Below are 139,469 nucleotides of genomic sequence, written 5' to 3'. Positions count from 1 at the left end.
GAGATGTATTTGAAAGGTATAGCGTTGTCTTGAATAGCTATTTAACAATTCTAAATATGACTCAGCATGACTATTTGGGCAGAAAAAAATTGCATATTCATACTAAGATGTTAAGTATATTCCTTTGTATATTCCTAAGTATATTAAGATATTCCTTTGCTTGTTTATGTATATACAAAGGCTTCCAGAGATAACCACTGCTGTAGCAAAGCAAGTTGTGGTCCTCTGAATGAGAGATCAAGCCTTTCTCCAGGGGAAGTCATATTGTCAAACAAAATGTCATCTTTTTAGGTCACTTCCAGCTTATTTGATCATATGGGTACGGTTTTTTACATACTCCGATTTTTAAAACCTCAGTGAAAGTTAACATCTTCCCTATGTAATGTAATAAGGAAAGTTTTATCTTGGACCATCCAAAATGATCCCGTTTGTAAAATGGCAAAAGTACAATGTTATATGTCTTCTTATAGCACTAACCTGCAAAACACCATGAAGCAGAATCCGTCAAAAATGTCTATATTTCTACAAATATACAGCCCCTCCCCTTTTTTTACCAGTTGGCAGAAAGTCCTTCAAATTACTTGAGCATGCTCTTTGCCCACCATATGTGCACCAATGCCTCTGCCACGTCCTCTGCCCTTTAAGTACATTTTGTGAGGGGTATTCACTGACTTCACACCAGCACCTTTACGATCTTATCCACTGGTCAGTGTCCATTGAGGACTGAGCTGAAGCTACGGGAAGAAAGCACTAACCTCAGACAGAGCGGGGAGGGTTTGGGACAGGGCACATGCCAGGTTTGGCAATCGGACTTGGGGTTCTCAAAGATCACACTGCCCCCATGCCCGTGTTGAAATGACCTCACTTTGTCTGGCCATCGGCTCACGAGTGTTTCATGACCAGCTTCACTCCCTGTCGGTAAGATCTGGATCATTTTTAAATGTTGCCCACGTGCCAAATGTTAGAAATTCGGGATACTCTTAATTAATAATTAATGACATCGTTGAGCTCCCTCTACTGGCTCTGCCTCAGCCAGCTGTGGCCAGGGATAGTTCTGTTCGTATTTCTTTCAAGAAGGGAACAATTTGTAATCCACCAACAGAGCTGACTGAGCACAGGATGTTTAAAAAGCAGCTACAGGTCGATGGACACTTACAGGCCAGCTCCCAGTTCAAGGCAGAAGCTGGTTGTGCTGCTCTGGAAGGGTACATAGCCCTTCCAGATCCCGACTGTTCTGAACAGATGAAACTGAAAGCAAAGGGACTGGAAACTTTTCCGTTTGTCATGCACCTGAAGGAGTGCAGAGAGAATAAAACAATGTCTGACCCCTTTGCTTTCTGTTTCAAGTTCCTAAATGGGAAGGACAAAGAGAAAAGCCTGATTCACGGGAGAACCACCCCACCGTGACAAGGCCTGGAGGCATCATCTTTTTCCAAGTTTCCTCTAGAGAAGGAGGAAGGGACCCTCCACCTAGGTACTCTTGGGAGGACCCTGCCTGGACGGCTCAGAGCCCTGGGGGGGGAGGGGGGGGGCTGCCAGAGGAGAACAAGGCGTCCCACCTCACAGCGCCTGCTTCTGCCAGCTCCCCTGGGAACCTGGGCAACACCACCCCGAGTGATAATACTCAACATCTTCACTCACAAATGTAAAGTTAATCCATATTTAATTTCAAAGGCCCGGAACTTGTGAGATTGGCTGGGGTTTGTTACACAAGTAAGTACAGTTCTTCTGTAAGGCAGATAGGGCAATACCGAACAGGGAACCAGGACCTGAGCGGTTGCCTCTGGGAGTGGCCTCGCTATTGTTCAAACTTTACTTTTGAGTTCACTTCCTGGAGTAAGAGGTCGTTCAGACTGTGCACATGAGCAGGAAGTGGGCAGGGCTTGCCGACCTGCCTGGTGGTTCATGAAAGAAGCAACCCAGAGAAGTCATAACCTTTGCGGTTTGGTTTATGTTGCAATATGAAAACCAGGAAGCTTATCTTTGAGAAGGTTCATGTGTAAAAGTCAGAACGCAATGGAGCCTTTACTGGTGGGACCTCAGGAGGGGAGGCAGCCTTTGTCCTTCACAGGAAGTACCCAGGTCCAGCAGCTGGTAAAACCTCAGAACTTTAGAAACATTTCCTAAAATATAATCATGTCATCAGAATGGGACAGTCAGAATGCAGTTTGATGGGCGGTTTTTTTGTGTGTGTTTTTTTTTTTAGTTTGATTTTTCTCAACAAACTAACAGCCCCTCCCTGTGGTTTGACTTGAGTGAGAAGCAACAGAAGTAAGTCAGTGACAGGAGATGGGGGTCACGCCGATGCCCTGCCCTGCCTCTCCCGGGTCTCAGGGCATTTCAGCCAGTAGAGCCAACCTGTCTTTCCAAGTCTGTGAATCTGCTTGGTCTTGAAAACTTGTTGGGCAGTCTCACGGATGGTTGGGAATTGCCGCCTGAATCAGTGCCAACAAAAATTCTAGAAAGCCTTACTTACAGGCTGGCCAAGAAAATGTTTTTAACCACAAAATTGCTTGAGATGAGAATACAGAGTTTGAGGAGGCATGTGCCAATTAAGGCAAGAAGCACTGGATTTGAGTGAAACGGGTCATCTGGAAGGAGCCACAAGAAGACATATCCTCTGAAAGTCACATCAAAGGCCTGCTGAAGGCAGAGGAAGGGCGAAACTCACTGGCTCTCAGGGTTTCGGGGACCATCAAGGGGGAGAGAGGATGAGCCAGAGTCAGTTCTCTGCCACCTACTATACCTGCTCAGCAGGTACATCAGACTGGAAAAGCAAGCCTGGAGGGGTTTGTGCCACATTTATTTATGGAAATGTCTCAGTCTTATCTGTCAGCTTGGTTCCTCCAAGTTTCCCATCGTTCTTAAAGATGAGGCGCCATGAACTAAACGTCCAAGCACACTCCCAAGGTGAATTATGATGTTGATGGTGCCCCTGAGGGCTGGCAAAGGTCGTGTTATAAAATATCTGCTCAGTCTGTGGCGCCTCCAAGGGGAACAGCAGAGTCACTTTGATCTTAATTAGACTTGGGATATTAAAATAAACACCCAGCTCCCAGAGCAAGGAGGTAGCCCAGGAAAATCCCAAGAAGTAGAGTTAGTTCTCAGAGTTTGGGGGCAGGCTGGCCTCCAGAGGCCACACGGAGCTATTCAGCTCGCCAGGGTCACAGCTCACCTCTGCCAGCCACCCCAGATGTTTCCCGGAAGACCCCTCCTGGCTTTGGCAGGCTTGGCTCTGTTTGGTTTCTGAGAACAAAGAGAAAAGCTGTGTGGGGGGCGGTGCCTGAGACACGTGGGAAAGCCATTGCTGAGTCTGGTTGGCAATATAACATAAAGACACACTGGCCCTAAAGCTCCAAGAAGACAATGACATTTTGCGCAGGGTGGAGGGAATATTTTCATATGGTGGGAGGGGACTATGTCTGCAGAGGCCCCCTAGTTCCCAACCTTTGGATTATGGCAGAGCGATCTTTTGGGGGAGCTTCTTGGGGAGAGCTGGAAAGTTGGTGAGCATATCCCAGGTCAGGCCCAAAGAGAAACAAGGGGTTCTACCTTAGGGGCCCTCGTTCTTCCCCTTAGGGACCCCTTTTCTGGCCCAGAGCGCCCCCTGTGCAATATTTTAAAATTTAAAAATCTGACTATAAAACAGTATGTACATAATCAGGTGTTTTGTGGGTTTTTTTAGGTTATTAAACATCTAAGAGGTAACATTAAGTGAACAGAATTTTTTTAACGACTCTTATTCTTTTTACTGAAAAATAATTTCTATTTGCTGCATTTCAAAGACATTTTAATGATCCAACTGTTGTTGCCAGAAAAAAAAGAATATTGTTGGCATCCGTGAGGGGTCACACGCTGAGCCCTCGCACAATACCTGCTGGGGGAGCCACGATGAAGGCCAAACCCATTCAGGATGGTAGAGAAGGGGGTTCGGGATCTTGTGGATGGAGAGTGGACATTCACTCATTCAGGACAACACCTATTGAGCACCTACAGTGTACAGGCACTGGGCTAGGGCCTGGCCTCGGCCTAGTGGGGGACAGAGGGTCACAGTGGGGCAGTATGGTCCTGCTCTGATGGAAGCCCAAGGAGGGGACATCCAAATCGGACCCACTGGTTCTTGTCATGCTTGAGGAAGGTCTCATCCAATGTAAAAGCAGCAGCCACAGCTCCAACAGCTAGCCAGCAGCCACGAGTCGTCCCCCAACCTGCCCTTAACTACTTCCAGCTGATTCCTTCACAACCACCTCCATACACCCAAAACATAATGCTCCCACCTTTCAGGAACCTTCGTGTGTCATCTCCGCTAAACAAATATTTGCTGAATAAATGAGTGATCCACCAACCTGTGAGCAGCCCCCCCACACACACACACACACACACACACCACCGTGCTTTCAGGTAGACATGAAGACTCAAGGCCCCTCACCTCTCATCACCCCACCTTCTCACTATTAGCCCAACGAGGACCCCACCTAAGGATTTTAGTACAAAAGCAAAACCTTCCAGACACACAGTACAAACCAGAACCTACTGGGTAGCAGTGACGGCGGTGTGTGACTCCCTGACCAGCAGTGCGGTCTTCCCTGCGCCGCTGGCAGACATGCACCACAGCAGCTGCCTCTGCACAGCTGTAGAAGTAACTTTACTTGTCTTTCGAGTTACTTCTTTTGCTCTCAGCTGTCCTTGAGGACAGCTCCCAGCTGTCCCACTGAGGGTGGGACAGCATATGGGGGCTCACTGCCCAACCCAGAGCTAATGGGGAGGGATGGGATTGCTTTTGGTGGATGTGGCGGACCTACCCTGCACCCCCCTTCACTGTTTGTTCCTTCCCCCCTCGCGATCTCAGGATGTGTGTTGGACTCCTGTGGGCAGGTGTGGAGCGGGGGAGCAGAGAGACCCCAGGGGTTGCATTCAAACACATTAAAACCCAATGGACCCAAGATATTAAAAAGTCCCCTAAAAATAAACTCCCTTAGGAGAGCCCTCCGTGTCTCGGTGGCCCCTGCCGCCTCTCTCTGGGAGCAGATGGCCTTCGGGGATTTCCAGCAAACATCCTGCTATTCTGATGAGACTGTGCAGTGATTCCCCGCTCTGACCTTTATGCCAATCCCGGCTGCAGCATCTTGGGCCTGCTGGGCTCCCACACCAGGCTAGAAGGGACCACAGGGTAAACTGTTCTGGCCCAAAGCCAGAGAGGGCAGGAATCTAGGCCCCACCCCACGCCTGCCCCCAGACTCCAGCACAGCTTTGCTTTGTGAAAACCAGGATAGAGAAAAGAAAAGGAAAGGAAAGGAAAGGAAAGGAAAGGAAAGGAAAGGAAAGGAAAGGAAAGGAAAGGAAAGGAAAGGAAAGGAAAGGAAAGGAAAGGAAAGGAAAGGAAAGGAAAGGAAAGGAAAGGAAAGGAAAGGAAAGGAAAGGAAAGGAAAGGAAAGGAAAGGAAAGGAAAGGAAAGGAAAGGAAAGAAAAGGAAAGGAAGGAGGAGAGGAGAGGAAAGGAAAGGAAAGAAAAGGAAAGAAAAGAAAGGAAAGGAAAGGAAAGGAAGAGAAGAGGAGAGGAAGGGAGGGGAGGGAGGAAAGGAAAGGAAAGGAAAGGAAAGGAAAGGAAAGGAAAGGAAAGGAAAAGAAGAGGAGAGGAAGGGAGGGGAGGGGAGGAGAGGAGAAGAGAGAAAAGAGAAAGAAAAGAAAAGAAAAAGAAAAAAGAAAAGAAAAAAGAAAAGAAAAGAAAGGACTGGCCTGGCCCCTAACTACCCTGGACCTGGCAGGTCAGTCCACCTTCCCTGTTCTCAACCCCTTTGTCAGGAGCTGGATGGGACAAGGCAGCTCTTCAGGAGCAGCGAGGAGGGATATAACTGCAGAGATGGAGGCGGGGGGAGCCACCCAAAGCGTGAGGGAGCTTCAGATGACTTGGGGTACCCACCTGCTGGCAGAGAGCAGAAGCTCAGGGGCCTGGGGCCGTGTTGAGGGAAGGACGGCCAGGACTGCAAAGCCTGGATTACGACCGTGGGACCACACTGCTCTTCTCTTGGAGTTCCCCTCAACATCTGTACAATGGGCGCATGTCCCCTGTCCTGCATGTCCCCCGCCTCTGCCCAAGTGTCCAGGATGAGGAATAGCATATACAGAGATACAGAGGGAACATAATGCCTGATGGGGGGTGGGGGTGGGGAAAGATGCAAGCGATATGGGATTGACAATGTGTGTGGGTGGGGGGCAGTGTGGGATGTGTGTGGTGAAGGTGAGTGGGTAGAAAGGAACCACCCCTGGGGAGGCTCCTATAGCATTCTGAGCCATCCACAGCTAATTCTGTACAGCAGGGTTGGCAAACTGTAGCCCACAGGCCAAATCTAGGCTGAGGCTTGTTTTTGTAAATAAAGTTTTATTGGAACACAGGCCCGTCTGTCATTTACACATTGTCTATGGCTGCTTTTACACTGCAATGATGGCGGGTCGACCTTAATGGCCCCCAAATAAGCGCGTCTGACCCTCTACAGAGGAAGTTTGCTGCCCCCTGCTGTAGATAGTATGAGCAGGGGCACCAGACCTCGCTGGCTGCTGTTGGTGTGAGTGAGGGAAAGGGAAGGGGCCACAGCTGTCTCCTGGTGAGAGCTGACAGCGACCTGAGCCAAGGTGGTCAGGACTGAGGGGGCTTAGCTTTACAGGAATGGCAAATAAAATCTTTTGATTAGTGCCGGCTGCCTGAAGCACTGGATTGAGAAAGATTCTGTGGATGCAACTCAGCTCAACATGAAAGAGTTCATTGCATCATTACCAGGGTGTGGAGGAAGCAGGGAGGGAATGGAGGCACGTGCACCACATATTTTCCCCCTAAATTAAAGGGTCTGTTTTTGTTTCACTGAAAATAAAGACTAAAGCTTGGCCACAGGAATGCCTTCTTTGCCGAAAGATACTTAAAAATAAAGATTTCATCTTGAGATTTGCCCTCATCTGAAAACTCTTAACGGCAGGACCTGGGGGGCTTGTCTGGGTGTTTCCCCAAAGGTCCCTGCCTGGAAGCATTCTGCCTCCTGAAGGAGGAAATGACCAGCGGTGGGGGGCAGGAGTGCGCCTGTACTGCAGACCCCAGGAGTCTGCACTGGGCTTTGTCCAGTAGAGACCAAGTAGAGGTGGCTCCCTGGGCCAAGGGAGCCATGCAGCCTTGGTTGGAGCCGGTAGGAGGCCTGGCCGTGGGCAACAGGGAGAGAAGGCGTGGGCCAGACATAAACCAGGCGTTTTACAAGCATCCCTGTTAACTCCGTAAGTGCAGAATGGGGAAGCAGCAGTGCTGGCCCAAGGGGCAATCTGGACCCGAGCGTGATCTGAGAGCTGACCGAGGAGTCTGGTGGAGAAAGTGATGCAGGTGAGGGGGGTGGTTCAGGGAGCATGTGGGCTTGGGTAATACAGGAAGTGGGCTCTGCAAAACCCACGTGACAATGCTCAGTCAGCCCAGGTTCAGGGAAGGGAACAGAAAGCCTCATCTTTTCTTGGGTGAGCAAAGGGTGCGTGGTGGCTCCTCCCATCTCAGTATCAGTGTGTGTGTGTGGGGGGGGGGGCAGGCTGTGGCCCAGGGCTGTGGTCTGGCCCAACCACCACTTGTGCGTCACTTCCCCTGAACAATGGTTCCCCCTTTGAGACACCGTTGGCTGCATGTGTGCAGATGGCTGTGTAATTAACTGTCTGCACACGTGGGATGAAATGAGAGCAATGTTCCCTCCTCCCACCCTGGAAGGACTGACAGACCTTTGTGTTCCTGAGCCAGGCTCTCGAAGGAGGGCGGGGTGGGGGTGAGGCCGTGAACTCATTCTTTCGTTTGGGGGGGGGCTGCCCAGGCCCCAGACCAACCCACTTAGGTCGAGCCTGGCAGGGAGGGAGCCCAAGCCTGGGGGCTTGTCCAGCAGGAAAGGCCAGACTGCCCAGGGGCTGTGGCGTGGGCCCTGGATGAGTCCAGAGCTCCTTATTCTCGAGGGCAGTTTGAGGGGATCCCTGTGTGTGCTGTGGCCACGCAGGAAGACCCCTGTGGGGGACACTCAGAGCCCCTAGAGGTGGGGGCAGTGCTTAGTTAACAGAAGGAGCCATGGCGACTGCCCAGGTCCCCTCTGTGTGCCTGTTCCCCCCAAAGCCTCAGGACTCCTGATGAGCCCATGGCGTGGGGAGGGGACCACAGAAACTGAAAGTGTACGATTCCCCCCTCCCCACCCAGGGAGGTACAGGCTTGAAGTCAGATCAGTTTTGTTTAGGAAGTGATGTGAGTTTGTTGCTTTTACATTCCAGCGTCATGGCGGGTTACATGAGTAAGAGAGACCCTAACTTTTACAATAATTCTGTGGAAAGAGGATGAGGAAGCAGAAAAAGCTAAAGATGGAGGCACAACACGGTGGCCAGGCCCTGGAACATAAGCAAGAATCCAGCAGTGCCCCCTTTGCTACTCTCTGCTGCACCCCCCCACGCCCTCCCCACACCTCCCTGCCCCACCGTGAAGGTAGCATGAGAGCTGGTCCCAGTTGGGCACTTACTATGTACCAGGAGCAGAACTGGGGATTCACATGTGGTTTAGTCCTCACGACAGCCCCACGAGGTAGCTGTTGTTATTATTACTCCCAGTCTGATGTGTGACTGAGGCACAGAGAGGCTGAATAACTGACGAAGCTCTCCACTGCTCAACTGTGCTGCCTCCAGAGAAACTGGAGTCCTGGTGAATTGGATGGATACCCTAAACCTGTCTCCTATGCTTGGCAAGTCCCCTCCCAATAACGTGACAAGTCACCGGGAGGACAGGCAGGAGGAAGGCAGATGGGGTGTTATGTGCCTGCGTGGGTTACAGTTTACGTGACGACTTTACACATTTCCTCATCTCAGCCTCCCCAGAACTCCGCAAGGAAACAGACCCAGCAGTAAGTGACAGGCCTGGAGCACGTCCAGGGGCTTGGGGGTATTTCTTGCTTATCTCAGCCTTGGCAAGCGTAGGGGGGCTGCTGGCCCCTTTTATGCAGTGAGGACAGACTGTGGGTGTTTTTAGCTGCCCCAGGCTGTTGTTGGTGCACAAATGCCGGGTAAGCAATGACTACCAGCAAGGCCTTTTCGATCAAATTCTGTATTTAGTTCCCCAGGTCCTGACACTATGGAAGACACTAGAAGGGGAGGGTAGAGCCTGGGAGCAAGGCCTCCTGCTTCTGGAACTCATACCCAGCTGCAGAGCCTGTGGGAAACCACCCTCTCTGTGGCTGAGGCCACTGAGCTCATTTCCTGTCTCAGTTTGCTCTTTCTCTCTCAGAGGAGGTAAGCAGGGCAGGGCTGAGGAAAGGGCTCCCCTGCCCTCCGGCCTCCCTGGTGCAGGGGAACCGTGTGGGGCAAGGTGGGGGGGGCCTCACTTCCACTCCTGGAGGAGGCACCCAGGTTGAAGGTGCTGACAGAGAGAGGCCTGGGGGACAAGGGGCTCTCAGAGGCCACTGGGGGCTGGAGAGAAAGGCTCCTCGGGAGCGTCAGAGGCCTGCGATTATCCCCTTCAGAGAGGAGAAGGACAAGTTGCTTTCTGGGCCATCGCTCCAAGGACGGCTCTAATTGTTCTTTCAAACCAGAAGAAACAAACCTGAACTCCAGCAAGGGACTCAAGTTAGACCCGCAAGCACTTCCCAAAGATTAGAGGACCGGCAGCTAGATGGGGTCTGCCTCAGCTTCTGAACCAAGGCCAAGGTCATCCTCTTCTCAGCCCTTCTGCCAGAGACTGAGCAAGGTGAGGGCGTGAGGGCCTGGCCATTCCCACCCCTCACGGGCTCCTGTGACGGGCAGCGTTGGCGCCGAGCATCCTCTGGGCTGGAGGGTAGCAGGTCCACGTGGGAACTTACACACTCCTCCTACCCACCCTGCTCGCGCCGCTGGCGTTGCTCCCCAATACATCTTTTGCCTTCTGACTCTGACTCAGCATGGGCCTTGTGGGGACCCTAACCTGCAGTGCCCTCTTCTTCATCCTTGTGCCTCAGTTTCCACTGCACAGGGCAGTATCTGTGCCCTGGGTTCCACACTGCACGAGAGGGAGGATGACCGTTTCCCCAGCCCCCCAGCCCCCCCCGCACCCAGCAGGCAGGCGCTGGGAGTGAGAAGGGGGCTCCCCACGTCTGGTGGCCTCCGTGTCTACCTGACCGAATGGCTTCCACTAAAAACAAAACCCCTGAAGAGATCCAAAGAAACTGGGCAGACCACAAACAAACAAACAAACAAAAGCAAAGTCTGTTCCCCCAGGCGCCCAGCCTCCTTTCTGCCTGGTCCATCCTTCTCTCCTGCTGTGTGGTCAGGGGGCTCCCTTCTGACTTGTAGGACGTGCTCTGTCAGTCACCACGTGTGATATTGGGAATACACCTCTACCCTCCACCACCTCCTTCCCCCCAGGTCTACAGCTTACTTACCCGTCAGATGCCGATATGACACGCTCTCCACAGAGAAGAGGCCCGACGGCCTCGGGCCCACTACACAGGGCTGGCCATGCCGCCTGCCTTGTTCCTAACTAACTGTGCCCTGCATCTCCCAAAGAGGGTCCCTTCACATCTGTCCAAATCCCTCCACACTGACCAGCAAAAGGCTGGACAGGCAGGCCTTCTCGAGGCCCTCATGAGGCTCTCCCTTCCTTTGGAGCACAGCCCTGGCTGATGGAATGTTCTGGAACACAGAAATCTGCCTGCCTGCAGTCTCCATCATGGAAGCCGGGCATTCCGGACCCTGTTCCCCACGCAGCCCTTCAGATGTGTGGTATACCTTCGTATTCTCTGAGTTTCTTCTTCAGGCTAAAACACCCCATCCTTTCCATTATTCCTCATATGACTGGATTTTGAGTCCTCCAACCATTCCGGTCACTCAATCTGGACATGTTTAGGTTTGCTGATGGCCTTCAAAAAGTGGGGCACCCAGGGCTAACTAAATGCAGCGCTCCCTGGAGAGGTCAGCTCAGCCAGGCCCAGGGGAAGGTTCTGCGGACACATTTTTGTTGACATAACTCCAGGTCATATCAGCTATCTTGGATGTAATGCAGACTCTTTTGTCAAATTGCCTGGATTCAGATACCTTCTCAGTCAGTTTCACCTTAGATAAACGACTTAACTTCTCTGGGCCTCAGTTTTCTTAACTGTAAAACAGGGATAACAACAGCGCCTCCTAATGCCAAGCCAGAATGCGGGGGGAAAGAACGGCGGTCTACCGCTAGAGGGCACTGCACACCAGCGTTAAACGGGATGCGCTGCCGATTGTGACCGCCAGGGATCGCCCGAGCGCTGCGGCCCGCCGCCGCCTAACTGCGGCCGAGCACAGCCCCACCTTCCCCCCCACCGGCCCTGGCCTGCACCAGCGACGCTGAGGGAAGCTGGCTGCACCGACCCTTGGCACTGGCCTCCATTTTCCTGCGCCCTCCTGGAAGGCTCTGATAGTTTCCAGCAAACCTCCCACAACTGGATGCAGATCCAAACCTCGTGCTGTGGCCGAGGAGCAGGTGTGACTGAGGGCGAGGGCCTGGTGGGAATCGTGCAGATGGAACAACCAGGAGTGATGCAAAGCCTTTGAAAGATGAAAACGGCACTGCACAGAGATGCAGAGCACAGGAGCCAGGCCACATCCAAGAATGTGATAGGGCTGAATCTGGCTTTGTTCTCCAACAGCCTCTTGCCATCACCTGCTCCTGCGGCCGCCATGGTCTCAGGTTGTCACACCCTCCTCCCGACTGCCCCCACCCCCTTGTACCTCTCTACACGGCTCACTGTTTCAGGTGTTCGCTTCCAGGAGGGCGTCAGCTGCCAGGACAGGGTTCCTTCATTGAACACTCTCAGGCTGACCCAGATAGATAAATTTGAAGGATCTGGGGAATGACAAATGGGGTACAGTAGTCCCCTCTTATCCAGGGAGCATAGGTTCCAAGACTCCCAGTGGATGCCTGAAACCACAGGTAGTACTGAACGCTATTTATACTGTTTTTTCCTATACATGTACCTATGATAAAATTTAATTTATAAATTAGGCACAGTAAGAGATGAACAATAACTACTAATAAAATACAATAATTATAATATACTGTAACAAAAGTTATGTGAATGTGGGCTCTCTCAAAATATCTTCTGTACTGTGCTCACCCTTTTGTGACGATGGGAGAAGATACAAGGCGGCTGTGATGAGATGAAGTGAGGCGGACACGTGAGACAAACGGATGATCCACTTCTGGGAAAAGATGGAGCAAGACGGACCGACACAGGACCAGGGAGAGTTCATCAGCCTACTGAGGAGGGCAGTCAACTTAAAAATTATGCGTTGTTCATTTCTGGAATTTTCTATGTAATATTTTCTGGACCACAGTTGACCACGGGTAACAAATCGCAGAAAGCAAAACCGTGGATAGGGGGAGACCACAGTGCGAAGGGCTGTGCACACAGCCGTTCACCCCACAGGCTGCTCACCGAGCCTGGACTGTGTCCTCGGACAGTTCCAGTGAAGACCGAGCTTTCCGAGGACACTTAGGTGCGGAGCATGGCACCCTCCTCGGTGACGGGTTGACATGCAAAAAGATGCCTGCAGAAAACTCAAACCCTTCGAATTAAGCATATTTTAAGGCCAGAATCATAGTCCAGTGTGAGGGACACAGAACCCGTTTTCATGTCATATGAAGAGCAACCGGTAAAATAAATACAAGTCTCCTTTGAATTAACTATTTCATCTTTTTATTTCAAAAGAAGATTGGGTACCAAGAAGCAAAAGAGTGAAGCAGTTAAAACCAGCAAACCTGCAAAGTAGGAAAGAAATAGAAAGGGAGCCACGGATCAGATTTCAACGCTATGGTTGCTTAATGCAAACACAGGGCTCCGACGCTGCAAATCTGTCACATTAAGTCCGATGACACCAGCAGGCTCGCTGATCCATCAGAGCGACAGGGCTAGGCCCCTTTCCTGCTGAACCTTAACTTGACACATTCCAGACACATGTCATGCACATATAGGTTACACTTTTATGGTTCCATGAAATTGCATGCAATTCACACAGACAATCAATTTGAAGGCACTGTATTGTGCAGCTGGAGCTGCTACTTTCTGGCAAGTCCTTCCTACGCTGTCTTGCATGTGGTCCTCCTTTTATTTACTCCTATTTGAAACTTTGGTGCAAAACCCAGGAGCCTAGAAGCCTACTCACCCTGCCCACGATTTTGGTTTCAGGTCTCACCCTCTCTTCCACTTGCCCTTCCTAGAAGATGTTTCCTGACAATAAGATCCCCTTTATTTGAATTTACAAATGATTTGAGTAGAGCAGCAATTCGCAATTTGTTGCCTTAAAACAAGTTATCAGTTTCCTTTCCCGCTGAAATGCAGCAAGGCTGTAACTCAGAAATTCCATGAGATAAGATACGAGGTTCTGTATGTACATTAAATAATTTCTAATTCTAATCAAAATACGGCCTTGTACACGTTTAGGTGAACCTTAATTTTTCAAGTGTCACTTTAGGCCTACTTCCAGAGTAGAAAGCACTAGACTCATGGGTTGCACGCATTTACATCTTTAGCAAAGAAAACAGCTCTGCATAATCTTTTAAGGACACAAACGCACATTTCTAATTTTAAAACCTATAGCAAAGCAAGATAACATGAGACTAACCCATTTGGACCATAAGAAATTCACCTTTAAATTTATCTATTGTGTTAGTCTACTGTGTGCTTTTGACCTATCAACTTGGTGGGTCTGAGAAGGAAAACGTATTTAACATTCTAAATCTCATCATGGAACGGTATATGTTGTTCTCTACCCAGAAAGGTTCATCGCTGACTCCCCCACCGCTCAAAAAGTACCAAAAAAATATTTCCTGTCATTCACTCTCACGCTCATCTGACTCCCCAAAGGGTCAGCAGAAAGTACAATGGAACTGGTTTCTCTTCAGGTCAAGTAAAAGGTTTCGAAAACTCCTCCCAGAAGCGAGGCAACAGAAAGCTTTAAATGAGAACTTGCAACGGTCCAGCTCTGCCTGCTCACAGCAGATATCGCTGGCCCTGACTCACCCACTCTCTCTCTACCCCCCGGCTATAGACTTGAGACTTGCAGTGTGTTTCTGTAATTACAGACTGCAGAAGGCTTCCTCAGTCTTATCAGGCAAACCAAAAAAAGAACTTCTATGAAAATATGTAAATACTATAATTGAATATTATAGAACATTTTACATCAACTACAGATGTCTTAAGATAGAATTTTCTTTCTAGCCCATTCATTTTTGTTAGGAACACTTTTTCCCCAAAACACACACACACACACACACACACAAATGAAAGAGGCATTCTTACTGCTAACAAAAATTCCAAAATACACGCCCACCGAGAGAACTGAAGTAAAAAGCTGTTTGCAAAACAGAACTCATCTTTTATAATCCCAAACCTTCCAATTCAACTTCTTTGTACCAATGATGTTCATTGTCGTAAAATCAAGCAAGGACTAAGCAAATCACTCAAATGGCACAGGAGGGTCACCTGTTCTGTCAGGAAATTGCTATGACAGCCTTTGGGTTAAAACAAGGAATGGGGCAAAGCAGGGAGGGTACTACTCTCCTTTTTTTTCCTCTCAAGGATGACAGTGATAGAATAAACAACAGGTTCAGGATATGAAAACCACACAAGTGCCTTCCTCCTCAGGAAAAATAAGGCTGCTTCACGCCACCCAGTTCTGGAGGGTCTGTTTACTTCAAAATGGCTCCTGAACCAGGAAGAGTCTGAAGGACTTTCTGTCCCTCACCTCAGAATTGGAGCCTGGGGCTCATGTCTCACGAGGTCCCATCCCATCGTTAAACTCGGTCTTTCAGAATGGCAGATGTGCTTCCAGGTGGAGGGCAGTAGGCCGGGGAGGATGCACTAACACTACCGGGCAGACCATCATCCCATCTGGAAAGCTCACGAAGGATGCAAAGTGGAGCCCCAGCCCAACATCCACTAACACTGTCTAAGTGACTACGGACCTCAAAATCATCATTCCGTTGATCTTTCCTTCAGGGTTCCCACCGAGGACATACTGTTTCAGTGAGTGGGGCCTAAGATTTTAAAATAATTTGAGATCAGAGAGCAAAACTCAGGCCTTTTCCCCTTCTTTTGGACTACGGAAGAATAAACCAACCGGTAGTCACAGAGGGCACGCTGAATGAAGGACCACAGAACCAAGTGTTCGAGGTAGAAGGAACCTTAGAGACACGGATCAGAGAGGACAATCCACTAGCTCTGCAGTCAGCCTGGCCCCATCCAGTGACCTGCCCACATTCCACACACGGAAGGGAGAGGTGAGAGGGCAAAGCAGGAAGAAGAGAATCATGAAGCCTAAGAAAGGGCGGAGAGTAGATTAAATAGGAATCTTTTAACATTTACTGTCAGACACAGGCTCTTTTATGTGAGGACCAAATACTATCCTCCCCACCCCCGACCCCCATTCAATTTTTAGCAATTGGCACTTAAAATGAAGTATCTACAGAAACTAAATTGTAAATTCCTGGCTCAGGCCTGAAACTCCCACCCCCTTGCTAATGAATGAGAAATCTAAGAAATAATGCCCGATTTTAATATGGATTTCTTCTGAGTATTTAACCCTTCCCATGACTTTTCTCAGGGCGTATTCTTCTCCCTGGAAATCTTAGTGACAAACAGTTCCCACCACCAACCCTTCCCTGCTATGCTGAGGTCTCTGTAAGTTCCTCCCATGTGATTTTCACTTGCTTGACCACTGGGGGTGGCCATGCAGCCTGTGGCTGCCAGACGACACTTGTAATTACCTGCTGAGTTCACCCCCCCACCAAGAACGGGCAAACCTCAGACTTGAGTCCAAGGGTCCAAGGAAACTCCGAAGAAACACTGAAGACACCTAATGCCACAGCAGGCAGAACAAACCAAGTTTATATCCAAGTTCAACCCGGAGGTGACAACACAAATCCTAAACTGGTTTTTCTCTCCTAACATTTAAATGAAGCCAAATCAAAAACGTTTTCAAAAATGTCTTTAATCTTTAAAAAAGGGACTTCAAGGTCCCACGGATGTGACTAAGGGCATGGAACATTAGCACTTTGAAGAACCACATTAAAAAAGCCTCTGTGGCACATCTTTTTCATATGGTTACAATGGTATACATTTTAAATGTAAGCCAAGAATCTGTTTTCTGTTTCTATAGCTTTGAATAGAAGCTTTTGAATCTGATAGGAGAAATAGGACTAACCCACACTTTTCTATATATTTTAAGCCTTCTTGGAAGAACCACCATTTACTAAAAACCAAACCAACACATAAGATTATTCACTGCCTGTATCAGAGATTTCTTCTTTATATATTTTAAATAGTTAGCTGCCACTCAAGAAGTCATTCTTAGAATTGAAGGGGGAAGAGTTAAATCAAATTTACAACATGAAAAACCACAGGGGTGTCATTTGTATATAGACTTTTTCATGAAATAATTGCAAATTTAGTCCCCTAATGAAATGCGTACACTTGTGTAATAATTATTACAATGAAAAGCTGTCTTCTCTCAGAACTTAATTTTGGTGAGAAAAAGTTTAGATTTGGTGATCAGTTCACTGGTGTATTTTTCTAACTAGGAGTTATATGCCTTTAAAAAGTGAGGTAAAGGAGAGTACTCAGCAGATGGTTTTTCTTACTCTCCGCCTCCTACCTACCCGATTGTCTCCCTCTCTGAGGAATCTTGAGGTTCCTATACCGGAAGTTTCCAGAAGTACCCTCTATGCTCAATTTCTCTGAGTATTTAATAGGCTTCACAGAAGTGGCATACAGCTCAGGGACAGTGATCTTTGGGCTCAAACACTTCACTGAAGTTTCAGCTTTAGTTCTTCTCTGTGTTACGTTAATGAGCAGGTATTGGAAGCCTAGTACACGCCTTAAATGACACCAACATTTCAGTTTAGAGTTTATGGAAAACAGGCATCTATAATAACGTTAGTCATTTTGCTTTCGAGATCTTCCCATGTATTGACTTCTTCAGATTTAACAGAAATAACCAATAAACGCGGCCGTAATTCTTTTAACATCCTAAGTTATTATGATCAAGTCATTTACTTACCCTCTCACAAGGACTGTTAACTATATAAAGAAAAACTATTTATAAAGACAGATAAGTAGCCTTCAACGCTATCTTCTTACCAAAACTGAAGTTTGCCTCTTACATGAATTCACCATTGGTGTTCAACAAAGGATTTATCCTAGAACCCACTTAGGTTGATACTGAATATCGCTAACCATCCTAAATTCGCTGTATTAATAGTTTGTTTTCTAATCAACTATTTTTAGCCTTCTTTTATTTGAAGGTTCCAATTTTCCAGTACCATTAACAGATATAAAAAGAATCTCTCAGTTCTGAAAAATTGAGTGACAACAAAGAGAACCAAATCCACAGCCTATTGGGGTGTTGGGAACAGAGAAAACCATTCTAGACCCTGGCCAGTATTTGATTCATATAAATGGCCTCTTGAGGGGTTACCAATTTGAACTTCTTAGTCAAATGTGCTTATAAACTCAAGAGAAAACCGTTCTTAAATGTTCTCTCCACTGTGTCTACGTAGCCAAAGGTACTTTGAACAAACAATTCTGTTCACTTAGCTCCACCAAGATTCCTTATACACACTTTAGGTTTTGATTTCAGAAGCATCTAAGTATAAATATTAAATGGCTTTTCAGTGAAAAGTCAGAGGTATGAAGTTTTCACATCCTTAGGGTTTTGAGGGGATGTACAGATACTAATTCACCTCTCTATTAAAAATAGAAATGGTACTACCAGGATCACCAGGTCTGGAGTTTTGGACTGAATGCTGGAGTAAATGTCGTTAGGGAAGTGGATTTTATAACAGCTGCATAAAGGAATTCAGAGCTCCAAGAGAGCTGTCACTCAGTATGCTTTATAGAATGTCATTTTTATGCTTTTAACTGATGGAGTTTAAAGGGTAACTGGGTTGTAAAGTTGTGATGGCTGCAAAAAGGCATTACACAGATCCTGTAGCCTATCTTTGTAAACCGTACTTCATAGGATAACACTAGTCAGAATTTTAAAGGCCAATTCTCCCCCATGGCACTGAAACTATATACAAGTTTAAGAGACATAAAGTTATAGCTAGGCAAATTTAAAAGGCTGCCATCTGCTACTTAATTCATTCTTGAATGGGAAGTGACTTTTAGTTTGTAGACAAACATTCTGACTTACGTATGAAAGGAAGCAAGAACCTGAGACAGGATAGAGAGAAAAACCACTTGATATTTTTAGAACTGTGGACTGTGTAATGGCTACAAATATCAACAAATGATAGGAACACACAGTCCATGAGAAGGGGAAAGGATGACAGAGGCGGAAACTGGAGTCTGGTAAAAGTAAAAAAAAGACAAGGATTGCTGTATTTCCAATGAAGACATTAGAATTTTAAAATGGAACTCAAAATTAACCCTTTGTAAGTGTCAGATAAAAAGTACTGCTGCTTACATGTAGGTTTTAAGAAATTGGCATGATGTGTAAATAAACACTACAGCTATAGATTTTACTATGTTTAAAATTCAGTACTTGATAAGGCCCTTTATCACACAAGGTCCTTTCCCCTGAAAACAATATAAAGGAAAATTTTAACTGTATGAATGAGTTTAAGTATCTGACTATGTTGTAGAACGAAAGGGAGCAAAATTAAACATTTATCAACCTCTTCACCATAAGAGCAAGAATAGTGTGTCAAACGGGGCCGGGAGAAAATAATGGGGAACAGCCAACAGTTATTTCAAACAAAAAGTAGATACATTACACATATTGTCTTTGTATACATTACTTAGTATTGACGACTTTTATGAAATCGTTAAAGAATAGTGACGTGATATGTAAACTTTAAGTAGTGAAGTCATGGACTTTAGAAAGTGTTTTTTCACATTCAATACAACTTATTTTAGAACCAACAGATTATTTTAGAAGATTATCTAAGTGTCACAAACAAGCAACATGTATGTACTGCAATTTTATTTCAATCGCACAAGCGAAGTTAGCGTGTAGGAAATTTAAATGAAACAGTACGGTAAAAATAGCATAAAACGGAAAACTCTAAAAAGGAAGTACACCTAAAGCATGAGAATTCGACATTCATTAGTTTCATCTTCAGTTTTGATTGACACTTGATGCTTGCAAATTTTGAGACAAACTTTAAATCAGGATGACTCTTCTGAAGAGATTTCAGCACCAGCACTAGAATTTGTACATTCAGTTGGTTTGCAATTGACTTGTTAACCATTTACATAGTGTATAGTACAGATTTGTCACAGGTCATATCACAGTGTTGAGGAAAGAAGTACCTTCCTGTAATTAGAAAGGGTCCCCTAAACTGCTTAAGACATCCAATGTTACATGAGCACGAAAACCATCAGAATAACGTGGTTCCAACATAGTTTTGATAAGGAAAATAACTTAAGCTTCTGTTTCCCATTTTAATTACTGAAATCTCTAACAATGACAAAACTGTCACGTATGATAGTAAATGTATACAGTAATTCAATCAAACTTCTTGGAAAGAACACATTTAGCAATCTGGGATAATAATGCAAAATGATGGAAAATACAACATGATTCAACACTGGTTCTTTTTGTCATCTTACACAGACATTATGTTAATATTAGACCAAGGCACAAAACGTTTAGTGCATAAACCAGTTTCTTTTTAAGATCTAGCATTTTATTGTAGTCTTTTGTCTTACTTTGGACCACTTGTACCCAGAGTACTCTATCCTACTATAGACTATTTAACTTAACCAACAAAATCAAAAGGTTATTTCTGACCAGATTTATAGGGGACATAAACATTTATATCATCAGAGTGTTTACATAACCAAAAGTACAATAAGATGAAAATGCCTCCTATTTTTTTTTTTCAGAAAACAGTACTTTATAAGCTTGTTCCAGCTTTAATGCCTTTACTACTTCGCATGACAATGAATAGTTGATAGAAAAAAGAACCATATACTTGAATTATGAGAGCTCATCCATCACAGATTAATCTAAAAATGAAGTTTCTACAGAAACAGGAACTATTTTAACAAGGAAAAAAAATTCCCTCATTCAAACCTCTTTGAAGTGATAATGGCTGCAAATGTGCAGCGTTTAGAAAACTATGCTATCAACAAGCTTTTTCTTTTATGAACCGAGATGTAAGAAATCTAGAAAGCAGATGAAAATGGATTATTTCTTCAAAATTTTTAGTAAAACTTCTCAAAAATTAAAGGTTTCAAAGCAAATATGGCACGTAACAACTCAAGCATAAATCAAGAGGGAGAGCCTGGAGAATTTCTGATTTCCTAAATTTAAAAAAAAAAAAAAAAAAAAAAAGTCTATCATTGCAACATATAGGATTTCTCCCCTATTTTAATCTTATAAATGTCAAAGGGAGTGGATTACATACACACGTGTGCGTGTGCACAAACACACATGCCCACACACAGTGGTAAGTAGGGTATCTAATTCCTTGTTCCCACCACCTACGTCTCTCTTTATTAAAAGAAAACTTGCAGAACTCCTCACTGGTGGCCCCTTACCTAATGATTTCTGTGACCATAACTGCGGCCATCATTGTTACTTCTTGTAGTTCAACAAAACAACATTCAAATGCAGCTTCGTCGCCAGGAGCATGTTACCTGGACCCCGCGGAACTGCAGGGCACCTAGGTAATCCTACCTGCTAAATTGAGGGAGCAAACTTTTGAGTTCCACAGGAAGATACAATTCATGGGAAGCTCAGAATCATGTTTCAGGCCATTGAAACTACTGAAGTTCAAATACAAATAGCTGAAGACATGATGTAAAAGATTAAGTATGTGGTTCTGTTAACATATTTATCAATTAAAGTCACAAAATAGTCCTCATTATTTTTTCATGCAGGTAATTGAGAAAAACGATAGTGCAGAAATTAACTTTAAATAAAAAATTATTCCTTCCCTTCCCCCCGCGCCCCTATACGTTACAAAATGTTTTCCCTGGGACGAGGCCTTGAAAAGGCCACTACGTATTATTGTGACATGCATTAATATCTGCAATTAAAAAAGCTAATCTTGTGGTGGTTGTAATTACATTATAAAAATGTCCACATGCATAAATCTAAAAAAGGTTGAAAACCTACAGTAAATCTACAATATATTGTTTTACATTTGACCACTGGTTTGTATTATGTAGGAGTCATAGATTTGGTAAAGCATTGTAACAATTTAGGAAGGCATCTAAATCTTTAAATTCTGGACGAATTGTATGTTTTAATCTACAAAATTGCATGAAGGCTAACTCGAAAGACTTCCTATCATTCTAACATTCCTCAAGCTGGACAAATCATCTTTAGGACACTTTCTCATAAATATCACCCTTTGAAAGCACATACAATTTCCATTTGTTCCACATTTGATGATCTTAACCTACATAGGGCTGATCTCAATATTCATGGAATAATATGATAGGAAGACAAACCTGAGAGAAACGTTTACAATACAATAGCATAACCTGCTGAAGTCTTCATCAGCACTCTCTGAAAAAAACTTTTTAAGCCTTTCTCCTCTTTATTTTAGCAATGGGTTGTGGGAAATATGCGATTTTATCTTGACATGAAAATATTTCAATGCTCGGTGATCCTGCCTGATGGGTTTAAGTATTTTCTGCATCACTGTTACAGGAACTCTTCTAGAACTCTCTTCCATCCTGTTGTAAAGGTCAGAAAAAAAGCAGCAAACTGGGAGGGAAATAGCTTATCGCCAGAGTAATAATGTCTGAAGGCTTTCAAAGGATGTTGGTTTTTCCCGCCTTCCAACTGTTTGTCTCCATCTTCTTCTTCTCACAGCTCACAAAATGTAGGGGCTTGTCGTTGTTAACAGTTGTTGTTTGTAGGGTTGTTGTTTTTTCTTTCTCCAGATTAAAGTCCTATCTCTCCTTAGTTTGTTTCTCTATGCGGTATTTGACTTGCTCAGTTCCTGCCTGATTGCTGGGTAGAAAAAGGAAAAGTGTTGAAAGTAAATATAATGAGAAGATAGAATACATGAGTGACTCAATCTTAAGAACTTTTAATGACAGTATTCAAATTCACAGTAATAAAAAGATGCAGTGATCTTGCATCTTTCAGCGCCCAGATCTTTGTTTTCTTATTACAAAGATGCTACTAATTTCCGTATGTGTACATATTTATTTATTCTCTCACTTTTGTACGCGAAACGAAAACACTGATTCTGTGGGGTCAGACACAAGAGGGCAGTGGAATGGGATGGATGAGTAGAGGTACCTAGAGAAAGACTTGTTCACCAAGTTGTCCATCAATCACTCCTCAACACCTGAAACTTAGGGACCTTGTTTATTCCTATTTTTACCAATAATTTCCATTCGATGAAAGAGCAGGAGCTCCCTCTGACATCCTAAACCAAGCGAAGGCATAACTGTTTTATGCCCTCAAGTAATAAACGGGATATTTCTTTATTTGCATTTCCTTTAAAATGGCTATTCTTAAACACTATAGGGGAAGCAAATTTGTTTAGACACTCACCATCAATGAGCTCTTCTTTTAGCTTTGTTAATTCTTTTCTCATTTCATCTAAAATGTCCTAAAATATTAGAGAAAAACATCAGGAATGCAGAAAAAAAATTACTGCTAAGAAGTTTCTTGCTTATATACATTTTAAGACTACATGAAACATGATGCGTGGTTTTTGTTTCCAGAGCCACAATTTATGTCTTAGAAAATTAATCTTGGTAAATTCTGTTTTAATAATTTTCCCTTCCCAATCTTTGCTTACTCTAGCCTAGCAAGATATGGAACAGAATGCTTTCTAAAACTAAAATAATTACTCTGTCATTCGGTGAAATGTATGATTCAGATACTTCCTAGAAAAGACAATAGCTCTGCTTTTAACCTAACCTTCTGGGAGCAGTCTGAGGGGTGATGCGTACGGAAGTTTCGAGGAAGAAGATACGTAAACTGGACAGTCAGCTGTGGGCAAATCTGTCACGTGGTTTGAAATACGGGGACTCCTCAGGTATCATCATAGCTGCCAAACTACGTTTCAAGGAATCTAGGAGGCCCCTAGAGCGCCAGCCAAGGTTGCCCTAATATGGGGATGAAGGAGGATGGGACCTCCCCTGTCCAGTATAGCAGGCACCAGCCACATGTAGCTACTGGGCGCCTGAAACGTGGCCAGTCTGAAATGAGATGCGTTGTAAGCATAAGACAGGAGCCAGATTTTAAAAATTGAGTATGAAGAAACTAATGTACAGTAACTCATTAGTAGTTTTAAAATATTGATTACAATTGAAATACTATTTTGACAGCTCACCCGTTTCTTGCTCTGGACCCTCTTACCTTCATGAAAACCACATCTTTATATATTTTGCAGAATCTCTCTTTATTAAGCTCCCTTTGAAATAATGGACCCCCCCACCCCCACCCCATAAAAAAACGATCCAGAACTGAAAGGGCTATGACAAGGTGGCACACATTTAATGGGTGGAAAATAACAGCTATCCTTAGCAAGGACTAGTTTCGCATTACGTGCCTTTGATACTGCACACATCTCAGGTAAAATTAAATTGCTCTGTGTTTAAGGCTCATTTCTTTAAAAAGCTTTTCCTGTTTAAAATAAAGTTGGAAACTATCAATTAGTTGCATTCCTCTATTTTACCAATGAGGAAACAGAGGCACAGAAGTTATTATATGGACTAACAGACATCCTTATTCTCATTCATCTTAAAAGCAGTCTGAAAAGCAAATCTATCCTCCTCTGCTCGACGACTCCAGAGAGCCAAGAATTTACCGTATGGTAAAGGGTGTGTGAGTGTTCTGTTTTAAAGCGTTTTTCAAGAAAGGAAAGCTATTATTTAATACACAGGAAAACAGGGCTTGATTAGCAATGACCGCAGGCTTCCCTTTCAAATTACATAACTCAATTTAACTTTTGAAATAGCACGCAAAAAAAAAAAATAATAATACTGCAGAAGTACGAAAACTAGGTTTCTATGAAATTATTGTTACTATTTCTCTTTCATTCCTATTTAACTTTTATTTTGAACTCATATTACTGCAACACTATTGGTCTCTTTTTCAGCCCCACCCAAACCTTTGCCAACATTTTAAAAAAATGACTGATAGAATGGGGAAAATGGGCTGTGAAGAAACATTTGGGTTCTAATCCTCACTCAACTATGTCCTTAGCTATGGGATTGAGTAAATTTAACTTGTCTGAACCTCAGGTGTGCAGGATTTGAATCTAAACACTACACGATGTGACCGCTATGAGGATAAGGAAACAGTTATGCTAACACCCTGGGGAATGCCTGGCAAGGGCACCAGACAGGCAGTGAATGCTATTACAGTGATTCATGTAACCATTATTTTCAGAGGTTATCCTGCAGTGCAGGGCGAGGAGACAAACTTTAAACTTTTCATTACAGGCCCATCTGTACTCAGGTCTGCAAAACTGACAGTCGCTTTACTAAGGTGCACTGTATTCACAGTTCATTATTAAAGATTTTCAATTATGGTTCCGTAATGGTTGCAGAGCCCTTCCCCATACGATAAGTTTATATACTTCTACGATACGTTCTTAGCATAAATTCTTAGAAGTGAAATTGCTGGGTTCAAAGGGAAGACATTTAAGGCTTTCGATTTGTTTTCCCAAACTGCTTCCTAGAAAGCAGAAGTATACAAGAGTGCCTATTTTCCTCACATTCTTTCTAAAACCAGATTTGCTGGGTCCATTTTTGCCAATGTAACTGAAAAGTGGGAGCCCTCCCCACCTTTTAACAACTGCACTTCCATTTACAGTAACCATGCACTTCTAGTAACCACGCACTTCCATTTATAGTTTGTACTATACCATTAAACATTGCCCCACCCATCACCACTCCTGGAACTTGCTCGAACTCACTGAACCAAAAAATGAGGATTTGAGAAAAATAATATGGTACTAATGCCATTGCTTAATTGATAGAAAAATATCTTAACTCTAGATTGTTTTTAAGCACATTCACGATCTGTCAAACACATGCACACACGCTATTTTGTTAAAAAGGGCAGGTACAAACAAAGGACGGCTGCCGGTGCGCTTACCTGCTTCAGTCTGTCGTAGTCCATTCCCTCTGTCTGGACTCCGTTGGCACTGGGCTGGGATGAAGGTGCAGATTTTGGTCTGTACAAATGAGATTTCCCAGACAGGTAAACAACACTTAGGGCATTTGATGAGTCCATAATACTTGTACATTTACCAACCCAACACCAGATTTAAGTACATGTCTTAAAACACAGTGTGTTAAAAAGTTATTTGTCCAAGTTGGAAGACTGATTAGAACATAAAACCAAGTTATTTTTCACTTTTCTCAGGATTTTCAGTTATTTGTAAAGAAATCAGAAAAAGGTGGTAAGATGACGAGCCTTTTTTCAGTAAAGAGTAGAAGACAACGTTCTTTGGGCAGGAGGCAGATAACCAGGTGACATGTGACATGTTGATCAAGACAGAGACGAAAAGCTGGCTGTAACATCCGAGGCCCAAGTGACACAATCTTGTTTTCTCCTCCTTTTGAAATGATACATTATTTACTAAATACCTGACAAACCAGTGGAAGGGAAAATATGAAGACAAATATTTTACTCTAATATGAATCAGCTGACAAATTCTATACCTTGGTTTGCAGTGGGGGAAAAAACGTTTTAGTAAGCATGATTGTTTTGGTTTATGTTTTATTCCATTTCAGGCATCAAAATAAATAAGAATGTTGGGAAAATGATTATTAAGTTAAAAGTATATCCACGTCCAGGCTATACAGCTATTTCCTGATGAGGTATTTATGGGGCTGTCATTCAAATGCTGTCTTTCTGGCTAACTACTTCCATAAACTTATTTCGTTTTTAAAAAAGGAAATGCCACACAGAAGTTGATTGTCAATTATTATTGCATTTTCAAATATTTAGCTGCTATTAAAAATTTTACTTGAAGAAATAAGTCTTAGGGATTAGGTATATTTTAAGCATAAGTTTCAATACTGAATAAATTTTTCATGGTTCCCTTTCCAATTCTGACAATAAAAGAAAATCCTCAGTGGAAAATCTAGTTTTAACTGGGTTCTCTATTTTCTGGTTTAGTATGGTAAGTGGCCACTCTTTAAGGGCCATAAATCAACGAAAATTAAAACCATTAGTCAAGCCACATAGTTTCAATTTTGTAGAGTACCAATGTTAAGAAATCTGAACCAAGAGGTTTAATAACTCCCAAAATTACAACTGCACAATTTTTAGAAGGCATGTTATACCTCAAACCCATAGGCATTGTTTGTGAAGGTGAAATATTGAGCTAATTTGGTTTAACATCAAACATATGACTACTTAAAAGGTTGCTGTGAAGGAACTCGGCCAATTATATTTCATTAGGTATCTGCTGCTGTGCTTATATGAACAAGGAAAATAATATAGTAACTTTCAGAAAACTTCATTCAATAAGCATGAGGTAGGCACCGTCGGGGATAAGAAGATTTATGACATATTTCCTTTCCTCCTGTGATGATGCTACACCTTTTTACTTTACCGAGGAGACTACTTAATTCCACAGGATGGCATCATGCACGGTGCTCTGTCTGGTCTAGTCAAGCATTCTTACCGGTCGCCCTGCTGTGCGTTTCATTTACCCACTGCTGTCTATTCCTGCTCTCCAGAATTAAATCATTAACAATTACTCTGCTTTTCTTCTGCTTTTCACATTTCAGTGGTACACCTCGCTAATTATTTTCTTCTATGTTATAACGAGTACCCCTGAAATTCATGTGATTTAACTTTATCCTGCTACTTAACCAGGCAGTAGGTTATGACTATATCCATAGTTACTAAACAATGCAGAAAAATATTGTTGTTATAGAATAAACAATTGTGGAAACATGCAATTTTTTAAAAAATTGAATTCATGCTAACATGCAATCCATCACCACCAGCACCACCACCGCCACCACCAGCACCACCACCATGATAATTAACTAAAGGGGGGAACTTTTCATACTGAAGGAAAGAAGTAATCACCACTTTTTAAAAAAAGGTTTGTCAACAACACTGTCCCAGGAGGCTCTATGTGTGAAAGCAGCAAGACAACTGAGAAGATTTACAACAGCAAATCTCATTGTTAAATGCTATTTTTCCCTCTATGTACTAATAAGTCTAATAAGTCTTTGGGTCATAAAAATTAAATCACCTCAAAAAAGGCAGGAAAAAACTATTTCACTATTATAATATAAACATTTTATGCAGATTTAACTGGCTGACAAACTTATCAAATATTTTAATCATCAATGGCATGAAAATAATTTCAGCCAATTAACAATTTGGCCAAATAGAGTCTGATTACAGAGCTCCTTACTGCCATAAACATCTCCTCCAATATTATTTAATTCATGTTCCCAGTGGATTTGATGTGTATCTTTAAAAACAGGTGCATATAGTAACATGGGTAAATCTCACTTATTTTCAACCTATGGGTTTTCACCATAATTGGTAACAAAATATGAGGGTTTCTCAGAGGTTCTTATTACTTCATAATGAGAGTATTGCATCTAGATATCTACCTATAAAATAACTACAATACTTAAGTTCCTATTCTGCCAAATTAACTCTAAATATCGCTTGAGGATTTGAGAAGATTGTCAATTTTTTAATTAAGAAAGAAACACATGACTCACATGTTGTTTCCTTAATTGAAAAATGGTATAACAGGACTCATGCTAGAAAACAAATCATCTGCACAGGATGTTAAATGCTAGGTTGTTAAAGATACTCAATTTACTATAAAGTACCTAGGAAACAGAGATTTTCCTCAATGAATAAATTATCCACAATTATTGTCTCGTGTTCCAGTGTCAAATAAAACAGGCTCTTCTATTCCATTTTTAGAAAGCCTTATCCCATACTCACAAAAAGAACAGCCTTTACAAGAAAATGCAAATGCTACAAACAGCCTAGATAGAAAATATACGGCCTTTGATTCCCATTCTAATATTTCTGATGTTTACCATTTATATTTCTCTTAATCCGACTATACAGTGATGGCAGGAAATGAATACTATTCATTTTTCTAATTAAAATCTCTTACAATTTTTTTTTTTTTTTAAAGTGTTCTAAATAAAGCTGAACATGATAGATTCAACCTTCCTAAATATTTCCCTTGTGGTGATTACCAATCCATGTAGAAAAAGCTCAGCCCTATCCTGAACGTGTTACTTAAAAGTCTCAAATCACAAAGTCACATCAGGATGATACCTGTGTAATGAATCATAGGACCTGTTGTCAAAAACAATCTGATTTTTCCTTGGAGAATCCCGTCTATGAAGGGGAAAAACCATTTAAAGGGGTATACAATAGAACTTTAAGAAATAATTCTCATTATGTTATCATTTATAGGTTTTTAGTCACAGCAAACAAAGTAAAAACTAAAGGAGTCCATTAACCTTCAAATAATCGTTTTTGTTTTCAAATGAAAAAAAGGTATTTGGAGATGAATTCTAGTTATGTGAGGACACTGTTTACTTAATTACAAAGAATTTTTAAAAATCATTACTTTTATAGACGGCAGACACAATCAAATCTACCCACACAAAGATTCAACAAGTATTAAAACACGAAGCCATTTCTATTAGAGTGAATATAAAGCTATCGCCTCAAATAAAAAGCACAATAAAAAATCATTGTAGTTTGAAGTATACAAAATTAACACTTCTCAGGAGGCATGTAAAGCCCACTTTTTTCCATCTTGAACACACGATCTGTAAACTCTTAAAAACCATAGTAAGAATTCACAAACTTTCCAATGTTACATTCCAGGCATAGTTGAAAGCAATTTTAACCACAAATTCTTGCTTTTATTCTGTCTGACATCTTCACTTAATAAATACAGCATAATGCAATATCACATGTATATTACAAGGTATTAACCCATCTTACCACCAACATAATTTTGATGTGGATATTCAGAAAAGAAATGGGTGCTTTCCCTACTGTGCAAAGAAGAGGCACATTTAGAGGAAAACTATCTATTAGAATCAGAACAAGACTACAATGCATTACTTAATAATAAGAACCAATATTTGATTAATCTATATAAAAACACTTTTTAAAAATGGTGACTTTAGAACGCTTATTAAACTTCCTTTAAAAGTCTGAAAACCTTTCCAAGAATATTTGCTCCATCACTAAATGAACTCAAATGCATCAAGGAACATTCCATTTGGACAGCCTCTTCCATGTCCCTTCCACGAAACGGCTTTTTGCCATGAATTAAGGTTTAGCTATAGGCAAGCTCACAACTATGGAATTCCTATCAATGAAGCAGGGATGAATGGTAGTGGCAAAGGAGAAAGACTTCTCCGTCACAATTTACATCTTCAAAGAACAAATGACACATCACAATTCTGTTTTCTGATATGTACTTGATAAATCAGGCTTCACAATGACCTGCTGAAGAAAATCTGTAACAACTACTAGAGATGCATTAGAAGGCCTCATCAATTAGGTATCTGAGAAACACAAATGTTCAATTTTTCCTACCTATTGAAAAAACATGTCCACCAAAAGCAATTCCTGCATTTTCCTCTAAAATCAAATGTACCCATCTTTTAGTCACTTAGAAACTAAAAGCGTCTGTATATTCCCAAAGGCCCAGTTTTTTTGTGGAGCTTAAATAATTTTGTCCTGACCAAATCTTGCCTCCCATCAGAAAGAACCACACAAAATCCAAATTTAGATTTAGGCTAATACAGAACAGACCTGTGATAATATGGGGTCTAGCTCTGTACTTTTCTTTATTAGGTTTTTGTAAGTAGAGACAAGTTTGTTTTGTATGAGGCAAAAATAAGGCAACTACCTGAGGAAGACAAGGCAAAAAACTCTTTAGTCTCTAGGAAAAATATGTTTTGTTTCTGGGGGGAAAAAAAACGAGTCCTTTAAACTGTCTCATAAACCAAGAAAAAGTTTCACCTAACTTCAAGGCCTGAGATACAAATTTAGTTATGATAATAAAGTATGCCAACCTAAGGAATACTGAATTTTCTTAACCATGCCCACTCAGCCACTTGTAGACACATGAATTAACTAGTCTTGTTTCTGGGCACTAACTTTTCTAACTTGAATATAATTAGAAATTTCACTGAGAGAGCAATAAATCTACTTTACAAATGCAAAATTTCAGGTTTTATTTTGCTCTCTCTTAAACACTACAGTCTTTTCTCTCCAGTTGTTTTTCAGTTTAAAACAGACGCTTCTTTTGGATTCAGTGATTGCCCAACAGTAGTAGATTCCAGGTGTTCTGTTTGCTCCATAGTACAATTTCAAATCTACCCTTCCATTTTTTCTACAATAAAAATGTAGGTGTCAATTTCTCTTTGGATATAAATGTAACATAAACCTCAGAAAAAAAAATTTGATACCTGGAGATAACAGGTGACTTGCTGCCATTCATTGTATTTGTTCTTTCCCAAGGTTTTCTTGTTGGTTCTTTAAAAATAAAGAACATAAATTATTAAATATCCTATACGCTCCCAGCTATTTTTAAAACAAATAAAATACTAAACACCATTATACAGATTTACACGGTATTATAAATAAAAAATTTTTAAATTTAATTCTGAACTTTAATTAAAATCTGTCAGGATTCTAATTTGTACAATTTCAGACCTTAAAATGAGAAGTGACAAGTTTCCCTAGAATGTACTTAGATTGTTAAATCTAAAAATACTACAAGTTTAAACTCTGGATGGAAAGAAGTTGCTCTAGTAAAATAGGATAATCAGAATAAGAGTAGGATATTTTTAATTAGTTAAAATAGTATAAATTATTTCAAATTAGGAGATAGTAAAAACTTATTAGAATGGGACAGTATTAACTATACTATTTTAAACTACTCTTGGTGCCAATGGTTAAAACAAATAAAAAGTAGAATCTTTAATGTGTTCATAAATTTCAATATTTAATCTAAAATCAAATAGTCTTCTTGGAAAAAAATTCAAACAGTTCAAAACAAATTTCAGAATCATGAAATTCTACTGAACTTCCTTAATTCTCAAACAAACCAATTCTTGGGACTTAGCAGACAATTCCAGTCAAATATAAATAAGTTTACTCTAAACCCTTAATACAGAAGAAACTACGGAGTGACTCACTGGTCAGCAGTCTATTGTGCTTTGATTTGTTTTTCTAATTTGGCCTGACTCATTGCCGACTGGGTGAAGACTTATCATGGAAGCATTTAGGCCACACGAGAATCAAGTCTAACTCTGAGCTGTGATCTCACTGCACAGTTGCCACTAGGAAACTGCTCCGAGTTCCAATGCAGCTCCTCAGCTGGTTCCTGCACATTCTTAGGTAGTAGCTTGTTAGATAGTAGCTTGTCCTCTCTTGAAACTGCACGTATGCAAAACTTAACTCAAACGCTCCCTTAAACAGTACTTTTGTTCTGGATTTCTGTTGCATTCAGTCTTCTAGGTGTGAAAGCGTAAAGTCATCATTAGTCCTGCTTTACTCCTCATTAATCAATCAATCATCAATTCCTCCCTTTTTAATTAGACTTTGTGATTCCTTCTTTTGTATTCTCACAGCTAACACATTCTCTCATCGACCACCCCAAGTTGACATCAAATTATCAGATGAAGAGGTCCAGGACAGACAGAATCAGAAACACATCCAAAACACATGTGCCAGACTAGACAAAAAGAGGGAAGTCCTGAATGAAACTGAAGGAGAACTGGACAGGCAGGGGAAGGGTCATCAGGACGCTGTCACGAAAATAGAGGCAGGTGGAGAGATGAGGAAATAATTCCAAGGGAATCAGGTGCAGCGAGTGCTAAGGTGTCTAACAGCTGGCTGAGGTCCTTTCTCAATCAGCTAGGCCATCTTTTCATCTTTTAAGGGCACCTCTCTTTTTGAGGACGAGCAGTTCAGTGCAGCCCTGCAGGCAGTGACACTGTCCTATCTCTAAGGGGTGCTCAGGATGAAGCACAGAGGCTGGGTTACCTAGCTCAGGTCTTTGGAAACACACTGGATCCTTCTGGCACCAGCTGCCTTACCAAGGTTGCTTTCTACGTCACACTGCTCACAACTGCCATTGTAATGTTCCTAAAAGTTTCAGTTGATTGTGAACTCTCTACTTGCAGGATCAAGTTTAAACTCCTGATCTTTTCATAAAAAGCTTTCACATGTTGGGTCTAACTTGCTTTTCGGAACCTTTTTCCCAATACTCCTCAAAAAGTATTCTCCATCCTAGGCAGGTGAGTCACCTTACTGCTTCCTAGTCTCTTCTTGCTCATCTCCAGCTCCCCATCTGTGCTCATGCTTTATACCCACTTTCTGAAATGTCACATACTGTCAGCCAAACTAAATACTCTTCAAGGGACAGTAAAATGTCATTTTTCTCTACAGAGATGACCCAGGTCACTCCAGACTATACAATGTCCTCCTACTTTGACACATTATTTAATATTTAACATGTGGTTGTAAAAGATTAACTTTTCACTTGTGTGTGTGTCTCATCTTCTCAGCTGGATATGAGTTTCTTGTGCTCAGGACTTTATCTTTCACTTCTTTTTGGCTTGTCAAGTATCTGACACAATGATAATTAAAAAAAAAAAAAAAAACCTAAATGAAACAAGCGATGAAAAAAGCCCTCAACCCTTCTAAATCCTTGGTTTTATACATATGGCACACGCGCAAACACACACACACACACACACACACACTCCATGCTATAGTTTTCCCTATTTTAAATAAGGGGATACCTATTACATAAGGAGTTGTTAATGTGGGGGTCCATGGATGACCTTCAGGAATTCATGAAAATGCCGAAATTATGAGCAAATTTGTATAAAAAAATGATTTTTCCCTCCTTGAGGAGATGGCTCCTAGCTCTTTTCAAATTTTAAAATGTTCTGTGGCCCTAAATTATAGTTGAGTTCTAAAATATCTATGGTCTTAATAACAACATATATAATTAATTTGGGCTTACAGAAGAAAGATAAAGTTAAAATAAGTGGGTCACAAACCAGATAATTTTTAATGAAGATTATGTAAACTGATTTGAGTCCTATTCAGAGGAAAAACAAAGAGCTGAGGGAAAATAGTTCACAAAGTCACAATGTTAATTATCACAATCAGACTACTGAATAGTCATATTAATAATGTGAATGATTTTTTTTTTTTTTGGCAAATGGGTTATAACCACAAAAACAGAAGTATGTTTTCTAAAAAGTGGAGTTCCGAAGCAGCTAGTAGTCTCCAAATCGAGTAAGCATTAATATAGGCATTTCTCCATAATGGTTTCTTGTGGACCATTCTAGATATTTATTCGTCAAATTTATTTATGTCACTTCATTCCACATTAGATATGGGGGTGAATATCTAGTTGAGCCTCTAGTCTTTTAGTCAAGTATAACGAAATGACATGTGAATATGTAACAATCTCATATTCCCATCATCGATATAGTACTCATTAAGTACTTCCAGTGAAGTACTTAATTTTTGTTAATATTCTAAGTAATATAATCTATGCCCAAGAGTTCTCAATGCCAGAAATTTCACTAAATTCAAGAACATTTCCCAAAAGCCCTAAGGAGACCTTTCCCTTACAAATTAGATGCTTTATTTCTTTGATTATCACGATTACCCAAATGAATGGCAAAATGACAACTTCTCAATTGAGAATGTTTTCAAATATTTCAGATTTAACGCTAGCTAACATGCTCTCTTAATCTTTACCTTTAAGAATCAATTATCAAAAATACTTCCATTTCACTTGATAATGTATTTTTCATTGTTTTAGTGACTAACCTGAAATCATTAATACACAAGAATTTGTAACAATTATGATTTCCAAAGAATAAATCATCAGATAAAAACTCTGGGTTTTAGTGGCTCTCCCAATATCAGAGATTAACAGGTGCTTCTGGGTTAACAAAAGGCAGAGGAAAACAAAAGTCAGTGCTTTCAAGTGTGAACAAAAACTTTACCATTTTACGAACCAAGCAGTCACTTGATGCAAATATGGGAAATTGGGGGATTTTCAACTGGGTAATATTACTATTTAGAGTAAGTTTATAAAGGTTAAAATGTATCTCTTGAACTTACCAGGTGTACTTGTTGAAGAGGCCTTAGAAGGTACAGGCTCTGAATCTTCCTAAAAACACAGAAATCCGTGTTAATAATATCACATCTACCAGAAACCTGCTATATATGTGTTTAGTGTTTTATCCTCCCATTTCCAATGTTCCCTCTGCCATTTCCCACTTTTTCCTTTGTCAGTCTTCTCTCCCGTCTATGTTAGACTTTTCTTCTCTTACCTTCCTAGCATTTCCCCTCCTGTATCCCCAGAGCTCCCTTCCACATTGTTCTCACTGAGAACTGCATTAGTCAATGTTATCAGGCCAGACATGAGGGACTGGGGGAACGGCATCAAAGATGGCCAACAGGAGCAGGAAAAACAATTCTATTGTTTGTGAAACATCAATATACAGAACAGATACAGTAGAGTTCGCCCAGATGAACTGGGAAGGGAAACACAGCCAATAACCACAGGGCTCCTTGGGGAAACATTTGAAAACTGCCGACTAAGTCTTATTCCTTCAGTTTCAGTGCAAGGAAACAGACCCTCAGAAGAAAAAACAGAAACGAGTGGAAGGTCATTCATTCGTTTAATGGTTGGCTTAGGCACAGAATTAAACTACGTAGGTTTGAACTTCAGTGCTTTCTCTACAACGCCCCGTAGTCAACGCATTTTACTAAGAATGCCAGTAAAAATTCACAAATAATGCTCGAAACGAGACATTTTTTATACCTTAAGAGTAAAAAAGAAGCAATTGTAAGTTCATCTTAATTAAGTTCAAATGAATCTTTGACACGATTTCCTGAATGAGCTATCTATGCTTGAATTTCACATTTTCAGGTGTAGTAGACGATATTTAACTTACATTTTTGTCCTCTTTTTGTTCTGTTTCTATTGTTGATCCCTTTTCAGCAATTCTTCTCCTAGAAAGAAGGTAAATTGGATTTTTTTTTTAAATCATCTAATTCTTACTATAAAATCTACTTCTCCAAAAGTGAAGAACTGAATCTAGCTAAATCATATTTGGAACAAAATTAACAAAATACTCTCAGTTCTGGACAGGTCCATGTAATTGCTCACTTACCTCCTGGCCAGCAGGGCACTCATTTCTTCCATCAAACCACTGCCCCCTAAAGGAAGGGGTCCATTTCCACGACCCGTGTCTGTTTTGGATGAGGCGGAATTCCCCCCGCTTGGGAAAGAGGCATCCTCCATCTTAATGAGAACATACATACATAATAAACTCCTATGTTAGTCAAGCCCATGTTTATTACTGTATTATATTCAAAACAGAAGGATATATAAGCATTAATTTCAAAAAACATCTATTTTTTATATTAAATCTTCTTAAGAACCAATAGGGTGAATAGCATTGACTTTATATGTCAATGGAAGCATTATCAAAACTAACATCACCAATAATGGAAAAAAAACTGTATCACATGGCCCCTTGTGTGATACATTGAAAAGGACTTATTACTTACTGGTAAAAAATGCATAACCTGCCAAACAAAAATTGCGTAACTCTTGTCGGAAACATCAGATAAACCAAACTGAAGGATGAGCTACGAACTACTTGTTTTATAGTCTTCAAAAATATCAGGATCATGAAAGAATGAGGAATTGTTACAGACTAAAAGCAAATTAAAGCGCCACTACAATTAAATGTAATGGGTGGTCTTGTACTAGAAAAAAGAATTCCATAAAAGACATTATTGGAGAATAGAAGAAATTGGAACAATTTGTAGATTATAGTATTCTATCAATTAAGTTTCCTGATTTTAATAATTACATTGTGGTCATATGACTGAATGTCCTTGTTCTTACAAAATACACAATGAAGTATACAGGGAAACAGGGGTATGGGGTCTCTGACTTACTCTCAATTCAGACAAAAGAGGAATGCGCGTGTACATGTGTGTTTCTGTAGAAGGGAACACTCACACAGAAAGAACAAGGGAAATTTGTAAAATGTCAACTGGTGAGTCCAAGTGATGGGTTTACAGAAACTGTATTATTCTTGCAACTTTTCCATAAGTTTAAATTATTTCAATTTTTTAAATCAACGAAGTTAATCAAATAGCGTTCATAAAATCAGAATACGATAAATTCAGTATTTTAGATACTGCGAAAGAACAAGGCACACAGAAAAAATACAGTAATTTGGAAATGCATTTACCCGTGACACTTTCCTAAGTTTTGCGCCAGCAATCGCAGCTGCCAGTCCAGTTAACGGGCGATTGTCTTCTGACATGGATCCCGCAAAAAATCCAGATGCAGGAAGAGGAGGAGCGGGAGGCGGCGGTGGAGGAGGGGGGACTTGGTTAGGAAGAGGGGGTGGAGGAGGGGGAGGGGGCGGCCCTGAGGACGGAAGTGGTGGGGGAGGAGGGGGTCCTGGGGGAGGAGGAAGGGCCACTGAAGCCTGGGCCGGCCCTGGTGGGAGTGGGGGCGGGGGTGGAGGTGCAGGTGGTCCCAAGACAATGCCTGAGAGAAAGAAAGGTGAAATAAGACCATCAGCACAGAGCGAACCAGTATCTTATGTGGAAAGGTACTCAGAATGCCATGCCAGATTAAACTGATGGCTCAAACATTTACTACATACTATTAATGAGTTCAATTTATCAGGATATTTGAAGTCTAGGCTCGTACGAAAAAGTAACTAAAATGGAAAGCCGACGTGTATACCTGCTTACTTTAATGCTACAGCTTTATTACTAGAACTGCGCAACAGATCATCTAATCAGAATTTCTTTTTTGTTCGTGGAGATTTAGTAAATAAATGTTGATAAAATTTGGAAGAGAGGCAGCATCCCTGAAAAAACAAAATAGTGTCTATGACGGAAGTTAGTACTATTTTAAATAACAGACCCCAAATAATCTGTGTAAACCCAAGCGTGGAGACAATAAATTCTACATTAGTGCAGACCTATTTACTTGTTTATAGATAACCCAAAGGGGCTGGACTGAGAACATGAAGGAGGCATGGACCCCAGGCTTCAAAATCTTAAATTATTCCACATCTAATTTTCCAATGTGTAGCAATAGCTGAGAATCATGAAGTAAAGGAGGAATCTACTAGGACAAAGTAAAACCTGAAAATAACTATCCGAAATCATTCAATGAAATAAAATGTGAAGTAGAGCTTTTCAGCCTAGAAGACGGGGTAAGAGAGAAACGCCCAACTCTTAGAGAGTGAACAAGAACTTACTTCATATCGGAACACTGAACCAGGAGGGACTCTCTTAACCCAGGCTTAAAAGGGGTGTTTGGGGACACATTAAGTGCCTTTGCACACTGGGTGGTACAGCTTTTGAAACTGCTAACTTTGCGCAGTCACGTAAGCTGAAAACACGCTGCTTGAAGAAAAGGATAGCGGAAGGGGCTGTCAGTTTTCCGGGGTTGTCAGAGCTCTGAGGATGCGGCACGTCGGCCGTGTGACCTACACAACAATTAGTCTTATCTTATTACTTTACCCTAAGAATTACGATTTTTAAAGAGGCGTGTTTAAATCCTGACTGTTTCTTTCTAAGTATATTATTTGTTGTCATATTCCTTCCTGTCAATTCTTGCCACAAAAGGGGGGCGGGGGGCGTTGCTAAGCATCTTCTTATTTACTTACAGAGCCAGGTCCTTCTCTACTTACAAATAATCTATACTTAGAAGATTACATCCTCCCTTGCGTTACTATGACAGCAAGGTTTAGGCACGGGGGTGGGGTGGGGGGAAGGGCATACCTAGAAGATGCTATTCTCTCTCTGCTATCCCTTTAAGCCTGCTACTTATAATCTGGGACCATGGGACCCTTTGGGCAGACATCAAGCCCGCCAACCTGTCCACCCCCTCCCGCAAAGGCAGGCTGCTCCACAGAGTTTAGGGTGGCGGCCATCTCTGGAAGTCCAATATGGGAAAGGCCAACAAGGGAAGCCCAACATAGGAAAGGCCAAAATGAAACAGGGTCCCAGATCACAACGGATACACAGGAGACTCTAGGATTATACATGTAATGACTACTGTTGGGTGCTAAATATATGTCTAAGTTTTCCAGAAATTAAAGGAAGACAACTTAGATCCCGTATTTACTGTACACATCAAATGTGTGAAGAATTGCTTTCCTAGTGAAGTTTAAAAGAAATGCATGATGGAGGGGGCCTTACCTACTGGAAAACACCTCCAATTACGATACTGCCAAAGATGCCAGAGTCTAGTGCAATATGGAAATCCTTTATATCGATCCTCCAAATGCAATTAATCCAAACAGAAAAGAAAACCACATTTCTTCTCTACTTTAATTTTTTAAATTACAACTGATATGGCACGATGGCAAAGAGATGTTCAAGAAGCAACACCGTCCTCCCCACTCTTCTAGGCACGTAACGTGGTTGACATGTAATATTTCCGAGTGACTAGCTGCTGGCAGCAGTAACGGAAGCCTTACCCGGTTGGGCTGGAGTCTCGGCCGGCTGAGAGGCTGCCTGCAAGCCTGGCTCAGAAGCAGAGGAGTCCCCCAGCACAGAGTTTAGAGGAGTCTCCACAGAGGCAGGGGCAGCTGCAGAGGGAGAAGGGAGAACACTAGGCTTGGATGAGGGAGTTGAGGCAACAGGGGTGCTTGGAGGAGAAGCTTGAGATCCACAGTGTGACAGTGGTGCGAGGGAAGGCAGTGCAGGCGGAGCTGGTGCTGCGGGCCCTGAGGTAGGCGGCGGGGACACTGCATGTGGGACCGAGTCAAGCAGCCCATTGGGTGCTGTCGGGGATGGAGGCATTTGGGGCACAGGAGAAGAAACACAAACAGGGAGAACAGGCCTTGGACCAGTAGCTTTGCCTGGGGGGCTGGTAATCATGATTGGAGGAGATGGAGGGAGGGGCGAAAAATTGGAAGTAGACCAGGCACAGGGCTTCGTAGCTGGAGGCTGAGAAGAGGGTGTGTTCACAGGAGAAGAAGGCTGAGAGTTTTTGTTCAGAGGACGAGGACCCGTAGCATAATGGGGAAGAACGGGGTGGAAGGCTGACCCTAAAGAGGTTGCAAAACGTGTCGCTGAGTGTCGAAGTGGTGGTGTAGGGGGTGTGGAAGTAGGTGGCAAAGCGGTCACTACAGCATAATCAGGAGTGGCATCTGACACTGGAGCTGAGATGACTTTAGCATATGATGGAGGAGGTGCTGAAGGAGGCTGGCAACTGGCATACTCCGGAAGTGGAGCATTATACAGGGAGCTGTCGGAAGGTGGAGCTGGACAGAAGGTACAAAGCAGCAGCACAAGACGGGATAAAAAAGGAGAGAGAAAAAGGGAGCTAGTAAAGCCACAAAACCAGCATTCAGACAAAATGTATAAATGTAGACTACAGTTAGTACAGAGAATTAGGCACGCGTACAAATAACCGATTTCACCCGAGAAATGTTTTAACTTCTAAACGCACTTTGAGATCCAGAAGAGGATGAAATAAGTTTTCTTTTTATCTAATAAGTAGATTAATAAATTAAGTTGATTAGCTTATCCTTTACAAGAAACCGATAGTAGCTGTAGTCTTAATTTCAATTATTTAGCCCACTAAAAGGACATTAAGATTGCAGTCATAGGAACACCAACAGAAGAATACGTTCTAGCAAAACTGGCCAACATTTATTGTAAAGGGCTAGGAACCCCCCCCATTCAATGCTTACTTGAGGAAAACGTTTTTTTGCTGGCTATAACCCCAGAAAACAATTAGACAGTTAAAAACAAACCAATCAACCAATATTTAATCAACCCACACTGAGACTTTTCATATAGGCCATATGGAATAAAAAATAATTCTTCGATCCTACAATAATTGTTCGTTTTAATGAATATCAAAGGAGTTCAAACTTTCAGTCATATCTTAACCCTTTAGGTCTTTCAATAAATTCCATTAGATTTAGTAATTATCACTATTTTTTCCGCAATACTAAAACATATATTGAAATAACTAGTCAGTTTTAGAGAGGATATTTTTCACCTACTGTTTTTAATTCCTTAGGAATTAAATTTAATTAACTTAGGAATACAATCCAGCAAATGTCTTGTTGAATGGTACTATAATACTACAGTATTCAAGACAATTTAAGCAATAATCTCAAAAGGGAAATATAATCCAAGCTCTTCCAATATAAAAAAATTTCCCATAAAAACATACTTATATTTTATAGCCAATTTATAGGGAGTTAGAAGAATCAGAATGCCAGAATAAAAATTTCCAAGAGCTTTCTTTAAGTCTCCAAGCAATAAACGCAATACAGAGCGAAATGAAAAGAAAATGTTAAAGTAGCAATTGCTGCGTCTTTTTCATCGTTTCCAATCATAGTGCTTAATCCCAAGCATCTCAAGTGTGAAATATCTGAATACATAACTCCACCAAACATCGCCCACCATCCAAACCCAGGTATCAAGAACACGGAATAATGTGTACACTCCTTACCGGTGTTTGGTATCCTCCGCTCTCGCTCCCATTCCAACTGCTCCCTTTCTAACTGTTCCTGTCGCTCTCTCTCCTGCCTTTCTCGCTCCAGTCTTTCCAGTCTCTCCCGCTCCAGGCGGTCCTGCCGGTCCCGTTCTTGTCTGTCTCTCTCCAGCTGCTCCTGTTCTAGGCGCTCTCTCTCCAGCCTTTCCCTTTCTAACCTCTCCCTCTCCAATCTTTCCCTTTCCATCCTTTCTCTCTCCAGCCTTTCCCGCTCCAGCTCCTTCTGTCGCTGCTGTTCCTGAAGTTGCCTGAAATTTAAAAAAAAAAAAAAAGAAATTAAAACTATGCATCTATGGCTACCCATCATTGAAAACCTATTCCTTTCACAATGAACCAATGCGAACCTCATTTTGGATTCAAATACAAAGCAATGGAGAGAGCACGCAACTGACACCTCTCCCTCACATGAAGAAAAGCTACTTTAGATAGAGATGACCTAGCAGTTTCATATAAACGAAAACAATTTCTTAGTAGGATCATGGTTGGCTGACTGCTTCAGCACATCTCACTACATCTCATTTTATTCTGTGCTGTCCATGAATCAAGTGTTGCAAATAAATGGATTTTCCAAATAACCGAACATACCACATTAATGACCAAGGCATTATTTGAATCACTTCATGAAAAAATTTCTAAACTGTAATTTCCTTCCTAAAACACGACACCAAATCTTCATAGTACAAGTAATACATTATCATTCTAAAAAATACAAAGGGGGAGAGGGGAGGGAGTCACAGGAACAGCTCAATAAAAGCTTCCCGAATGAAAAAATAAATAAAACCACAGTTGAGAAGAAATCAACTTTCTATTATTTGAAGTCTCGTATCCAAAGGTAACTACAATTAACATTCTGGCATTCAAACTTCCAGACTTTTCCTTACGTAAAAATACACATATAAACTTTAAAAACCAAATAAAATAGAATGATATTTCCCTACCACTCTGAAATCTGTTTTCTTCTCTCCCATTTAATACAGTGTAAAAGGTATTCTACGGCACTAAGCATAGATTTACGTCTTTATTTTACGTGAATTCGTAGTCTTTTATTGTTTTCTTGTCCATAGTTTAAGCCGATGGTAGGATATGTTAGCCTAATACTGTTACTAATATTGCAATAAACATTTGCCTTCATTTAATCTTTGAACCCTTTTCTAACTACATCTTTTATTTTTATTATTAGTTTCGGGTGTACAAAACAACATAATGATTAGACACTTACACCCCTCACAAAGTTATAACCCCAAGTCTACTACCCCTATGACATCGTATATAACTGTTACAATACCATTGACTATATTCCGTGCTGTGTTTTACATCCCGTGACTAATACACACACACACACACACACACACACACACACACACACACACCAGAGGTGCCCAAAAAATGTACACACATGACTTGTACTCATCTTTTGTTATCGGTATACATTGAGTATTACAATTTTAATACAGTTGTTTCCTTTCTTGAAATGTGTGTACATTTTCTGGGTACCCTCTAATTATAGTTGACATTCAGTATTATTTTAGATTAGTTGCAGGTGTACAGTGCAGTGGTTACACAGTTATATAATCTATGAAGTGACCCCCAGATAAGTCCAGTACCCATCTGACACCCTACATCGTCTTTACGTTATTAACTATATTCCCCATACTGCAGTTCACATCCCCGTGACTATTTTGTGACTACCAATTTGTACTTCACCTTTCTCACCCATCCTCCAACCCCCCTCCCTCTACATCTTAAGGATCATGACTGACACACAGATTTTCTAGTGAAAAGATATGTTTTGTTTGGTAATATGGCTTTTAATTTTTATGTAGAAAATCTAGTAATATGACTCTTTTGTGTGACCTGCCCTGGATACCTTTCTTAGGCAACCCTTTCCCATAACAAGATTATATAATTACCAACACTTTCTTTTGATGCTTTTAATTTTTACAATGTAATCCTTAGTTCATATGCAATTCATCCTGGGTTTGAGATGTGGGGTAGTGCTCTGTGGCACACACGTTACTGAATAGTTGATAGCCCCGATTTAAGATGTCACCTTCATATGTGTTGACTGTTTCTGAACTTCCAGAATGTTTTGGTTCATAGGTCTGTCTGTCTAGTATGACACCAGTACCTTGATACTTTGATATCTGATATATACTTAGCATCTAATAGGGTGCAGCCACCCTTCTTCTTCTTTTTGAGTTTTTCTAAACGATTCTCCTTTAGCTTCTTCTAGATAAATTTCAGAATCACTTTGTTAAATTTACCCTTTCTGCCAAGACCTATCTTCTCAATCCTATTAATATTTTATTAAATTTGAAGATCACCTAGAAAAACATTCATAGTTTTTAATCTACATATCTAAGAATTTATGGAATATCTCAGTATTTATTCAATTCAATTTAAAAAATCTTCGTCTCTATGAGTTTGTTTTTGTTTGTTCATGTTTCTTTTTTTGTTTTATAGTCCACACGAGTGAAATCATATGGTTTCTGTCCTTTTCTGACTTATTTCACTTAGCATAATATCCTCAAGGTCCACCTAAGACTGGTAGTTTACCAGAGGGAGGCAGGACAGGGCAAAATGGGTAATGGGGGTCAAATGTATGGTGATGGATGGAATCCAGACTTTTGGTGGTGAGCATGCTATAGTATATACAGATATCGAATTATAATATGGTACCCCTGAAACTTATGTATTGTTATTAACCAATGTTACATTAAAAATAATTAATTTTTAAAAATATTTAACTCTAGACGTCAAATACTGACTATGGAATATCTTTGTGACGATATTAAAGCCTACAGAGGCCCATTGGAGCTGGCTCTAAAACACAGTTTGCTTATTATCTTCCATACACATATGTACAAGAGCAAGAAAATGTTCCCACCCACCTGGACCTAAATGATAATCTTGCTATAAAAGTTAACTCCCCTCCTTCCAAAAACATTATCCTCATCTTACGCATATTTCAAAGTATTGTAGGAAAGACTAAATGAGGTAATGCTTTAAAGTCCCTTTAGAAAGTCCTGGTAACATAGGAACACTCAATAAATGTCAGCTATAATAATAGTTATTTAGACATCTTGAACTGGGGCTTTCCCGGGACCGGCTAATAAACCGGCTGGGTCCTTGATTACAGGTGGAACTGAATGACAGAACGTGCATGCGCGCCTCCTTTGGTCCTCCCAGCAGCATAAATGAACCAGTAAGACCTTTCCAGAAATCTTCCCCCTCATGTTTTCTAAACTGAGTATGAAACAAAAGGAAAAGCCCACTTGACGAGTAAATTAATCCCTCTTCTCTCGCTCATAAAAAAAAGAAAGCCACTCTCTGGACATATCACCATACTTAATATTAAGTTGGTGCAAAAGTAATTGCGGTTTAAAAGGTTTTAAAAAACAAAACTGCAAAAACCGCAATTACTTTTGCACCAACCTAATAACTGCAAGACAAAACCAGGAGAAATCTGTGGCAGTGCTTATTATGAGCAGCAGTTGTTTAGGACACTCACTGCTAAATAATAAAATCAGATTTTTAGGGTACAACACTGACTTCACTATGCTTTCTGATAAACCACTAGTTTCTGAGGAATGACAATATCCTCATATTATATATTTATTTTATATAATATTATATATAATTATATAAGACCGGGTATAATATAATATAATACCCAGTCTTAGTTTACTTTAATATAAGACCGTATCTTATATTAATTTTGCTCCAAAAGACGCATTAGAGCTGATTGTCTGGCTAGGTCTTATTTTCAGGGAAACACGGTATCTGCTTTGCATCGGCTCCACGCATCTTCTTTGAGTTCTCAGAGTCGCAGACACCTTACCCGCCCCGGACACCACCCGCTCGGACATCAACATGACAATTACTGTCAGCTCTTTTGAACTTTTCTTATTTTTTAACTTTAGAGATTATCTACTGACTTTCTAATAAGATGTCTCTTGCAGCTGCCTCCCCCCACACACACACTTCTCCCAATAATACCAGGTGTGTCATAAAAATGTATACGTGACTTGTATTCATCTTTTGTTATTGGTATATATTGAGTATTACAATTTCCTTTCTTAAAATTTGTATACATTTTTTGGCACCCTCTGTAGTCACAGGAGAATATGGAATTCTGCTGGTTAAATCAATATTCAGTATTTATGTTATTAATATGATAATGTAAATACTGCTCAGAGTTGAACAACAGAGTAGTATTCTAAGAGTACATTCCATCTTTTATTCAAGTTTTTAGGTTTTTTTACCCCCCAGTTAATGGCTGCTTTTCTAAGCAACACAATGCTTTTAACACAAAGAATAAACACCACAGGTGAAGTGAATAAAGTGCATCTGAAGAATTACTGAATGGCGGCATTTAAGATGGTTCCATATGCCCTAATATTCTAGGGTTTTCAGTCCATAAAAGATAAAGAGTATCTACTGATGTAGGAAAAAAGCACGAAGCCAGAGAGATGTCCCGAGTTCACTGATAGATGATTGACATAAGCAACTCATACAGCTGCAGGAGACTTTGCTAACTGAATCTTTTCTTAATTTGAAGGTAAGAAAGGAAAGTGTTAAAAGTCCTAGCTAATTTTTAGCCTGCTCACTGAAAAGAGGCACATCTAAGAGGCACAAAGTAGTGTGTCAAACAGAAAATTTTAGGTTTACAAATCCTTAGTGGCATGAATAATTCCCACCTAAACTGGATGGTATATTAATCTTCTGTCTTTCATGTCCTCTAAAGCAGGACTTTGTATAAATTTTTATGGGGACACTTTCCAAATTTATAAATTCTGCTTTTCTGAGCAATATCACCACCGACTCACATGAGGATGGAAATGTATGGGACCCCTCTTCCTAGAGTTTTATCTACAACTGACTGTTCTCTTCACACAATAACAGAATCATCCAGAGACTTTTTCAAAGTACAAGGGCTCTAATTCTAAACTGTAGAAAAATATGGGCAGACTCATTTTCCTTTGAAGTTAGGATATGCATTTTAAAATAATTTCTAAAATGTGTATTTTCTCAGAAACAATTATAGTGCAAGTGACTAATATTAAAGCCACCAAAACACCTAAAAAATAATATCAGAAATTCCCCCCCCACCAAAATATCTTTCTCCCCAAAACAACTGTCCCCAAGAGACATACAAAGCACTTTCCAATGAGATTAACAGTTTTGTTATATACTCAAACACATATTTAGTTTATGTTGACCCAAAGGCTTATTTTTTTTTAAAGCAAGCAAAATATAAATAGCACAAGTTAAAAATACATTTCATTCAGCCTTACCTGTAAGGAAGTGTTAGGGTAATAAGGAGGGATTTAAATTTTGACATATGAAGGAGAAGGGCAGACTAAGAAGAATGTTCTGGGTTGATAACATTCAGTACCACTCTGACATTACCGATTTTTGTCAGAAAAGAAAACTACATAAACATGTTTCGATCATGCGACGTGGGCATGACATGAACTTCTCTATTAGTAAACACATGAAAATGGATCAAACTGAAACAAGAGCATTGAGTTGTAACAGTAGCAAGCTCCTGAGACAAGGGACAATACTCACAAGAGGAGGCGGTCAACGTTTGGTCCATCGTGCCTATGAAGGCTACTTGGAGGTCTGTACACTTTCATCGCTCCAACTCCCCGCTTCTAAGGGGGGATGACTACTCCCCCTTTTATAACTTTCAGGTAGGGCTGGTGATGTGCAGGCTATTTATAGATAGTAACTAAAGTAAGTTCTATGTTGAGACTAACACAGGAATGACTCATGTTCCTCAGAATATGTTTTTCGTCAGTCAGCCAAGGGAGCCAAATCAAAAACCAATATGAACAAGTGATACACAGATGAAGAGAACAGGAACCTATACGATCCTCGTGCTACTATAATAAAAGTAGTGGATTAGTCTAAAGGAAACATTCATTTCAACTCAATTTCACCCTTGTTAAACATAAAAAACAATACATAAACGTATAAAATACATACAAAGCTTAAAAAGTTGAATTCTATTACAAAGCTTATAACAAAACAGTAATCCTCTTCCCAACCCCTCACCACTTCTGATTCTCGCCCCAGAAGCAACTACTTTCCACACTGTGGTATTCATCTCATGTTTCTAAACACAGTCATTTGTTCGGAACTAATACTTCTCAGTTTTTCAGATTTAGACATTATCTACTGACTTTCTACTACACAAATGACTTAATTCCTACACCCTCCAGCCCCTCGAACCTTTCCTTCCTCATCGCCCCCCTAAATCATAACACCACTTGGGATGCATCAGCAACATTCACTTAGATATTCATGGCAGACCATATTTACTTTTCAGAACAGTTTCCTTGTTATTCTGCTGTTACTCTGGTAATTTTAAATACTCTGGTGTTTTTTTTTTTTACACATCTGCTTCTTTTTCTATATCCCTATTGCTATTTCAACCTAAACCCTCCATCAGAACTGTAAACCCTTTCAATATAGTCAAACGTATCAGGGGACCTATTATTCTGTTTGCTTATTTTGTTTTTCCTTGCCCCAGAAATACCCCTCTCTGACGCCCTTAGGCCTTCTGCCCCATTCGGGATTCACTCATCTCTTTCCTAAGGCAGAGTCTTTGTTTCCTGGCTCCTCTCATGATTTCATCATTCTTGGTGAACTCTCTCATTTTAACAGAATACACCTTCCAGTAGCTTCCTAGAAGCTGTGCAGAGGAGGAAGTTTTAGGTTGGAAGTTTAAATTGGAAATAATCCCTCAGGATTTGAAGGCCCCCCACACACACCCCAAGCTCTTAAAATCTTCTCTTTATTCCGGTATTCTAAAATGGCACAGTGATATGCCTTGGTGGTGGGTTCCGTTCGTTTGTTTTTCCTACTTATTGGGCTGAACATTTGGTGAGCTTTTTCAATCTAGACCAGGGGGCTTGGAAAACTATAGTCCAAGGCCAAGTTTGGCCATGCCCATTCACGTACATATCATCTACAGCAAACTACAAAGGAAGAGTTAAACGTCGGGCCCACAGGTCTAAAATATTCACTACCTGGCCCTTTTCAGAAAAAGTTTGCAGACCTCTGACCTGCACAATCGAGTCACTGAGTTCCAGGAAATATTTTATGTTATTTATTTGCAAGTTGCGTTTCCTTATATTTTTGTTCTTTTTCCTCTTAAAAACTCCTATTGTTTGGATGTTGGACCTCCTGATCTGATTTTTTCTTTCTCATATACTATCTCTATGTTTTATAACTACTATCAGGGCAATTTCCTCAACCTTATTTCTCAAACCTCCTATTATTAATGCTGTTTGTTTTGTTTTTTTTAATTTCTAAGTACATTTTCTTATACTCTCAAGTAACTACAAATTTTTCCTTTATGAATGAAATATATCCTAACTACAAATTTTTCCTTTATGAATGACGTATATCCTCTTAGTTCTCTGAAGCTGTTATAGCATATTTTTAGGTTTTCTTCTAGTTCCTGTAATACATCTATTTATATGAACCATGGTTAATAAGAAGTTTAAAAGGATTCAGGAGAGGAAGAGTAGATCACCTGCAAACATGAAGACAAAGATTAATGACAGTTACAGAAAGACTGCAAATGTATAAACTTGAAAAATGATTTATCTGCCAAAGCCAGGGGGTAGAATGGAAGAAAAAAGAATAAAGAAGTGTGTAAAACTACTGAACTCCTCATACAGAGTGAGGAGTTAAGAGATATTGTCTAAAGTTAAGACAGAGGTTCAATTTGGAAAAGAAACCAACAGCGGTACTAAAAATAGTTAATTACTGATGATTGGCAAAGGAAGTGAAGAGTTCTTCATTTTTCATGGTGGAGCATCAACAGCTAGTTTCTATAACTTGACTCATCAAAAAATAGAAATATAAACATATTATTCAGTATTATGAGGATGTCATCAAAAGTACTAAAAGAGTGATTAATTTCAGAAATTAATATGATGGGAAGGGCACAATCATGTATTAATAGATTACTCTCCTCATTTTAGGCCCTTCTACATTGTTTGAGATTTTCTTTGCCGTGTGCAAAAATGTTTAAGAAAAATTAACCTGGCAGTAATAAAGTAGTAATAACTTCAAGGGACTTAGGTTAAAGACAGAAAAATCACATGGAAAACTACAGCAGCACATAAGAGAATAAATACTGGAGAAAGCTATTAGTAATGAGAATGTCAGAAGAGTAAATCTAACAGGCTGTTAAAGAAATAACAAAGTATACTTGAATAGAGATGGTGACTGAAGATAATTTCAGACTTTCTAAGCTGAAACTTTGGAGGAAACAGTAAAGAGAAGAAGGAATGTACATTAAGAACAAAATCATTCATAAATCAGGGTTTAAACTGAGGTGTCAGTCGGATACCCAAATGGATGAGCTCTCCAATAGAAATTCTCATTGGGGATCCGCTGTTGGAAGTCAGAGGGTCTGTGACCCTCTGAAATGGTATGCAGCGTTTTGTACGTAAATGCAAGTGTGTGGTTGCACAAACACCCACATGGGGGGGCCTGATGGAAGAGGAGACGTCCACTGCTTTCACCGAATTCCCACAGGATCCATGAGACCACTCCATTTAGTTAGAAATGTGGGTCTGGACCTCACGTGGATGATGAGTGAATGGGGGCTGTAGATGTGGAAGCCATCAGCATAAAAGAGTTAAGAGAAAACTACAATAGGCAACCAAATCATCAATTTTTCAAAGAGCATACTGTATACGGAAAGAAAAAAGATAGCTAAGTGCCAAGCCATATAAAGCAGGGGCGCCAAAAAAAAATGTATACACATGACTAGTATTCATCTTTTGTTATCAGTATGTATCAAGTATTACAGTTTTGATACAGTTTTTTCCTTTCTTAAAATGTGTATATATTTTTTTGGCACCCTCTTTATACATAAAGAGGTACATAAAAGGATAGAAAAGGAGAATTTGCAAAAAGAAGACACTAGAGCATCAAAAGGAAGAAAGAATGGTAGAAGTGGACTAAGAGAAGAAATTTAAACTAGAAGTCAGTCACTAATGGAAGCAGCACGTCCAGTAGATTTGTGGATATACAAAGCAAATTTCATGAGATTAAAAGGGAAATGGGTGAAGAGTAAAGAGAAGGAATAGAGATGAGATTAATATTGAGAGAGAAAGAAACTGGTGTGGAAGATTTATCTAAATGAAAACAATAATCCCTGCATGACTGTGGACAGAAAATAATTTAAAAATCCATATCAATTTTTTAGAATTTTAGATTTCACTGTTGAAAATGACTGAGTTAAAGTCTTCAACTAAACAAGTAATATAAACAACATCTCTAATTTTCAAACCCTTCAGTTTTCTACTTTGACACAAACAGAAAACCCTGAAGTCCAGATGAGCACAGCTAGGTTCAAGCATGGGAGGGTGGGCTGCGCCCCCTGCAACTGAAGACTGAAAACGGCGACTGGACTTGAAGCTGAGCTGCGCCCTCCACAACTAGACTGAAGGACAACAATTTGGTGCTGATGGGCCCTGGAGAAACACACTGTTCCCCAATAAAATTTTAAAAAACCTCTCAATATGGATCTGAAATTATTATATTCTCAAAGCTTTCCTTATTTCTACAGAAACTTAATTTTAGTTATAAAATCTGTGAATTACAGCATCCCTCAAGAGTTAGATTTTCACCAAATTTGGAGGCTATTTCAGGAGTGATCTAACTGAATACACAGGCTGTGGGAGGAAAAAAAAATTGGGGCAGATCCTGGAGGGCCTTCCTCAAGAGCTAAGTGCGTAGTTCTACACCACGGATCCACCACGAGAAATCCCTTTGACTGTCAGGGGAACATGACACATGTATTAAGACAACAGAGAGAATACAAAGAATGTTTCAAATGTAAGATCCAAATCAAAGGTCACAAGAAAATACTAGTAGCTTGTCATGCTGCTCAATTAGAAAAATCCATCTATACAACAGTTATCAAGTATCGAGAACAAAACAGGGGTGACCCACTGGCAATAGCTCTAAAACATCTCTAAAATGTTTTCATTTGTTTTAAAATGGGACACCTGGTATGACTAGCTCAATTTTAGTTACCAAATGTACCTGAAGTTTAAAAAACTATTTTGTTACAAAGTAGCTGGTAATTCAGAGACTCTGCTAATTCACAAAAACTACCCACCCCTACATGAGGCTGTATTATAATTTCAAATATGTTTCTAAACTGCACTGAAACAATGATGTTATTGATTGCATTCAACCAGCAGCTTGGTCATAAACAGAATGATTTTGTATTCCATTACTAAACCCAATAGTAGTATCTCAAGATCGGTGCCTTATACAAACGGCCAACACTGTTTCAATTTTCTAGTTAAGTCATGTGAAAGCCATAATGATCACAGATTAATTTATAACTATTATAAAAATAAGACTCTTGGAGGTATAAAGACATTTTGTACGCTGTTAAGTATAGTTACACTATTTTAAACTTACATGAGAATGATTTTTACCAAAAAAATAGCTAAGAAATTTTATAACATGTTTTGTCCAGCATAACAAGATTTTGCTCACTTATTAATGGTGATGCCAAAAGATAATAATATAACAACAGTCCTGACTTTCAAATGGTTGACGAGACAGAATCTGCTTTCAGTATTAGGATGTTCATAGTTTCTGCAGGAGAATGAAAGCGTACAAACAATAACCTGTAAATGTACCTTCGTTGAATTTCCAATTCTTCTTGTGATGGGCCATTTTGAACTTGGGCAGGTAGCTGTGAATTTTGTCTAGGCAATGTTGGCCCTAAAAGGGGAAGAAAACAGTATAGGTGAAGATTATCTTGATATTTAGCTGGGTAGAGAGAAAATCATGAGACTAACATAAAACCATCACATATTTACAAATTTATCTTCTTTTTGGTTAGCAAAATAAAATATAAGCTTTACGTAACACAGAGCAAATGAAAGACTGCAATGTAACCAGTCACCACCTCCAAAGGCTTACTTCAAACAAATGGAAAACATCAACAATAAAGGTAAAATAAATATTTATATATGAAAAGCTTGAGTAAAACAAGTGTTCGATGAGCACCTGGAGAGACACCTAAGCTTGACATTTTCTAAGACAATGAAACATTCTCTTTGGGGTATTTATTCATGAAGTGGAGAGGGCGAACTCAAATGAAAAATCAGAATTCAAAAACTCACCTAAATAGAACACTGGAAATGAAAAACAGGAGAGAGAGAGCATGAGAACCTTATTACTAGACCGATGTATGCTAATGCATTTATCAAATTTGCCCCTTAAATTTAAGCTGCCATTCTTATTTCATGGCCTGGCATTTCCAGCACTGGTGAAAACAAACATTTGCTAAACTTCCATATATAATTACCCTACTTAGCTGAATTTTTAATGTCACGGAGGTAATCTTAACTTTTCATTTGGGGTAAAAACAAAAACAAACACACACAAAAAAACTTGCATTCAAACCAACATAGTTCTGTCATGAGAAACTAATGATCGTCCATTCCCACACATCACATGCAAGGTAGAGCCATTTTTAGCATCTTATAAAGAATGCCACTAAATTATGGGACATTTAATGTCACTGGATATAAAAATTAAGTGTGTCACAAAATGAGATAAATAAATACTGGACCTAACATACAATGCCTAGCGTTACAATAGAACAGTCTTAAAATTTAAACTAGTAAATAAGAGAATAAAGAAATCTTTATTCCACTCTTAGAGAAATATATGAGTAATGATACGCTATACGTATTTGTGAATCTTCCACTCTTAGAGAAAAATATGAGTAATGATACGCTATACGTATTTGTGAATTCTGGTGTGCCAGCAAATGTCCCTAGCAGATATTTTAAAAGTGTTTTGTAGACTACTAGTATAAAAAAGTTAATAAATACTTGTAAAGCAAAGTCTTGTAATCTATGCATTAAAAGCACAAAGTATTTCATGCTAGTAGAGCAGGCTTCACAACTAGAAGGATATGGTTCATTAGAATGTAGTACAGTACTGGGTACACCCCAAGTGCAGAAAAACAAGTAATTTGAGCTGAACTTACCTACTAATTTCTTTCCTCATCTCTTTATACATATTTTTACATTAATCATTTAATTTGTCATCTAAAGACAAATTAGATGACAACTGCAGTGATAGATTTCATTAAATTTCCTAAGAGTCGGCTATTTTGAGAACCACATAAAGGAAACACAAAAATTTATTAATCCCACATAATCAGTAACAAAAAAATTTTTAAACTTTAAATACACACTTAAATGTCTGCATTAATGAAAATATATAACTTGTCTAGTGAACAGACTGGAATTCTTTCTCTTGAAAATTAACATAATGATGTAAAAATATTATCATTTTAAGCCATAGATGAGTATTTAATACTTCGCAGGGAAAAGATGTCTCGTCTCTGTTGGCAGAAGGGGTACATACAGGGTGGGAGGGTAAATTTGAGGAAATATAAATTATTGGGGCAAATATTTTATATATCCAAAAATATTAAATGTGAGCATTTAGCATAGGCAACTCACAAGACCATTTTGGTTTAACTATTTAATATTAATAGATTAAATTCACCAATTAAAATCCATTGATATAAGTTTTAACTCAAATATATAAATTCAAGAAAAAGATGTCAAAATTTTAACTCAATGCTACTGATTTTATTAGACAGTGTGTTTTTTTAACTAGCAAAAGTTGATATAACTCACAAAAAAATCTAAATGAGAAAAAAATTATATTTTAACAATTTACAGAAACTATTTTGGATTTTCTTAAGTTAAAAGCTTACTCAGCAAACTTGGTTTAAAACTGTGGGTAATATTTTCTGGGTGACATCACTAATTATAAAGATAATTTACTAGTTTATTCATGCACCTGAGAAGTAAAGAGACATTTCAAGGAAGATCCTTTTAAAATGGGGGAGATTTTGATGCAAGAGCAACTCTTAAAATTATTTTCTACATGGTTCTTTGTGATAATGTGCTATTTGTCTTTCCTTAGACATTTTTTAAACAGGGAACAGGAGAGGAGAAGCCTTCCCCTCGGCATTTTCTCACATCTATATTTAATCTGGTTGCTTTGCTTGTTTCTTCTTCATAACATCGTCAAGTCACAATAATGAGCACACTGAAATTCATGTGCATTTAAAATATAATATAAGTATACTGTAAGCACTCATTAAAAGAGTTCTAGATCAATTATGAATTTCAGGTACACGATTACATTTTTCCTTCTTGTCAAACATCCTGCTGGGTTATACACTTGGTAAATCATACCAAAGGCACTACACACACAATAGGAAGCAGCAACGAAGATCAGGCAAAGCTGCCAGCTGCCACCAAATTTTTCTGGACTCTTAACGCTTACTTCACATAGGTCATATTCCTAAATAAGTATCTGTGTTCTCAAAGAACGCAAAAAAAGGTCCTTCCCATACCAATGGGCAAATGATAATATTTTATGAGCATCATGTGGTGGTTAGCAGTTCTCTTTTGGAAAAAAAGAGAAGAAACAAGTGAACTTGCTTTGCTTCTACTATTTTATCATAAAGAACAATAGCTATTTGAGGGCTAGTTTGGTTAGTTTTCTCTGTTTTCTTTCCACAGGCAAAGACAATGGTTGATCTTAAATTTGTCCTGGCCAGAATTCATATAGCATAGTATGTGACATACAGTTTCTAATAAAGAAAATGTGTCCATGTCAATGACATGGTATCCTGTAAATGATGGAAATCAGAACAGAATATCTCTCTGAACCAGGAATGGATGGCAATTCAGTCTTGACTTTAATACTGAGCTTTGGCTAAAGCACATTTCACTTACTGTAACATTTCCATTTTCACAAATATAGCCACAGACTATTTAAAAGCACAGCACCAAAAGACAAATAGGTGTTATCATACACAATACAATCAAGTTTAAACTTAGCAATGTGGTTTATTGTTTGTACAATTCAAGGTAATAATGGGGGGAAATCTGCTTTTTAACACATAATTTTACAACTTAAAAATATTTACTTTTATTAAGGCCAAATCAACCCTTGCTCTGAAACTGGATAAACTGTATTGATTATTCTGCACGTGAAACTCAACATATTAAGTAGCAAGTACTGAACATCAAATAGGTTTTCAAAATGAACTAGAGTCCTAATGACATGAATAGGAACAACCAGTCATGCCTAAGTCAAAAGAGGGCCTAGAAGAACCCCCAGGAGGACGCAGAAAAATCAGAATTAAAAGTTACTGATGAAACATTTAATCTGCAATGATCTGGGAATCTGGGAAGGAGAGGGGGTTTATAAAAAGCCAAACAATAGGCTCATTGCCGTAAGTGCGTCACCTGGAGCAATCTTAAAACTGTCCCAAGAAATACACTAGAATTTTCATTTTTGCAAATTTACAACACATGCTCCTTTGCCTAACACAACAAGTACATAAATTTTAGAATTATTTTCTTTATAGGTAAAGAAACAGTATCGGTAATTCTGAAGAATCACATCAAAAACTCTGATTCACATGGATAAAGTACATACACATACTCTGTTTATATAAACAGAGCTGAATTGTTTATATAAAAATTTTAGCAGTGTATCATTTTATAATTTTATCTCTCACTGAAAATCTGGCCAGTCAAGGTATACAGGAGTCCACAAAGGTATATGTATGAGTCAAAACAGAAAGAAAGGAAGGAAGGAAGGAAGGAAGGAGGGAGGGAGGGAGGGAGGGAGGGAGGGAGGGAGGGAGGGAGGGAGGGAAAGAAAAGAAAAGAAAAGAAAAGAAAAGAAAAGAAAAGAAAAGAAAAGAAAAGAAAAGAAAAGAAAAGAAAAGAAAAGAAAAGAAAAGAAAAGAAAAGAGCTTTTAAAAGTCACTTTCTGAACTTGGGTTTTCAAAACAAAGTTTTAGAATCAAATGAGCATAAGAAGAAGACAAACAAGGATGTGCACACACACATATACCCTTGTGAGAGGATAAGGGATATGCATGTATATGATTAATTGCAATTGGGGGTGGCTAAGTGACATACCTGGTTTGTTCATGCAAACAATAAATATACGTGTGTATATGAGAATGACAGTGAAAGAAAACACTTTATAAGCCTAAATTCACTTCTAAGCCACAGCTATCTAAACTACTGAACAAAGGAGGCTTTTGATCAGAAGAGAAAGCTGTCAAAGCTAACATCTGCCTGGCAACGTGTACACCTAAAAATTAATTCAAGGTAAGCAAAAGCTCCCTTCCAATAAGACACAGATGGGTATGATTTTGTTCTTCTCTTAAATTCCAAATTAAAAGACTGCTCTCAAAACAGTTAAAAACAAAAATGAACAAACAAAACACCTCTTTTTGTCGTGTTGGAAGAAGTGAACAAGAATTTGTTTTTAGGATCCTAATTCTAATGAAATCCTCACTGGGAAGCCAACTCAAAAGCTGACTAAATCCCCTACATGCATCACAACAAATATCACAACATAAAACAGTCGCTTGCTATCTATCCCAAATACCACAAACCAGACTAAGGGCCTAAGGAAACAAAAGTTATGGAGATGTGCAAGTATTATGTACCACAGCTTGAAAAAGGAATGTAAACATAATATTGCTTACCACAGAAAATACATCGCAAATTAGTGTTGTCCTGCGTGGCAGTAAGCTTGCTCTGGGCTGCAACAGACACCTTGGTGTTAGAAGCTTCAAAGGACAATGGGGCCATCTGAAGAACTTCACATATACTAAAAGGTGCTTTGAAAGGGTCAAAATGGATTTATACAGACTTCCTATCTAGATTCTCATATTGGAAGCGCTGTAATTTAATAAAAACGCATCTTCTTTACCATTAGCGTTAAAAAAATCTTATGTATAATTTATTTGTGGAAAAACCCTATAATAAGCCACAGACCCAAGGATGCCCTTATAGCTAGCTTACTTATTTCCTGAGTTATACAATCAGAGAGTGCAATCAATTTACATTTTACAATTATATTTGTAAAAGTAAATGAAGTGAGGTACAGGAGGTCAAGATCTACAGCCATTTATTTCGAGTTCATTTCATATCTACCCTTTAGTACTGCTCATTTAGGAGAATTTGCAGCTGAAAAAAAAATTGAGGGGAAATGTTTGAGATTAATGTAACGCGGATAAACTCATCTCTACTAGTTGAAAAAGACCAAAGCCATTTTAAACAGCCTACAGCACTGAAAGTGTTTTGCATTTATTGGTGTAAAACACGAGTATCTTCATGTGCTTTGCACTTTGAAAAACATCAAAACTATTTTTTACCAAGCCACATTTTATTGTTTTTTTCCTCAACATGTATATACGTACACATATTTGACAAATTATCTATTAAAATGTGTGGCCACATCAAATAGCCATTCAATATTTAGGCTATCTACATTAAAATTTATTTAAGCATTAATGAAGTAAATTCTCTTTAAGACACAAAACTCAACGAAAAGGTAATCATTTATGAAAAGAGAAAGGGCTTATGTAAAACCAAGGTGACACTCAAAATTGGGGTGGAAAAAAATTATATATATATATATTTTTAGTACTACATTAGTGATATTCAAAACTTTACATGAATAATTTTCTATAAAATCCTAAAGAAGTTCTTTCAGCATGGGAAAGATTTTCTTTCTCCATTAGTATTAAACAGAAACAATGAACAGTTAAATATATATTTACTTAAGGAAGACTACACAAAGGCAAACAGGACAGTAATTTAGATTTCCCCTAAAACTGTCTTCTTTAAATAGTACAATTTATGCGAACTAAAAAAGTTTGCATAGAATCAGAACCAAACCAATTTGTAGTTAAAGAATGACACATCTGAAAATGGTAAGAAATCTGAAATAATCAAGACAATTTTTTATTACATTTAGAAATTAGATTTAATATAATCCAATAAAGTATAAATCTCATTTTGAAAATATTATATTCAGCATATATTTCCAAACACAAACACAGTAAGATTGATAAATGTCACCTTCGCTAAGTACTTCCAACCACCCATCCATTATTAAAGCCGCATGCACAATATCTACAGTGATAACATAAAAAAGACCACGGGCATACATATAAAATGTCTACCAAGCAAATTAGATCATTCCAAAGAAGATAAACAAGTTAGAAAATTTTCAACAATTATATTTTAAGATTAAACTTGAAAAACTCTGTCTTACCAATGTTTTTCAATGTCTTATTAAATAAACATGCCTACTCTTCAAGTTTTAACCTTCAGTTCCTTTAACTCATATTTAAAGGGGTGAGGGGGAGAAGGCAAATATAAAAACTTACAAGAAAAACCTGAGAAATTATCTCTTCTCTGACAGCAAAGAAACTGCCACGGTCCATGACCAATCATTTTGGCAAAAAGTCATCTGACAATTGTCAGAATGCAGGTAAACCATTGTTACTGCATAAGACAAAATATTTTCAACTCAAGACTCCCAATCTTGTCACAGTTTAAACTAGTATTCACCATTATTGCACTTGATCTTTAAGCATCTTCTTTCTACTGACTTACTTCTTACCATTGCACAAAATACTGATCTAAATTCTGATACGGTTGCTTGAATTCTACTGCAGTTTGCATTTCCCCAGGATACTAAATTATTCATTCCATCATAAGCTTATTGCTAACAGCACTTCCTGCTCAGTATTGATGCTATTAACCCCCCCCTTTTTTTTTTCACTCAGTCAGGGGAGGAGGGCGGAACGTGGAAAAGAACATTCCTTGTCCAGATTGAGTACACTCAGCATTATGGTGATTACAGCATAATTCACTTTAGGATCCTACTAGCATCGATATTCCACATATCTTATATTTTACTGATGAAAGGACCTTTCTCTTTAAGTTAGCCATATTAAAGTAGGTTTAGGGCTGAGAGAAATTAGGATGGGCCCTAAAGAAAAGCATGAATTGAAGAAGTTCGTGTATCAAAAAAGGTAAAATTTAACACCAGTATTAGACTTATGGAGAAGAAAAATGGCCACCTCTATCAGCTACTCTGACCTGAAAATAGCCTTGTCATGATGGTTCATTTATTTCTCATGTGGTTGTTAAAACTGCTCTTCTTTAGGCGTCCCCCTGCCTTTTAACATCCTTTTCCATTAGGTATTTTGTATGAGCAGAGAAATACAGAAACCTTGAGTTTAGTATATTAGTAGCAGAAAATGACAGGCTGTTTAGATTTGGTTGGCATTAATCTATTTTATTGCTATATAGTAGACCCTTAGCACTCATGTTTTTAACATTAGAGGTCTCCACTATTAGCAGTTAATCCCACGGCAATTTGTAATGGGGACGGTGCCCATCTCAGCATTTTTTCTGAGGATTAAATGAGATAATGTTTGCTCAAAGCTGGTTTTAATTTGATTTGCACCACATCAGCATGCAAATTAGCAATGTTCACACTTTTGACCATCAATAAGGTCCCCAGGTATCACCCTCACGATGGCAAAGTTCTACTATACACATTTTTGAAAGGAAATGCAAGCAAATGTGTCTTTGTTTGTTCTCGGATATCTAGAGCAGACAGGAGGAAGATACTGCAGTCGTATGGTTGCCCGCATTCAAAAAAACAGGTTCTAGGGAATGTAAATTGGTACAGCCACTGTGGAAAATAGTATGGAGGTTTCTCAAAAAATTAGAGATAGAACTGCCACGTGATCCAGCAATCCCACTTCTGGGATGTCCAAAGGAAATGAAAGCAGGGTATCGAAGAAGTGTCTGTACCCCCATGTTCACTGCAACATTCTTCATAATAATCAAGATACGGAAACAACCTAAGTGTCTGTCAACAGATGAATGGATAAAGAAGATGCAGTGTGTTCACACACACACACACACTCAAAATATGGAATATTATTCAGTCTTAAGAAAGAAGGAAATCCTGCCATTTGCAACAACATAGATGGTCCCTGAGAGCACGATACTAACTGAAATAAACCAACAGAAAAAGACAAAGACTGCATGGTATGGCTTGTATGTGGAATCTAAAAAAGTCAAACTCAGAAACAGAAAGTAGAAAGTGGTGGCCAGAGACTGAGGGCGGGGCAGGGAAATAGAGAAGTTAGTAAAAAAGGTACAAACTTTGGATTTCATGTAAAACATGGTGACTACAGTTGATTTAACACTGCATCGTATAATTGAAATTTGCTAAGCGGGTAGATCTTAAATGTCCTCACCAAAAAAGAAAAGAAAAATTAAATATGTGAGGGGATAAATTCATTTTATAAGCAAATATGAAAATTTTCACTTTATAAGCAAATACGAAAATTTTCATTTTATAAGCAAATATGAAAATGACTGCTAACGGGTGATAAATTGCTGGTAATTATTAGGCTTGACTGGCAACAATCTCCGTATGCTTCTCACTCTGGCATCTGTTTTGTAAGCCATTTATTTTCAGTTGTGGGATAAACTGACTCTGCTTCCTGCGAAAGAAACTCAGAGTGAAGCAGAAGTTGAGGGGCCTATAATTTACCAACCCTGCTCTAGCCTAACTCTGCTAAAGGCAAGAGGAGCTCGTGTCCCACATTCATTTCTCGGCTTCTTCCTGAGCACAGATCAAGACCTGTCTATCAAATCACACCCCGCCCCCCACCTTGTTACTAAGGGCGTCATGAAGTACATGCTCAGAGAAAACACCACATCCAGGTAGAATGCCACTTTAACAAACATGAGAAGCTTATTCCTGGAATGCTAACTCTCTAACCAGTGCTGCTAACTATTCATTGCACGAACCAGAAATCTAGGACCCTCTTCCCCACTTCCTTCTGTTTCATTACTACTGTTTAACCAATTTCCAAGTCCTATTAATGCAACCTCCTCGTTTCTCTCTCCAAACCCCATTGCCAGTGTTCATGACCTCTTGTTCAGACTAGTGGTTTTCAAAGTGGGATACGTATATCCCAGAACGCTCCACATCCATTGGCGTGGGAAACAGAATAGTAACACTTCTATTTCTGTTAAATATTTTTCTCATCCTTTTTACATTTCTATTCTTTGATGGTGTTTAATGTATATGCACATACATTATACATATATATATATTAGTGCATATATATAAAGTGTGTATATAGTATATACAACATAGGTGTATATTAGGTGAGGTGGTAAATGCATTTTATTAGGGGATAAGCTCAAAAAGTAAGAGACCACCATCCTAGACTATTACAATAGCATCACCTAATCAAGCTGTCCATTTTGACCTTGGCACCTCTCCCCTTCCCCACAGTAGCCAGTGATACTTTCATAACTTAACCAGATCAGAGCATTGCCCTTAGTAAATAAAGTCTTTTCAACGGCTTCCCACTGCTCTTAATAGCAAAATCCAGTTCTCGCTCCTCATGATGTGACGACTGCTCATCTCATCCAATCCATACTCTGCTGCTCTCTGGGCTCCAGGTGCACTGGTCTTTCCGTTTTTCAAATGTGCTCTATTCTCCTCCTTCTGCAAGGCCTTTCTAGACACGCACATGCTTTCTGATCACTCTTCGACTGCTCAGCTGGTATGCTTCCTTTTGCACTAATTAGAACTTTCTAGCAGTCAACACTCAATTGGAGTTACTATTAGCCCCCACAGAACTAAGATAATTATTTCTCCTTCCTTCACTAGGAATTCTTATTTCCTACTTCAAGCTTTTTGTTTGTTTCCTATTAGCCGCCTCAAGAAATTTGAAAAGATAATAAGCATAAATATAAAATTAAATAATATCAATTTTTCTAAAAAATATGAAGAATCAGTCTGAAGACTTCAGAAAACAGTTTTAGTACAATATTAAAATTAGGCAAAGGGGTCCAAACTCGTAAGAGAAATAGAATTAAGAGACAAAAAAATATGAAGTTTCTAAAGTAATGCTCTTGGGTGTGGGGAAGAAAAATGAAGGCTGGGAAATTCTGGGCAAAAAAGCAGCCTGGGAACTGAGAAAATAAACTTCAGAGAGTTCACAAGTTGGTCAAGCATTCATCTCTATTTTTATTTCATTTCACATAGAAAACAATTACACAATTCTGCTTTACACAATGTACGACACTTTAAAATGTTTAATGTTTTCAAACTAAAGAATCTGAGAAAGATTTGCTTTTAATCTTTGTTTAGAAAAAAAAGTTAAGATTTAGTCATTACTTTCACTGTACACCATACTCACACAACTTCAAAACAAGAAAACCAATTGTTAAACAAGAATGTCAACTGTTGAAACTTAGAAAGCATACTCAGATACATGAATGTATGCTTTATATTAATGATTTAGTTTTCGAACTGTCATGCGTGACACATGCTACCAACTGTATGAACCTTGAAAAAATTGGGCAAAGTAAAAGAAGCCAGTCACAAAAGATGGCATATTGCACGATTACATGTCCAAGAACTGTCCAGAATAGGCAAATTTATAGAGACTGAAAGTAGATGAGCGGTTGCCAGGAGCTGGAAGCTGCGGAGGAATTGGGAGTGGTGACCCAGGATGGGGGTGGTGATGATGGCTTAAGGGCACAGGGCTTCTTTTTGGTACGATGAAAATGTTCTAAAATTATTCTGGTGGTAACTGCACAACCCTGTGAATGTACTAAAAACACTGACTTGTACACTTTAAATGGGTAAAAAGCATTGTATGTGAAGAAAAACCCAATAAAGCTGTCAAGGGGGGAAAAAAGTGCTGTGCTGTGTTCTTCATTTCAGAATGTTTACAACACAAAGTTGAATAATATCTCAATGCCTATCACTTTTCCATTATGGAAAATATTAAAGGTGATTACCTCTGGAGTGGTGGGGTTTCAGGTATTTTTACTTCTTTCCGTAAGCTTTTCTGTACTGCTTACAATTTTATATTAAGAACATGACTTTTTAATCAGAAAATAAAACGTATTCTCACTTGAAAAACAAGATGCTATGCTGGAAATTAAGAGTTCTTGTCAAGTGGAGCTCTAAATGGCTCTAGTTTCTGATGAGAGAATTAGACGTGAAGAACGAAGGCAGTGCCTTCACAGTGTCTGGAAAGACTGCAGAGTGGGGACCCCAATAACCTTTCCAAGCACTAGAGCTGATCTGGGAAGGTATAGGGAAGTTCCTCCGCCATCAGGCTGTTTTCAGCAGGAATCAAAACCAAAGGCATTTCTTCGGTCACGAATCTGAACACACACCCACTCAGGATGGTTTGTCGAAAACCAGGGCTGTCCTCGTTAAGCCAGGACAGCTGTCTGCTTCTCCATGGGGACCCCAATGGCCTTCCCTTTCTCCTCTCTGCACAGTCATGATACTTTATCAGTGAGACCAAGAAGCAACTTCTGTGTAAAACAAACACCTACATGACAGAGATGTGCAAATTTACTTTTAGAAATTCAAAAATATATAAAATTTTATAATAAAATAGAAATAGTTTTTAAAAAGCACTTTTGTTGGCTACATTAAAAACCAAGTAAACTGGGCTTGTTTACCTCACATGGAGTTTATCAAATAGAATTACATATAAGTCAAGTTATTGGTATGAGCTGTCAGCAAGGACAGAAAAATAAGCTTGTTCTATAAACAAACAATCATTAACCTGAGTCTCTGAAATGTAATTACATCCTTAACAATAGGTGTATCTTTATTGTACTACTCTTTAAAGAATATATTGTCTCGTAATAAGTAGGCCACAAACTTGGTATGCCATTCAAACATGGTGGGATATTGTTTAGATGAAACATCAGTATATTCAGACAAAGAAAATCAAAAGGGCCGTCAGCTATGTTGCCCAACTTATAAAAATCAAGGAAACTTTAAATTGGGATTGTCATGTTCCCACTCTTAAGACTCCATAAATGTTACTCAACAAAGTAACTTTTTTTTTTCCAGGAAAACTGTGCACAAAATACTTACTGCCATATTGTAAATGATATTTTTAGTATCTCAGTTCAATCTGTAGGCTTATTTTATTCTAGTGTCTTCATGAGACATTTTCCACGTTCCATCTTAAGTCTTTTACTACTCACCCTCTAAAAATAAAAGATGTAAAAGCAGCAGCAATTCACCATTATTTAAAAAACAAAACAAAACGGGGAGAAGAAAAAAGAAAACTTCATTATCAGCAAGAGCCCAGAAGGAAACACAGTATATTAGGTTGGTGCAAGAGGAATTGCTGTTTTTTGCAATTATTAACCTTTTAAACCGCAATTACTTTTGTAGCAACCTAATAAAACCCCAATACCAACTGGTAGAGCCTAACGTCTTTCCAATTTGTTGTATGACTGCTGAATTATTACTTTATATCATCTATTTAGAGTCAGCTATCTGTCTCACTAGACTTCAAGGTGCTCAAAGCTAGTATCTGTGTCATAGTCACCTTCCTATTAATAGCCAGCAGGACAGTGTTTGGCATATAGTAGGTAACTGAGCATTTTTTTTTGCTATATTAGAGTTTTACAGAATTGATGTGACTTAGAACTCATTAAACGTATATTATGTGCTAGCTGTATTCAAAGTACCTTTACATATATCAATCTATCTAAATAATGCAAATGGAGAGAAAATAAATACGAGCATGAGTGAATCTGTATTATCATTTTGTAATAAAGGAGCATGAGAAATATACGAGACCAGAAATATTTAAACAAAAGTTAGGAAAATAAAATTGTCTTGCTCAAAAAGCAATCTTTATGTGGATGGGTAAGTAGGGGGTCCCTACATAGCCAAATTCAGTAGACTATAAAGAAATAACCCAGAAAATCTATACCCGAAGTTTTTAATGGACTGTAAAGCTGGGACCCCACAAGCTTCCAGGAAAAAAAATGAACTCTTTAAAAAGCAAAAAAAGAGGCCTGGTCCACAGCCAATTCCCAGAGCGAAGAAATTCAGGTGAAGGCAAGTTCTTTCCCCGGCTTACCACCAAGAACCATTAGGAGAAGGCACAGGGCACAGAGCCATGTTAATGGGGGGAGGATTTTCCAATGGGGGTGTGTCTTTAGAAAGGCAATCTGGCTGTATCTCCCTAGCAACCATCTTCTGCCACACTTGTTTGGAAGCCGCTGCAGGGATCATACTCTCACTATTCGCAAGAAAACAAAATGCACAAGAAAAACGGGTGAAAAGTTTTAAATAACACTACTTCAAATTCCCATTTTAATGAAAAAAGGGTAAGTTTTCGCAGAGAAGTAATTGCGGGGCTAACTGACAATGCGGAAATATCACGGAGTCCTTCAAACCTAGCTCTTGTCTGGGATGGATCCTTAAAACTAAACATGTACTATCCAAACAGGTGAAAGTGCCTATGTAAGAGGGGAAAGAGATAACTCAAGCTGATTTACCCAAAGAATAGTATCCCTTTGGGGCAGTAAAACAGTTACTGGCTTCCTAAGAAAAAAATTCTAGACACTCAAATATCTGTTCATTTAAAGAATACTATAAATTACTATTACTGCATTAAATACACTTGAGAGCTGCTTATATATCATAATGTGGTCCAGTTTGTAAGATTGTATGCGACATTAAAAATATGTATGTCTTCTGGCCTTCAGCAGAGAGACACTTTGAACAATTGGATCTTTATGTGCAAAGAAAATCTGTTAGTGTCGCTGTATTAGCATTGTCACTAACTTTGGTTCTGCCAAACTTATTCTACAGTCCAGAAATGTGTTTCAAGTGTTTTGGGGAAAAGTACGTCCCATAGTGGTGAAAGAGGGAAGAGACGGTGCAAGGACCTGGACGCAAGGGAGAGTGTGTTTACTTAATACAGAGTCAAGAAGGGGCCGCTCGTGAGGGAACAAAGGGTCACGTGACGTTAAGGAACCTGTACTTGATTCTAAGAACAACATAAAGCCATCGCAAGACTGTCTGGTACACACAACAGTAGGAATGCACTCCACTCTGCCTCCTACTCCCAGAAGGCCGGTCCCAAGTATTATCTGCAGAAGAGACTAGCGACCCATTTCCTGGGAATCCAATGTCACTCATCTAGTCATTGTCTTCAAACGGGGGATGTACGCTTCTAAGGCTTAAAGACAAATTTAAATCCACGGGGACCAGTGATTCCAGACCTGAATAAGCAATTTTGTCTGTAGTACAGTACGACCAGTAAAGCTCGGGACAGTATTTGCACAGGGAACTCCTTGATAAAAATGTGTTTCTTCCTACCTGACGGGCACTGTCACAGCCACACACCCCGGAGATTTTCCAGAAAACAGAAGTCATTTGTTTTCTAGCACGACTTTTCTCAGAAATGACAAAAGTCCACAGAAAGAGCAGGTCTATCTTCTAAAAATTTTACCTTTACCTGAGTAGTATGCTATTTTTGCTTATTTCACTTCCTAATTTCCACTCTGTGCCATTGATGGTGCTTATTCTGCCGATGTTTCTGACCACGTCTTATAGTCTCTACACAATTAACAGACCCTTAAGGTCAACAATTTTGATGGACTCATTTCTGCTTCTCTCACAGCATGTAACATAGTACCTTATTAGGAGTACAAAGACTTCAGTCCACTGTGGCTTTTCTTTTAGATTATGAGACCATCTACCTCTTGGGCATTTTTTTAAGGATTTATGAAACAATGTCACAATACTCTTTACATATAAAACAACTGATTTCAAACATACCACTATTAAACACCATCTTCAAAAGTTTGCTTAGCAATTTCCTCTCTGGCCTCAACCACATAAAACAGGGATGCCTGTTCATTCAGAGGCCCTGCCCCAGGGTACGCATGCTCCTTGCTAAATACAAACACGGACACCACAACGGTCCACCATCACACTTACAGATGGATAAAAGCACGTCCAGAACCAAGCTGTCAAAACTGTGGAGCAGGTTTGCCTGCCACTGTGTGTTGTGACTGGTCCCACCAGAGAGGAAGTGGTCCCTGTAGTTCATTTCTCATCATTGATGGACAACAAGATAGATTCTGCTGTATTAAAGCTTCTCCTCCCTGCCCCCTGCATCCGTCTTGCAAAATTTAGACTCACATCCAGCAAATGTTTCCCTCATTTACAGGCAACAAATATGATTAAAATTCGGGAATGCAAGCAAAGTAATTATATACAAATTACTACTCTCATGCAGGAAAACATGGAGGTAATCAGGGAGGACAGCCTCAGATCACTGCAGTACCGTTAATTACATTTCAAGCTTATTGTAAAACAAGCCGGAAGAGAACTGAAGTCGCCAGCGAGACCCGTGCCAGACAACACAGTGTAAGATGCCCCACTGCCAGCGATGCAGAGACAAGAGTGAGAGGCAGGCACAATAGTATCTGTCTGACAACAAACTTCAGGCTAAAATTACTTCCTATAAGATTGATCAGAAAAATCACATCTTTCTCTGTTAGTCATTTAATCATTTCCACTTTGGTGCAGGACAAGATATCGTAAGTCCCACACTAGAAAACTAAAGCCATGCTCATGAAAAACGCAATATTAAACTCGAGTTATGGTCAAGCTAAAGCAGCTTTCCCAAACACTAGTGATCAGGAACTTATAATCATGGAAGTAAGTATGTTTACATTTGTTTATTATAAATAATAACAAATACCCAAATGGGATATGCCTAGAATCAAATTAGTTATGTACGGCCCAGTATCCTCATCCTCTTCCTCTCCATCTCCATCTCTGGGGACCACCTCCACCAGTGGCCAGATGACACGGCTCATTCTCCCCTTCCTGGCCTGTCCATTGCATCTCACTGACATGGTGGTGAAGGATAACTACACAACTAGATCTGGTACGAACGCCAGTTATGCCACTGTCTAGCTGTGGACCCTTAAGCCAGGCCAGTGACCGCCTCTAAGCCCCAATCTTGTCGCTAAAACAAAGATACTACCAATATTGCAGGGTTGTCACAAAGATTATCAGTAATATATGTGCCCAGGTAGGACCTGGCACACAGCCAGTAGCCAATAAACAGATCACGATTCCTGCCTCAGAACTGCTTTAAGACTAAATGAGGACATGAGTAGAAGGCCTAGAACAATGCCGTGGCAAGTAGAGTGGCACTAAAAAAAAGTTTGTCGCATCCTCTTCTCTCCGTTCCTTTCCGCTCTATACTGTCATTTCAGGCCACATCTTTCTCACCAATGTCATCCCAACGCTGTAACACTCATCTCCATATTTATAACCACACGCTCACCAATCCATTACATTTATTCCAAAGCACAAACCTGATTACATCAAACATTTACTTAGCACCCTGCACTGACTCTGTACCAGGCGTCCTAACAGGCGTACTCCTCAGGAAGTATGCACGGCCCTTCCCAACCTTTCCAGTCTTATGTCAGGATTTTCTTCCCCCCACCCCGCTCCCATATATATTCTCATGTCCAAGCCACTCCATAGCCTATCCATTGTTTCCTAATTGCTCCATGCTCTCATGCCTCCAAGCCTTTCCAGAATGTTCTCTCACTCATGAGGCCGACTCATTCTTCAAAATAGAGCTCAGGCATCATCTTCTCTTCAGAAATGTGCTTGAGCCTGGAAGTTTCTTTGGTATTCCACAGGCCTTTCTGCACACTTCACTCACGAAAGTTCGCAAACTGTGTTCTAATTCTGCCGACCTTGCAGCTCCAGCCCAACTGTGAACTCCCAGAAGGCAAGGAACAGACCTTATCATGTTAATATTATTCCCAGCGCCTGGCATCATACCTATGCTCAAAACATGTGTGATTTTTTTTTTGCTATAACCTTAATATTGCGCTCATGAAAACTGGCAGACTAGAAAATAAAAGTGTCACTACAAACATAAAGAATTTCTAGAAACTTTTTGAGATTTCTTTAAATCCAATTAATTTCAAAGCATCTCAAAAAGATGAAAAAATGCTGAGATAAAATTCATACAAATGCTCATAGTAGACGGTATATCAGGCCAAATTATCAGTAAGAAAAAAATGAATGGAAATCTCAATATTTATATTTATGTGTAAAATCTAAAGAAAATTTCAAACCTGAGGATGTCTCTGACTATGTTCCCATTTTTAATAGATATTAAAAAAAAAAAAATCTAGCAAAAACAGTCTTAGTTAATAGCAAAGTATTTTAAGGTTTTCCTCTTACAGAGGTATGTTTAATATTGGTTGAGTAGAACAAAAACAGTAGAATAATCTTACTGGCTATGGATATGATTTTCCTTTTAAAAAAGTTATTTCCTATTTTCAAATGACTTAAACCTTTTTCAAACTGAAAGATATTGTGCAAATTTACCTCCACCAATCATTACAACGACTGACTTTATAGTTTATATAATCCGTAACTACCATCTGCAAAACTGCTATCCTGTTTCCCCAAAAATAAGACCTAGCCAGACCATCAGCTCTAATGCGTCTTTTGGAGCAAAAATTAATATAAGACCCAGTATGATATGATATGATAGGACATAACATGGCATGATATGACATGATATTATACCCGGTATTATATTATAGTAAAATAAGACCCGGTATTATATTATACTATACTATATTATATTATATTATATATTATATTATATTATATTATACCCGGTATTATATTACATTAAAATAAGACTGGGTCTTACATTAATTTTTGCTCCAAAAGACGCATTAGAGCTGGTGGTGTGGTTAGGTCTTATTTTCGGGGAAACATGGTATAAATGTACTTGGTAAGTAATACAGAATTCCAAAGTATCAGTCTGGGTAATGCATTTTGAATGTACTTATTTAAAATCGAATCCACTTCCATTAAACAACAGAAAAAGGAAATAAACTGTAGCATTTGGTAGAAAAGAACACTATTTCAACTCTTTTTCTAAAATGTTATAACATGTGATTTGTGTTTTATCCAAATATAACTCACTGTATTTAGCACCTCCTGTACTTTCGAGTATATTAGATAATTGCACACCAAGTTAAAAACAAAATAAAGGAAAACATTTCTGCCACCCACCTTTTTTCATAAGAAATGGAAATATTAAACACATACAGAGCACTTTGTATAAAGTTCAGCATGACAAGCCCCAAAGAAAGCTATTTTTTTCTTAATTTAAAAAATTTGTTTGAGGATTTAAAGAACTTGAAGGGCAAGGGAGGAAGGGAGAATTGTGTAATTATTGGTTTTAGTTAAAAAAAAGAAAAGATTAGTAATTTCCAAATCCTGCTCTGGAGAAGCAGCCTCAGTGGTGATGGGCTCCCACCTCCCACCCCCCTACTCCACTAAATAGAAAAGTTCCAATTTTTTTTTTGCCTGTTTGTGCACTGAATTTCTGAAAAAGATTTTGTTTGAACAAAGGTGTCCGTGACTTTAAAAAGTCTGAAAATCACTAAGAAGGATTAACCAATATCCAATGGATAATATTGACATTAACACCTAATAAAACAATAAACTGAAGTAGTCAATATGGAATAACAGTTTTAAGAACTGGTAAAATGTTAAGAAGTAGGAAAGCCTAGTTATCTGTGGTTGCTTTACTTTTATGAATAAAGGTTGCTTTACCTTTCTTTTGCTTCTGATCAAAGATTTATTGGGTATGTTTTTATTTAGGGAGGAGACACGTAGGTTAAGTTTTTACAACTTGGTTTTGGCAGAAGGACAATGGATGGTTTTAGCAAGGACCTGGCTCGGAACCCAAAGCAAACAGCTGTGGAAGGGGGAGACATGTCAAGATGAGAGCAGATATTACTGGGCATGTTTGTTTAGGTGGCTGGGAGGAGGCCCACAAAATAATCCTGGGGTGGGGGTACCTGTCCTCCTTTGGTGGAGACTGACTGAAAAAATTACATCCTTTCCCAACAACACTTCTGATTCTTAGCATCTACTTCCTCCTGTGTCTCCACTTCCAAGCCAGTTTAATGCCATCAAAAATCAGAAATTAACATTTGCAGTAATTTATGAAAATAGTAATTTTCCACCCAAATCAGACTGTTAGAAAACGTCAACCTTTTTATATACTTTGTTTTTTCTGATGAAAAAGCTACAGAACCAAAAGCCTTTTTGCCAATGACTTTGGGCCATGACACAAGGAGATGGAAGGCTAGGATGAATCTTCTCCACCTTCCTCGCTTCCCTTAGCCCATGGTATTAGGAGATTGTGACAGAGAAGAGAATAAAGTTTCAAAACCATGTAGGAACAATCTATTACATTTTTTTGCCTTTCTAAAATGCTTGTGAAGCTAGTGAGACGATGGGTGCTTTTTGCCATTTGCCAGACTTTCTATAATGTGGAAATCACTTTACAACAGAGAATATCATTGAGTCTCTCCAAATTAAGACTCATTAATTTCAAAAGATCAAGATCAGGAGAAAAAAATTAGCATCGGCATTTTGAAAGCCAACTGTATGACTACACAGTGATAAAAATAATCCTTACCACTTGGTTAAAAAAAAAAATGATGACAAGATGAACAACAATAATTTTAACTACTTTAAATTAGTAACATTTAGTTCCTAACATCTTTTAGACACTCTTTTGAAGTTTAAGAAATTAAAATGCTAGTTTGTTCCAAACATGGGGAAGCCAAATATTATTGTCATACACATACTGTCTAAACTTTTGTCCTTTAATTATTTTATTATGTAGTCAACCTACTTAATAAGATATTAAGAACCATAATTCTAGTTTCTTTCCTATGGTAAAACTATGGTAACAGAAAAGCAATTCTATACCTACAACAGAAGGCCAATAAAATACTGGTGCCTAACAGACAAGTACACTCAGACAATCTACATCCAAGACTATATATAATATATACATACAGACTTTCCTCGGCTCCTTTCTGGACATACTGACAAACCAGGAGACATTCCAGCGGTTTATTTTCTCAAAATAGGTAAGCTACGAGAGCTATGTACAAACTGTTTATAGATATATTAATTTCCTCAAAGGAGATCTAATATAAACCATCTATAAGCATAATACCATGGTTTCCAGCAAGATTCAAAAACGACTTCTTGCTCTGAAATTTGTATTTGGAAAAGACTAACACATGGGCTAGATGTTTCAATCCCTTTTAGAATAAGGCAAGAAATACATGAAATTTATTGTACCTACAACAGGTTTTGAAATTCTACATCTTCAACAAAATATCAAATTTTAATTTGACTATATGTTCTTCCTCTTAAAATATATAAATTGTTTATAGCACATTTATATCATTATGATCACTACTAAATATACAACAAAGGCAAGCATAATCACATTTGTATTGTTTTATACATGACATTTCTTTTCTGACTAAAATCTATCTCCCCAAAGAGAGAGCAATACATTGGTATATTTCTTTTCTATTTTTTAAACAAAAACAAAAACAGAACTCATCTTTGACACATACACAGACTTAAATCCTAGGTTTTTTTAAAGTGAATTATTTCTACATGCAGCATCAAACCACCATGCAGTCAGGGAGATGCAATTCCTAGCTTACACCACCTGAGGGCACTCCTAAAATCCTGAAACAACTTAGAATCCAATTTTTATATTTACTACGACGAAGGACACCTAGTCCTACTTGAAGTTCAAGGGCTCAGTAGTCGCTTTAAAAACATATTCTAGAAAACACATGTTTCTTCCTTAAAACTGAAATCATGGTAAAGGTGTATACTTTCTATCCGTTGCATATTCTCTGGGCCTGTATCCTTGCTGAGGTTCTAAAGCAGGATGAACGTAACTAAGTAACTTCAAATGAGAGCCCTCAAAAGTTACTAACTAACCAATCTCATGTGATTATCCTTCTAGACTACAGGTTTATCATCAACAAAAAAAGTTCATGTTTCTGTAGAGAACAGAAATTCACGAATGACTTCAAATACATATATGATTTAAAAGTGGGTCAGAAAAGGTTTGTTGTAGCCATCCATATGGCACTTCAGTTCAAGGAAACGAGTCAGCCATGGGCACCTTACCTGTCTCCTGGGAATTCAACACTTCCAAGGCATGCATCATGGCACTTGCAAAGACATTGGCATCCTCTTTGCTGCCAAAGTTGAGACCATACACCTGTCTAGCATCCCGCCATTGGTGGAAGGTCTGTGTAGCTTGATTGTACTTCAACCCTTTAGGAATGGCACAATTTATCACGACCTGAAAGACAGTAATTCTTTATCAAATCGAGGTACTAACTGGCAAAATCAACACAGTCAACAAACCCTGATTGGGCAGATATTCACTCATTCACACCTGCTCCGGACATGGTTGGCAAAAAAAACGGTTAAACCAATTATCTAGGGTACAGTCTGCAGAAATATTAAGTCTGATGGAAGTTAAGCTGTCTGATGGGTACAAAGGTCTGGCCTTAAAACAGTAAATCAGCTAAACAAAAGAAAATCTATATGCCTCATTAAATATATTTTACCATGTTTATTGAAGTATTATAAAGTCACAAAGCATATAATATATATGCATGTATCTCAGTGAACATTCCCATGTAGCCAAAACCCTGATCAAGAAATAGGATGTGCTTCTTAACCCCTCCTCGCTCCCAAAAGGTACCAGCCACACTTTTAACATCATAGATCAATTTTTCAGGTTTGGAGATTTTATGTACACGGAGTTCCATAATAAGTACATATTATAATGTATCTGCCCTTTCCCCTCAAAAGTGTTTATTCCATGCAGTTGTGGGTTCTTCTTTTTCGCTGCCCTATGGTATTCCATTGTATAAATCGTTTATTTATCCATTCTCCCATTAATGGACATTTGAATTATTTGCAGTTGGAGGATATTAAAAATTGCCAGGTTGTGAACATCCTATTAAATGTCTTTTTTTGGACATATGAGCACACATTTCTGTTGGGCATATATCCAGGAGTGCAATTGTCACAGGCCATATATAGAAAGTTTTCAACTTTAGTTGAAAACTCCAAGTAGCTTTCCAAATTAGTTCTATCAATTTTCACTTCCACAGCAGAATATAAACAGGTTGCATGTGCAACTACACATTCAATCCAACATTACAGTCTGTATTGTTGGTCTTTATTTTAACAATTCTGATGGGTATGAATACTGTATCAGTCTTGTTCTAGTTTGCATTTTCCTGATTACTAATAAAATTCAGTACTTTTTCATGTTTTAATGGCTATGTAGATATCTTCTTTTACTAATAACTGCTCAAATTAAATCTCTTGCCCATTTTTCTACCAAGTCGTCCATCTTTTTTTTTTTCTTATTGCTTTGTAAGAGTCCTTTATATATTCTGGATATAATCCTATTGTTGGTTATCTGTGTTGTAAATATCATCTCCATTTTTGCGGCTTGCCTTTTCACTCTCTTAATGGTGTCTTTCGATGAACAGAGTTCTTAACTTTTATTCATTCCAAATTCAATCCAAATTAGCAATCTTCGCCTTCACAGTTAATGTTTTTGTAACCTGTTTAAGAAATGTTTCTCAATCCCAAGGTCATGAAAATATTATCCCAGATTATTTTATAAAAGCTTTATTGATATAACTTTCATACTCACATCTCCAATCCAACTGGAATTGATTTATGCCTGTGGTGTGAAATGAGATTCAAGTTTCCTCTTTGTTCCAACATGGCTGTGCAATTGATCCAGTCCTATCTGTTAACTGTGCTGCAGTTTACCTTTTCCATAACTCAAGTGTCTGAATGGCTCTATTTTGTTTCACTGGTCAATATGCCTGTCTTTGAGCCAGTGTCACAGTGTCTTTATTATTGTGGCTTTACATTAAGTCTTTATAGCCCCCAGAGTAGTGTCCACCTACTTTGTTCTTTAGTAGTGCTTTGATTATTCTCAGCTCTTTGTGTGTGGCGACAACTTTATACTCAGATTATCAATTTTGTGTTATTGCTCCAACCTTCCAGTCTCTGCTTTTAACTGGAGTGTTCATTTACATTTAATGTAAATTATATATAAATGTGGGTCTAAATCTACCATACCTACTTTATTATTATCCCCTCTATTAGCTCACTAATTAAACTTTTTCACTGTTTTAGTGGTTGCCCCAGAGATGACATCAGGCATCTCAAACTTATCAAAGACAAATGAAAACTATTATTTTTACCTTTTCCTCAACAATACAAGGACTTTACAAATACTTTATCTCCAATAGCACCCCCCATTTCTCATGCCCATCTCAGGACTCTTTTGCTATTTTTATTGGTTATTTTAATTCTATGTATATTTTAAACCCCATAAAACGCTACCACTATACACAGTCAATGACCTTCGATGATCAGTGTTTATGCTTTCTTTTGCTTTTTATTCTTCTGTCTCTTCAAGCTTCTGCTGGGACCATCTTGAAATTTTTCTCTCAATGCAGATCTCCCGGTGATGAATTCTCTCCATTTTTTCTTAGTCTGAAAACAACTTTACTTCTTCATTTTTGAAGGATATTTTTCTTAGGTGTGAAATTTTAAGGAGTCATTTATTTTCTTACAGTACTTTGAAGTCCACTGCCTTCTAGCTCTTGTTATTTCTATTGAAAAGTCACCTGACAAACTGTTGTTGCTTCTTTAAAATCATTTTTTTTTCACTGACTGCTCTCAAGAGTTTCACCCTGTATTTTGTTTACAGTGATTTTTCATCACTTTTGAAAATTCTTGTTCATTATCTCTTTGATTATTTTTCTGCCCCATTCTCTGCTCTCCTCTGGGACTGATTACACATACGTTATACACTTTTTACTGTATTGTCCATGTCTTTAAGCTTTTTATATACCTACATTTTTCTCTTTCAGAATATCTTAGCTTCAGTCTGAATATTCTTTTCTGACCTATATTCCAGTTTACTCATTCTTTTTAGCTGTTTCTAGTTTGTAAAACTCATCACTGAGTTAACAGCAATTATTCTATTTTTTAATTCTAAAATTTCCATTAAGTTCTTTTTTCAGGAATCTAGTCCTCTGCTGAAATTCTCAATCTTTTATTTCCTTGAATATACTGAGCATGGTTATTTTAAAGTCAATTTCTGATAGTTCTATTAACTGGATTCCCAGTCGATCTGTTCTAATACTATTCCTGTCGTCTCCCTGTATGCCTGGGTATTTTGATTGAGTGCCAGACATTGTGCATGGACCATTATATGGAAATTTTGAGGCCTACAATGATGTTATATTTTTCCAGGGAAAATGTACATTTGCTTCTGGCAAACAGCTAAGAAAACTAACAATCTCGAATCACTTTAATACAAAAGTGACCAAAATTAGAGGCTGGGTTTCAGTTCCTATAAAGGCCAGACTAATTCTGAGTCAAACTTCTTCCAGGGAATTGCGGCTTCTGGGTCCCAAGTCATGACCTGGGGGATCACCAAGACAACACTCCTTCACTGGCAGGCTCTAACTTCCCATTTGTGTCCTACGTGTCCCATGAGTCTCCCCAATATCTGCTTAGCTTCTCAGTCTCTTTCAAAACTGACACCTGCCTCCAGTAAAGAGAGGTCCCAAAGCTGGTTTTACTTCTCTAGTTCTTTCTTCTTTCAGATCATAACTGAAACAACTCACTGTCCTTCTTTACTCACATGCTTAACAAACATTCAAATAAATGGTGGATGATTTTTTTAATGGCTCTTTACTACAAAAAGATTAAATGTTGTTTAATAAATTATAATAACATGTTTCCATTTAGAAAAGACTTAAAATCATTAAGAAATGTAGCAAGGTACTCTGGAATAAGAGGAAACCAATTTTTTTATTAGATATATCTGTAGGTACATTATTGTTTTTGTTAAAGTGGTATCTTTATAAAATTATGTTTTCTAATTGTTTATTGCTAGTTATACAAAAATGCCACTGGCTTTTATGTACTGATCTTGTATCCAGCAACCTTGCTGAACAATCTTATTAGTTCTATTATTTTATCTGCAGATACTCTTGGGATTTTTTATGTAGACAATTACATCACGAGTGAATAAAATCAGCTATATGTCTTTCTTTTCAATCCTTAGAATTTCTTCATCTTCCTATCACTAGGTTACCTCCTCTGCAATGCTAAATGAAAGTGATTAAAGCTGAAATCCTCAACTTATTCTTGAGTTTGATGGATATCCTCCCAACATCATAAGATGTCTGCTGTATGTTTATATTACTCATCCTTATCAACTTAAGAAAATTTTTATGCCAAACATGCTGAAAATTTTATGCACAGATTTTACTTTTATCAAATGCTTTTCCTGAATTTCTTGTTTCTTATAATTTTCTCCTGGTAAACTACATTACTAGGTTATCTAATGTTAAACTATCCTTACATTACTGAGATAAAAAGAGATAAACCCCATTTGGTCAGAGCTGATCTTCTTCTTTTTTTTCATGTACTCTGCTGCATTTCGCCTGCTAATAATATCTTACTGAGGACTTCTATATCTCTGTCAATGTCCACAGCTGAGACTGGCTTATAATTTTCCTCTCTCGAACTGTTCTGTTTTTAGATATCAAAATTATACTAGCCTCATAAAGTACTATTCTTTAAAACAGTTTGCATAAAAAAGGTAGCATTTTGAAGATTTTTAGATTTTGTTTATCAATGCTCTGAACTCCCCTCCATTTTTTAAAATTTGGTGATAGATTATTAACTATTGATATATTTTATGATTGTAGGTCTACTATGTTTTTCTACTTTCTGCCAGCTTGGGTAAATTATATTTGTCTACAAAATGGCTTATTTATCAGCATAAACCCGTTCATGTTACCTTAGTAATTTATTGCCTTACTATAACTAATAGCAATACTCTTCCAATGCTAATACTGTTTATTTGCAACTTTTTTTCTTTGATTCTGCGATTTTTCTATTCAGCAGGGCAAGCTTTTGTGTTAATAATTTCTACTTATTTTTATTTAATTAAGTTCTTTTATTTTTAGTATTTCCTTCTGCTCTCTTTGAGTTAAGCTCATTATATGCCCTTAAGATGTGTCCATCTAAGGACAGCTTAGATGTCCCACAGATTTCTATAAGTAACACTTGTCACTCAGGTCTAAGTACTTTCTTATTTTCTAATCTTCATAATGAGTTCCAACTTAGTGTCATGAATTATTTAGGACTGTTCGTTAGTACTACCAATGTTTTCCCCAGAGAGACCATTTCAACTATAGTTTAAAAGCACTCCTTTATTTTACTGAATGTACCAAGTCTTTTTGTAACACAAGACGACTTTAAGAATTTCACCGGGGGTGGCCAGTTAGCTCAGTTGGTTAGAGTATGGTGCTAGTAATAACACCAATAACAGCTGGCTGCTGGTTCGATTCCCGTATGGGTCACTGTGAGCTGCGTCCTCCTTAAAAAAAAAAAAAAAAAAAAAATCACAGACCCTTACCTGATGGTCTTGAATTTTCCTGCCCACCACTCTGAATGTGTTGTTGCCTGTGTGGTGATATATATGAACTCTGCTGAACCCAGTTGAGCCACCAGCTGGCACCCACTTCTTATTGGCATCATCATAAACCATCACAGCAGCTCTTGCCTGGCAGATACTCTGTTCACTGTTTAAAAAAAAAAAAGGCAAACTTAAGATATTTAAAATATGCTAAGTTTCCCACATCGCCACATAAATCAGAGTTAGCTCACCTAGCAGTCAATCAACAATTAGTGCTTTACTGGGTGCTAGAAACAACACCAAACAAAACACAGGCTTCCTGCCCTTACGGGTGGATAAAAATGGGGAAGGCGCACTTAAAACAAACTAATACAACTACAAGTAGAAATTAATTGTCATCTGTGTAATCATGTATATACATTTATAAAATCGAGGAGCAGTTTCTGATTCCCCTCTTTACTTACTTATATTTTTACCATCAGGCTTGGTTCAAGATCTGTAACCAATTCTGAGTAGCTCTATCTGCCCCTTGAGATATGGAGTTGTCACCAACCATCAATGGATGGCTATGTGACTAAGTCTTTGATTCTACTTGGGCAAGATAACACCCTATGTTTCAAATTTCTTCATTTAAAAATGAAAAAGTAAAATGAGATGTTTTCTAAAGATCATTCTAGATTTTAATGCTAACCTTCACAGATAAATATTAAAGCAAAGAGCAATTCCATGATAATATCTTTAAATCTTAGCTTCACCTCAATTATTTGTTACCAAGTGAGACTGAGATACATGAATAAATAAAATGAGGGGAAGTTATTTCATATGAACACTAGTTTCATCTTTCAAAAATTCAATATTCCTACTGGGGGGAAAAAGACTGATTTGAATTTTACTTTATTTCATACCACATTTTATTTTATTTTTTAAATCAAATACCAAAAATGAGCAACAGAAGGACACAGGTACATTAACTCTATGCTGACTATTGACCCAACTAAAATAACTCAATCTCTACACAGAAGACTTCTCTCACGTTTAAGCCACAGTTATGGAGACGCTGCTCAGTAGCTCACCCAACCCCACCTTTAATGAAAGCATTGCTCATCCCACCCATTTTCGCCTCAAAGATTTTAAACAGTGAATCATGTGGGTTTTTTCCCAATACCCTCAGAAACCAAAAGTGATTTCAAGCCCTTCCCTCTTACCCACACTTCTGCCCCATCTCTCAACAGTGTATGTTTATATGTATTTTACTCAACTTGTCACATGACTTGATGACAGCAGACTCATGGGGACCTAAAGAGGTCCCAGGACTGAGCAATAACATTGCTTCAGAACAGTGGGGTTAGAATTGTTTGTAATTTTCCATTAGAGAAATTTTACAAAAACTAACTTGGAACCATATTTGAGCACCACAAACACTGAAATAAAACCAGTGGTAGTCTAAGTTTTCATGCTCCCCTGAAATTTTTTTAGTAAAATAGTCCTGGAAATAAAAACAAGCCAATGACTAAAGCTTGAATTCTTTTTAAAAGCTTGATTAATGAGCATTTGTCAGCACGGCAGTTGAACAGAAACACAACTGAAACACCTAAGTGACAACGTTTGCATAACTCTATAGAAAGATTACATGAAACAACCTAAAGCAAATTGCCTCTTACAGCACACAATCCAAGACACAAATTTACTACTAACTGTAAATAACTCAATAAACAAATCTGTAAATTAATAAAGAACAGTATTTTCCAGTTTTCAAAAGTTAGTATTTTTGGACATACACTATGATTCCCATGGTTCAAGAAATAATGTCTCTTCAAGAGAGTCCCAGTGGGATGATACAAGCTAAAACAATAGTTAAACCCCTATTTTGTACATTTGGTCATTCCATGCCTCAAAAAGAAAAATTTTTTTTTAAAAACATACAGGAAATCTAAAACCAGGAGAGTTAGATAGAATATCCCAACTTCTCCCTCTACCTTTTTCTTCCCGGTTGCTAGAAGAGTGGGTTGTTGCTGGAAACGTTCCGAATTGAAGCACATAGTTAACTGAATATCTCTGACTAGTGCTTAATTTACAAACCACTTAGTCAACAATCAAATAAATGTCTGGTCACTTGAGTTTCCCTGGGAAAGCTGTAACCATAGAAACAAAGACATCTCCAAAACATAAAGTAGCCAAGAAAGACCCAAACTGCAAAAATTAGTTGATTCGTTTCTAAGGAAGATGAAAAGAAATCTTCAAGATGAGATGTTAAGGTTACAAATCCAACTCTAAACAAAGCCAAGAAGCAGCAGGAGGAGCCCAGGTTAAAGAGAAGAAAAACTAAGGTGTGGGGAAGAGCTGAGGTGCTGTTGGAGAAGTCTCAATAGCCACGTGAGGATGTGGCAAGCTGGGAAGGGCAGACAGGGAAAACCCGAATAAGTCTGTAGTCCTAGAAGACTTCAGGTTCTCAGAGAAGCCACATCAGGGCCCGGCCAGGAAGAGATGGCACTGGTTGCCGGGGATCTTAGTGACAAATTCAAGTCAAGTCTTTGCATTCCTTTCCATAACATGTGAGGACCTTTCCTTACTAGACACAGACATCCTGTGGTATAATACGAAACACCTGGTCATTGTCACAGTTCTGACTGAGCTCCTAAACAAACCCCTTGGCATCTCGTAAGCTGTAAGAGCGTCTTTGGTATGCTAATGAGATGACTCTAGGCTTCAAGACGGGGGCTGGGTGCCAGAAATACCAAGCCATGATTAGAAGGTTGAAATTTTCAGTCCTACCCTACCCCACCTCCTGGGAGGGAAGAAGGGCCGGACATTGGGTTCACTCACCAAGGGCCAATGAGTTCATCAAACATGTCTATGTAATGAAACCTCCATAAAACACCCAAACAAGCTCACATCGAGATGCTGGCTGGGTGGCACGCCCAAAGAGGGCATGGAAGCTCTGTGCCTGCCCCATACCTTGCCCTATGCTCTGCCATCTGGCTATGCCCAAGTTGTACCCTTTAAAATAAACCAGTAATAGTAAGCAAAGTACTTTCCTAAGTTCTGGGAGTCGTTCAGCAAATTATCAAAAGGGGGTCATGGGAACCCCTGAATTTGCAGTCAGCCAGGCATAAGTATGGGAAGCCTAAGTACCCCACTGGCAGCTGGCCCCTGAAGTGGGGGCAGTCTTGTGGGATTGAGTCCTCTTAACCTGTGAGGTCGGTGCTAACTCCAGAAAGCTTTCACAGTTTAACTGAATTGTTGGACAGCCATTTGGAGTGGAAAAAATAGGAGAACTGTTGTTGATGAGAAGAAAATCACTCAATATACCAACTCCAATTACAGGTGTGCACAGAATAAGCCAGTAGTACCCAGTTTGGGATTTCATGGACCTATAAAATTCAAACATAAACTGGATGAATCAATATAGAATTGGTTGACAATACTTTGGCCAACTTTCCAGGTAGGATATTCGGGGTAGGGGAGGGATCACCATAACTTATTAAAATAAGGATATTTTGGAACTTCAAAATCTCAAAAGAAAGAACATAATGTAATATACTGTAAATGTAATAACTAGCTCTCTATACAATTCCCTACATTGTCCATATGGTGTTTTTTCCATTTCTCCCTGGTCCAGTGAAATACTGATAAGGGTTTGCTTTACAGTATACTGGCCTTAATCACAACAGAACTACCTATACGTTGTGTGTACACAAGATAGGAACAGCTCAGAGGCTCTTCTGATAGGAATTTCCCGCTTCCTCTAGGAGGATTTTCCGCTGAGAAAGTCAATGAGTGAATTTCTGAAACGCTACTTAATATTTTTGACACTGTACACATATATGCGGTTTTTCAGGGGAAAGTAACAAGGAAGGAAGGCAAGATTTAAGATCCACAGCTACTGAAAAGTCAAAAAGGAAAAAAAAAATAAAAGAAAATGATCTAAACAAGCAAAGGAAAAAATACCAAAAAATTGTATGATCTTTATACTATCATTATATCTGCATTATAACAAGACTCCAAATGAACACCTAATCAAAGCCTTCAACATTCTAAAGGAACTACACACACAATTAAATTAGTAAATTCCTAAATTATAGTTTTGTGAAGATCAGTCACTAAACTAGTTATAAACAAAAGTTTCACTTTATGACCAAATGCAGTTGGCATATATAGACAATATATCTATATATATCTTCCTGGTTTTAACTTTGGTGTTTTAAATAAAATATGCTGTTAGAAGGCTAGAGAGAGAGAGAGAGAGCTGATTTTTTTAAAAAGTGTAAAAACCCATGATACGATCTTACAATTTTGTGACTTTGCCAAGTAATTCATTTCTGAATACAGTCAAATTTGTTGAGCAGGGGTATATAATGGTAGAGAATGGTTGCCAAGTTCTATTCTCAAAGATACCAGTGAATGAAATGCTTCCTGGTATTTAAGCAGACTAGGAACTGTTTGGCTATTCTGCTATTTGCTATTTATTGAGTTGTGATAAAGCCTTTCAAAGACACGACTCATTCACCATCACTTTACAAAGGAAGCATTAACTTAACAGTGCCTAGGCACATAGTAGGCATTCTTTAAATGCTTGTTTAGTACATAATTTCATCTAACGAAATCCTACTTATCAAGAACTGGATCAAATACCACTTCTCTATGAAGTCTTTCTGGGGTCCCCAAAGCCAGCATTAATCGCTGGCTCCTGAGTTCCCATTGTATTCATTCATTTTCAACAAGGACATCTCTCTGGGGAGGTAATATTCCAGCCACAGGAAAGAGTTGAGATTTCAAGTGCCCTGGGAAGCCACTAGAGGGCTTTAAGAGAAACATGACTTACATTTATAAAAGGTGACTCTAGCTACCACGTACAGAAGGGATTCAGGAAAGTGGCATGGAAATCAAGAACAGAAGCATGGGGCCGGCCCGGTGGCTCAGGCACTTAGAGCTCCATGCTCCTAACTCCGAAGGCTGCCAGTTCGATTCCCACATGGGCCAGTGGACTCTCAACCACAAGGTTGCCAGTTCAATTCCTCGAGTCCCGCAAGGGATGGTGGGCTCTGCCCCTGCAACTAAGATTGAACACGGCACCTTGAGCTGCCGCTGAGCTCCCGGATGGCTCAGTTGGTTGGAGCGTGTCCTCTCAACCACAAGGTTGCTGGTTCGACTCCCCCAAGGGATGGTGGGCTGTGCCCGCTGCAACTAGAAAACGGCAACTGGACCTGGAGCTGTGCTGCGCCCTCCACAACTAAGACTGAAAGGACAACAACTTGAAGCTGAACAGAACCCTCCACAACTAAGATTGAAAGGACAACAACTTGACTTGGAAAAAAGTCCTGGAAGTACACACTGTTCCCCAATAAAATCTTTAAAAAGAAAACAAACAAAAAAACGGAAGCATGAAGACCAGTGCGAGATGTACAAATGGTGAAACTTGAACCTGACTAGAAACATAGCAGCATGAGAATGTATGCTGGAAGTATAGCAGACAGGACTGGCTAGTACATACGTGAAAGGAAAAGGGAAAGAAGGGGTCAACCAAAGGCAGGAGAAAAATGATGGCTGTCACCTAGCATTTTACTGATACTTCTAAAGTAGCAGGTGACATGCTGTCAAGTATTTTCACTGTTGAAAGACATGGTCCCAATTAATTTATTTTTACACACATATAAACATGTCTTCACCATCTTTGAAAAAGGTCTGTCATTCATTTTTGACTCCTCAGTATGCACCGTGGAGCCTTGTCTGCAGTAAGTTATCAAGGTCTGTACATACATAACCTCTATTTTATCCTACCAACACTCAGAGAGTTTATCCTAAGAAAGAGGTTTAGCATCCTGTCTGTTAGGATACTGAGTCCTTTTATGAACTAAGATGTCAGTTATTCACGAGACAGAATACTAAGGAAGAAATTACACAAAAAAAGTTGAAAATTTTAAAGAGAGATTTCCATCTTATTATTCTCTGATGTCAATTTTTTTGTTGTTCAAGGCTGCAATCTTATCACATTTCAAGCATTAAGGAGGCTGAGAATAAACACAATGTTAGATTTCCATTCAATTCCACAAGTACTGTTCACACCTATATTCCACAGCTCCTACAGAAGCTGAGCTAGGCCATCTCAGTTACAGAAGATTGTGTACTTGACCGGGAATAATTTTCCTCTAACGGGAAAGTAAACAATAAACATCATGTCCTGTATTGTACTAAGCACTAGGAAAGTCACGAACGGAGTATTTTCTCTCACGTCACCACTCTGGACTCTAGTCATCCTATAAGCCTAGGGGTCACTCCAGAATCCTCCGTGCCCAGTACCCCACGAGGCATTCAGTCACCAGGACCTGTCAGTTCTACTTCCTGAAGACTTCTAATGCATTAGTTCCCTTGACTCGCAAGGCTCAAAAGCTTTCATTTGGGCCCTCCTTAGCTTCTCAACTGGATTTCAATACTCTCCTGACTGGTATTTCTATGTAATCTTACTCCCTCCTCCCAGTGCTTCCAAAGGGATATCTTTCTAAATCAGATCTACTCGTGTCACTCTTCTTAGTTAAGATGCTCCAAAGACTCATCTCAAGGCAAACTCCGGCTTCATAGCATAGCATACAAGTTCTACCACGACGTGGCTTGTCTTTCACATTCATTTCTTTCTTTCAAATACTTGGAGCAGGTAATGTGTGTCAGACACCATATTCCCCCATCCTACTACCGGGGGCTCATCCATGTTCAAAACAGTTCAAAACTCCAACACGACAGTGACAACAACTATGCCACTCTTGTCCACATGGCCACACCTGTGCACGTGCCTCTCCCTCTACCTGACCTAACTGCCCATTTCCTTCCCAAATACCTTCTGCCTCATACTGACTGTCCTTCAAAATATAGACACAAGTGTCACATCCTCTCAAAAGCTTATCCATCTCCCCACCAAAACTGGGACTCATTCTATGTTCTCACAATACACTATCTATGCATAGCATCTCTCCACCAAGATCAGATTTAGTTAAACCCCTGAAGGACTGGCATTGTATCTTTTCGTTTCTCCGAATTAAGAGATTTGTCCCCAATAAATTTAAAAAAAAAAAAGTTAATTTGAAAAAACCTGAAAAGATTTGTTAGTGACTTGAAAAGCAGCGAGAGAGATTAACTGTAAAAAGTAAACATCTGTAAGCTGTGAGTAACAGCCCCAATATATGCCAGTGAAAGCTCCCTGTTCTGACTTTCAATGCCCAAATGGACGGTGGATCAAATCCTCTCCTTCCTGTCTATAAAACATACCATCAGCACTTAAAACGCTCACAGCTAGTAAGCTACTATAATCACCCTCCACTCTTCTGCTCCCAGCAGTAAGCTGTGTACTTATCAAGTGTCAGCTGGGTTTGTGACCAAATGTATTCATTTCAATTGTACTTGTATTGTAATTATGCAACTTAAATACTATATAAACTAATACGATGTGAGTATACAGAAATTCTGTGAAATTCAGTTGAATGTTTTGGAAAGTTTCTATCAAGGTAACTCATTAAAAAATTGTGAGACACATATAAAAGATGAGGGGGGCATACAAGTCTAACAGAATGCTATATTCAGATGCTTTGCATTTGTCTAAGTTCTCTCTCCACTTTGATGTTCTTATACTCTGGAGATAAAAGATGGGCATGCTTTAAGAAAGAAAAATAATGTAGAATTCTCATCACCAGACTAACACTAAAAACTTTACAGAAAAGTTATAAAGTAGACTAAAATATTTAAAGGTGTATGTCACTTTTAAGAACACCAAACTTTAACTAGTTCAATTAACTAAGCATTATCACCAGTACAGATCACATTAGATACCGGGGTTTTTCCTATAGGGCACATTTATGAAATACTAAATAGCTTTTCTCCTTTCATATTCCATAATAAAAAAGAAAAAAAACTTGCTAAGAATTGGGGGGGAAAGGGGGAAGTAGCTTTCAAAATAACAATTAAGTGCTGTCATGGCTCACTGACTGAGGGATACAGAAAAAACATTGTAAATTCCACTGACAAACAGCAGATACAAATAATGGCAGCAAACACACTTATTTCCCGCAAAGCAAGAAAACCATCTGGGAAGCAAGCAGCTCCAAATATGCAGAAAGACAAAATTTCCCCTAAAGACCACACAGCTGCTTATCACTCATCTTTCTAAGAAATACTAAAAGGTTTTTAAAAAAAGATAAAAATATCAATGTCACTTTATCCCACAACATCTATATTTATGTGCGAAGTACAAATGCAATCTAGAGTAACTGATCCAGTCACCAGAGAAAATGATCAGTGTATCTAAAGCAAGACAGCAAGTTTCAGAAACCGTTTCAGCAAATCTGTTGGGTTACCCTGTAGGATGGGGTAAAAATAATCTCTTAAATCATTAGGTTAAGTCATAAGTAGAAAAAGTACCTTAAAAAGGTGCTTACTACATAACCGTGTGTGTGTAGGAATGATGAGAGTAATCTTTTTTTAAATCTTTATGGTCCTATTTGACTTTAATTATGAATACCTCTTAGCTGAGTAAGGAGAGCATGTGCAGATTCTATAAATGTGACGTGGCCAACAAAAAGAACTGCCTCTGCCAACAATATACCCAGAGAGAGAGAAGTAATCATGAAAACGCACAATTTCGGTATTCTTAAAACAAGAGAGAAAAACCTGGATGGAATTTATAAGAGTTTGGGGAGAGAAAAGAAACTGTGATCCTATTAGACAGGAAGTAAAAAGAGAGATGAAGAAACTAGCGCGACTGAAAAGATCTTGGCTCAGAAGCTGCCTTACCTGTGCGACTCTGGCTGGGCACACACTGGAGACCTGGCTCGCGGCAAAAGCACACAGAGAAACCCAAGCCCTCCTGCCTTTCCTGTAGTACAGGAGACTAGTTAACAAAAACAAAGCAAACGTTACGACTTCTTTAAAAAATTCAAATCAACTGTTTCAGGAGACTTCGCTCTAAAACTATCCATAGATAAAGATCTTCGGAGAATATATTTTCCAAGTATTGCTTATGTGCAAGCACAAAAGTCATAACAAAATCAATGAGGAAAAATGTATTAATGGATTACTACCTCTAGTATATTATACACACATCCCTAGTTATATTATAGTTACAAAGAATCAAAATCTCTTTACATTATGAAAGACTAAAACCCAGAGACGTGACATAGGTAATTAATTACTGAGCCAGTGCAGAGACGGCAACAATATTAATAAAAGCAAATACTAATATGACTATAATACCAAGTGCCATACACAATTCTATGTGCTGTGCCTTTATTAATTCATTTATTTATTCAACAGTTTTATTTGGTAGATACTTGTTATAATAATATCCCCATTTTACAGATAAGAAACTGAGGCACAGAGAAGTGAATTCATTTGACAAAGGACATCATGTAGAAAGTGGCAGAAATGGGATTCAAAGGAGCCAGTCTGCTTTAGAGTCTGGACGCATGACCAGTCTACTTGAATAAGATAGTTAAATTCTGCCTAACAATTTTATTAGTTCCACCAAATTACCTCCTCATAAGTTTTCCATTATTTCCATGTTATACTTCATGTTATATTTAATTTGAAACTAAGGGAAGGAATTGGTACATTTGCTGAAACTGATGTTTTTATAGAAATAAGCTAGGGTTCTTTTAAAGATTTCACTAGAGAAAACAATCATGTTATTCTATAACAAAGCCGTGTGTAGGCTATCACACAGTTTTTTAAAGATAGCAGTATAAAACATATGCATAAAATTAATACTTCAGAGAAAGTTTCCTTCAAATAGAATCTCAACCTTCTTCAAAGAATACATGAAGGCAAAATCTGTGGGAAGCATCTTAGGGACGCAGGTTCAATTCTGTGTAAACTGCCTACATCTCTTGATGACCCCTGAAGTACATACAGAGGGTACCAAAAAAAATGTATACACATTTTAAGAAAGGAAAAAAGCTGTATTAAAATTGTAATATTCAATACAGTCTGATAACAAAAGATGAACAGTCACGTGTATACATTTTTGGGGCACCCCCAGTATAAGCATGTGCAGGGCACTTTCTAAGCACCCTAACTAAAAGGCTAAAAGAACGGAACTAAAATTTGACCTACTGCGCAAGAGACAGAATTTGCAGTTGATGTCCAACCATGTTATCTGCCTGCTTTTAACAAAAATATCAACACGCTTCAGAGCGTGTAACAGAAGTCAGAGGCTCCACAACGTATCCTTGACAAGACGCAGAATACAAATGAAAATTACTCGAAATTCTCAAGAGAAAAGACAGTTAATGGAGCCCAACCACAAGATGAAGATGATGAATGTGGGCCTTGAAAGCAGCTACTGTAACTGTGGCCAATAACATAAAGTAAAATGTGCGCATCATGGAAACAGCAGAGCAATTTTTTAAACTCTAAATGAAAATCCTACTATTGACAAATACATATTTTGCTTTATTATTAAGATTTAAAATCCTCTCCTTAGCTCTAAACCCACAGACAACTGCCTAGCATGTATTTCTACCTAAACATCACAAACCTATCCCCCTCCCTCACCGTATCTACTTCTCCCTCCCCACATTCCATCCCAGGTAAAGGATACCAAAAACCCTAGTGTCTGGCCCCCCACTAGAAATCCGAGCGCCACTTTACAGAGTGCTTCTTTCGGGCATCCCCAGTCACTAAGCCCTGTCAGTCCCGCCACCCATGTCTCTACAATCACCCCCTCTATTCGGCACCCCTGCCACTGAGGTAATGCATCGTTTCCTTCCTGGATTCCTATAGGAGCCTCCACAGTAGCCTTCCCCCCTCCACTCTCATCAGCTGGAAGCCCCGGAATCAGCAGTTCCTGAACAAAGACAGCATCTTCATAATGCCTAGAAAACAGGACATCCTACTATTTCTACACAAGAAGACACCAGTTAAGAATATTTTCATTGGGACCGTTTACAACACAGGTGTATTTACATTTCTGCTGGCTTCCCTAATTGCATTTTCAGGTCAACTGGGAAGGACAAGTTTCTTCCCATTACCACATCACTTGTGTCATGACGACCAGATGAGAATGATCTTCGATTTCCTTACAGAACTGTTGTTCTACATATATTCATCAGCAGACTCATTACTATATGGACTGTCGTTTCGTTTTTTTCCCCTCACACAGCCTGTAATTCAACAGGGCTTCACATTTCTTCCCGAGAGCTGAACATCAGTACTAGATTCTACAGGGCAGAATGGGTATCTTTAGAGGCACTGGAGCCTGGGAGGTAAGAGTGGAGAATCGAGAGTTAGACTTGAGCGAATTTCAACCCCAGCTCTGCTGTTTCCATGCACACATCCATGCGACCTGAAACAAGTTGTTCTGTAGCCTCCTGAAGCCCTAGTTTCCTGACTTCTCAAGTGGAATAACAATAATAGCACCTACATCGTGGAACTGTTTTGAGAATAAAAGCAAGAACATAAAGCACTTCGAGTATGTGGCATGCTGGGCACTCAATAATATTAGCCATTATTAGCAACAGCCATTCAGTAAACGAGGGTCCAGAATCACGAGTGAGTGCAACACGACCAAACAACTACCGTGCGCCCTTAACATCTGGCGCTGACAACCAACCTGAAGATCCCTGGCCTACTTGGAGCCAGCCCTTGACCACTGGAAGAATCAGAACTGCCCACTCTGCCAGCCTGTTGTGTGAGAGTGAGCTTGACCGCTTTCCTAACACCTGCACGCCAATGGGGCTTTCTTCATTTCCTCTCATCCCTGGTACCCAATTTATCTGGTAGCTATTATAGGCTGCAGTGGTTATTTATGGACCTGGGAATTCATAATGGCCTTGAAACGTCACAAGTACACTGCTACAAATGGTTATTGCTTAGCATGTCTCTACGGGGCTGGAATACCTTTCTAACTTCTTGTTTCCATTTAACGGCCACTACATGTAACTTAATAAGGATCATGGACTCTTCGAATCCTAAGGAGTTGCTTTCCGTTAATTTTTAATATTTCCATTAAAAGTCAACTTAAAGTAAGATATATATGGTAGACATTTAGTCAAACTAAATCAATTACAAACTGATACTTCTCATACTTCAAAATAACCGCTTGAGGAAAGCCTGGTTTTCCTACTATCCTAAGGAAACCCTTAATTTTCCAAGAGTATTTCTTGGACATTCATGGTTCCAGACCAGATATTTATATAGTTTGGCAACTACAGTCAACGTTCACCAGCTGCCAAGTCCTGCTCAAAACTCCTTTATAAGTTGTGAAATTCTGTCCTGACAGTCTGTCCACTACAGCTGGGAAAGCATATTTCTCTCCTCTTTCTCCATATATAGTTCTTCCATGCAGACCAAGAATTCAGCCCCTAAATATGACATACCAGATCCCCCTTGGCACAAATCAGCTAAATCAAATAAGGGCAGCATACTTTAGTTCTGAGGACCAGACTACGACGAGTGCTATAAAACATAAATTCCAGGAAAAGTAGCTGAAGATTGCACGAGGTGGCACACGTACCCTAAAGAAGTCTAGGAGCCTGGAAGAGCCTACAGCAAACAAGCTTCTTGGAAGTTTCATGTTTCACATTAAAATGCAATGAGTATTTTGCAATTCACTCCATGATATGGCCTGTTTTAATCTGATGTTCTCCCCAAATCTATTTCAGTAAAATTGATAATCCAGGTTAGCTATGCCACTTTTGTCTTGTGGTCTACACCATACTCAGGCACACACACCACAGCACGTCTGAGGGGGACACAGGCACCCCAGCAGTATGAAAAGGGCAACAAAGTACCAAAGGCGGCTGGAAGTGCTACAAGAGGAGGCCTGCATTTCCAAATGAACGCCAGGACCTTATGCAGGCAGGCGCTGGGAGTTGGGAGAATACGTATGTATACATGGAAAGTCAGTAGTCATGCGATTGTCACTGATAAGAGAATAAGTGTGATGAAAGCTACAAGTGATTTAGGAATCACAGGCGTATGATGTTTTGTTCACACACTTCGGCAGTGTATTCAGAAAGTAATTATAGCACAGCGTACGGAAAGAGAATCACTGGCCGTAACGGCAGCCCACTTTTATCATTTGTCCTCAGCCAAACACAAACGGCATGGTATTCAACAAATTTTGGAATTTCTTGTTCTGTACTTCTACAAAATGTTCAAACAAGGTATAATGGTCATTATTGAATTTTTTTAAAAGCTGCTTGACTAGAAGGGCTTGTGCTATGATTTTCTAATAATATCAGCAAAGTGAAGTTATTAGCAATTAGTGGTCGCTTACAGAGAAGACTGTTGGCTGGGCCTTGAGAGTACACCCATTACACGGGATGAGCTGTAAAAATTCTTTTTTCAATCTACCTTAAAAAGAAGCTGAAATGAGTGTGGATACAACAGAAGATGAGGCGAAGCTGGAAATGCAGAATATTACATTGTCTCTCTGGCCCATTGTTAGATTCAAAGTTATGGGGCAATTATTCTTCAATGGCTGTGAAAAGTAATAAGCACATGCAATCAATCGTTTTTTATGTTTTAAATTTGAGTGAGGGCATCTTCCAGCAGTTCACTAAGTCTCCATTTCTGGGATTGCTTCAGCGAAACCACATCATGAACAATCTGCTGAATCTTATCATTCCCCGGGGCCAGCCGTCTCTCCTCTCTACTCCTTGAGACTCAGGCTATTCCGCACTGTCCACCCAGAAAGGGTTCTTTGCCCACTGTCATGACTGTTACTGCTCAATCTGTATCTCTCAGTTCACATCCATTAGTTGTCTCCAACTGGCCTTGTCCCACACGACCCCCTCAAGTATGTCTGCAAGCATCACAGACCTCCAGGCATGCTCCTATCCCAGCGTGGTTCTCACTGTATTATAACAATTTATTGATTAGATAGTACACGTGCTAGTGTAGAGATCTATAGCACCTCTACCTACAGTGTTAATACTTGAAGCCTATTCAAGTTTTGGCTGAATGTCAAATGGACAAATCGGTTACAATGCCCAGCATGAAACATGGTCCCACAGTATTTTCATCATTTTAAATGTGTGTGTTTTTTAATTAGAGATCACCTCCCCACAGAAATAGTATGTACTTTTATATTTGAAGTCGGTGGGACATTTTTTTCTTTATAGACAGCTTTGCTAAAAACACAGCGTTCTTTATAGACAGCTTTGCTAAAAGCATAATCAATGAAGGTTAGAAACTATATATGCACTAAATAAACATTCAGAATTGATAGAAGTAAAGAAAAATAGGTATACAGAAAACTCAACACATACAGTGTCAACCTACTTAATTGAAGCTTGGAAGCAACTCGATCTTAAAACTAATCAATCATGGCACAAAGATTCAAACTAAATATTTCTACTAGTCAATTAATTTTAACCAGATGAAGTCTGAAACATAGTGCTAGATTATTATTATTAAACCAAGTTGGTTTAATGAAATATATGTTGGCATGAGGAGGTAGTCACATTCACTCTAATTCTTAATATGGGGGGGGCGGGGGGGAGAACTCCCATCTTTCCAACAGAACACCGAAAGCTAATCTCTCCTAATCATGAAATGTGCTGTCATGACAGAGAGGCACCTGCAACAGGGTAGAAACTACTCAGAACATTCTGAAGTACAATGTTTATACCCATATTCTCTTGTGTTACTTAGCTTAATCTTTTATTTTTGTAGCAGCTGACTCTCAGCGGGCATAGGCTCTAAATCATGATCCCATTTCTCAAAGTAATTCACATACATCTCCCAGCAACAGCTGTGTAATTTTTATAGTGTATCTAAAAATATAAAGTTCAAAACATTAAATGAATTTCATCTAACAGTTAGGAATATGACAGAACAAAACACAGTCGACTCGATTTATGTTAAAGGAGCAATTTAGCAGAAGGCAACATTCAAAATGAGTAATCCAATTCATAAAAAATAAAAATGTTTATGGGCTGCATTTTAATTTTAGAAGTGTCCTGTTTTTGCCTCGAGATATGTAATGCCTGCAACTGTACTTAAAGTATTCTTTTTATTATTTCCCTACTGCTAAAGAGGATATTCTTTGGGCTAAAAATTGAGAATGATAGTTTTCTCCATATCTTGACATAGTTCTATGTCCTCTCACAACTTTACTTGAGGAAGACTTTTCTGAAGGGGGCTTGTTTTATCTTTCCTTGACTGACCTTGTAAGCTACTTAGCTACAAAAGGCTCATGGTATCTTTTAATACACTATCCCGGAAGTTCTGCTGCTAGTGAGACAGAGAGTTATGTGTAACACCACATACTCCCTATTGAAAAACCCAATTTTCCGATACTTGTCTCCCCACCCCCCCAGTGACAATCACAATAGGGGCTTCTATTTCAGTCAGGCTAAGCCCACCTGCTTACCTCTCCATCAGTCAGACTGGCACTTGATCAGCAGAGTCCTGAGGGCTTGAGTTCAACCTTCTTGGGTCTTCAATTTTCCTGATCTCTAATATAAAAGCGTTCCTGATCGTACCTAAGCCGTATTACAAACCTAGGGAGACCACATACAGCCCTGATGAACTCATAAAGCTGTAGATTAAGGCAGGGGGTTGGGAGGGAGCTAGCTGGCTTTAAAAAGTACTTTTTCGAAAACTTTATTGATATTTATCAAATAGCACTTAAATTATACAACAACAAAGGATATGAATAGTCTCAATTGTTAAGCCTGAAAGATGTGTTTTAGCTTATGTGTATTGCTCTACATCAGCTGTAACAGTTTCTAGACATTTTTACTTATCTGATCTAGGAAAACAGTTGAAAACTTGGTCTTATAGATTAACCATTTCATTTCAAACGCCATAAAATAAAAACATCATATAATCCGGTGATACAGATGTAACCTGGGCAGCAAGGGGTTAAAAAAATTACTATTTATTTTACAGTTAGATAGGCTATTCCTCCCACATAACTGCCACCTGAAGACTTCAATCTTTCTTTAGATGGTCAAATGAAAATGAAAGCATCTGACCAGTGAGATAAAAATGGTAAATAAGTTGAACAAGTGGCCACAGCTGTTAGCTGCATCGTTTCTGTTATTCTGATGACAGGTCTAGGAGAGAAAACCTAATTAAACCCCCTTCTCATCTCTCCCCTCCTTTCTCCCACACTCTTGAAAAAGACAGTAAAAGCTCTCCAGTCAAGTATTGGACACCCTTCCTCCACATGGGACATAAACCAAGGGCTCTTGACTGTTCCAAATGAGGACACCTCCTTGTAACAGTCATTTTTCCTGAGTAAAAATCACTAAAGAATTTAACCGACACTTAAAATTACATTTGGGACTTCTCGAAACTTGAACTTGATTACAGTTCAAGGTACATGTTTAAAAGCTAGTTTATTATTAAAAGAATAACCTCTGACATTGTTTAAAATACGGTCATCTGTAGCACCTATAAAATTATTTTAAATTATATATTAATACGCTAAAGAAAACTGATATAACCTTGCTTTTCTTTCTCCAAAGCTGCAGTTCTGTTAATCTTTCAATTGAACACTAGTAACAAGTTCAGTTTCAAAAAGGAAAGGAATTGCTATGTTTACTCTGCCACAGTCTCAAAAGGTACAGAGAGACATTCATTTCAGGCATGCTCCGGCTCCCTAAGTCCTATGAGTCATGTTTATTTTCAAAGACAACACTCAGGGAGTCTCAATCAGGAGGACTATGAAAAAGTACATTAAGAAAAACGTTAATCTTTAGTAAGCGTATGGTTTTAAAAATCAGGTTATCAGCCAATATAGAAAATGGTAAAACTGAAATCACGTTATGTAAAATTTCACAAATTAAGTAGCATACGGCTATGGAATTCAACGGTCCAAATAAAAATTGCTGATCACCTAGGGTTGTTAAAAAAAAATACTATGGTAAAATAAGAAATGTTATTTAAAAAGATGAAAATATTGTACCACCCAATAGCCTGTCACATATCAGGGTTTGAGGGGTCAATCTTACTCTAAATCATATTTATTCAACTATCATACAATGCAAAACATTTTGAGTACTGTTAATTTCTGCTAGAAACTTCTAATAAGTAAAAACTTGTGGGTATGCCAAAAAATCTTTAATATACATTTATGAGTAAAATAATTAACACTGTTATTCCACTAAATGAACTCAGAAACTTAAACAGGTCATTTTTAGTGGTGGACATAAAAACCGGAATTCCTTGTCTCTTTCCTTTTGAAAACACCAAACTCTTAGAAAGTATTACAGGCTCTTTTACCATTTTTGGCCAGTGAAGTTACTACTGTTTCTTTTTTCTATGGATAATGTCAAAAGAATTGTGAGAGAATGGACCAAAACAGCTAAAGGGAAAAATAAGAGCTTCATATAAAAGGGGGTACATAAGCAGGTGGGGAAAAGGCGCTAAATGGTTGTTAAACAAAGGATTACATACTGAATGATTTATATACTAGAAATAAATATCAATGTTTAAAAATTATGTGTGTTAACATGAAACACTGAGATACATCAGTTAACAGTATCTAAAAGACCAAACAGTAGAAATCCTCCTTTTTTATTCAGCTAAATATCACAAAAATGCAACACACATTTGTACATGGGGAAAAAAACAAGATCTGAAAATACGCATAACTCAGATTAAGTAAACCCTAAGAGAAACGATTACAAGATGGCTGCAAGCGTACTTTAGTCAACATGAATTAGGCATTACAGTAGCAGTTGTGAGGGTTAAACAGCTTATACCCAACAGGAATGATGTCAGCATACAGTATGGATTTCTCCCGGGACTTAAGGAAGAAAATATGCACAACAGAAAAACAATTCCAAAAACATGAACCTAGAGCTATAAAGTTGCTTGTTAATCTCTGAAATGCAAATAGGAAAATAACAAATTAAAATCTAAAAAACCACACACAGCTTGTAAACAGCATAATGTATTACTTTGAAAAGGACACTGTAAACTAAAGCTTTATTAAAACATGCAAAACAAAGTGCTACATCTGCCCTTTAGACAGTCCTATACCCACAACAATTACTACTCGTGATGGTGAAACAAGTAGTGGATGTATTATAATCTAATTTAGAAATAAACTGGATACAAAGATCGAGCTTTTAAATTTTATTGGGGGGGGGGGAATAAGTCACCAAATTTTCTCGATATTTAACCAGGCAAGATCGTAACAGTTAAAATTGGCCTTTAGGTCAAACAGTTCTTTTAATGTGCAAGCTTAACTCTCCCAACCATCTCGTACGTGGAGGGTGGTACACGTATGCTTGGGCCGGGATCGCCAGTTACAAAGCACAACTCCCAGCACCGTCATAAACATGGGTCAGTTACTGGCATCTGCTGAAAACCAATGGTGATTTACACCCTCTTAAATATAATGTATTATGTCCTATACTTTTTTAAACTATTATCACAGAATTAGAAAAGCAAAAGTAACTAAATAGATGTATTCAAGAAATCATTAAGACTAATTGCAATTAGCTGGAAACACACACTCTGTCGTGAAATGAAGAGTGAGAAGTACTATTTAAAATAACTACTTTCTATTAAATGCTGCGGAAGTTTCTAGTGAAAAGGTTAGGAATGCCAAAAAAACAAAGGACACTGAATCAAGGAGTCTACTCCCACAGCCATTAACTAATCTTGTCATCGCAGATAGCTAACCTTCTACGTACTTCCTATGTGATGTGCACTGGATAAGAGCTTTACAACCATTGTCTCATTTAAGTCTTGCAATAACCATATGAAAGAGGTACTGCTGTTATTCCTGTTTTGCAAATGGAGAAATTGAGGATTAGAGGTTAAAGAGCTTGCCTAAGGTTATGAAGGTACAAAGCCACAAAACCAGGATTCAGACTGGGGCAATCTGAGCCCAGAATCCTTCCTGTAACTACTAAGAAAAGTGCGCAGTTGGTCTTTTCAGTTTCAATTTCTTCATCCATGAAACAAAAGATTCTATCGAGTCTTTTTAGTTTAATTAACAAATGGGAAAACAGCAACAGAGATCTAGAAGTAATGGAAAAGAGATCTTTAAAATCAGAACGAAAAACGCGAACACCACAATATAAAAATGGACAATTCACAAAAACATTTATGGAAGGCTGAAGCTCACAATGGCAAAGAAATGCAAGTTAGAAACAAGATATCCTTTTAAACTTTCATAGTATCAGAGTAGGAAAAGGGCGCCATCATCTCTATTGCTAAAGGTGAATCGGTTTCAGCATTTTGAAGGGCTATTTGCCCTTAGGCATCAAGTCTTGGAAATGTAGATACCCACTGACTCAGCAGATGACATTTCTGTAGGTTTCACTTAAGGAAATCAATAAATACATTTTGTATGTATATGGATGTTAAACCAACACTACGTGTGATGATGGAAATTCCAACAGGGGTCTGACTGGGTAAATACATTTTTAGGATGAACTTCATCAAATTGTCCATATTCAATCTGCTGGGGTAGAAAAATCATACAGTAATTCTTACAATAATATATATATTTGAAATTGACTTTTTAAATATTAATTTGGGGGGCCATAAAATGGTATTTTAGGAAAAAACCAAGACTGATAAGAGACTATTTGACAGTCAACTCTGTCAGGCACTGTAACATACCACAGTCTTTAATTTCTTACAATCACGCTGTGATGTACTGTTACTCTCAGTTCACTGATTTGAAAGCAAGCCTCAGAGGTTAAATAATTTAGGGAATTATTAAGACGTAAGGCTAAGATTCAAACTGGGCCTCTCTATGTGACTACGAAACCCATACTCTTTCCACTAGGTCACACGAATACACTTCTTTTTTCAAGTATATTAGCAATAATACTGCTGTCAAAGCATAAGTGATAATGAAATTACTTGTTAAAGGCTGAATTGAACCCCCCTCCAATTCACCTGTTGAAGTCCTCATCCCCAGTACCCCAGAATGCGACTGTATGAGTATTTGAAGACAGGATCTCTAAAGAGATAATTAAGGTAAAATGAGGTCATGTAGGTGAGCCCTACTGCACTATGACTGGTGTCCTTAACAAGAGGAGATGAGGACCCAGAGTCTGTAAGCCCGTGTGAAGACACAGCAAGAAGTGGCCATCAGGAGAAAGGCCTCAGAGGAAACCAAAGCTGCCAGCACCTCCTTCATCTTCAACTTCTAGCCTCCAGAACTGTGAGAAAATCAACTTCTGTTGTTTAAGCCACCCAGTTTGTTACGCCAGCCCTAGCAAATTAATCAAATATTCTTACCCTAAAAATACTGAACATCTTCAAAACCTAAACCTCACATCCTCCATGGATTAAAGAAATGTTTCTTTTAGATAGATTATTGACAGAGCACCCGAAGAGAATTGTTTACAAACACTTTTTTTTAATGGAGTATTAGATCATTTAAAAAATATACCTAAATTTAACCTACTAGAATTGCCATATTGTAATAAATTAGTTGAATAGCATTGGCAGTCCATTCAAAATCAGTAAACTTTAATAACCTCACCCAATCACAAAACCAGCCTTCTTCCAATAAAATAACTAAGCCCCACACTGAGATCCTGCCGCCGACAGTGCCAAGCAAAGGTCTGAGGAGGCAACAACAACTCGCCCTTTCCTTGACAGAATGGAGTAGAGGTGTTCCTTACAAGTCCAATGCTAAATAATATTTTTTTTAAAGGCAAAGACCACAAACAAACTGACAAACACAAGAGGACTAGAGTAGATTATAGATATCAGCACAATTTGGGAAGCTGGAAAGCAGATGGATGGGTGCTAACTAACTTATTAGGCTGAAGAAAACAGAAATTGTCTCATGGATTTTTTGAGGGTAGGTACCAAAAAGAGAACCTAGAAAGTTTCAGGAATCAGTAGAGTGGACTGAAAAGAACTGGTTAAAACACGATATAGGGAGTCATTCATCAAACTCCCACATCCCATATTCCAAGCAACCCAACCTGTCTCTTAGCCCTTGCTCTGGAACATTCATAGTAGAGGGACTTACAAGCAAAGGCATTTCTGGGGGGAAGTAAAACGGGAATTAAGTGCAAGTCCAAATATTGAGTGGTAAATACCAACCACCTACTACTACTACTACCCTTCTCTTCCCCAACTCAGCCACAGACTCTTGGCAGTCAAGCTTATTTTCTTAGGCAGGAAAATCCCTGTATGGAAAAACAAAATGCCTAAAAGAAGATGGACCTACACACAGACACTGACAGCTGAAGGACTGTCAAAGAAAATGAAATCCACCAGTTCTCCCTTAAAGGAGAAGCACCACTCAGTAAGTGCTGCCCATTAAAATACAAATTCCAATTCACTTTAGAAAAAGAAAAAGAATTTGCTTCCCATGCTGTATTTCTTAGGCAGTTACAAGGGGTAAGCACTACAGAAAACAGGCAAAGAGAATTCCCATGATGATGGGTAGAAATTCTGCAAAAAGCCAGCCAAGAAAGCAGCCCGTCCAAATTACAACCCAAGGTTAAAGGTGTCCAAGAAAAATGTAAAAACACTGACGATAACCTACTGAAAGGAGAGGTAACCGTCTGTAGGAGAGTTTCCAGCTGAAAAAGTAATGAACGCATGGAAAACTACACAAATGAATGCAAAGATTGATTAAATCTAGATCAAACAAAAGAAAATGTCATCATAGTATATACATGGCTCAGATGTAAACAGTATTCATGTAACCATAACAATGCAAAACTTGTTTACAACCAAAATGTTATACAACCGTATCTACAAGATGAAAAGAAAACACAACAGAGGCGACCTTAAAAACTAAACCCCTATCTTCCATTGTGGGCAAGTCATGAGATAAATTCTAAAATTGGAGCAAGTTAAGAAACGTTGGCTTAAACATATCTGGAAATACAAAAAATAACTGCAGAAGAAACAAGTAAAAGGTGGCAGGGGTTCCTCTGGAAAGCTAGATCCTAGAGGGGAAAAGGAACAGGGCTAGGTAACTTTTTTTTTAATTCTAGGCTTCATAGAACTATTGGACTTCATAAATCACATACTACTTTGATTAACATTATATTTTAAAATCATGCTCTAATTTTTATAAAACACGCTTTATTTAGAATAATAGTTAATTACAGAGGAAAGTATTTACAGTAAGTTATCAATAGGGAACTCACATTATAGAACATCATGTTCAATTAAAAAAAAAAAACTGCATAAAAACACAAATAGGAAGTTACACACCAAAAGAGTTTTTTTTCCTGGAGCAGTAGCATTATTTCTCACATAAGCTTTTCCATATTTTTCAAATTTTCATAATATATATGTATTCTTTTGTAATTTTAAAAGAAAGTCATATAAGGAGAAGAAGGTTAATAGGGCACAAAGACCAAAAAGTTAAAGTAACACTGATTCCTGCCCCAATTAAGTCACTTAGGCCTTAATGTGGGGTTAAAGATAAATCTGTGATTTTTATAATTACTATAAAAATACTAGGGACACTCTTAAATTTTAATAAGAAAACAAAACAATGCCAGGTCCCCAAGTCAGAAAAATAGTCTCACTTTTTTCAAGTATGCTTACATTTCATTAGTCTTTAACTTCATACCAAGAGATTGTTGGGCTCAGAGACAGCTGATTTCCAACTTCAAAATTCTAGAAAGAGTGATCACTTTCTAAACTTAAAAGTAACCAAGGAGATGAAAAACGGAAACCACTCAAGACTTCTTTATGTCCAAAAAAGAACTAAAATTAAAAGGAAAAAAGCCAACCAACAAAGCAGAGGAAATATTTATACCAATGGCAACGCTGCAAAAATACTACTAAAACTGAAGCTAGTACAACCACTACAAAAGCTGAATTTGGCCCACACACATGCTCAGGAAAAAAACAAATACTGGATGTTCGTGACATAACATCCCAAAGCTACAAATAAGCCAAATGTTCATCAACAGTAAAATGGATAAACAAACTAGCATTTCACACAACGGAGTAAAATGAACGATAGAGATGGATGGCAGAAACCTAATGTTCAACCAAAGAAGCCAGACACAGAATACATACTGTGTGATTCTATTTATATTAAGTACAAAACCAGGCAAATAAACTATGCTGTTAGGAGTCAGACAGCGGTGACCCTCCAGGGAGACACTGGGATGGTAAGAGGGCATGAGGGGAGCTGAGCTCTGTTTCTTCATCTGGATGCTGGTTACATGGGTCTACTGAGTTCGTGACAATGAACACTTAATGATATGTGGATTTTTCTGTACCTGTTATACTTCAATAAATATTTCAAATTGAACACAAGTAACACTCAAATGGCCAACCAGCACATGAAAAGATACTCAACATTATTAGCGATTAAAATAATGCAAATCAAAAACCACAATGAGGCATCACTTCACACTCACTAGGACGGCCATGATAAAAACCAAAACACGAAAATAACAAGTGTTGACAGAGGATGTGGAGAAACTGGAACCTTCATGCATTGCTGATGGGAATGTAAAATGGTATAGCTGCTGTGGGAACCAGTCTGATAGGTCCTCAATAAATTAAACAGAATTACCATGTGACCTAGCAATTCCACTCCTAGCTATATGCCCAAAGAAAATGAAAACAGGCACTAAAACAAATACTTACACATAAATGGTCAGAGCAACTCTACTCACAATAGCCAAAAGGTGGAGGCAACCCAAATGTCCATTCTATAGATGAATGGATAATCAAAATGCAGTATGTCCAAACATATTCCAAACGATGGAATACAAAGGAAACGAAGCTATAAAAAGGAAAGAAATCCTAAACACTTGCTACAACATGGATGAAGCTTGAAACCTTAGCTACATGAAAAGAAGCCAGACACAAAAGGCCACATATTCTATGATTCCATTTATATGAAATGTTCTGAACAGGCAAATCCATAAAGTCAGAATGCAGATTAGCAGTTGCCAGGGGGTGGGGTGGGGTGGGGTGGGGGAATGGGAAGTGACTGCTTAATGGGTATGGGGCTTCCATTTGGGGTGATGAAAAAAGTTCTGGAACCAAACAGTAGTGATAACAGCCATACAACACTGTGCATATATACACCTCATGCCACTGAATCATACACTTTAAATTTTATGTTATATGTATTTTCCCACAATAAGAACGTGTTTTCAGAAAAGATACAGGAAGCACTCTCCATACATTGGTAACCGGAACAGACTAAAAACAACCCATTATGCAAAGTATTTTGGCAGTAAATAATCAACTCTTTTATCTTTGCCCCAGTTCATATTTCTCTTTCTGAAAACCAACCCTAAGAAATAAAAAACCTTTAGATCCAAAAGTGCTCACTGTAACATTTATAGAAAGAAGGAAGGAAGGAAGGAAGGAAGGAAGGAAGGAAGGAAGGAAGGAAGGAAGGAAGGAAGGAAGGAAGGGAGAAAGGGACCTAAATACCACATTGTCAGGGAATAAGTAAATCATGATATATTTACAAAATGAATTATGCCCAAACTCAAAATGTTTACCAAAGGCATTCATTATGAAATGGGGGAATGTTTCTATTATGAAGCAAATGTGATAAAATATAAATTCTCTAAACAGAAACCAAACTATACAACAAAAACGACTCTAAAGTATTTTACTATGGGTTTGCTATGGATGGACACTTGATTTTCTTTCTGCTTCCTGTCCCTTGAACAAAGCAAACTCATTCTGATCTCAAGCCTTTGGACCTGCTATGTCTTTGATTTGGAACACACACTCTCCTTCCTGACGTGCACATGACTGTCTCATCTTTCAGGTCAACTCCAACTTCACGCGCCTCAGAAGGGCCTTTGCTAACCACTCCGACCAGGTCAGGCCTGGGGGCACCCTCTCCCCCACCCTTTCCCAACACACATTTTATCTTCTTTGCACTTATTCCAACCTGAGAATAACTGAGTGACTGACTAACTGGCACCTCTTTCTCCTCCACGCACTACCAGTGGGCAGGCTCCCTGGGTACAGGGACTCTTGCCTTATTTAGCTACTTATCTCCCGGCCAGAGAACTACACCTGGCAGTAATAATAAACATTTGTGAAGCTAATCAATACATATCAGTCGACTGATTAAGCTGTTCTTTCTACTTTTCCATACTTTGTCAATTTTCTATAATGAGCATGTATTTTTATTTTTTTAATCTCAATGCTAAATATAAAACTATTTCAATGGGCAAATATCACGTACCAAGCCAAAGAAAACATAACTTTGCTGGATAATCCCTCAGGAGAAGCCAAGGGTCTGATTTTCAAAAATAGCTAATTATAAATGCTGCCTAATAAAGGAAAATGCTCTAATGTACTTAACAGCATACCTTATCTATTTCCAGAAGCTTAGACACCTGTCTCAAATTTCTGATTCCGTGAGGTTTTCCCCAACACCTGTCCTACCTTTATTCCACCTTAATGCCCTTCTCTATACACACACACACCCTTTGAGTAACAATTTAAAAGAATCACGTCTAAGGCATAAGAATTATTTCAGAACTCACTGGAAACAATATGACAGTATTAAATAATGTTGAGAAAAATTAGATAAATTTAATTTTACTCAAATAAGTGAAATTCAAATTAAAATACACTAGAAAAGCAGCCTAAATATATTTACTCTTCTACTGATCTGTATTGAAATGCAGTTTTATAAGTGCATAACTATATAGACTATAACTATATTTATATCGTATCCACATAAAAAAATTGAAGAGAAAAATATACTTTTCTGAAGAGCAGAGCTAGCTGAGTTCAAGAATCGAAAGTGATAATCACCCTTTGGAGGAGATAATTCCAGACTCCGATAAAATACAAGCATTCAAGATTTACTGCCATTGAGTTTCTACTCGTGATTGCAAAACTAAGCCCATCCACAAAATCAAAGTTTGAAGATGCCCAGCTTAAGTGCTACAAATCTGGTTAGCTCAGGCCAACAAATTTAACCTAGGACATGAGAAAGAAAAAGACATTTCCATCCATCATTCTACGGTTAGATGAAATTCACCAGTCCACTGACAACTGTGCCCTCAATTCTAAATGTGAATTTCAAGTCCTACTCATAATGATACAACTAAACTAAATATACAAATAAGCAAAGGTACCTCCAACTTTTGTACCTTATTCTTCCAGGCTCAGAGATACCACAAAAGACCTTTTAGATAAAAAAAACCTGTCTAGATAACATAAAAGACCTAGCTTACTGATGGACAGCTTGTAGGCCAAGCCTAAATAGAGACTGGGTTATTAAAATCCTGGCTCAGGCCTTAGCCACATTATCTGATACATAAAAGGCCAGCATAAACCCAAATTAAAAGCACCCACTGCAGGTTCTTATGTCTGGAGTATTAAATAAGCATTCACTCAGATAATCAAAAGAATCTTAGAAAACAGTGCTAAGCAGGCAATGGTCATAGGCTGGCAATTCATTTCGTCTCTACTGTAAACTCGTGACACAATTAGTACCATCAAACTGGTCCACTATATGACCCACGTACACAACTCCACCCAACTAACAAGCTTAGGATTCAACCAGCTAAGTAAATTCTACTACTAATGCTTCCAAAGGTTATTAGAATTTAAATTCCAACACAAAATATGGATAAATCTTGTTTGAGACTGCCATCCAATTGGAAGGCATCTTAAAATTCTACCAAAATGGTTAGATAATAATATACAGCTCATTTTTTAACTCGAACGTTCTGCTACCACCAACTTGTGATTCAATGCTGAGCAAACACTAAGGGAAGGCAAAAACAACATTTTTAATTCGCTTATAGTAGCTGTCTATAAATATTCTTTCCAGGAAGCTCCCTTAAAGAAAGGTGATCAGTTAGAAACATTACCTGCCAGAACTAAGTGAATCTAACTGGACTGAGTGGGAAAACATCTATCCTTGAGGCAAAGGAACATAATTTCAGGAACCAGGAAGCAGATTTCAACTACATAACTGACTTGCACCTAATCCCCAAACAGACTGTTCAGCAGCTGTGTGCCCATGCCAAAGTAGTCTCCATTCTCATCCAAATATCCCCCTGGAGGAAAATGACAACTCCCAGAAAGCAATCCAGCCTTCCTAACAATCAACTTGTCCAATAACTGCGGAGAAAGAAAAAGTGAACCACGGGCCAATATCCTTCGAACTAAAACAACCAGCAGCTCTTTTATGAATGGCCTACCCATCTCCCTCAAAAAAGAATAGCCATCCAGATACAAAACTAGCCATAGGGACTGCTTTAATCAACCAGCTGCCAATCTGGGATTCCTTTCTCCTTGTCTCTCTCCTTCCAAGAGAGTATAGCACAGAAACAAGGGGACAGTAATGGCCTCTGTTCCCACATCACGTCTGCTTCATCCTTCACTAATAAGCAGGGGACTGATGGTACCTAAGCACTCAGGACTTTCTCCATTCAGTCCCTCAGTCCACAAATATTATCTTGTTTTCCTCTGAATCGCAGGTAAACCCTCAGCAATTTCTGTACAAAAACTCAACTTCAGAAGTTTTATGTGCTACTTCCAACATGGAAATGAAAACGGAGAAAGGTACTTTTGTAGGTTTTTGGGTTTTAACTACATTTATATCAGCAAGTACTAGGAAGCCCCTTTTAAACAAAAAAGGCCCCCAAAAGATTCTGCCCTTGTGCTAGACTATATTTCATTACATAGAAGATAAAGGAAAAACACGAGCCAGAGACTAAAGGCGCGTGGTGGACCAGTGAACAGAGAGAAGGCCTGTGATTTCAGCCCTCAAGAGACAGGCAGAGAAGATTAAGGAAGTCCCAAGACCCCTACACGCCATACCCCGAATCTCCGAGATGCCCAACCCACATCAATTCATCTCCCAAAACAGCATTTGTCAAACTTTTTGATGCCGGTGATAACTACACACTACAACCCAGTACATACAACACATACACAGAGAACTGAGTTTCATGGAACACTATTTGCCATTACTGTGGTGCAGTGTGTCCCAATACGTTCTATTCTATTCTTTCAGTTTTGACACATGCTGTTAAAAACCCAATTTAAAGAACATCGCCCTAAAACATTCCCCCTTTGCGTCCTCCTCCCCCCTTCCCTTCTCACTCCCTGGTCTTGTTTTGGGGACAGAGGAAGGGAGGATGACTATCAGAGAGAAGACCCATCAGGACCTTGAGACTAAGGAGAATCCCTGTTCCCAAAGCAGATGAGGGAGCAACATCAAGGGGCACGGGGAGTCTTCATTCAGTCTTGGGTATCTCACTTAGAAGCTCTGAACAGACGGTCCCAGAGAAAAGTTGTAAAGACATGTCTGTCAAGTCAACTCTGTAGCCCCCGTGTTTGTCAAAGGAACAAATAAATTAGATACATCAAAAATGTCTGGTGATAATTAAATGTACTGAGTTGAACCATATCTGATGGTTTCTGACCTCCAAAAACAGCACGTTTCATACAATTTAACCTAATAGTGTAATACACACGTCAAGGACACTGAGCATGAAATGGCCTGAGGCTCGAGGACCCTCATAAGAACAGTTTCCATAGAAAGACACATGCTAAGCTCCTACCAAACAACTGATTTCAAAAGCTGGGACTCTCTGAAATTAAACTGTGATGTGATCTCGTATCTCTGAATACTTTCTCAATGTAACCATTGCTGGTTTCTCGTCTTAACCACCAGCAAAGCCCCCGGCCTCCTCCACCCAAAGCCCACTACAAGTTTTCTGGGGGTACCTGGGTCTTTCTTGTTTTCACACAATCACCAAATCGGGGGCCTCAGCCTCTGCCCACAACTTCGATCCATCCTATCTGGTTTTCTTTAAGCATGTTCAGTTCAAACCAACAGATCTTACGCTCCTTCATGGTGGAGACAGTCCTTTTTCATCTTTGAAAATCCACTTCTTTGCCGAGTCTTGTACTATCAAACAATAAAACGTGTCCTAAATGAAAACAAATCTTCTTCAGAAAATCCTTGCCCCATTTCAACCTGACTAAAATCTCCTTCTGAGGAGTGACAATGCTATCATTACCTATTACCTACCTATTACCGAATTCCAGAACACTGGCGTAACCTTTCACACCTCATGATTTAGACCATACTGGAGTTACCATTGTATCAGCGCGGCTTTGGCCACACACACACACACACACACACACACACACACACACCTTCCCAGCAGTCCTTCATATTCCTACCAACAATCTGAGCTTATCCCAGAAACCTTTCTCACTGTACTTATCACTCAGTACGGCCATGATAATTCTCTCTTGAAACCTAACTCTTGGTATTATGCTAAGTGAAATAAGTCAGACAGAGAAAGATAAACACTGTAGACTCTAAAAAAGCAGAACTCATAGAAACAGGGCAGAATAGTGGTTGCCAAAGGCTGGGGAATGGGGGAGATGGGGAGATGCCAGTTGAAGGATATAAATTCCCAGCTATAAGATGAGTAAGTTCTTTGAATCTAATGTACAGCATGGCGACTATAATTAACAATATTATACCCTTGAAAGTTGTTAAGAGAGTAGATCTTAAATATTCTCACCACAAAAACAAAAAGGTAATTATGTGAGGGGATAGAGGTGTGAACTAACCTTATGGGAGAAGGCAGAGTTGTTAACTAACCCTATTGTGGTCATTTCACAATATATACACATATCAAATCATCACATTGCACGCCTTAAACTTACATGTTATATGTTAACAATATCGCAACAAAGCTGGAAAAAAGAAATGTGCATATGTAAAAATCAATCAATAAACCTACCTCTTAATCAGTGGTTGAGATTATTTTACATACACACCAGGAGGATCCTCTCACGTCACCTACCAAATGCTACATTGGTTTTTCCTAAAATTCAAACTTTTCCTATAGGCTACATGGGCCTTTAACGACTGAACACATCCCACCTAGGCTCTCATTCACCACATACCTCAGCCCACAGCTCCAGTCTCACTTAAAGCGTACAGGCTCTCCGCACCATATACCTGCCCTCCCTCTCAAAGCTCACTCTCACAGCCCTCGGAGACTGGAGTATTTGCTTTGGAAGCAAGGGAACCATTCAGAACCACTTATGCTATCTTTTATTCTCTCCTTGCCTCCCTCTTCAAATCTCTTACTTCCAAAGCCGCTGAAAATCTGTTTCTAACCTCAGCATGAAACATGCTGTGTACTACCACCACGTTCAATGCGTAAAGAGGGTATTTTACCATGTCACTGGTCAACTCTTGAACAAGTCTTGCCTATTATTAAGACCATGTTACAACAGGGGAAAAGTGTTCATAATACCATGTTAAATGAAAAAGGACAAAGGTTATGCAAATCAAGTGTTAGGGTTTATGGGTGACTTCCCTTTTTTCCCTATATTCCAAATTTTTGTTGACATGCTTTTAATTTTAAATTGGGTATGATGGAACTTGATTGTGGTGATGGTTTCATGGGCACATACATGTCAAAACTTATCCACATGGACACTATGAATATGTAATTTATTGTGTATCAATTATACCTCAATGAAGCTGTTAAAATGTCTCAGTTGTATTAGATGTTTGATAAACTATGGCAGAATGACATAACTACAAACCTCAGACATGTAAGGATAGCTAACAGGAAAAGGGTAGCGAGCAGGGGACAGCAGAGAGTAATTTGTTCCTTAAAGTCACTCAAAGGGTGAATTTCAAAAGGAAGAAACTACAATCGGAAAAAAAGGAAAACATAAGCTTCTAAAGAGAAATCCCCCACATACACACCCAGTTTCCAGAAGCCTTCTCTACTTGAAGCAAACAAACTTGCAAGGTAAGGTTTTAGAAGTAGAAGAACTTTTATACTGCAAAACAGATTCTACATTACACTAAAACCTCAACAAAAAGCTGTCAAAAACTTTCAAGACACTAGAGTTCTTACCGTGGATTTAAGAGCTCTCCGAAAAAATAGTCTTAGAGAAAGGAACGAGATAAAATAAAGACTTTTTTGTTCTATTTTTTTAGATACATGCTTCTTGTGTTTAGCTTTTATATTCTGTTGCCCCTTTTTTTGTATTTTATCTATAATAAGCAAAGTAAGTTAGTCCCTTTCATTTGTTTTCTATTTTTCCCAGTTTTTCTTTGTTTTGCTTAATGTTAGTAAAATAATTCCCCAACAGCTCTCAGAATAGTGGTTAAGGCTTTTGTGTTCGTTAGCTAGTCTATAATAACGTGGTGACTGAGAAAAGAAGAAAGGAAATAACAAGTCTTTTTATCAGGAATTGAAAACTCGTAATTTCACCTGTAAATCCAAAGTACGAAGATACGTACTTCCATTAAGAAATCTCTGGGGAAATACAGAAACTTAAATGCTAAAAGTTTCATCATTTAGTGGAGGTTGGACAGTCTGTCCTAGACAACGGAAGGATGCTGTTGTTCTCAACCGTTCTCAACAGAGGATGGTGTGTCAACATCTTCATTACGAAGGATGAAGAAGCCAAGATTCAGGTCCCCCAAAAGGGGAAATACTCAGGATCCTGAGACCTGTGATATGTCACAGGGGCCATTCTTCCCAGGCCACAGCCTTATCAATCTGTACATCACTGCACCACCCAATCAGTGGGAAAGCTAAGGAACCAGTGTCCCCCCACCTGGTGGGATGCGAAACCCCTAGGCTGGTATCTGATGGTGTGCACACTCAGACGTGGAATGCTCTCGTATGTGCTCCATGCCTGGAAAGCATGTGAAAGCAGAACGTGTAAGAGCTGAGCAATAGTCTTCATTTACAAATGAGTTTTCATTCCAAGAGCCAAAAGACATAAAATCCCTAGTTAGAGGATGAGTAGTTAGTGTTAAAACTAAGGTACAATCAAGCAGTTAAAACAAGATAAATATAAAATACAGATAAAATTAATTTTCTAAATCTCACACCAAATTCTAGTTTTCTTGGCTTACCTAAAGCAGTATTTAGTAGACAGACGTGGTTTTTTTTTACCTTAATCGCTCCGAAACCTTACAAAACATGACATATTGTCTTACTAACTTTCTTTAAAATTTTTCTTAGGATCAAGTTGAACTCCAGCCCTTTATCGTAAAGGAAAGGAGTGTCACAAGCTACATTCCTCAACCTGCTCTATCATCCTGTAAATCTAACAGATCCCTAAAATATTACTCTTCAATTTCTTCCACCATAAGTCTTTACCTTTTAGACGCGTTTCCTGTATTTTTTTATATGTAACATAACTATGCTATTGTCCCTCATAGCTGTCTATAATGAACATTTGTTGCCAGCATTCCTGCTCTCACTTGACAAAAGTAGTCATTCCCCAACCACCCATTGGTGCGCGTCACAGTACCCCACCCCCACCAGAGAAGAAGGGACCATGTGCCAAGCAGGGCTGGTCACCAGTCTTATTTAACCCAGGATTTTTTTTTTTTTTTACCTGAAGATTCTACAGAAAACATTCTTTGCCTTCAATTTACAAACGCTGGAGGATTGGGAATGTGGAGAAACCATCTGAAGAAAGACTGCAGTGACAAAGAACAAAGCCAAGCAAAGATAAGAGTAACTCCTAGTCACCCAGAAGTGCTAGCTCTGTTCTCGTCCCGAGACCCTAGAGCAGCTGCCCTGCTTGGGCAGTTCTCTGATTCTGGAAGCTATACTAGAGTCCTTCTTAAGCTAACCTGAGGTTCCGTCAGTGCCAAGGAAACTATCTTGTCTGATAATACAGACACAGACAACTAGCTTAAGTACAACTAGAGTCCAGTCCCACTGAGAAGGAAGAATTACCACTTTTAGAATACCTAGTGACTTCCGCCACATTAATCTCTATTGTGTCACACATATTTCATTTCTTCTACTTACCCCTTATTTTTGCAATGGCAAAAATATACAACGTCGGAGGGGCAGGAGATGGGGGGGGAGGTTATCACATTGTGAGGGGTGTAAATGTGTAACTATTACATTGTTTTGTACACCTGAAACTAATAATAAAAAACAAAATACAATAGTTAAATAAGTGCATACAATGCTCCAAGAAAGCAATGACGCTGACAAAACTGAACTGCTGGTAAAAAGTTGTACCAACATGCAATAGTTCCAACTATTGTTTGTAAGATGGCATGAGACACTAAACGGAGAGCAAGCCATGGTATATAAAGGTAAAGGTACATAGCGTATTGAAGCTCACGTAAACAAAATTCTTTAATAAGAATTTTTGTACTCAGTCATAAAAAAGGAAATAGGTAAACTTTCCTCTGGCCCACCAGAAGAAAAACGATGGGATCCAAAGCCTCCAAAATGAGAGTGAAAGACATTTGTTTCAATGTTAAAAGGTTTACATTGATATTATTTACCATTTAGTCCCTTATATTATTTTTATAGTTGAAAATATGAGGAAAAATTGTCACTGAAATACCTATTTATCAGGAACTATAAACTTGTATGAACATATCACACGCTCTGGTTTGGAAACATGATAGTTAAGGTGTCTATTAGTTACACGAAATGAATTCAGTTGTCAGCTTATTTATTATCTGGAGCTCACAAGAGAAAGGTGAGCCAGAAATTTAAATGTGGGAATCAGTCGCACAGAGAGAAGAAAGCCCAGGGGCTGCATAAGATTGGAAGGAAAAGACTGATACAGCTAATGAGATAAGGAGAGAACCAAGAGAGCTTAAAATCACTTAATTCAAAGTGGTTCAAGGCCAGAGTGTGCTGAATGCTAGTATAAGACCAGAGGCGGCCAGATAAGACCCCACATTATCAACTCTTCAGGAATGCTTTCCCTGGACCTTTCTTTTCTTCTACTGGAGAAACCAGGAGTTCTTATCAGCACTTCTGAATTCTATAAACAGTTTCCAAGGAAAAACCACTTTATCTCCGGAGTTAATGATTTTCTAGCTAAAGAAGTAACAGTGACTCAGGGTACATCTTCAAAGCACCCACTGGACAAAGAAGGTGAACACCACACCTGATTTCAGATGCCTCCACCCATCACACAGAGCCCACTGGCAGGGTAAAAGAGAGAGCCAAGCCTATTCCGCCCCAGCTTTCAAGGGACATGTCACGTGAAACACACACTACTTTGTCCCATACCATCCAACTTATCAAAATACTTAAGAGAGTTGAAGGGCAGAATAAGTCACTTCCTGCATTCAAAAGCTGTTAAACAGCATTCAATGAAACCTTACCTGGGCAGTGACTGCATTACAACAGAACTTAAAAAGCAGTTTAAGGGGCAGAAACTGGTCTCTCGACCCTGATCCTAACCATAATTGTAATTCTAGGCGTAATTCTGGATAAAAGTCCAGTAGAGCCATAAGTCAATTCTCCTTAGATTGAAAGGTCAACATCAAAACATTCTCTGCGGCTGCTGGTTGTGGTGAAATGGACACTCCATGTATTTGTCGGCTGGCATGAAAACTGGTACAACACTTTTGGAAGGCATTTGGCAATATGATTCAAGAGCTTTTAAAACTGTTTCTATTTCTTCAGAGATCTAATACTATTTCTGGAAATCTATCTTAAGGAATTAGTCTGCAATTAGAGAAAAAAAAACCCTTCGGGTTCATGAAAGCACTACTCATTATACAAAATCACTTTAAACCATGTAAATAGCCATTTAAAAGGAAATAGGTAAATTACAGTGAAATATGCAACTAATAAAATTCTGAGCAGTTTTTTAAAAGCACAGAAAATGCAAAACATCAAGTGCGCAAAGCAAAAAAATGCAGAGTATAATCAAATGCGTATATAAATGCACAAAAACAGAAGAATTTTTTTTAAGATGGTGCAACTGTGAAGACAAATGAAAAGCAAACTGGCTATAATCTGGTTGAACAGCATGGGAACATAAAATTCAGAGAAGACCAAGGCCTAGGGTTCTTAAGGCAGAAGATCTACCAGCATACTAGGGAAGTCGAGGGAAAGGTTACGTTTTTAGGTAAATATGGGAATAGAGATATTGTCCCCAGAAGAAGGAGAGCAGTGTTCACAAAAAGCTTATCAAATGCTAGATCGAATGACACCTTGCACTGCTTTTTCCCCCTTTTCATTCCTGCCTATCGCTCTTTATTCTGGATTGCCGATATTAAAATTAACTCCTAATTATCTACAAAAAAGCACATGAATTTAGAAAATACTAAGAAGCCAATTATCCAATGCCAATTGGCGTTAGACTTTTGATGGCATCCCATTAGAATTCTCTAATAACAATGTACCTTCCTATATATTTGTACTGAACTATCAGAAAAGAATTTGCATTCTCTGTACACTCTACTGGATGGGCCAGCATGGAAAATGGCCCAGAAACAAACTGAAAAGGGGAATTAAATCCTTTTTATAGGATTAACCATAATGTATATCATTTCTCATACAATTAATACAATTAACCATAATAGAAAATAATACAAATTGTATCCTTTTAAAATATTTCGGAAAAAAATGCCTAAAATATTACAGGGATTTATGGTCAAACCAAATGCATTAAAGTTCAAAACACTGTTGAAGTATATTAACTTTACTTGAAAAAGCTACCAAAAAAATTACATATATATATATATATATATATATATATATATATATATTTTTTTTTTTTTTTTTTTTTTTAAATCATTGCTCTTATCACTAAACAGAAAAGAAATTCCAAAAGAGGGCAACATAACATAGTAGCTGAGAGCACAGAAGAGCTAGACTGCTGGCGTTTGAATTCTGGCTCCACTCATGACGAGTGTGTGTTCTCCTGTCTGTGCCTCAGTCTTCTGGAGTGGAACATAACAAAAGTTCTTACCATATGGGGTTGTTACGAAGAGTAAATAAGTTAATTTATCTTAAGCATTTAGAAAACAGCCAGGACTAAGTTACAACATGGATGCAAACAGTTGTAATTCAGCTCTGGAGATGGACAGAGATGATGGGTCTAATACTTAGTGCCACAGAACTGGACACATAAAAATGGTTAAAATGGTAAATTCTATGTTATGTATTTTTTTTAACACTTTTTTTTAGAAAAAGGCTATTATCCATCACCCATTTGCTATTAAAATATTGTAATTTCTCCTGGAAGAAAATAAACTACCAGACTTTACATGAGACTCTATACAAGTTTAGGATTCCTACACAAGTAATCTTCATCAGTTAAGGGATATGGGGTCCATACTTGTCAAAATAAATTTCAAAATATGTTGAGCTATGGCAAAGCTCTGATGTTCAAATTATTTAACTTGAATTTACAGCAAAACGTACTCGTTGGAAGCGGGCAGTATCACTCGTCTTACAATAAAACAAAATTAGTGCTCTAACCTGAAACAACTTAGAAACCGAGCTATAAAACCCTTTATTTGAACACAACAATTTTAGTGTACCTTCTGTATAAGAACAGAAAGGCTCCTGCAGACCTTAAGTGTAACCAATTACAAAGAGCAACAAAAATCTTTAAATGTCTGTTTTAAAATAAAACCTTGCAAAATAGTTCAAAACCATTTCTCCCAGATTACAAAATGAGCATGTGGTGAAAAGGGACAGAGAATACCAATTTACTATACCCTATACTGACTGACAATGTTTGTTGCATAGCAACAAGAATCCAGTCTGAAACAGGCACAAAACTCCTTTTCTTGATTTGCCAGGCCACAATTAACCCCATCAAGGCTGAGAAAGTATTCAAAAACAAATTTGCACAGACTACTTCCAACATCAGAAGTCTAATGACATAAATTCTAAAACTATAAACTCACAAGCCCAAATTCCAGCCTATTTACAATTTGGATCCATCCATGACGCCCTTACTCTCAATATTTCTCTATGTACTAGCAAAAAAACTGCTACTCAATTTTGGACACATTTCTTTTAAAAGCATCAACTGCAAGAGTTGTTTTTTCAAAACCCTGCCTAACAGCATACCCACACATCTTTCGTTTCATATTTTCAAAAATAAGGAATTTGATCCTTTCAGTTTATTTTCTAAAGATCATAATTTATAAACAAGGGCTATAATTTCCTAACAATTGAAATTTTCTCCTACTAAAAATTTACATTTTTATGGATTGCTTCTATAGGTAACTAGTAACATTTCACAAATTCTTTTTTTTTTTTTTTTTTTTTACAGAAATCTACTTCATCTAAAGAACAAAAAAATAAAAGTTTGCAGTGATTCTTGCCATGGCTTTAAAGACTGTCATTGTTTTAGGATCCTCCCCTTTCTTTTGAGAAAGTTAAATGGTTGCCAAGCCCCACCTAAGAAACAAATTAAATATAGATAAAATCAATTTACAACAGTGGTTCTCAACCTTTTTAAAGACAGAAGGCCCTTTAAATTCATTCTACTTTTAATATATGCTGTCCGAGAAAATGTGATTTAAAAGCACTTTTGAGCTCATTAGCTTTAAATTAATCTGGATATGATCATAACAGCATCTACATATATTTGAACTATATAATGCACGTGAAGGTCGGCATCTTTGGATTACAAAGCCTGGTGAAGACATAAATTCAAGTCGTCTTTAAAATAATCCCACAGCTGGCCCCAGAGCCCACAAATTGGAAGTCATTAATCTACAGGAAAAGTTCAAGTCATTTTGAAGATGTAACGAGTGTGCTGGTGTCTCACATACAAGTGAGACAATGCTGGGTCCAGGTCCAGCCCAATCTGCAGCATTTCCCCCCACTTCCTATACAAACGCCAAGATGAGGACTGAGACATTATTGGATGTGATCTTAAGGATGGAAAAGGAAATTGGAGCAGCAGCACTGAAAGGTAAAACAATTAGAGGCCGTAGAAAGTATTCAGAGCAAGGTCTTCAGAATTATGCAGGACCTGATTTGAACCTCAGCTGTCGTTTACCAAGCGTGTGACTTTAGCCAAGTCACTTAGGCGTTCTAAACCGTGGTTTCCTCCACTATAAAACAGCAGTGATGACAACCAATCTCGTGGCTTATTCTAATCCATTAAATGAAATGACTCACATGGAGCGCTTAGCAAGTTGCCTGGCCTGTCTTTAAATGAGCAGTAAGTAATAGATATTATTTCATAAATATCTACTTATTGTATATAAATAAATACTAACATTTGTCATATATAATTGGCTAGCCCACACTAGGTGTGTACCCAGTGTGAGCAAAGGTTACCCAAAGGTTAGCCTGTGCCAGGCATGTGTTGGAGCTTCAGGTATTGGGCCCTCTGGATTAGTGAGGAAAATATATCAGGTCTTTGGAACACAAAAGTTAATCACGAAAATATCTTTAAAGACAGTGTGTTAAGTTTATTTTAAATACTTGCATTGAACTAACAATGAAGTACAATTTGAGAGGTGTTTTTTTTTTCCATTTTATTTATGTTAAAATTCAAAAGCTGATATTTTTCATCTTTAGGTAGTTCCTAACTTACAAATGGGCTTCTACCAACTGACTCAAGGATAGATTTTTGTCGTTTGAACCACTGTGTATAAATTGTGGTTGGGTTGCCAGACTCAAGTCTAGGGAACCAGACAAAAGTCTTCTCTAATAAAAGTTAAGAAACTGCACATGTGTCAATCTTTTTTTCCTCATGTAAATATAAAACATTTAAGTGTTTTAAGTATGTTGAGAATATTTGTAAAACTTATAAAAGTTATACAGTAGTTCCTGACATTAGAGAATTTAGAGTAGTAGTTTTCAAGTGGGGTGATTTTTCACCCATGCAACATTCAGCAATGTCTAAAGACATCTGGTTGTCACTGTTAGGAGTGAGTTACTAGCATCTAGTGAGTAGAGGCCAGAGATACTAAACATCCCACAATGCACAGAACAGCCCCCACAACACAGAATGATCTGGCCCCAAATATCAATGTACTGAGGTTGAGAAAGCCCGATTTAGAGGTAGGCATTCATACTACAGGAAACTCGCTTTCAAAAGAACTAGGAATATCCAGTTTTCTCAGCATCGTTTGTTGAACAGATTATCCTTTCTCCATTGAACAATCTTGGCACACTTGTCAAAAACCAAGTGACCACATATGTGAGAATTTAAGTCCGGGTTCTGTATGCTGTTCCATTTGTCTACAGTGCTATACTTATTCGAATACCACATTCTTGATTATTGTAGCTCTGTCATACATTTTCAAATCAGGAAGTATGACTCCTGTAACTTTGTTGTTTTTCAAGATTGTTTTGGCTATTCGGGACTCTTGAAACTCCCTATGAATTTTAGAATCAGTTTTTCTGTTTCTGGAAAAAAAAAAAAAAAGCCATTGGGATTTTGACAGAGATTGTATTGAAATCCGTACATCACTCTGGGTAGTACTCTCCTCTTAACAATTATCAAATCTTTCAATCCATGAATACAAAAGGTCTTTTCATTTTTTTCAGTCTTCTTTAATTTCTTTCACCAATATTTTATAATTTTCAGTGTACAAGCCTTTCACCTCCTCGGTTCAATTTATTCCTAGGTATTTTATTCTTTTAGAATGCCTAAACACAGAAAAGAAGTCTTTCATAGTAAAAGTTAAAGAAAAAAGGCAAAAGAACATTCAGGAGCTTGACCTTCATTAAAAAAAAAAAGTTATGGTGCAACACTAAGAAAACAATAAATAGAATACAGCAAATCCATAAATCCTCTAAATGCATTTTGGCAACTCGCAAAACAAGAATTATTAATCCCATTTTGCAGAAAAAGAAATTAAGATTTGGGACAGCCAAGGACTCACAGCCAGTAAACAGCAGAACGACTTTGAAACCAATGATGATTCTACTAAACTTGACTATCTCCGCCCAAAATGAAAAAACACCTTGAAAAACTTCCATATCCAAAGAAATATTAAAAGATGAGGAGGGATTTCCCTGAGATGATTTGAAAAAATAATAGATGAACAGAACAAAACGCTTTTCTAAAGCAATACAAAATAACTTTGGCAGTCTGCTATAACTAAAAGGTATACATACTAGAGAAAATTTTAAAATATGATTTGCAAGTGACATTGTTTAGCAAGGAATCCAACAAAAGTAGATGAAATAGTCTCTACCCTCAGCTCCTGAAAATTGACTAATGCCTCCTCCCCCACTAAACTGTAAACATAAGGGAATGAGTCATGCACCTCTTTATATTTTTATAAGTGGTTTTGAGGATTTATCGTATTGGGCCATTTTACTAACTTTAGACTCACAGCGCAAAAAGGACCATGCAGAAAGTAGGCGATGATAAGAAGTTTGGTCTTAATTCTAAGAGAAGTAGGAAGCCACTGAAGTGTTTTAGACGTGTGACTGAGCTGATCAGACCTGAATTTCAGAAAGATCTGACTGTTGCATAGATAACAGATTAGATGGGGTAATAGACCAAGGCTATAAATTAGACAATCCAGAATAACACATATGTAAAAATGTAACAGAGGACAAAATAGGTTCAGAAGTCAATATAATTCATTGTCAGATTCCCATAAATTGCCAGATTGCCCAGGAAAGCAAAAGTAATCCTAATCCCAAAATATCCACTAATGAATTAACCATTTATAAAATTAGTCCCTACCAAACATCCCTTCCAAGGTAGTATTAGCCTCTGTCAGTCCATTTCACCTTTGCCCTGCCAGTCTCTCAACGACTGGCAGGTATTTCAATTACAGAGCAACACAGTGCACGTCACCTACAAAGTGAGAGTGTAAACCATCCAAAAGATGCAGGCCTTTATGAAGTCACTGAAAATGATGAGAACTGTTTCCAACCACTGGCAAAGCCACTGACGAAACTGACAGTTTTAGAGGGGCAGTGACTGGAAAGCAACATGAGGGAATTTAATGGGGTGATAAGTACATTCTGAATCCTGACCTGGTTAGTGGCTACACTGTATCTAGAGTAAAAATTCATCAGGTTGTATGTACTCTTATGAATTATGCATTTAGCTGTATGTAAATTATACCTTAAGGGGAAAAGAAACAGAACACAAGAAGAGATGGTCTTCCTTCCTCAAAGAATTATTGGGTCTTCATGCGAAGCTTAGACTTGCCCACTTGCCTCTGGAGTGAAGATGGGTGGACACTAAAGATGGCAAAATGTACCTGGGTTCCCAAAGACACCAGTGAGCTACTGAGTGTAGGAGCCCGCTTCTCCTCTGGACTTCCAAATTACCTGAGATAGTCAATTTTCTTAATGTAAAAGCACTTCAAGTCTGTTACTTGCAGCTGAACACATTCTGACACATACAATCAGCTAATACTTGGGAGAAAGCTAACAAAGATGAGATAACAAGAGGTCAAAAGAAAATCATCTCAATATCTAAGTAAAGTGCCTGGGCTTTATTAATGAAGCTCTAAACATTTTGGCAAAAATGACTTTCTTTAAGATCGAACTGGAAAAGTCCATCATCACTTGAGTTTCATGCCACCTTACAATTTTTTAAGAAAAATTGTGAAAAGCAACCAACACTTGATTCATTCTTCTTCCCTTCTAAGAATTTAACACATAGTTGCAACCATAACATGGATGTTTTTATACTTTTGTTTCATTTTTCCAGATTAAACACCAATAAAGCCTTTTCTCCCTACCCGCTATCTCTGAAATGTTGCTCTTATTCTAGGTCAATGCATTCTACACGGCCTTGTTCTTGTACTAATTACTTTCAGAAAATAAAGAACCTTTAGATGATAAAATCACAAAGAAAAATAAATTATTTGTTCATACATGAATATTCAGAAAATTTAAATATACACCTCAATTCATAAGTTACCCATTACAGAGAGGCCCTAGTTAAAAGCATGAGCTCGGGAACCAGACTGTCTGGGATGGAACCCCATGTCCCATGTTTACTAGCTGGTGACCCTAAAGCAAGTCACTTAACCCTCTGTGACTCAGTTTCCTCATATATAAAATGGGGATAAAAACAGTTCCTACTTTATAAGTTGTTAGAGGCATATTAAATGGTTAATATGTAAAGTATTTCAGGCAGTAAGTTCTCAGTAACTTATACTTCAAAGTCTAAGAAAACTGAGGAATATAAATGTCAACATTGGAATTAAGATAAATAGTGAAGGAAAACCTTTTTTTAAAACATAACATATACATTTTAAGTGAGACCAACACAAAGAAAAGTGAAAACAGATGTACTTATAGTAAAAATGAGCTAAAGTTCAATTTCTACATATACTAGAACCTTCTTAAAAGTTCGTATCAAACCTATTAAACTAGAAACTAATGTGTTGTCACACTTTACTAAAGATGAAATTAAAATCTGAACATGTGGAGAGAAAAAATGGAAAATTCAGTATTATAAAAGGGTCAATTCTTTCTCCACCCATATTATTCCATTAGTTTAACACAGTTCTAATTAAAACTCCAACAGGTTTGGTGTAATTTTCTTTTTTATTTCATCTTTGTTTTAATTGATAAAATGACTCTAAAACTAATCTAAAAGAATTAAATGAAATAGTAAATAAAGTTTTGAAAACTGAGAAAACTAACAATAACTTCCTTTACTGGATGTTTAAAAATTATAATGTTAGAGTAATTAAAATAGTGAGGTACTAGCATAGAATTAGATAATTAATAATAGTCCAACAATAGAACAAAGTATTTATGGAAATTCAATATACAATGAATATAGCATTTCAAATCAATGGGAAAGGATGGATTACTGTACAAATGAGGCTGGCAAATGACTATTTGATATTTAGTTAGATACTAACCTCCCATCTTACACCAAAATAAATTTCAAGTTTCTTAAATTTAAATATAAATGAAACCATGAAAGTAACAGAAGACAACGTAAGTGAATATGTATGTGATTTCAGGTTGCGGAAAGCATGACACCAAAGGCAAAAGTTGTAAAGGTATAAAGACCAACAGACTTGACATGAAATTTTAAAACTTCTACACCAAAACAAACAATTAAAAAACAAGGGACAAATTTAGAAGACACGTATGTGGTAGATTGTACGTCATGCCCCCAAGGAATCACACCTCTTGATATATCCTTGTGTAGTCTCCTCCCACTCTGACTCTGGACTTGACCACGTGACCTGCTTTGGCCACAAAGGCTTAATAAAGGGACAGGACGCAAGCAGAGGTTTGATAACAGCTTGCACAGTGCCGCCCGATCTCATTGTAGGCTGCATTACGAGAGCCAAGCAGACATACACACCACATGAACCTAAGCAAGGATTAAAAACACTTATGAGTTTGAGAGTATGATGCTAAGCAAAGTAAGTCGGACAGAAAAAGCGGAGAACCATGTGATTTCACTGATATGTGGTATATAAACCAAAAACAGCAAAAGAACAAGACAAATAAATGAGAAACCAAAACTCATAGACACAGACAATAGTTTAGTGGTTACCAGAGGGTAAGGGGGGTGGGGGGTGGGAGATGAGGGTAAGGGGGATCAAATATATGGTGATGGAAGGAGAACTGACTCTGGGTGGTGAACACACAATGGGATTTATGGATGATGTAATACAGAATTGTACACCTGAAATCTATGTAATTTCACTAACAATTGTCACCCCAATAAATTTTAAAAGAAAAAAGAAAAACAACACATGAGTCCAGCTGAGACCAGCAGAAGAACTGCCCAACCAACTCATACATATTTTACCAGGTTTGAGGTGGTTTGTGATACCACATTAGTTAACTGCCACAATACATCTGCACCATAAAGGGTTACTTATTAAGTATATTATACAAGAAAAACTAAGCATCTCATTGGGAAAATAGACAAAGCACAGGAACAGGTGATTCACACACAAATCGGGATGTCCGATAAACACATGAAGAAATGTTCAACTCTACTAGTAATAAAAAATACAAATTAAAATACTGCGATAACACCTATTGCCTATCAGATTGGCAAAGTTAAAAAGGCTAATAAGGCCCTGAGTTGGCCAGACTGTGGAGCAATGGGCACTCTCATCAACTTTTGCTGATTAGTAATGTGTATCAAAAACTGATAAAATTCCCTTTGGTCTGGCAATTGTGTTTATTATTCACTCAAATACTTATTTGCATACGCACAGAGGCCTGTCCTAAGAACCAGGAATACAGGCAGATCAGGCAGGCCCTTAACAATTTGGGTTCTATGATTAATTTGGGTTTTATTCTACGAGCACTAAGATACCCTTGAAGGCTTTAGTAAGGGGATAACAATATCTGATTTCCACTTCCAGACCATTCTAACTGATGCATAGAAAACAGCAGACAAGAATGGAAGGGAGGAGACACTAATTCTTCAAGTACAGTAACAGTGGCCTGGACTTGAGTACGGGCAGTGAGACAAACAGAAGCAAATGGAGGTCAACTGGACAGGACCTACTCAGAGAGAAAAGAAAAAAATAAATGCTACTTAATTTTACTGCTAGGAATTGACCCTACACTATATGTGCAAACATAACATAGCAGATATGTGCACAAAGACATATGTCCAAAAAGGTTCATCGCAATATTTTTCATAACAAAAAGAAAAGGAAAAAAACCTAAAAGTCCATCCCTAAGAGATTCAGTAGATTAAGGTCATCCAAAGCATAGTGAAAATACTATGCGGTTACTTTAAAATACATAGATCTATATTTAGTGATAAGAATTAGGTGGAAAGGGGCCAGTTACAAAATACATAACATAGTATAATTTCACCTTGCATATAGTATGATCTCTTTTATTGAAAACATATTCATACACACACACAATCACATTTATTAATGAATACATGCATTATAAAGTCTAGAAAGCTATACATCAAAATATCAAAATTCTAGATGGTTTGGATTTGAGTTATTAACATCTTATACTTTCCACACTTTCTAAAATCTATGCAAAACCTTTACGGCTTTATAACGGAAGGAAAAAATAACAAAAAAAAGAACCTGATCAGACATTTATGTGGACAATGGTAATTGGTTCATTTTCTCAAAATACTGCAAAGAGGATTAAAGAGACTACAAAGAAAAATAACTAAGTTTTCATAAAAGCCTATAATTCATAAATCTTAAAGTATTAAAAACCAAAGTCACCATTTTGCTTGCAATACTCGTTAGAGATGAGAATTTGGGAGAGGAAAGAGACATTTCAGATTGTACAACAAAGTAGACACTCAAATGAAACCAATATTTAACCATTTATAAAACCTTCACAGAAAGAACCCTTAGCTGCACTATAAAACAAGCAATTTGGACTCCCCTGAGATTTGACCTAAAGAGCCATTCATTTTATTTCATTTATGTTCTGGGGAATTTGACAAAGCTTCTTCCCTACCAAGTTGACACGTAACACAGATACCAAAAAAAGATCGGGGTGACTGTGAAAGCAGCCATTTTGACTCCATCTCATCAGGTGTACGGGCTGCCAAGACCAGATGTTCTAGAAGGTCATTACCACTGGGAAAGTTACTCAGTCTGTCTAAACGTCATCAAGGCTACTTCACTCCCCAAAGACAAAACTTTCTTCGGTATTTGAGATTATTGTAAACAGACCCAAGAAAAATCAGATGAACCAGATGGAGCCGTTTTCTGAAGATTCTGCTGGATTCGTTTCATTGATTTCATCAGTGACCTCGGTCCTCCATACTTAGAACAGGGCTACCAGAGAGATGGCTGCTACCTTCGCATGCAGATAGGGCTCCGAAACTTGTTTGGGCCTGTCAGAGGCACCACCATCAATGAGTCTGTCCACTTCAGCATTCCCACCTGCCCCATTCCCTTCAGAGAAAAGCCCAGTGATCTGTCTTCAGCCTCTCTTCTTTAGAAAACATGAAGCTGTCCATTTCCAATATTAATCCAAAGTAATAAAACTGTCAGAAACGTAAAGCAAATGAGACCCTCTTTTGATACTTGGCACTCCAGTGAATAAGTGAAAATAATAAGCCAAGGACAGAGGAGTTGGGGGGTTGAGATGTAATTCACGTACTATAAAATTCACCGTTTGAAAATATAAAAGTCAGTGGCTTTTAGTATATTCACAAGGTTGTGCAACCATCATCACTGTTTAATTCCAGAACATTTTCATCACCCCAGAAAGAAATCCCATACATATTCATAAAAATCCTCACTTCCCGTTCCTCCTTTACTCTCCCCAGACCCTGGCAGTCATTAATCTACTTTCTGTCTCGATAAGATGTGCCTATCCTGGACATTTCATATCAATGAAATCAAACAATTATGTGGTGGCCTTTTGTGTGTGACTTCCTCCACTTAGCATGTTTCCATCCACTTTTGTCAGGTGTCAGTAATTCATTCCTTCTGATGGTCAAATATTCCAATGTATGGACAGACCACATTTTGATTCTCCACTGCTCAGTCTATGGATATCTGGGTTGGTTCCACTTTGGGGCTATCGTGAATAATGCTGCTACATAAAATATAAAAATGCAGTCCCTGCCCTCAAGGAGCTTACCATGAAGAGGGACAGACAGATCCAGGTAATTATAAAACAATGTAATAAACGCTATAGCAAAAAATATTCAGGATGCATAGGAATATGCAAGAATAGCTGGGAGGTAAATAAATCTGGGACTACTTCTTGCCAGAACGTTTCCCTTCTTGCTTTCTATTCCAGAAAACTTCCTAAGCCTGTATTTTAGGAACTATCCACTGAGATACAGCCTCAGCTCAGATTCTCTTTTAACTTTTATTTCCATTCAGTTCCATCCATCAATTTCAAAGAAAGAAAAGGGGGGAAGGGGGGGCTGCAACTTGAAGTTGGCATAGGAAGAAGTTAAGTATCCTCTTCCTCCCTACAACTGCATAAAAATTGAAATCACATTTCTCCAAATCCTTCTTACACTCATGATAAAGACTGGTATTTCACAAGGTACACAATCACCCCAGAGTTAAGCTGTTTGCAGGATAAGTAACCAAAACCATCAGTCTGGTATGTAACTTCTTCTCCACCAGCCAACCCGGGCCTACCTATTCTGCTTATTCCAAGTGGGCTAACAAGGCATTCAAAAACTTGAATAACGTATAAACTTCAGTAAACTGTTCCCATTAATCCACACTCATTCAAGATTTATTCACTTAATAAATACCTACAATGGAAAACAATGCCTACATACAAGGCAATGACATGCTTAAAAAAATACAAATTTGGCTCCTGCCCCTAAACTAAACCTCTGTGGGAAAGTAACACACCCAATAGCTACTAGCATAAACGAAGATCCATGGGAACAGAAACTACTAGTGTATCCTTTCATGGCTATCTCATTTGACACAACAATCCTATGAAATCATAGAACTAGCTCCATTTTCACCAGTTTGCTCAGCATATAAATCTGGATCTTCTGAGTCTTGATCGTACCACACTCTAAAATCATTACCAGAAAGGAAGGTAACAAAATCACAAGAAGTATTTCAAAGACTCAATCGACACAAGAAAGGCAATGATGATGACCAATGTCAATGGTGATCAATTTCCTCCCCTATACAATAAGGCTAGACTAGGTAGACCACACACGGTTAAAAGTCGGATTCCAGAAAATACTCTCCATTGCCACTCTCTGGGACCCACATCCCAGTCAAATCATGGCACTCTTTCCCACCAAGCCCAGAAATGTATCTATGTCCTTATCAACATGGCAGCTACTGCCAACTGGAGTATGTAAGCAAAATGTAACCTGCTTGCCATCCTTGAGGTAGATAAGGCCTAGAAAGGTGAAGTAAACTACCCTAACGTTTTATGTAATTAGGCCTCAAGAGGGATAACATAATTGTGTAATGCTTACAAGTATACAAAGCATCTTCTCTTTTATTTATCACTTGACCCTCACTACCCAGTAAAGAATTATCCCTATTTTTACATATCTTAAAATATGAACCAGTGAAATCATGTGATTAGCTTGGATGAATCCTCACAACCCTTTTCACAGGAGAAAGTCACAGGGTAGTTAGTGAGTAGAAGCCTGGACTACTTAATGGATCCAAGAACGTCAATCCAAACTCTTCTGAGCTCTTCTTAGCTACTAGGCTATATGCAACTATCTTACATCAGACAAGCTCCTCTATTTAAAGAAAGAAGAAAAAAAAAAAAACCTTGACAACCACTTAGTAAAAAAAAAACGCAATCATTTAAATGATATACATTATTTTAATAATACATATATATATATATATATATACACATACCTCAATCACAAACCATCTGGTACTTTTGAAACAATACATAAGTGAAAAATTAGAGCCAAAAAGTTGGACATTACACTAAAAGCACCAGTTTTCGGGGGCCTCATCCCTTTCACTGTCTTGTATAAGAAATGCACCTCCTTTTTTAAATTCTGGTCTTTAAGCAAAGTATTAACAAGTAATTCTATATACCGCTTTTACCACGTATAGCTAAGATTGGTTCAGGAGTGTCAAGTATTTCCGTGGCCTTCTATGTAGGGATTATTACGTTGCATCACAGTAGTCATGCTATTCCTAAAATTAAAGTCATCTCAGCGATCTTAGCACCAATACTTAAACAGCGCCATACTCATCATATCCTCTATTCAGAATTCTGACCAACTTAAGTGGAAATTCCTACCCATGCATTCCTATTTCTGGATGGCCTTTAAAACATCAGTACAACTCCTTAATATAACTAAAATAGACTCAACTTAATAATATAACATGTCCTACAGCACTTGAAAGCATCATTGAGACTAAGTCAAATATTGAGATAACCTGAAAAACCCTATCTTGACCATCAAATATTCCAAAGCTTTTTGACTAGCACAAGAACCTTTTACCCCCAAATCAGACCATCCTACTTTTACAGGTATCTAAGGAAATGTGTATACTCCCAAGCTGCACAAACCACCTACTGAACAATCCAATGCCTTCCAAAGTGAAAAGCTGATCCTCTTTTCTGCTCTTAAATTATTCAAAATTAGCCTACAAAGAATTACTGTAGGCTGCTTGAACAAACTTTTCAAACCCGTGTACCACGTTCTATAACATTTATGCTACTGGAAAGCATCAGTGTGATTCCTCCCTCCTTACATTTAATAAGGAATAGAGCAGAAAAAAGGTTTTCAAAGTACAAGTTACTTTTTATTAGAAAAGGAACTTTTAAGTGAAGATACAATTTACCTGTGACAGATTGACAACGATACATGAGAGGGATCAAACTTCACTGAATACCCAAAACATTAACTTTACTCTTTTTTTTCTTTTTTTTTTCTTTTTTTGGTTCATAACCTCTGAATCACAATAGTTTACGATCGTTTTATTTAAATATATCCCATTTTCACTGTTTTACATTGCACAGTGTTCAGATAAGTCTACCCAAAGTTTGGGGAAAGAAACTCCTAACATCTGATCTGCAAGACCCCCACAGCATTAAATCTTTAAAGGAGAAGTCGACAATACATAGTACTACAAAATATAACATTACATATATTTGATTATAGTTCCTAAGTTTTCAAGGACATTAGTAATTTGATAAAATACCATGCTCAAACTAATGGTTTGAGTTTTTCAAGCCGTATTTTACAAAGATTATGTTTTTTGGTTTGTATACCATAATCACATTTTAAATTGATCCATTACACATTAAAATAACTTGCGAAATCATGAAGGAAAAGGGGTCACTAACAGACACAGCACTAAGCACAATTTTTAAGGCCATCACAATAAAGTTCTGTAACTTGGAATCAGATTCCAATTCAAATTCACAGTAAACTGAAGTACGTGGTTATATCACGTAAAATTTTTTTAAATGAGAAAGTGTTCAACCGTGATTAAAAAAGAAAACTAAAGTTTAACATGGAAAGTACTTAAACTGAGAATTCCAATGACATGACATTTTCTTGCCAAAGCGAAGGAATTTGTAGATTATATCATTCAAATCTCATTGTATCACATTATAAAGGTCTTGGCAACGGTTGGCCATTAATCTTTAACACAAAGGAGATTCAAATCCAAATGAACTGTAAGACTATCTCTTCCAGGACACAGAAATGGAGTAATTTACTTTATCCACAATTGTTTAACCCAAAAGGAAGGCCTATAAGGATGATAACGCAGAATGGATCAGCCTTCAGTCTACCAAGTCCCATTTCTCACGAAGTCTTGCACCAATCCGAAAAGGGAAGGTTATGGACACAAAACAGGCTTAGGAAAGAAAGCTGAAAAAAATCTCCAATGAATGACACACGACACCATGGTTTATTCTCTTACACAATTGGAGAAACAAAAAAGAAAAATGTCACACCATATGTTTCATCGTAGCAATTAGAAAAATAGATTACGACAGTACGTTCAATTCTTTGGGGCTGAAAAAATAATTTAGCTTCTGTTTTATTGATTACAGAGGAAAGGAGGAAGGCAGCTGCTGCAATGCAACACAGGCTGCTACAGAGGAAGGAGAGAAAGGGGTTTTGCAAACAAATTCCTCCCCGCCCCCGTTTACACACCCCAAACAACTTACTTACCCCAGTCTTTCACTGTCCCCTCATATAAACCTAATAAATTCTTTCCCTTCCCCCCCCCCCACCAATCGGGAAATTTCACCTTTCAGAGCTTCGCCTACCAGAGCACTTTATTACCCGCAGAGATTTCAGATCTTTCAAACTTTTCCTTCTTTTATAAATGAAACACGAGTTTTGTAATAAAAGTGCACGGAATTTTTACATATATACGGGAAAATACCTGTTTCCGAGCAACGCGCACGCCTCGACTCTCGAACCCCTCCCCATCTCCCAGGTTTGGCTGGCTAAGGCTGGGGGGAGGGAGCCAGGCGCAAATTAAATTTAGGAAGGGAAATCCTGGGCGCAAGACGAGCATTTGGGGGAAAATGGGAGACCGTCGAAAAGAGACCCCCCCACCCCCAACAAGAGGGGTTAGGGAGGGTCACAAGAAAGAAAGAGAAATTAGAAGGGACAAAAGGAGGAGGGGGAGAAAAAGCTCGGAGACCCGGGGAGCCGCGCCGGGCCGGGAAGGCGGGGTCCGAGGGCAGTGGGGTCGCGGCTCCCACGGCACAATGGCCTGCCCGGCCCCCGCCCCGAGCGCCCCGCGCGCCCCTCACCTCATGGTGCCGGCGGCGCCGAGGCTTCCCCAGCAGCCGGGAGACGCGGGAGGCGCCGAGTCCAGGGGTCCGTCCTCCAGGGGCGGGGACGCAGCTGGGAGACAGGAGACAAGTGGCCGGCGGCTCCTGGGGACGGCCAGGAGGCTACACCATCTCCGCGCACAAAGCCGAGGCGCCGGCCGGGAGTATGAGAGAAGAGGGCGAAAGAAAGGCTGGGAGGGGGCGGAGAGGCCGAGCGGGTCCCGCGGCCGCCGCCGCCTCCGGGAGCTTCCTCGGCTGCCCTCCCAGGGGTGCCGCCGGGACCGCGCGCCCGGCCGCCGCTCCCCAGGCCCGCGCCCGCCGCCCAGGCCGTGTGCAACCGGCAGCTGCGGCAGCCGCGGGAGGAGAGTCGGGATCGCCGCCGCCGGGAGCCCGAGAGGAGGCGGGGCGCGCGGCGGAGGAACACGCAGGCGCCGCCCTCTCCCCTCCTTCCCCGGGGGCGAGGGGGCGGCGCGGGGGGAGGGGAGGCGGGGGGCCAAGCGCACACCCCCCTGCCTGCCCGCGCCCCCGCGGGACTGCGGAGAGCGGGAGGGGCGTGAGCCGGCTTGGCGACTTCGGGGTAGTAAAGGCTCTTTGTTGCTTCCCCACCCCGCCCCCTCCAGCCCCCTGGGATTGGGGCTGCCCCCCACCCCACCCCCCGCCTCCTCCACCGGGGGTTCCTCGCCCGGGGTTGTCCTTGGCGGTCGGCCCCCTCCCCGCCGCGTCGTGCTCCCCTGAGCCTGGGGGAGCTCCCGGGCCTCCCCTGCGGCTGGGGTGCGGAGACCCAGGCGCCGGGACCTCTGGGGCGCGGGACCTACGCGCACCGGCGTAGGGAGCCGGGAGGTGGCGACGGGGATGCGTGACTGGGCACCGGGCCCGGCCGGGGGACTCCGGATCTGCTGGCGGCCGGGGGCCCTCACGCAGGACTTGTCCTTAGCTCGCCCTGTTGCAGTCTCAGGACCGGGACCGGCGAGTCGGTGGGCATCCCAACCAGCCCCGCTGCCCGGCTACTCCCAGCCGTTCCTCCGGGATTTGTTGGGGGGGGGGGGGCGTATAAAAATGTAAAATATTGTCATCATTGTTCGCTTCGCTCCTTTTCTTCCCGAGGAATCCCTGCGTGCTGTACCGATTTAACGAGCTGATATGCACACTATGTATAGGGATGACTTCATTCCCAAACCAACGCAGCCAACTCGCGGAGACCCGCAGCCGCCGGGAGACGCGCACCGCACGGTGTGCAGCAGCAGGAGCGGAAGAAACGCAGCCAGTGAAACCCCTTTCTCTCGTCATTAGCGAAAAGGGAATTCCGGGCGGGGGGGAGGAGGGATGTGAACTAACGACAGTTTTAAATTTTCCGTCATTCACATTCTGTGTTAAAATCACCTTCTTCCAAAGGTAAATGTAAAGTGCTGGCGAAGCAAACTCTTTTAAAGCCAATGGGGCGGGGGTGGGGGTGGGAGGGAGAAGTGGGGGGCAAGGGAGGGAGAGGTGGGGGAGGGAGAAGGCGGGGGAGGGAAGGGGGGGGTGTTCGTCTGGGAAGCCAGAATGTATAATACAGTTGTGGGAGTTTTTCGGTATCCAAAAGCAAATTCAATAATTAAATAAAAATTTAAACTGGACACAGTGCAGGCCTCTTGTAGTATCGAGGCAGGAAGGAACTGTACTTTCTATAAAAATATAACTAGGATGGTTAAGGTCTGTTGCTACTGGGTTCCTATGACTGGAGGATCTAATTCAAAATGGAGGACCTACCATGACTCCAAGAAATCTATGCAAAAGTTTTGGGGCTTTATTTTAAGATGGAGGTACAGTTCAAATTATAGTTATGACAGTTGAGATCATTTATACTTCCAAAAGAAAAATGAGTAAGTTACAGTCATACTTGGTCAATGCCTGACTTGTCTATAATAGAACTGTGTGGCCCAGTTTTAACTATAAAAAGCTTCCTGGCTTTAGACTCAATACCGAGTTATTTTCTTTTTGGAACCTGCAGCCTCAAACCAGCAGCCCTATAGAAGCAGTGACCTGAAGCTATGGCACAAGATCAGGGTGGCCTCAAGTACTGAAAAGCACAGTACCTCTGTTTAAACACGGTGTACTTGAAGAACACTAATTTCCACCCACATCTAATTACAGCTTACCATCACAGAGAATATTTTATTCAAGGATCTCCAAGCACTGCGGAGAAAACACCCTTGCCAGTCAGATGTCTTTGTTGCCATATTACAAGTAGAGACAGGGAAATACAGAGCTCAAGAACTGGATGAGTTAGTGCAATAAGCACAATTAAACATCATAGCAGCTAACTATGAGGGTCATTGTCTGACAAATACTATAATTTATGTAATTAAAACACATGCACCTCAAATATTTTTCTCCAAGTTAACCAAAGAACATTTGCTGTGGAGGCTTTTCTTCTGGGAAAAGTAGTAATACGACATATTGAACCATTTGGAAAAGGATTAATAAAACATACTCGGCCACAAAGAATTCACACTAATTTGCCTTAGTCCATTCATAGCAATACAGTAAATCCAGCAGAGCTTATGTTTCAGGGAAAAGTCTTACAAAGGGCCAAAAGGGGTGGAGATTTTGCTCTGACGACTCCAGCTATCTCCTGCCAGAGACAAGAGTCAAGGATAAAAATTCCTTACAGATGACTCCATAACCTACTTCTCATTTGTGAAAGTTAAGCCATCCTGCGCTAAATAAGTGATATATCACATCATCTTTATCCTAACAGCAAATGTTCCAGTGGTATGGGTACCAAATTAAGCAATCCAAGTGGAAAATGCTGTTCTTATTTTCTATGTTTATTAAAAATGTACCAGCCAAGAATTTTGGCTGCCTTCAACCATTTCCATCCTTTGGGATGGCAGCCTGCCAGTTCACAAGTTGGTCATACCATTCCCTTTGGATTTAGATATTGCAATGGGTGGCCTGACCTCCAAAGTTCCTTCTGTGGAAGGGCAATTTGTTGGCTGTGACAAAATGTTACTGCTGCTTGTTCATATTTGGTTTAACAATCAGAGAGGGCAAGAGGGAAACTTGTGCGAGGAAATCACAGACTAATTCTGGTCAAAAGGAAACTTTGGGGAATGTGTTACCGTATAGAATAAAAGAATTTTAGAGATGGAAGGAATCTTAAGTCCAACCCACTCATTTTTCAATACAGAAAAGGGAGGCCCAGAGAGGTTAAGTAAATTACTCACAGTCTTACAGTCCCTTTGTGGTGGAACTGAAACTTAAACCCAGGATTTCCAGTTATTGGTTCGTTGCTCCTTCTGCCACCTCATAGTACCTTCCTATGGCTAAGTAAGAGTGGGTGAAAGCAGGAAAAATTAAAGCTGATTTTCTTCTCATAAACTCTGCTTAATAATGACCTGAGATTGTGCTGGCTACGTGAAAATCATTTGACTTTTTCTCGTGTAAGCGTTGCCCAGCCTGAAGCCCAATGCCTGGCCCTCATGTAGGCATCTGAATGTTTGAAAGGTGGCAAAAGGAATCAATGAATGAATGACTTCTAAGATGAAGAGGAAACTGTCAAAAGAAATAGTCTCTTCTTAACATTATAGGGACCTCAACTTTCCCTCACAAAAAAGCACCCCCGCTTAATATCCCGGTAAGAGGACCCCTCCATGCCCGAGGTATATACAGCCATTGCAACTTGGTCTACACATCTGTTAGCAGTGTGCACCCCGGTGTAAGATGAAATAAAACATGCCTGTGTTGAAGAGGGGTTTGCTGCAGGGGTGTTGTCAGTCTGGCTCTGAGGCTTCTCTTAGAACATGCCTTGTTTAAATTCGTCTGATAGCATCAGTGTGGGCTTGGCCTCCATTTATGGGCATGAGGAGGATGTATGACTAATGGTACTTAGCAGTCAGAAAATCATTGCTAAGGATTGTAGGCACGGTCTCCCCCAACACCCAAAAAAGTGTTCTCACTTGAAAAATTAGGAGTTACTTCAGGATGGGTGCGGAAGGGAAGGTAGTTTAGAGTGAATGTGATTGTACATTTTCTACTTGTATTTAACAGTGTTGTGTTTTCTTTGTTGGCAATTAGTGTAATTTTTGTTTGCCTCCCTAAGAATGGAGAAAGAAAGAATGTAGAACATGATATTCCAGTAGGATTCGAGATATTTTTATTACTCATCTTCCAGCTTTAGCTGCCCATCTATAATTGCAGTTCTAAAATATTATCAGGAGACATAGACATTAGAGGAAACTATTCGCCTCTCTGCCATTTGCATTTTTCTTCCATTTGTCATTTATCTCCTTTCCAAATTAGGATTTACCCAGTTAATTTCATTTCCTCTTCCCCAGAGTCTCTTTTCTTAGTGCTACACTGTGTAAATTTTGCGAGTGATTTCTAAAGCCTGAATAGTCTTAGAGTAACATGAATTGATAGAGGGTATATTCTGTAAAACACAATGCTTTGTTTCCACAAAATTCAGCCATGGCTGCCATTTAAAGAACATGGTAGGTGGGCTCCGTTTCTAGATAACAATCAACTCACGATGTTTTAGAAACTGGGTTGAAAAGAAGCATCGCCATAATCTAATTCTGCACTCTTATCTCTTATAAAATCTAGCTGGTAGCTTGGGAAGTAAAACGAGTGGCTGCCTTCTTGCTTGCATTGAACTGATTTACTTTTTCCATTTACTGTAATCAAACTTGAGAATACCAGTCAATTATCTTATAGACAGTATGATCAGGTGACAGCTGGCCTTGGAGGATTTCCTCAAAGGAGATCAGGAGAAAAGTTAATAAAGATTATTTTCTGAGTAATCACAGTAGAGAAGAAAGTTATTACTACTAGGATGTATCCTGAACAAGCTGTCTAAAATTAATTCACACTGCTTAATACCACATCTTTTGTAGCTTTTATCCCACCATTCAGGTAAGTTTCAAAGCTCATTAAAAAACCCCAATTATCTTTCTCTTTGAAACTCTTGCTACGCATGGTGATGTGACCAAATTCTAGTTTGAGAGGTTATCTTTGAATCTTCATTTTCTAATTTTAATGAAGTCAAAATGCAATCTCTAGTCAAGCCTCTGTAAAATCAAACAAAAAGTAGCAATTATCGGAAAAAATAATTTCCTTATGTGTCATTGGTTGCAATACTTTCATTTGGCCTCCAAACATTTTACATCCTTAAATCATTCAACATTCGTACCAACTTACAATGAAGTAAAATAGTGATACTGTACTCATTTTGTATGTGAAAAGGTTGAGTCCTTTGATCAAAGTAGACAGCGGGGAAATTCTCTATTTGGTTGTAAATGAATTCAATTACAAATCAAAAATTAAGACAATGAAGGATAATTTAGTTTCATTCCCATCTCCTGTCTGTATAGTACTCATACCTGCTTTAAATGGAAGCCAACATAGATAGGCTTTGCATTTGAGTAATGTAGGAGATTAGTGTAGCTAAGTAACTGGCGAGCCAATAATGATGTTTCCTAACGTGCCAGGTACTTCACTTAATCCTCACAACATTCCTAGGAAGTAGGTGCCTTTATGGTCATCCTTGCTATACATGCAGCTCATGAACACAAAGGCACAGAAAGGTTAAGAGACTTGCCCAAAGCCACACAGCTAATAAATAAGAAAGCCAGAAAGGCCAATTCCGCAGGCCAGACTCTTAATCTCTGCATTAAGTGGCCTCTTCTATTTCACTTTACTTCCTCTGATTAAAAAAAGAAATAAAATAAGACCAGAAAAGACTCAAGGTCCACTTCGGAAATAGAACTAGCATAGTTCAAAACAAAACAACACACTCTCAAGTCACTTAACTCCTGATTCTGCCACAGCTAGCTATAGCAAGACCCATGGTGACATTCTGATCAGTCAAATTATAAAATCCCTCCTTTAGGCAGAGACTTTTATCCCTAATACAATGTACCTTGTGCAATGCAAGGGACTCAATAAATGACTTAAATGAGCCTCCAAATTAGAGAACTACAAATTAATGTGTGTTTTTCCCAGAATAATAATGCTACTAAGAAGTAACCAACGATAATTCACTCCTTCACCTTAGATAGCCCAGGCATACAACTAGCAGTGGTTTATAGAGTTTATAGGACTAAAGTTTCTTAAACCAACTCAGTGAACCAAAAACTCACATAGAGCTGTTTGGATTGTATTGGCTCATATTTCGTGGCAATATTTCAGGGCAATCAAACTTAGGCCAAGCCCAAATGTGTTTTTAAAGGTGTCTAGAGAAGTGTCTACATTTTCTTTATTGATGTTTGAATTAGTATCAGAGAGACGAGAGAGGGAATACAATCCCCACTAGCTGACCCCATTGCTATCTTGAGCTTTGGTTGTTTGCAAAGCAATTGGCCATAAAAGTCTTAGTCTAGCATGAAACTTAACAAAATGTTTGAAAAGGAGTCGTCTATTTCTTCATTTATCTTCGTGTGAGAGACTTTTTCAGGACTTAAGTACTCATTGAAAATCTATTATCAATGCATATGGTTATAATATTTCAGGGAAAGGCCTTGACTAGAACCCTCTTATCTTAGCTTCCCGTTCAGGCTTTCTTCTCTAACTCAGGTAGCATTTTATATCTGTCAAGCATCTCATAATTAATTTTTCTTTAAATACCTCCTATTTTGTGTGTGTTTTTTTATAATGTTGCCTTTGCTAAGCATCTCATTGTACTTGATTTTATCCAGTGTCTCTCCCTTCAAATGACATTTCCCTTCAAAAAAGTTCACAGTCTAGTCTTTTCTGTCTTCTTTTTCACTTTATTTTCTCTCCTATTACCAATAAGATGGTGATACTGATTTGCTTTATTGGAGTTATTTATATCTTCAGGACTCTGTTTAGTATCAAGTCTGGCTTGGCGTTCTTTCCCTACTGAATGATGCCCAAATTAAGTTAAGGAACAATTCCTAAGAACACTGGCCTGTGATTCTTCATGTTCATTTGCTGTCCCAAGTACTGGACAGTCTGTTTCATTTGAGAGTTGATGTAACTAGCTAAGTTCATAGTTTAGGTCAAGTTTGACTCAATGGGTGCTTTCCAGAGTAACTCTGTTCTAAGACTGGAAGGGGGGAATGCAAGTAGGGAAGGAAGAAATAAAGCAGTCTAAGCAATGAGCATAAATGTTATCGGCTTGGTACAATTCGATCTCTTGGTTAACTCCTGCTCATTTGGTATCCATTCATACAATACAAGACATTTAACCCTCTCCTAATGATGGGGTTTCTAGTGAGAGGGTACAGAGCATAGTAACAAGGCACCCTGATGCTAAATCTAATATAACTACTACTTCCACTGTTACCATCAGCCTATGAAAGAAAAGGAGATTTTCTGCTTTGACCTTCTAGTCAGATCTTTTTGTTAGGATTTTGGTTGCAAGTGATGGAAACCCAATTTAGAGTAGCTTAAGCAACAACAACAACAGCAACAACAAAAAAGCAGGGGGTTGGGGGCACTTGTCTGCATATTTTAAGTATGATCTTAAGGCTAGCTATATCTTCAGAGGCTCAAACGTCTTCATCTCACAGCTCTGCTTATCTTTGCGTTTGTGTTTTGACCTATTCTCACCTACTGTACATAGTTCCAATTTCACATTCTACCAGCACTGTGATCCCAAAGCTGGACAAGCTATCCAACCACAAGGACTCTGATTGGACCAGCTTGAGCCACATGACCATCCTGAACCAAACACTATGGTGGGGGTGAAGAGGTTCTCTAATTGGCCAGGATCAAGTCATGGACCCATCCTTTAGTCAGATTAATTTACAAGAATGGTCATAATAAATACTCTCTCAATATCCATGCCTTTGGGTTGGACTCTCCCACACTAACGCTGAGCTTAGTCATGTGACTTGTTTTGACCAATGAGACAATACCAAATGTGACACAGTGACTTCTAAAAACTTGTGCATTTTGCCTGCCCTTGCTTGCTGCTCTTTGGAAACCAAAAATGAGATGACCATATGAAGAAGCCTGTACTGGTTTGCTAAAGAATGAGAGATCACATGGATAAAACAGAGTTGTCCAAGTTGAGGTCCTGTCAACTGAAGATTGTGAACAAGGGCTAGACCATCCAACCCCAGCTGAGCTGATCCAGACCAAAATAACTGCCCAGTTAACCCACAGAATCATGAGAAATAGTGGTTACTGTTTTAAGGCCACTAAAGATACGGGATAGTTTGTTCTGTAGCAAAATTAACTGATATACCAATTCTCTTCTTGAAGAAATTTTCATAGTCTTTGAGTATAGCAATGGCTGCTGCACTAAGGGGAAAATTTGTGGTTGAAGCTCTTGCTTCAGTGAAGGATGTTCACTTTTGCCCAGGTTCTCTTATCAAGGGATGCTTTGAAGACTTCTTGGAGTCCATGTGCCTTGATGTACCACAACTCCTTACTGATTGGTTGGTTAATATACGTTGGAGTTCTTCCTCAAGAAGAGGGCAGGACATGCAAGATGGGAAAGGGTGAGGAGAATGATAAAAAGGTAGGACCTCTTAGGGCACCAAGTTACATGCAGATGAGACGGGAGCTCTTGAGGTCATGAGCAAGAACTGTTAACTTGTAAGCCAGATGATCTAGCTTCTGCTTCCCTCTCTGCTTATCTATTTTTGTTATCTATGAATCTTTAGAAAAATTTTGTTTGAATGCTCCAAACTGCTCTCAGTTGGTCCACAAGATATTAAAAGAAGGTCTTTGCCCACATTCAAGTTCAAGTTTCTAGAAGGAATAGCACCTCTCTGAAGCCATTGGGTTGGTGGTGGAGGTAAATATGAGGAAGATCCTCTTCCTAATCCAGCTCAGCAAAGTTCTCAGTGAGGGACCACTGTCTTTAGGTCATGGCTAAGGAACCAGGCATGAGTTGGAATAAAACCCGTTTCTCTCCAATTCGAAAGAACCACTGAGGTCAACTCTCAGAAGAGTTCAAGAAGGTCATTTCCTTCAAAGGAGGAAAGAAGGGAGGAAGCAGATTTTACTGGAGGTCTCAGAGCAATATATTAGATCTTGGCCTCCAGACTAACGAGGTACCAGGTCAGTGGAATAACTGCAGTGAAACTTGAATTTACGAGAGATCCAACAAGGCTGTAAGAAGGAAACTCAAGACACAGGCCTGAATGGAAGTGGACATCTAGGTCAGAAAAAGGGAAGAATCAGGGATGATGGCAGGGAGAGGGAAAGCCCTTAGTAAATATCTGGGGTGCAGTGGTCTGGAAAGGGGTCCTGGAAACCAACTAGATTGCATATCAATATACATACTCGTATGCCCTCACTGGAGGACAACCACTCCTTTTTTTTCAGTAGGATCTCAAATCACTCTCTGCTGCCCTGGAAAGATTGATTGTATTGCAGTCCTTGACAGACCAGAGACTTATATTAATCACACTTTCTTAAAAGGTTGTAATGGACAGAAAGCCAACTTGAACTAAGAGAACTGTTTCTCATGTAATGAAACCTCAGGAAAGGCAGAAAGAGATAACCGGTGTCTGAAATGCTCAAGACTCTTTCTCTGATTTTCATTTTTACCTCTGAGTATTAGCTTCTGTATCTCAGATTGGCTTCTTCACAAAGCTGTAACCACAGCTGCCAGCAGCTCCTGGCTCACCTCTTACTTGGCCAGCATAGAAGGATGTTCTCTACCCCCAATAAACTGTAGGTGGGGAAAAGGGAGAGAGGCTGTGATCGGGCTTGGGTCATGTGACCTGTTCCAAACACTTACCATGGGATGAAGTACTTTAGTTGATCTAGCTTAGGTACCATACTCAGCCTGAGAGCCCTCCTAGAACCCTTCCTAGTCTGTCCTTTCCTCACCCTCAGCCCCCAGCAACCACTGGTCTGCTTTGTGTCATTGTCATTATAGATTAGATTTGTTTTTTTCTAGAATTTCATGTAAATGTGATCATGCAGCATGGATTCTTGAGTCACTTCTTCCCCTCAGCATAATGTATTTGTGATTCCTCCATGTGCTGAGTGTCAGTCTTCATTCCTTTTTATTGCTGAGTGATATTCCATTGTACGTATTTGTTTACATTTGTTTATCCATGTATCTAGACATTTGGGTTGTCTCCAGTTTTTAGGCTATTATGAATATAACTGGTATTACCATTCATGTACAAGTCTTTGTGAGGACATAAGTTTTCATTTCTGTTGGGTACATAGTTAGATTTGGAATGGCTGGATCATAACATTAGTGTATACTTAACTTTACAGAAACTTCCAAGCTGTTTTCCAAAATTATACCATTTTACATTCCACCAGCAGTATATGAGAGTTCCACTTGCTCCACATTCTTGCCAACATTTAGTATAGTCAGTGGTTTTAATTTGAACAATTCTAGGGGATATGTAGTGTTAGCTCAGTGTCATATCTACTACATATCTAGTGGATATACAGTATTACCTCATGTATCTCATATGTTATCTCAAATCTCAGTGGTTTAAATTTGCATTTCCCTGGTGACTAATGATGCTGAGTATCTTTTACGTGTGTTTATTGGCCATCCGTATAGCTTCTTTGTTTCTCATTATTGCTACTGTTCCAAGTTCAGGTTCTTATCACCTCCTGTTTAGAATGTAAATTTCTAACTCATCTCCAGTGTAAACCAAGGTCTGATTGCATCGGATCCCTCCTTGTAAGCCTTCCCTGGAGCCCTGTTTTCTCAGAATGAAATTTACATTTCTTAGCGTGACAGTCAAAGGTTTTATCAATTTAGCCACACAAGACTGGTTAAGACCAATTTCCTGCCATTTTTCTTCTCTACCTTTTGTCCCCAACCTCCATGCCCCCCGTACACTTGTACCTTAGACTGTTGACCATTCCTTAATCCCGCCACGCGTGCTCATGGTTTTGTGGCTTTGCTCATGCTGTGTATTCTACCTGGGTTGCCCTTTGCGCTTCTCCAAGGGAATACATAAAATGCTCCT

General features: G+C 39.0%; 1 protein-coding gene and 1 long non-coding RNA gene across 13 annotated transcripts; both read right to left on the bottom strand.

The window, feature by feature from the left end:
- Nucleotides 1-18,957: 18,957 nt before the first annotated feature.
- Nucleotides 18,958-128,949, bottom strand: ENAH (ENAH actin regulator). Of its 12 annotated transcripts, none has more exons than XM_074316929.1 (16): nt 128,545-128,949; nt 77,735-77,900; nt 72,376-72,553; nt 56,159-56,215; nt 51,243-51,327; nt 40,510-40,799; nt 38,516-39,304; nt 36,260-36,564; nt 35,165-35,295; nt 34,946-35,003; nt 34,107-34,155; nt 30,419-30,485; nt 28,257-28,319; nt 25,074-25,152; nt 22,515-22,572; nt 18,958-21,962 (listed from the first exon to the last, which is right to left on the bottom strand). In XM_074316929.1, the coding sequence occupies exons 1-16, from the start codon at nt 128,547-128,549 to the stop codon at nt 21,925-21,927; spliced, it is 2,418 nt and encodes an 805-aa protein (XP_074173030.1). In that variant the 5' UTR covers nt 128,550-128,949; the 3' UTR covers nt 18,958-21,924. The 12 variants fall into 12 exon arrangements, with proteins under 12 accessions (XP_074173030.1, XP_074173031.1, XP_074173029.1 ...); XM_074316930.1 differs by having other exon boundaries at nt 38,516-38,626; nt 128,545-128,849; XM_074316928.1 differs by lacking the exon at nt 28,257-28,319 and having other exon boundaries at nt 128,545-128,849.
- LOC141567915 (uncharacterized) lies at nt 126,548-128,538 on the bottom strand. Its single transcript, XR_012490889.1, has 2 exons — nt 128,169-128,538; nt 126,548-127,645 (listed from the first exon to the last, which is right to left on the bottom strand). It is a non-coding gene; the product is annotated as an uncharacterized LOC141567915 (long non-coding RNA).
- Nucleotides 128,950-139,469: the final 10,520 nt, after the last annotated feature.

The sequence above is a fragment of the Rhinolophus sinicus genome, linkage group LG12, assembly GCF_036562045.2.
Source record: "Rhinolophus sinicus isolate RSC01 linkage group LG12, ASM3656204v1, whole genome shotgun sequence".
NCBI classification, from domain to species: Eukaryota; Metazoa; Chordata; class Mammalia; order Chiroptera; family Rhinolophidae; genus Rhinolophus; species Rhinolophus sinicus.
This window is presented reverse-complemented; position numbering and strand designations above follow the sequence as displayed.

What these genes read in the sequence shown, in the direction of transcription:
- ENAH (XM_074316929.1), bottom strand. An exon ending in CTCTTCAACAAGTACACCTG is followed by an intron (nt 30,486 to 34,106) that starts GTAAGTTCAAGA and finishes TTATTTTTAAAG; the next exon opens with AACCAACAAGAAAACCTTGG. An exon ending in AAAAGAAGAGCTCATTGATG is followed by an intron (nt 21,963 to 22,514) that starts GTGAGTGTCTAA and finishes TTTTCTACCCAG; the next exon opens with CAATCAGGCAGGAACTGAGC.